The sequence below is a fragment of the Poeciliopsis prolifica genome, unplaced genomic scaffold (assembly GCF_027474105.1).
Source record: "Poeciliopsis prolifica strain line A6 unplaced genomic scaffold, Auburn_PproV2 SCAFFOLD005, whole genome shotgun sequence".
Lineage (NCBI taxonomy): Eukaryota > Metazoa > Chordata > Actinopteri > Cyprinodontiformes > Poeciliidae > Poeciliopsis > Poeciliopsis prolifica.
Genome location: NW_026562380.1, coordinates 14,672,854 through 14,817,032, shown reverse-complemented (window position 1 = coordinate 14,817,032; position 144,179 = coordinate 14,672,854). Strand labels below are relative to the sequence as shown.

The following is a 144,179-nucleotide window of genomic DNA, read 5'->3' as shown; positions in this document are numbered from 1 at the left end:
TGTAATCTTTATAGAAAATTTGTATCTAAAGAGTGAAACATGGTGCACTTTAAGTGCAGCTTAGAGTTTAAAATAAAATTCATGTTCCTAGATATTTTTGATGCAGCTTTATTTATTTATTTATCTATTCATTTTATTTTACTGGGCAAAAACCGTTTTGGTTTTTTCAACCTGCTGATTCCACATTTTGCCATTTCTGCCTTTTTTTCCCTTCTTTTTTTAACACTTTAAGCACACAAAGTTTTTATTTATTTAACATCTCAAGAACAGAAAATAAACAACAAAAAATTGTGCTGCAGGTTCCTTTAGGTGGCACTGGTAGAAAATTAGGAACTGAAGACTGAGCAGGTTTATAAATCAAAAATATATACACACACGTTTTTCAAATTTTTATTAAGCCCAACAGTGTATTAAAAGAAAAATAGTTTGTCATCTTGTTGTTTTGCTGAACTTAAGAAAACGATTTTTGATATGGTGACCGGTCAGTTACTAGTCACAGCTGATCACAGAAAATTGGGTTTTTAAAACCAGCTTTTAGCACACAAAGGGACAAAATGAGCATGCTTTCAGAAACAGTCTTTAAACAACCCCCAAACAGTTCAATTTTATTTAAATGGATAAGACGAAACTTGTATTTACTGCTTTTTCTCAGCTGCAAGTGCACACTCCAAAAGACCCCACTTTGACTGAAGTGCTCAAAGTTGTCCAACGTATGCAATTGCTTTGCTTCATCCTGCTTCAAATTACCTCTACTACAAGCTCAGAGAGCAGTTCTATGAATTTCTTTTATCCTCAGAGTTTGTCTCTTTTGAGGTAATGGCAGGTGAACACATGCACTGTATCCTACAGGACTTGAGTTTGATGGTTTTTCTTTCCAATCCTGCAGCTTTTTAAAAAAAATTCCTTTGCCAATATAACCTGCTGATACTACTCTAAAAAAAATTTCAATCTACATTTATATTCCAGCATTATATAAATGTAGATGCTGGGTGAACAAACATTGTGTCTGGCTTTAAAAGTAAAAACTCCTGCAAAAAAAGAGAAAGAAAGAAAAGTATTGGATTCTTTTCAAATCTTATCAGATGTCAGTTCGTGTCAAACTGTTTTATTATTGCAGTCAGTCGTTCAGTGGAGAAACAGCCATGTCCTAATCTTTAGCTCATATAAAAATCAATTCGCTGCTGATTGGTTGGCTTACATGAGCACGGATAGATTGTGTTGATGTCAATATTAGTTGCTGGTGGCAGGAAACAGCCAATATGCAGTGAAAGGACTCAGTGGTTGGATGTGGACAGTGAAGATGGATAAAAAGACGAATTTTCTGCAAGAGTTCAGCAGAAAAACTTAGATTTTCTTACTCATTAACCTCAGCATCAAGATGGAGTTTCCAAAATAAAAGCCCACATGGTGCATTTAGCAAATATGGTTTCTTGCATAGAGGTACACATCAGCTGACTAATCAACGAGGCCAATATTTTGTCTTTCTTAAAACACAGCCATCACTCACCTCAGCATGCTTATCTGTCAAGCAGAGCCACAATTATGAGCAGAGTGAGAAATATGATAACGGTATTCAGTCAATCAAATAGCAACAAGCTAACCCACTGGAGTTTCTGTGTTAGTTTGGTGCTTTTTTAAAAACCATGTTCTTGTTGTATTCATCAAAAGAACCCTTTTCAAACAATCTAAAGAGGAACAGTGAGCCCACAGCATCACAGATCTTCCACCATACTTAACGCAACCAATGGGGTGCATTTTATACCATCAAATTCATTTCTTTAAAAGACCAAATTCAAAATGCAGTTTTAAAAAGTTGATTGGATAGTAAGAAATAAAAACACCATCCAAACCAACCAGCTCCTATAAGACAAATTATTTGACCCCACAATCTAATAACTAGTTGTCCTTTCGCTGGGAGCAACAACTGCTAACAAGTATTTTTATCAGAGCAAGACATGTTGCTTTTTCAGATAATGTAAGACCTTTAAGCCTATTGAATGTTGTTAAACAAGTTCTGTTTAGGTTTTTGATTCTATAAATACAGCACTACTACTTGGGGGTAGCAAGGGACACCTGCAGTCAGCTTTACACAAAATATGGCTAATGATAGCTAATTTGAGATTTAACAATTGGGGCAGATACATTTTCACATGCGGTCAGGTCAATTTGGAAAGCTTTCTTCCATTCATAAATGGGACTTTCATTTACAATCAGATTTTTGCATTTACTCGGGTTATTTGTGCCCGATACTCAACACCTTCGGTGATCTGTACATTTAAAACCCATAGAAAATAAATAGCTTTATTCTTGTTGTAATGACTACTGTAAGAGTCAGTATGGCAGGATTGCTATTGAAAAAAATTCAAGGTCTCAAATATATGAAAATATATATGATCATTAAAAATGAAAGCTCTCAAGTGAGGCAGAGGCCTATAAGCATGCTTTTCCAAAATGACAGTCTCTCGCCTGCACACCAACACACATTTCCTGTTCCTGTGTTGATATAAAATCACAACAATAGGTGCAGTTTAGCAGCTGCATTGTGCAACTAATGATGGGAAAATCAGCAACAGCCCTCATAATCAGCATAAGACCAACTACAAAACCTCTTGTGGGCCACAACCAAACAAGAACAATAGACTTAGTACTTGCTGGGCAGACAGAGGAGAAATACACAGAAACGGTTCACAGAAGTGAAAGAAAACTTGAGTCCTGAGAACAAAGAGAACAGGAACAGAAAGAGAAAAAGAAATTCAAGTTCAAAGTTCAGGTTTTCTTCATAATTCAAAGAAAGGCTATGTGACTCATAGCTGGTTGTAAAATATAAACTATGAAACATGCGTTCTAAATATAACTGAGTTAAAGTGTTGTTATTAATGGCAATAGCTAATGATCTGCTTTATCTGTTTTCATAATGTTTACATCTCTTATTTAAACAGGACTCTGAATTACCACAATAACATATTTTAAAATGAAAGAGGAAGATTCTGTCATCATGGAGGAAGACAGTAACACTAAAGTGCAAATTATTGACCCTCATATAGCACAGAAAGCAAAACTTAACACTCCACATCCTTTGCTGAGTCAGTCAAACACATGCCCAGCAATTTATTATCATAAATTCAATCTTCAGAGAAAACCAATAAGCTTGCAATCCAGACCAAATATTCCCTAAACTCATAGCTAAGAAGATGAAATGCTACAAGTTTCCAGCTGACTGAGGTTTTGCAATGTTGTAGTAAAATATTTCATATTTTCCACTTGAACTGAAGGACTTGTTGACATTTTCAAAATCCCTTAAAAGAACAAAATAACGTAATATTTATTGGCATATTTGTCTCATATTCAACATCTTTTAAAGCAATATATTGTGGTTTGTATGATTTCCTTCATAGTTCAATATCAAGTTCAGCAATATACCATCTCTATGCGGATGGCATTCAGCCATATTGCTCATTCAATGTGTATAACTTCTTAAAACATTACCTAATCAATTGACTGCTTGACTGGTAGATTTTAGATTTATGGCCCGACCCAAAATCCAGACTGGGTCGGGTCAAACTTATTTGCTTGATGGTCAGGTCGGGTTGGACTCGGGTTTCTCTGGCACGCTCATTTAATTAGCCTGCAATAAATCCAGCAGAGAGAAAAACCAAACGAGAACGCAAGACATAAAGTGGCGTTCATTTACTTATTACAGTCTAAATCGAGGAAGTTCATTGGACTGTGCACATTGTGACGCTCCTACCAATCACACATCCCAGATGATCTAAAACTATTATTGAGCATCAAGCATTGATGCTAGACAATAGAGCTCTGGCAAATACAAAATTTCCAATATATTGGAAATGTAGGTATGTTTGCCCAACAAATCTCTGGATCTCAGTGAAGTTAACACTGTCTTTTGAAAATCACTCTAACAACGACACAAAAACTGCTTCTTTCATTTCGGCAACATTCTCAAATAAATAAAAATGCACCAAAAACTATGATTGCAATGATATTTTATACTTTTATTTCTTCTCATTGAGACCACTGTAAAGACATTTTCCTTTGAATAAGAGGAAGCTCTACCATCTCCAGGCATCTCAGAATGCTGCTGCTTCACTTTAAACCAACACACAAGAGAGATTGCATTAATCGTGATCTAGTATCACTTCAGCGGTTACCCACTTATGCTATATTTTAAAATCTTGTCATTTACTTTTATAGCTCCTCTTACATGTCTGATCTCAACTTCCCTCCCTAGCGGCGGTGTGAGGTCTTCAGGTCAAACCCTGTAAGTTATAAGTACATTAAAGAAGCTTCAGGGAGGACCCAGTGATTTAGACCAACAGAGCCTACTCCAAGTGCAGAGATGAATCCCACTGAGAATCTGTAGCAGGACTTGAAAATAGCTGCTCACAGATGCTCTGTGTAATTTGACTGATCTTGGGCTACGTTGCAATGAACAACGAGGAAAGAATTCAACTTCTAGATGTGCAAAATCAGTAGAAATGCTCCAAAACATTATCTCATCTGTAAACAGTAAAATATGGTTTGACAAAGTACTGAGTCAAGGGGGCTGAATAGAAATGCAATCTAAATAAAATCTTTCCAGACTTTTTTTTTTTTTTAAACCAAGCAACCCTCCCAAGTGGAAGGTTTGTGTTACTTGTATTGGCTTATGACCTAAAATCTTAATAAAATGTACTAATGATTGTGGTTGTAATATGACAAAATGTGGAAAATGGGAAAGTGATACTTTTGCAAGGCATTATAAGAGGGGATGCAAACCAAAAGCGGGATAATGGGACGGCCTTTTGCTTAATCTGACAGCATCTGTTTAAAAGATCTGCACTTCTTGGATTACTTAGGCCAGGAAGTTTTTTTAAATGGTCACTAGATTCAATCGTAATACATAGCAATATGCCTGATCAGTATTTTTTAAAAAGTGTTCCAACTTGCTTTTACTCAAAAACGTGGTTCAATTCATCTCCAGCGAAAGTTACAAATACACCCGGCTCTTCCAGACAGGAATGACCTTCAGATGTATTTCTGAAGAAAGCTCACTGAGCACACATTACTGAAGCTTTAAAATCACACACTGAAACTGATTCACACTGAGCTTTTTTTTTTCTTTTTAATCACTTTGACTCGGCCAACCTAGAATAGTGACTCAGGCTTTGGATATTCAGCAGATGTGAGAACCTGTAGGCTAATCAGAAACACAACTTGTGACACAGTCGAGATCTGACTGAGGTAATCCCCCACAGGGTTTGTCCAGTTATAAAACTGCTATGCAAAGATACGCAGCCAATGGGTTTATTTACAGTTGCACATCATAAAGTGAACAGAATATTAAATCCTTTAAAGGCAGTTTGTTGTTGCTGTCGTCGTTTGTTCTGTACAGTGCTAACCCCTGAAAATAATGTATTGTATTGAAGCCAGTGTGTGTTTTTTCTCAGAAGATATAGCAGGGACATGTGTTGAGGAGGAGGGGAAAGGGAGAGGCTTGTTTCCTTCCTTCACTGCAAGTTACCAGGGGAGAGAAGAAATAGACGTCACAAACAGAGGAAGAGGGATGGAGCTGGAGAAAGAGGCAAAAACATACACAGAACAGCAGACGCAGGGACAGAATGGAGGGAATCGAAGCCTGAAGTTTGGGGAAAATATGTGGTAAGAAAAGATGGAAGAAAGGAACGGTGAGAGAAGACGAACAAGGCAAAAAAGAAGTGTTGGACAAGAGTAGAGGGAGGAGCAACTTAACACTTATGTCATTTCTTCCTAATCTAAAAGCCAGAGAACCACAGTGTACCAAAACATATAAAACACACAATAATTCACAGGGCAAGCAACCTGGACATTGTTAAGACAGCTTCGCCATTTGTACCATCACACCGTAACTTGACTGTTTTTTTTTTTACAGCAGCCATAATTGCTGACAGACGGCAGAGGGCATATCAGTTTCTATGTTAATAATCCTTCACTATGATCCTTCCAGCTACTATAGAGCTGTGAAGTCAGCAAATTCAAGCTCGCCACAGTACTGTTATGTAATCTATAATGCAATAATGTGGAGCATATTCATCATTCTAACAGACAAGGGTTTCACCGGGGGGCGCAGGCTGGTTAAAATAAGCTACAAAAACAATCGAGTGTTGCGTTGACTGCAGACAGCGCCACAAAACGGACCAGTTTGTTTTTATATTGAGTCATGTGTCCCTTCCTGCATCCCATCACCTCAAAGGATTTTCATTACCTGTATTAGTATTGTAACAAGCAGTTATAATACTATTGCTGAATGTTGTGATGGCAAAATAAAGTATGATTACCCCACATTTCCTTGAGTCCTTTATTTTCTCTTTATTATAATGACTCTACTGATCAATTTTACCATCATCTACTAAAACTATGCATCAAGTTTTGACCATCTGACAGGTCAAATTAGATATTTGCTCACAGAAGCCCCAATAATAAAGATGTTTCAAATGTCATAAATTACAAGATAATGACTAAGACTGAACTGTTTTCAGAGGTAAAGTTTAGTTTGTTCTGAAACAGTCTGAGATTTTTTATTTCTGGGTTCCCTTAATGTGACATCTGTGTGGTCCGATGAGGCTCCCGCTAACGGATCGCTATGAGCCATGAACAGTCCTCAGTCAGCAAACGTCACTGGCTGATAAGCAAGCTCTTTTAAAGTAAACTTGTGAGCCAGTATTGTAAGTACTGGCTTCCTTTAAATGTTTATTTTATGAAAATAAAAAGACCCTTTACAACACTAAAGTCTCATATTCTCATCCAAAGCGGATGGCAGCTATAGTGGCAACATCTCTGGCACCGTTTTCAAAATGATTACAAACCTCATTTCTTTAATACAGCAACTTTTTAGCAAACTCCCATCCACACCCAACAAGTCCTATGGAGCGATCAAAATGTTTTATCAACTGCAAATAAAAATGAGCATATACAGTCAATAGATGTTAACTTAAGAAGGGATGGGCTGATGCTATGTTTATGATTTAAGTGCACATCCTTTAACCATTAAGTCTGTCAGTGTTACACCCTTGCTCTTACGCTGAAGTGATTACATTTCATTGTCACAGAAGCGAGTCGTGACACTTTAAAATTTTCCATAAGGTTTAAAGTGTTGTCATGGTGTTTGCAGTTTTATTGCTGAATATCAGTCGTTTTCAAATATGTGTTGGAAGCATCTTTTCCTTACATTGTGGCTGAGAACTGAACAACAGAGCAACTTCAGAACTACTTCCTTTATCATTTTAGTATAACAGCCTCAAGCATTGATCCAAGACCTCAAGCATGAAGCGCACGCCTTCTCACACTGAGCCCAAAATATTGGCTTAAACTTATTTAATGTTAGCAGCAGGATAGGATTTGTTCGAAGTAGACTTCAGCTTGAAGAGAAAGATTAAGGTGTTTTATTGAAGCAAGGTTGGCTTATTCTTAACTTTATGAGAGATTTTGTTTGATAAAGAACATCTGTTTTTATCCAACCACTGATTTTCATTCATTTCTTTAACCACAGGAGTCGACCCTCATGATGAAGCTGAAGAAGACCACAAGTGCTGCCAATCTGCATGGGCTTTGAACTCATCAAAAAAAGATTGACAAACTAAAAACAATCATTATGAAGCTATGAGCTGAATTTATCTGTTTTAAAAAAAAAAATATATGATCCAGTGAAAATTATATTAGACATAATGAGTAGATCCTAAAGCTTACACGGACACGACTATGCAGTTTTGTCAAATGATATTAAGCTCTAAATATGAAGAGTTTGAGTGACTCTCTGAAGAAGACAAGTCTCTTGTCAGACAGTGTCCTAACCAACCCGACAGCTGGCGTGTTATGAGGGAGATTGTGCTTCATTCAAATGTGCTACTGCTGCGTTATGTGAAGAATCTTGAGTTTTGATTTTCATAGTGTGCCTGGTAACAACAACTCTAATGAAAAAAACCTTTCAGAGAAAGTAAGGCCGAGTCACCCAAAGTGTCTCAATTCAACCGCACCATGTTGTCCTCAATAGCAGGAACTTACTAACGTAGAAATAAGGAGCATTCACAAGGCAGCACACATCATATTTTTTTCCCTTAGACGTAAGGAACCAAAGCATAAAAATCACAAGTAATTGAATAAAACTCTGCCTTTGGAAAAAAAAGTAACTCATTTCCTGTCAAGCAGTTCCGGGAGCTTGGAGGATATAATCATGGGTCAATCAGACAGCAATGAACTATCAAAAAAAAAAAAAAAAATACTTCTAACATGAGTTTTTCATCAGTCGTGTTTGGCAATGAGGTGGAAATTTCAGCCGCAACAGAGCTACACAAAACTGCTGTTCAGTGTTGCATCCCACTGATCCACTGTACTAGTGGAAAATGAATGAAAACAAATATCCAAAGGGGGTTTTCAGCAGCAGCACTCAAGCTAAACGGTCTAGCCTTCATGTGGTGGATAAGTATTCCCAAACAGCATATAAGCCTCAGTAAAAATGAAGGATAGAAATTAATACTGCATTTCTCATGGTTGCTTCACATGCATGTTTTTTGCAGTAACAGGAAGCTTGTCTTTAAAGTGACACATGTAAAGCTGTGAAAACAATCAGTGTATGATTAAAGTGTCATAGTTTAGCAATATGTTAAAGTTGTGATGAGTTTAATATTTAGTTTGCCCGCAGTTAAGTGGGTAACCGTTGAGGTGAAGCTAGGCCACAGGTACTCCGTCTTGCATTTTGGAATGCGTGTACAGGTTTTACAGTAGTTTACATTCATTTAAGGTTTTTAAAAACTAAAGCCGTTGTATTACCAATAAAACCAGTCTGCACATTAATCAAGCATCCCATTAGAAAGAGATTGCTCTACACTTTATAACTTCTCCCCAAAAACCATCCTAAAGATTTCATTACAATGTCCCAAGAAAAAAAAAGCAGATGGTATATCTATTCCAACTTGAGAAACCAGTGCTAGCTGATACTAGATAATATGTTAAATATTTCTCTACAAAAAAGGACAAGTAAAGATCAGACTTCTCCTGGTCGATAGACCTCATGAAACAGAAAACATGCTGAAAGTGTTTACCAGGGTCGTGGCTCTGAATCCATAAAAAAAACAAAAAACATCCACTCTAAGATTCATCTGATCATTAAAAGAAAAAGTGCTTAAAAGTTTATGCCTCTGGTTGGTATGGAAACAAAAACTATTAGACACTATTTCACCTATCACACAGAAATCAAAGTTGTTCTAACAGTACAACAAGAGAAGGAAGTCAGAGCATATGACTCCAATGTGAAAAAAGGAAAAGGGCAGAAGACTAGAGTGGTGCACAGTTCGAAAGAACTACAAAAAAATATATAGTTCTTCAGAACCGTTTCAGAACTACTCTGAATCAGGATTCCAGAAAACAACAGCAATAACAATGATGCAAAATTTCCTGTTGCCAAACATCTCATTACAGCTGGCCCTGATATTGGTTGAAATTTCAAGATATTGAATTGTGCCAGCTCCTAAAAGAGGAGAAATAAACTTTTGCTAAGAAAAACATTTTGATCTACTCCTTACCTGCAAAATTACAATAACTGTTTTTATATTTGAATTTCCTTAGAGTGCTGCATATTATTATTTTTGTTTAATGGCCACTGATTTGATTCTTTTCTCTAAGATGTTTATTCTTTGGCTTGATTGTCCAGCTCGTCTCTGGCTTAGTTGCTCTTTAATTTCTATATATATACATTGTTCATCAGACCATTACCGATTTCAGGTTTTATATTTCATCTAATTATTTTTTTCCTGCTCAGGGCTAACGTGCATAGAAAGAAAATCATTACACTTGCTCTGATAAAGTGTAACAAAAAAATAAGGGAAGTCCAGGATGGTCTATTTTTATTAATCAACACATACTGATGCATCTCAAACGATCAGAGTGTTGTCAACAAGTGAACTTGTGTCTGTAATTTCCTGTATTTCATCCTGTCTTCTTTATTTCTTTTGGTTAAGTTTGATCATTAAAAAGCCAAAATTCAATTTATCAGAAAATTAGAAAAAAACTAAGATTAAACAAAAATGTTTTTAATAATAATAATAACAACAAAAAAAATCACTGAGCAGAACGTGAGTCCATATAAGTACAATATGCGCACTCAGTAGGTTGTGGCTTCTTTTCTATAAATTGCTGCATTAATGCACAGTGACATTGAGAAGACCAGCCTGCAGCTTTGCTGAGGTGATAATGAGATTGATTTAACAACCTTTAACTTCTCCACATTGTCAAGTCTTGTTAGACAGGCTATCAAGCTCAGTGGTATCCTTTTCATTAAACCAGGTATTGGTAACTCTGGAAGTGTCGGCAGGAGTCAAGTCCTGCTGGAAAATGAAACCAACATCTTCATAAAACTTCTCAGCAGATAGAAGAAGGAAGTGCTTTAAAAAGCGGCTTTGCTGACATGGAGGACACAATGACCCAACACAATGGCCACTATGGTTGCATTGATATTACAAATATATTGTTCTTGCAAAGAGGCAAATATGCAACTAATATCGCCGCAATATTTACTAATATTTAGGCACCGATCGCAGCTTTCTGCCGATCACCGTTCTTCAAAAAGTCTGACCTGTCAATTCCAATTTTGCTCGATACTGATGTTTTTTTATCTGCGTTGCTAAAAGTAGCAAGAAAGTTGCTGAGTTGGCAGCAGTGGGGCAACTCCTGTTAACTGCAAACGTGCAGACATGATCTGGTGAGTGGATGAGTCACGCAGAGCCAAAAAGGACAGTGGTTGATTTTTAGGTCTTTTCCAAATTGGATAAGATCGGTAGGTAAGATCAGCCTCACATATAACACGTACAGTTTGTAATACAGAATATTGGTCAATCACCGATCTCCTAAAATAAAATAAATCGGGGACTGATTTATGGGTGCACCCTTGCTAATATTATCTCTATCGTAGGTTTGTCTTTTATTTTGCAACCCTAACAATAAGAATAACTGTCAGATATAGACAACAACCACACATAAAGTTCACAAAAGAGATGAGATCAGAGCTGATTGTCAAGATAGTTGGACTGCAGCACAACTGTTCAAGTCATCTGTTGGAAGTTTGTTTTTAACATGGACTATATACAAAAGACAATGTTTTTCCTGTGCAATTCCTAAATGTCAGAAAAATTCAAGAATTTTTAGAAATATTCATATCTCATTGGTATTTTTTAGAATAGTCTTTTATATTGCATGACTTGGTTAAACCGCTTCAAGCGCTCTTTCACAAGCTTCTGATAACTTACAGGGATTTTGGGTTTCATCTTTCCTCCTAATTTTCTTTGAGACTGAGATCAGACCTTTACTGTCATTTAGACACTTTCTAACAAATTTAGCAGCATGATTGAGGCCATGGGGGACCCATTTATGGCATTTATGCCAAAGCTTTAACTTCCTGCCTAATGTCTTGAGATATTGCTTCAGTATTTCCACTTAGTGTTCTTTCCGCATGATGCCATCTAATGTCTGAAGTTCACAAGTCCCCCCTGCACAAAAACTCCCACGCCGCATGACGCTGCCATCTCTGTACTTCTAAACTGGTATGCTGATCTCAGGCTTTTAAGGTTTATTACTTTTTCCTTCACATGTAACAATAATAATTATGCCCAATACTCTCTTCCATTATCTGGCATTTAGCAAAATAGGTATTTTAATATTCCTAAATGGTATAAATCAGGACAAGTTTAGTCCAATTTAAAGTCGATAATAATAATAATAATAATAATAATAATAATAATATGTCATCAGTGTATGCAAATATATGGTTTTAAGTGATTATCACTCGTAATTTATGTTGGATTTAATTGCATTATTACATGAGAGTCACAAAAAATTGATGACATACTCATTTACTTCCAGACACATGTTGCATTTAGAGACTGAAAGTTGTGGGAAATATTAGTTTGAATCATTTATTACGACCTCCCACCCCAAACAAACACGTAAACAGCTCATTTATTCTGTAACCTTTCTAACTGGTAAATATATTACATTAGAGAAAGCCTAATCTTGTTCGAATAAAAATGGAGCTGAGCAAAATGTCAAATGAAATCTCTGGCGAAGTTGTGAAATTTCCTGTCCTTCTCTAAATGCGCAACGCAAGAGTAAAAACACATTTTGCCTCTAAAATGCGAGTTAAAGCAAAGAATTAACGTCAAAAACAAAGTACAATATTTTCTGGCGAATGCTAACTAACTAACTAACTAACTAACTAACTAACTAACTAACTAACTAACTAACTAACTAACTAACTAACTAACTAACTAACTAACTAACTAACCTCCTCTTCTTGTTGTGCTCAGACCGAGAACTGGCTGCAAAATGCATCAAGTTTTCATGTCTCGGAGGCAACAATGCAGCCGTATAAACAGCCCCGGGGTTATAAAACTCCACCGCATGCTTGTTCGCTGGCTGTTTAACTAGTTTTATGACAGCTGGGCAGCGCAGTCAGCGGTAAATTTAGAAACGCACACCCCGCGCGCAAAGATGCACGAATTGATTTAACCACGATCCATTCGGCGGGGTGAGTTCAGAGCTCGGCGTTTCGTCGGAGAGTTTCGAAGTTATTTACGGAAAGAAAGAAAGAAAAAAGAAACTAAAGTTGAACAAAGAGAGCAAGAAACGAGCGGACTTCCTGGATGAAGATAGCGGATTGTGTGTGTGAGAGGAAGACACACTGACATCACTCACGCGCGCGCACACGCAGAAAAAAACACTCACACACTCACCGCTCGTTGACTGAGACACGGCAGACACGGCGGTCTGACCCATATTCAGCTCCTGCGGCGGGCCGGACCGGGTTCTCCTCCCCCACCCCACCCCTCCACCAGAACCCGCTATCACGGCTTCCTATCCCCGCATAAGCTCCGTCCGCAGCCGTCGAGCGCGTTCATCTCCAGAGAAGAAGTTTCGCGCTGAGGTGGCCGAGGCGCAGGAAACTTGGTTCGTGCGCTGAGAGGGAGCGAGTGAGCGAGCGAGTGAGTGAGTGGGTCTCTACTACGTAGTGACGTCCCCTCCCACCTCGTCGCCCTGTGAGCGGCTGCAAAATGCCTCTCATTCCGCCATGCAGATCAGAGAAGCTGCTGAGGTCTGACACCTCCAGCCCTGACCTGAAAACTGAAGGAATACTGGAAACCAGAACTTCATTCAGAGAGGGGAAAGTAAGTGAGTTCCCTACAAATCTGAAAGTCTGCGTCGTCATTTTTAAAGACATTTTAATGCCTCTTTTCGCCATTGGATTATGTTTAGGTGACATCTGGCTCCAGCCTGGGCCAATTAAATGCCCCCATTGACTCTGACACCCAAAAATTTAATCCAGAAATTCCTTTGGAAATTACTAACTGGAGTCCTCTGCTGTGAAATGTCATCTCAGATCAAATGCAGCTGAAGGCCTCGGCTGGTTTGACAAAACAAAATTAGTGACCAGACAGCATCATCAACAGCAACGAAGGGAAGACATGTTTGAAAGTTTAAAGTAGGATTAGGCTGAAAATGAACAGGTTTCTACCTAAACCAGGGATAATGCAACCTGCATAAAGACAAGCACTCCATTATTCATTGTCATGCCTGATGAAGAGAAGGTAAATTATAAGCATATTTTCCACAATCTCAGTAAATTTCATCCTGAGAGTGTGATGATTCCAGAGATCTAAGCTGAGAGTTTCTGAAATACAGCACAAGTTTTGAATCTTCTTTGCAGCCGATTGAGAAGCTCAATAATTGTCTGCAGTCATCCCTACAACTTATATTGTACTTCTTCTTTGGCCAAGCTGGAACCCAACATCAGCTTCCCCTAACAATCACCTGGTAGTGACTATAACATACTGGCTGACCTCCGGGAAGACCTGACCCCTGGCCTGGACACTGCCGGGTAAAATTAGATGTTACAGAAATAGATCAGTGTTACATTTGCAAACATATTCAGTTGAAACCAGATGGTTGTGTATGCAAGCAGGCATACTTTCTCACTTACTGACATTGAATCAGACTACATTTGTCCTGGGATAGGTCAGCGAGGATTTCCCCAAAAATATATTTATGTTTGCTCTATACCAGATGGTTTCTTTTTTTAGAAATAGTTTTTCTTTAATCACATATTGTGTGTTTTAAATCCATACATTTAGTTGTAAGAAATAATCTGCACCATTTCTACCTGGATTTGAACTGGCTTTCTAAGAGCAAGAATAGGATTGCTTGAGTCTGTGACAAAGGCCTGACTATGTAGCACTGCAGAAACAGTCACAAAGCACAGATTTTAGCACAAAAACCATCACTTTTTAGCTTAAGGTTTGGATGTCAGTGGCCTTGAATGAGCGTCAGAAAGGTAAGTTCAGTTTACTATAAATTCAGTGAGAGTACAGAACGGCTATAACTCTGCTCTGGAGACAAATCAGTCAGTTCGTCAGCATGAAATGAGGATGTCGTAGTAGCATCTGTCTACTAATAGAAATACTATTAGCTTGAATTACGCCACCTCTGCCTCTGATTTAAGGCAGGAAACAGTTTGAATGTGTTTGTGTGAGGGGCAGCTTTAGCCATCAGAGTCAACAGAGTGTCAGCTGAAACCTTGCAGAACATCGCCTGACAAGAGCGAGCTATCAGTACACAAGTACAGGCGCAACAATAATTTGCATGACGTCAAGGAACATCGCGTGGACTTCATATGGACATGTCACCACGTTGTAATTCGACAATTCCTTACCTACACTTGCAAAATTACGAATCAAATTACTTTAAATTTTTAAAAATGTGTAAAGACTCACTTTCTTCCCCCTTTTCCCACAAACCCCAGCACTGAGACTGACTGGTTAAATGGGAGCGTAGGATAAAATGATTTTTAATTTAGTCCAAGACTGCCATCTAGTGTTCATAAGAAGAACATCATTTCAAGTCCATCCAGCTGTCCCGTTTATCCTAGAAAGAGGAGAGAGCTGCTGCCTACCTGCAGCAATCTCAACAATATTGTTGTGTCCAATTGGGTTTTCACTCTTTCATATACCATAAAAGAGTGAAAAAACAAGTCTTCAGTTTTATTTCACCGTGAAAGGAAGGACATTCTTCCCTCAGGTTTTCAAAGAAAGTGTTTTATAGCATGTGAACTCCAAATATTGTCATATTTACACAGAATAATGGGCAAGCAAAACTAAACAGCTTCACTAGATCTTATTAAAATGTTTGTGCAACCCTGCTTACTGACTTTTATGCAACAATCATATGCCACTTCTGCAGTGATTCATTGATTTATATGTATTCTTCTTCTTTTTTTTTCATATCCATGCACTAATTCAGGTAGACGCTTACAGTGACTGTTAGTTTAATCATCATGTCTGACTGCAGGACTCTGTTAAAAATTTAATTTGCGAGCAACTGAGACCACCACAGCTTTATAGGAAGGTCATTAGTTAATGAGATGGAAGTGGATAATTGAAGATGCAGGAAGTCCTGGAGGAGGTGGGAGGATAAAGACAGAACAGGGGGATGGAATTACTTAGAGCGCTTAACAGAGCAAAGTGACTGAGTTAGCATTGACTGTGATGTGATATTATATACTTCTTCTGTTTGATCAAATTTATTGGAGGCTATATGTGTTAAGGAACAATTATCAGATGAACAGTTCAGACTTGCTAAAGGACACAAGGGAACAAAAAGCATCATGAAGATCAATAAAAACACCAGATAGGACATAGATAAATTCACGGAGAAGTTTGAAGTTGAAATAGGTTATAAAAAAAATTGAAAAAATTTTCACTTTTGAAAGATGGCTGCATCCAGGAAAGCAAAAAAAAGTTACAGGTTGCAAAAGACATTCAACATTCAGCCAGTGCTGCAATAGATTAGGTTAGCTCAGCAAAAGTCCAGGTTTTAGGAACGTGAAAATTAAGAATTGGTGTTCACAAATGTTCTACATTCATTCTGACTTCACTTAAAAGTTTTTACAAACATTTTCTCTTTCAGATGTTCTTTTTAAAAAACAAAAAACAAAAAAAAAACACCTTGTCAACCGTGTATTATTTTTCTTTCTCTTTACAAGACTCTACTACGTTGTCTATTTCTGTAACAATAAATTCAGAATAAAAAACATTGAAATCTGTGTGAAATAGTTGAAAGGTCCTTTTTTATCTCATGTGCTTTGTATTCAAATTAGTGTATTCTGGGGTTTTAATTTAGTGTAAATACACTTGCCTGTTCGCCTTGTTTTAAATAAAAGAGATCCTAAATCATATTTAATGTGATTCTAGACATATTTGACTCTACCTAAACAAACAAAGAAAATGTGACTACATTCAACATTTATTTTGTGGCTGACTTTTCAAAGATTGTTCAGAAGCTTAGTCACATTCTGCTAAGATCACTGAACTGATAAGGTGAAAGGATTTCATTCTTGACATTCTGACAGGCATTACGTCAAAGTCAAAAGGCACCACGAGGAAGCAAGCAGTTTTATGAGTTTTCCGAAATTAGCTTGATACTTTTAGTGTATATCCGAGTGCCTCTTTTTGAGCATTGATTATTCTGCTTCTAACTGTCTTTGTGAAGATCTGATCGGCTGCAGAGCAAAGCTCCCTCTGGATTTAAGCTGGATCAATATGACGCTTTTACTTGTAATCTCTGCAAATACACTCCCTTCACAGCTGGAGAAATGGACATGAACCGTTTCATAATTTCTCTACAAGGATATTCCTTTTTTTTTAGGAAGTTGGTCCTAAGTGTCCTGGTACTAAATAACAGAGATCAGCTGACCGTTCAAAGACCATAGCAGCTGGATGAGTCGAGGTTCCGGAGAAGTGGGGAAAAGGAAGGAAGAGAGTCATCAAATATTAAGTAGTAGCCTCAGCAGAACAAGAGATAATAATTGTTTAAGTGCTATTTTTTTTCCAGAGGCTTTCTCTCCTCTCTGACTTATTTATTAAACCTGATGTCTTTTATGGTATTGTCCAATCCCCCCAGTTGAGCCTCACCTGTGCACTTTCACAACAAACTAAAGTCAAAACCGAAAAACATACTCCAAGCACTCATGTTTTGCAAACTTCCTGCTTGTCCGTAAATGGCTTAAGTATGAGAAGTTACTAACTGAGTGACCTTTAAAGAGTCGATGCTGAACGATTGCCACGCTGGGATCATGATTCAGTCTCCAAACTGTCAAAACTGCAAAGTGTGATTCAGCGAGAACCGGCGACCCAGCTAAGCAAAGGTAAATTAGGGAGGAAGAGTCCCAATGAAATGTTGTATTCCTGCGGAGTTCCATTGCATTCAATTCTAAATGAGGAAAAATTATTTTGTGTGCTTAATCAAGGCCTGGAAAAAAGGAAATTCATGCTCAAGAACCAACAGGCACTAAAATCAAGTTTTCATTTCATCCCTTTAGCATGATCCCCCATCAAAGGCCCCAGTGGATAACGGCTCTCTGTTTAATAAGTGAAGACTTGCACAAACAGGAAAAGGCCCTATCATTTTGCTCTTTAAAATGCTGACAAATTCATCTCCTCCTGCATCTTTTGAGTGGTCTAAAAAAACCTTGCTGCTTTCACCTGCTAAGATTTGTTACTTCTTTCGTCTAACCCTTCAGCCTCAATTACAAATATAGCTATCCATGACTCCCTAATGCAGTGGAGTGGGTTTTAACCAATTGCTAAATTATTAAATATGTTGCCTTGTAAATGTATTCATGCCCACTGAACTTAAAATAGTTTATTAGGATTTCGACCGATATACATTGGGCAAAATTGCACAGCATTTTATATATTGAAATGCTGTTTCTGGCAGCGGGAACAGTAGATCTACTCAGTGAGATGTTTGTGGTCCTTCTCCCCTGCCACAAGTTGCTGTGCCCTTGGGCAAGGGAATAAACCCCCAGTTGTCTTCTGATGATTGAACTGAAGTGTGTTTTGAGAAAAGTTGGGCGAATAAATCTCTTGTGTACAAGTGCTATGAGAAATTCATTTCACTTTAACAAGTCCAGTCCACTTATGTGTGTCTTTCATCCTGATTCATCCCCCTTTTCGCTGAAGTCCCTAAATAAAAAAAAAGCAAAGGTCTGACTATAGGAACTGGAAAGATCCATATCACACAGAGATCAGAAAAACAAGACAACTCTCAGATGTACACGCTGCAAATGTGAGCTTTGTTGAAGACTAGTCCGAAGAAAACATGTAGAAGGCACAAATGTTGCGACTGCAGCAGTAGCAACATGATGTGGAGATCCTGGTCAGAGTTTATTAGAAGAAGATTGGAGATCAATAAAGAAGAAACCTGAAGATGGAGGTTGGAAAGGACATAGGTCTAGAGTGCACATACCCAGAGCTACAGCAGAGTTATGTTAATATGGATAAAGGAGTCCAGACCTAAATCCACGAGATAATGTGAAGCAAGACTGGGAGCATTGATTTCCATAGACACTCTTCATTCAAACGGACTGAGCTGGAGCTGCTTACCAAATAAGAATGAGGAAATATTTTAGTATCCAGATGTGCAAGCAATTTAAAAACTATAACTCTGCCCTATTATTTGTTGGTGTGTCACATGAGAGTCGAATAAAATACATTACAGATTCAAAAGGATGCACTTCTGCAGTGCAATGAAACATGAATTGAATGGTTACATGTGATTTTGTTCAGGCAGCCGATTATTCAAACGATCAATTGGTATTGGGCTTTTGCCTCTGCGTGCCCTCCATTCCCGCACACCGAAAAAGAAAGCACCTCCAAATTCTGAAAATAAACCTTTATCTCCCATGCTTACAATATCATGTCCCCTCATCCATTTTTAGTCGATCTTATCAGCACGGCCTTCTAATGCAAGACCAAAGTAAGCTACGACTTCTGGCTTCTCTTTCTCTTCACATCTTCCAGTCAGCTTGCCTGAAATCCGATCTCCTGTTTGTTGTATTCCGTTCGGCGCAACCCATAAGCTGCCATCACTGCTAAAATGTTGTCTGCATAAATCAATAGTTGACATCCTGCCAGCCGGGGCAGCCAGACCAAAGCAAGCAGGAGAGACACAAAGAAGCACACAGTGCAGCATTGGCGTGAAAAGAGCTTTGCGCCGTGCGGCATGGTTGATAATAACTGTAGGACAAAAAGGTCAGGGTTGAAGGAAAATGTGCAAACATAGCACAGCTGAAAATATGATTAGGTTAAAGCCAAACGTGGGGATTAAAACCCCATATTTTATTTCTGCATCTGCACGTTCCAACTTTATAAGGTAAAATGTGCACACATTTACCAGATAGCAATTATCAGCTGCAGAAACAGCTGGCTTGAGCCTGTCTGCCATGTTTACTTAGTTGTGTTGTGAGGCTATTAGCTTCCAGTTTCAAGCCTAAACATGGCTTGTTTTAAAGTAGGCTACCAGTGGTTGATAATGGCTGCTTTGGCTACCGTCCAACTAGATTTTGCTCACACACTGTCCTCAAGTTCAGCACTGTAAGGCTTCAAAATGTTCCACACAACATTTTGAAGCTCACATATTAAATCTAAAGTTAGAAATCCAATAAAACTTCCTGTAAAAAAAAAAAAAAAAAAAAAATCAGTTGATGTAAACACTTCTAAAAAATATATAGCAGCAATATAAAAAAATACAGCATATGATCCCCAGAGAAACAGAAGGGAAGTTATTCTTTTAAAAGGCAAGTGGGGATTTCTGCCATAGATCTACCTGTCAAGCAAGTGGATCAATCTAAAGTTATGTTGTTCTACCAGAGCAGGACTCACCTCTATTAAATATTAAAACCAACAGGGAATACGGAGAGTTATCTTCAAACCCAAGCAGCATTTGTGACATAACTGCAGCTAAAGGTGTGGCTTTGTTTCTAAATTTAGTGTCTCTAAATGCAGAAGTGAAGGTGCTGTCAACCGTGGTCAATAGCCTTTTTGTTAACAAACGGTCCTACCAGCACAGAAATATAAACTAATTGCGCTAGTAAATTATAATAATTACACAGGCACATAAAGGCTGGAATTACTCTGTCACACTGACACAGAGTAAAAACCAAGAAGGGAACATGGGTAGTGCTCAGCCCCATGACAGATTTCTTCTGCTTTTTGTTTCGGTTGTTACACTAAAATGTTACTAATCATCAAACCAAATTTTCAAATTATGATTTAATTTATTTAAAGAAAGACATTTTCTAAAGCAGTCTGAAAATATAGAATAACGTCTTTGCCTCCCTCTAATAACTGACTGTGTTGTAGTCACTGGATGTCATCAACGTGAGGGATTTTTTACCCTCTTTTCTTTGTAGCACTGTCTTAATTCAGCCACATGCCAGTTTTTTTTTTGTTTTTTTTTAGCAAGAGCAGACTGCTTAAGGCCAGTACAGTACTGTATGTTTTAGCCGTTCCGAGGTAGACTTTTTGGTGAATTTCGTCCTGTTGCGTAACGCAGGTGCCCTCGAATGAGTTCAAGGTCACAAAGGGATGGCTGGACATTCCTGTTCAGGATTTTCTGGGAGCAAAACGTTAAGCTTCTCAAGCAGAGCCAGACCATCACACTACTACCACCAAGTAGTGTGGTGGTTCAGAAATGCTGAGTTTGTTTTTGTGCCAAATATACCGGAAGGTTGTACTCTTGTTTTGCCAGGCCAACAAACTATTTTCAACAAAGATGTTTACTGACAGTGGTGAGATGGGTCTTTATTTTCTTTTAAATCAGCACTGGTTTTCCATTTTTGATTCTCTCATGAATGCCTGCCAGTTTTGGCTCTTTATGGTCAAATCATCAACAATGACCTCATCTGGGAGAAAACAAGAACTGCAGTGCTTTAGGTGTAGTCCTCGGTTTTTTCATCCTAGATGAGTCGTTTATGAACTTTTTGAGCTGTTTTGGTAGGCTGTCTATTTCTGAAAAGTTATACCTCTGTTCTATGTTTTCTTCTTTTGTATATAATGACTTCCATGGAGCCTTAAAGCCTTGGAAATGACTTTGTAACCCTTTCCAGATTAAGGAGCTTCTAGCCTACCTCATTTTGCCAGACACACACTATTTAAGCAACGTTATGAAACAGATCAATGTGACAAAAAGAGGAGAAATCTGCACTGTGTGTTTTCACAAAGAACTGCGACCCACCACTAAGTTCATTGCAAAGTCCGGCACTCCACACGCACATATGCGAGCAGGAGCGATCGCAGAGGTTGCTTTGCCTTGCAAAACAATGATTCACAAATTTGCAGTCATAACAATTTGTTTTGTGGCAAACCCACGCCTTTGTTACAAAACACACAGCTCTGGACACAAATTCAAGTCCAATAAAGCTTCCCTCTGATTCCAAGACAATTTCTGTTACACATTTCTATATCTAAGTTGTGTTGTTACTATATCACTACACCCTCCCAATATTCAAATCATAAAAAAGGAGAGGATACACACTGTAGGGAACTCTAGTGCTAAAAGGTATGTGTAGCTCATTTGCACTTAAAGGACAGCAGCAGAAATGTTTCCTACTAAAAAGACTGATAATGTTGTGACAACCCCTGTAAACAGTAATTAAACTATAGCAGATAACGCAGAGTTGATTTATTCTGCAGCTCTACTCCAACTGATGAACTGATGCACCAGATTTGGCCAAACAAGCCAACAATACTAGGCATCATCAATCATAACAAGTATCCTTCCCTCTGTTGAAATCAGCTTCTATCATTCCCCCCAATTATTAACAATCTAGAGTGTTCACAGACTTATGAAGCACAGTGTTTTGAACCACTATCATTTCTTCACAGAAATTAGGAGTGTCAACAGCGAATCTGGCCATCACAACGCAACACAAGACCGGTGAAGAGGATTCGAATGCTATTAGGGGATCTAGCTGAAGCGTTAGTGTTTGAGTATTAATGCTGTTTCGCCGTGCATTTTCCGTGACTGTATGTTGTTGTTGAAGCGGGCCCAGAATACTACATGCTGTGGAAAAAAAAGGCAGAGCAGTACAAGAAAAACAAGCTTCAGGCAGATGACTCGCCACTCAGTCAAGTGATCTTCACAATAGCTAAACAATCTGAAGCTCTGATCCTGGATTGCTGTTCCCAATGAGACAGATAAGTTATGAATGAAGTTGAGTATGTGAGAGGAAATAGAAGAGGATGTGTAGGATCAGTGCTCTTTTTATATGTCTAAGTTTGAAACACGCCATAAAGTCAGAGACAGAACAAACACACCCGCAGCCAGACAGGGAAGTAGAATACAAGGAGGAAACTCACCGTCATGTTCCATGTTTTGATCCGACGGGAGAATATAAAGAGGAGTGTGAGTTGATTCTTGCCTCTTCCCGACACACACGACCTCTCTGCCACCCTCCCACCCTCCACTGACTTGCCCTCCTGTCTCCTGTTCTCTGTCTCCTTACGTCTCTTGTGCTCTCTCCCCTCCCTCTGCCTCTCTCCACTTCCCTCCTCCATCACTCTTCCTTCCCTCCCTCCCTCACTGTTTCCAACCACTGTGTGCCTGTGTCTCCTCCTTCAATCCACTTGCTCAGATGAAGAGCATTAAAACTTAATGTTTGTTTCCATCTCAGTTGTTCTCTCCTTCCCACCCTCGAAATCCGTCTCATCCTGCTTTTCTGTCCATCTTCCTGAATGATAAGGGTTTTCCTCCATCTGCTTGTATTTTTATTCTAACCGATGCAATCCCAAAAGGATGCAAAAGGATCGGTGAGAATGAGACACTCTCAGGGGTGGTGGTGACATAACCTGAGGTGCACCGCGAGGTTAATGTTACTTTCTTGAAGCAAACAACTTCAATGTGTGTAAAACAAAAAACGTAGAGCAAAAGTGGAAGGAAAACAGTACCTTGTTTTCAAGATGGTCAGTTTATATCAAGATGGATGGAGAAAAACGCATCCATCTTGGATGCATTTTTTCAAATTGGAAAAATGCATCCAAGATCAGGAAGACCAAAGGAGACACAGGCACAAGATGGATGCATGTTTTGAAAATGCATCCAAGCTCAGGTGTTTTGATGCTGCAAAACACCTGAGGCAAAAGCTGAAAGTACTTTGAGCTTCGGATGTGTAAAAGTGGTGCAGAATTATGTTAAAAGACGTAAAAAAAGCTGATATAAAAATTCATCTCACACTTTTGAGATTTTATATGTCAGAGTAGTTTGAAAACCATGTCTAATTTTTCTTCTACACCACAATAATGCAGTCAGTGTCAGCCAATCACAGAACCCAATAAAATACTTCAAAATTTGCAGGTTTAGCTTGAGAAAATATAAAAGCGTCAATAACATCTACTCTTATGTTTTTCAAGTGTTTCGGCTAAAGGCAATGTTTAATTTAACTTGACTCTTGCACATGTTTGATTTTATTTTGATGAAACGAAAAAAAAATACTCTGGCTCAATTTGTTTAGTTGTAAAAGATGGGTGAAAGAATGTTTCATAACAGGGACTTTTTACACAATAAGATCCTTCTTCTAAAAAGAATATGTTTAAAGGACTACGCTTTTCAAACGTTTTGTTGCAATTAACTCGTTAATGGAAACCATAGAAGATCTTAACTCTGTGAACTCTGCGTGATAAATAAAGAACCTTTTAAATGTGATAGCCAAAATGCACCAGTCAGGATCTGACATTTTGTTTTCAGATGGCCGCTGTTGAGTTGTTTCCTTATTGTAATTAATTCAGCTGCGACATCTGCTGTATCTTTTTAAAGCTAATTAGCTGACAGTTTGCTTTGTAAACGAAACCTCTTTAGTGTTTTTTCAGTCTGATTGTAGCCTAGTAACACAATAAGACCATATCTGAGAACTATGGCACCCTCTATGACAAAAATAAACATAGCACATGCTGAACGCACATTAGATCAACACAACATCTGCACAAATTGCAACACCAACTAATCAATGGTCAGAGACTCCAGGGGGAGACATGACACCTCAAAGCCTCACAGAGCAGACAGATGGTTGCCTTCAGTTTTCCTTCTGACACAAACATCTTAAAAACTGCTGGGTGAAATACAATACCACTGGGGCAATTTTGCTCAAATATCGATGACCCAGTTCTAGTTTGATTTGATGCAACAAGATTGGGCTATGCCATCTTCCTGGCATAGCGGCTTACGGTTTCAAGCTAAGTCAGTACGTTTTTTTATGCTTCTGTCAACAGCAACTTTTTAGATCACATTTCTGCAAGCATGAACCACGAATACAACTCGACCATCTGAAATTCTCTGCGTTTTGTTCTTTCAGATCATGCAACTGGGTTTGCAAAATAACATAGCCCAATTTACAGAATTAATCTGCATAAAACGTGTGGGATTCCTGCTAGGGGAAAACCCCATAGACAACACTGAGCTCTGTTTTGTGTTCCTCTGGCTGGCGTGGAGGCTGTCCTAGTGTTTTAAGCAATCTATGTTGCTGACCGTAATCAGAACGTTAATATGTGCAACAGATTTTGCTGACATATCTTTCAGATCAGATGGTACGTTGGAAAATTATACGACCTCTATGTTCTGTGGGCAGCTGCACTTTTCTACTATGTCACATTTTTTCTGCAATTTCAATCTAGCTGTTAGAGTTCATAGTGTCAGAGAGGTTCAGGGTTTATGACTGTCTCCCAAGGTGCATTGGGGGTGTAATATTGATGAAGGAATTTCAGACCCCATTGAGACCTTCCAGCTTATTGTGATCACAAAACCAAAAGAAGGATCTGAAAGTGGGCTAATCGCTTTTTTTCTCACCTTTTCTTCATTTTGGTTTGATCAGTCAGTCACGTGTTACCTACTGAGATCTTTTAGCCTGGTTTATGCAATCAGAAAAGTATTGCTGAAGTCAATTTGTTCTTATTTCATATGTCTCGTAGTAATCGGGCCAATGTGTAATCTAATTGGTGAATTTGAACCAAACAAATGCAGTCAATAATTAATTTGCTATTTTACCACAGGAGTAGTTGGGTTTGAAAGTTGCTTGAATAATAATTTCAAAAATATATTTAAAATTTTCTCGTTATCTTTGTATAAAATTTTACACTTTTTGATCTTAAGATTTTGTCGGATAAAAATAGTAAAAACTGAAGAAATCAGGAATGTTGCAGAGACGTTTTTCAAAATGCCCACCTCAGATTTGCACACTGCAATACAGTGATATACTCAAAACTTGATAGGGTCCCGTCTCATTGGAACTGGACCGGACTCAATACAATCAGTGTTAAAGTGAGTTTTGAGGGCTGTGAGTTGTGGTTTTAGTGTTAGACAATTGAAAAAAAGCTGTTTTTTTCAGTGTGTGTGCTGGTGTGTGGGTGATAGAGAGCTGACATGAACACTGTTTCACTGTCTGAAGTAAGACAGACATAATGTCCACACAGCCATTAGGGTATTGACTGCATAAGAGCAGCAATACGCAGTAAAGTTTGGAGCTACTTCCCTTTCATCAGTCAGTGTAATTGCTCTATATACAGTATATACTTCAAGTTTACCTGCTTCAATTGTTTTTCTATTTGATCTTCACCGATTTTCTCATATGTAAACAACCCAAAGCTGTTGTTTTTCTCTCATCTTCCGAAGCACCAATATATCAGATCAATCCACTATGTCAGCACGGCATTTCCATTACGCACAAACACGCACTTACTCTACGAGCACATCATTTCAAAGGGGGGCTGAGTAGAGTTAACATCCTGCTCATTTGCTGCAGAGGCATTTTTACAAATATTAATAGAGTTAAAGGCTTAGCAAGTAACCACAGAGTTACTGATAGACAGATGGAAGGGGAGATAAACGGGATAAGTGAGACTTTGGCTTTTTAAGAAGTCAGACGAAGCGACACACGACGAGCGAGAAGAAACAACAACTGGATCATGACCGTCGCCAAAGCCCACCCCCACATGCAAACACAAACCTATATGACAGAACCATGAAATCTAGAAAACTCCATTACTTCACAAAACCAGATGGTAACAAAAAGGATCTTTTCATTTTCCACCAGTTAATGGAAGAACAGAATGAACACAATGCACTTAAAACAGATCAAGACAGAATCAACATTAAAATAATTACTAAATCTTTTGAACCCACTGTTTAATAGCTTTCTTCGTTGTATATTTCATTGCAATAGGACACAGGAATTTGAAAACGCAAAAATTTGCATGATTTACTCTTGAGTTTGGGAGACTGGAGGATTTCAGAAATGTTCAAACTTCACTTTAATGGACAATTGTAACAATTGAATGAATGTCCTGATGGTTTAAGGTCATGTCACAACATCTCACTTACACAATTAAGGTACCAAACAGACACCAGGACATTCTCAGACAAGAGAATGCCTCGATAAAGAAATTATGGTTCCAACAATTAAAGGTGGCTCATATCTTGATAAAGAGCTCCACACAATCACACTACTGCAACCGTGATTGTTGGTGTAATGCTCTTTTCTTGAAATGCTGTGTTACATGTACTTAAAGCATGATGGGATGCCATATTTCTTTTAAACAAATTTCACTGTGACCAGGGGCTGGGTAAGTCACACTGTAATTTTTTAATTAAATTTAAGACATCTAAAATAGGAAATTTTTTGTTTGATTTTATCTCAGTGTCAATTAAAATCAGCTTTCAGATGCACATCTGATGTAAAAGTTCTCGAGCGCCCGTCATGAAAGATTTCTAGCTGAAACGTATTTCAAACTTCATGCATTCATAACCGCATTTCTCTTTCAGAGCAGAGTTTTATTTCTGAGCCTTTAACAGAAGCCACAGAGGAGGCTAAGGATAGACCATGTGTGGGAAGTGAGGGGTAAAGAGCTGCTATCTGTACAACTCAATGTTTTAACAAGTAGTCATTGCCGACTCAAAGGGGCTGTAATCAGCGTTATTTTGGGAATGATACCCGAAAGGACGCTTTTTTGTCTTTTGTCTGCAGCCCTTTCCTCCTCCTACTTAATCAGCACATATTATTAATATTTTGCTTCTGCTCTTTGACTTCCATCTGTCTCGTTAAGAATCGAAGCTGTCTGTTCCTTTTGTTCCTATTTTCCTTGTCTTTCATCCACTTATTTTATTCATCCATCTGGACGTTAATCTGCTTCAAACAAAGATCAGCTGTAGGCCAACTCTGCCTGATTGATAGACATAAGTGAAAACATGAAAATTAATGCAAGCACAGATTTTACAATGCACACAGAATATTGTTGCTTTGCTTTATTATCTTGTGCAGTTGTCAGAGTGATTAGTATTGCTTATCGACTGCATCATCAGTGCAGCAGCTGCAGTTGCTTTATGAAAATATCCAAGGAACTTTTACTTTCATATAATCCAATCAAAGTTACTAAAGGGATTTATTGGCCTCAATAAATCACTTTTATGGACAATTGGTGATATTCGCATATTTTTCTTATACATAACATTAATTTTAAGGTGAGTCGTCTGCGCATAACATAGGCGAAAGTTGTTGCGGGACGTCAGGTAAAGAAAATGGTGAAACAGCTCCCTCTTCTGTTTTCTTTTTGTAACACCAATCATAATTTTGAAAATGATGGTAAAACGCCAGTATTTTAACTTCAGATCCAATTAGAATTTGGTCTCACTCTCAGGAAATATCATATGTATGTAAAGCGGATATTCATACCTTTGTATCGATGAAGATCTTCACCGGACTGTATGTGACGATGCAGGAGAGTTAATATAAGGCCTTTGAACTTTTTATACACCCTGGGTTGTTTAGAAGTTCAAACTATAACGTTGTAGACACAAGGAGCAAAAATTAGCTTTGGACTTCCAATTTTCTATCTGCTCCAGCAACCACTTCCTGTAATTACAGCTGAAACATAAACACTCAATACTTCCTGTGCAAGACAGGCAGAAGCAGTGAAGCCTCTGCATGACAGTGATGATACAACAGATTGATCAGACCACAGAACATGGAAGATCTCCTTAGAAAAGCAGTGCATTATTATGGTATCAGACCATCAGTAGTGATGGCAAATGGGTGCACACATACACAATGAGGCTAAAGTAGTGAAGCTGGCTTATAGGAAGTGGTTTCAACCACTGACAATACATAAGCAGGTATGCGCTGTATGCAGCCATGGGCAGCAGGCTGCAAAAACTGTCACACTGACATTTGAGCAAGATGCGGAGGATAAAAATGCGGTTACCACAATGGCTGAGGCGTTATACCGCTGGTGCAAGTTCGTCCTGTCTTTTTGAAGCCATTTTGATACCTTGTCACTGGACCCTGAGTGGGTTTTCTGCTTCAAATAAGGGTCAAAATGCCCTTAAGTGGTGTCTTTCTGTCAGTTTGTTTCAAGTTTTATTATTTGTGTCACCCTCATTGTAATTTAGGGAAACAATGGTAGAGCCCACAAGCTTTAAGTCGGATGTGTTCAAGTTACTGCAATTGTGATGCTTTAGTAGACATTTGGTTTGTCAACTAAAAAGAAAAAAAAAAGTAGCTTGAAAAACTAAGTGTAAAATCAGCCACACAGGGGAGTAAATAAAAAAATATTACAGTAACGTGTCTGTTCAAATAGATGCACCTGTCCTTTTCCAACACACTGTTGTCTGCCACTGGTATCTGAACCAGAGGTCAGGCAGCGTCGCCTCCTACCTGAGCGGGCTCCCCGGAGCCTGAACAACACTCTGGAGCGGAATCCTGAGGTGTCACTTTGGGAGCGGTGTCTGGGGAAGGGCAGCGGCTGAGTGAAGCGCCTCATCTCTGGGTACGTGTCTCCTTCCTCATCCTCCATCGTCGAGTCCTCCGTCAGCCCGCCAGGAGAAGTGCAGCAGAGTGAAACTTCTCTTTATGAACATGTAGCAGCCTGAGGCGGGGCCCCTCCTCCTCCCCCCCTGCAAACTTCATTTTACGTTCTTGTTTTGTCGACGCCTGTGGAAAAAAAGCATTGCTACAGAATAACAGCTTTAACTGGTTTGTCTTGTGTCTTAAGACCGCAGTTTGACAAGTTACAGAAAAAAATAAATAAATAAGAAATTGGTGCGAGAAAGTTTACCTGACAGCCTAATTCCTGATCTATTACATCATAACTTTTAAACCAGTTTAGTCAACTAAGGCTACTTTTAGTGATTTATCTAAAAATATCGACTAAGTTAAAGAATGTGAAAGCAAATATATATAAAAAGACAAGGTGATGTGATTTCAGATTTTTAACACTAGGGGTCGCTAAATTGCCACTCTGCTACGATGCTTGCCGTCCATATTAACAGAATCCCTTCATACATTTGTTCGAAAAATAGGTTGAAGATATCTCACTCCAATGCTTTTTTTAAGTACCTTTCTAATATTGCAATTTTAGTTTGTTTTCAATTAGCACCTTAAAACTATATTGTATCGCAGCAAATCACAATGAAAAAAAATGATAAAAAAATGCAACATACTACAAAAAAGTTCTGGAGATGCAAAAAAAAAATCAATGTCATACAAAATTCAAATATAGCACAATTTTACAGTGTTTCAAAACTTGAAACTTGATAAACTCAATATTTTAGTGTGGTCACAGTAAGACGTTTATAAGTCACTCATATTGTAAGGTTTTATTTCATTCATGTGCATTCGGTCGCAGCTATAATCCAGTGCAGTCAAACTCAGAGTGAACATCTTCGCAACAGACGATCTGTGTTCACCCTGGAGCAGCAGTATGACTGTTGTCTTGTGGATCTATTGAGATGGGCTGAGGGCTGCGGCGCAGAGGACAGACTAAACAACCCCAAGACGACGTCCGCTTGGTAGGAAGTTGAACGCTGGGAGGTAAACTATATTTTCCTTCATATGGAAAGCCACTAGCTTAATCTTTCTGAGCTTTTCTTTCTGTGAGTTTTCCTCTAATTTTCCTCTAAAGCTGGCTAACCCCAGTCATCTCGGTTAGCCGTTAACGCAAGCTGTAGTTCTCCCAGCAGATTCCCGATAGTTTTAGATGGGACATTTACACTATTACATGTATTTTGTGGATCATTCAGCTTGTTTCTGGAGAGCTAACCTAACCTGGAACATTCCTGGGTGTTCATTTTGTTGCTAACACAGCTGTTCAGTGGGTTATGGTAATCGAAATGGTCAAAGGTTAACCAAGACTAGCTCACTCTCATTCTAATGCTATTTCGTGCGTTTGGGTTGGTAAACTTAAGCACAGATAGTCTTTTTGTTGGTTGCAATTGAAAACTCGTTTTAACTTTGACGTCCTGGTTGTTCCTTTCAACTGAAAGAAGCTTTGTGATGGTGGCAGTCAAACCTGGTGGCCTTATCTGCTCTGTTAAAAGAAGTTTATGGGCAGAAAGTTGAACTGAATCCACCTGTCCCACTCCTGCACTTTGACCTCCTGGGAGCAAGGCCTTCACAGTAATTTGCCTCTGCTACACCCTAATTTGTTCTTTAGTGTTTTTTTTAAAGGCGTTCTGATGCCAAATACACATTCACCATGGTTTGCTAGTGACAGCAAGTTGGAAAGGTAGAAACCTGATCTTTTTGAAATTCATAACCCACCATGCTAAGTGCTACCATGTCAAGTTGACAACAACCCTCTTCAGTGTGGATACTTCTGTTAAGAGAAAAAGACTCGAGATTAACTACTTTTAGTATCATTGAAGTGTCAAAAAGTCACGTTGGAGAAGGTACAGATAACAAGAAGACTGGACAAGCAGAGTACAAAATGTGCACAAGTTGATCGATCGAGTTCATTACTGTAGAAAGCTTTACCAAAATAGGATTGTTCATCAACCACAAAACTCTGATTGGTAGAGCTTTAGTTTTTAATCCGATCTCTCTGTCAGAAGTGATTATCTGTTTCTTTGCAAAGAGAATAAGGGCAAACCGGATGGCCATATTTTACTGTCAGATCTTCTGTGATCCGTATTAGCCCTCTTGTAATAAAATCGCTAAGATCTGATCCCAGTGATGTTTCTGCGTCATCTGCTACTTCCACACAAAGATGACCACTGGACAGGCTTATGATGAGAGGGGATGGGGGGGATTATTCGATTAGCAGCCAGAGAGAGAACCTGTCCATATGAGGTAAAGTTATGAGTTCAGATTGTGTGCCATGCCGCTTCGCTGGTAAATCAGGAACTCTTCTAAGTGATCTGCAGAACATGATATTTACTCACTTTAAAAGTGGCAAATCTGTACAAATTAAAAATATAAACAGACTGATGCCAGATAAATCTCTGAACATAATAATTGTCAATGTTTGCTTCAGCTGTTAACACCGGCAATGGTTTGGTCAGTAGAGCGACACTTTGGATCAAACACATTCGGCTGATACTGAAATGCAACTCGACTGATTTGGAAACCAAATAGAAATGCGTTGTTCCCCCATAACATTGTGTTCCAGAATCAGCTGATTAGCTGATTTATGTGCTTCACTAACCCAAAAACACACAAGGAGCAGGAGGTTTTGGTGCAATTACAGAAACAATAACAAAACATAATTTGTGAACTGCTCCAGTGGAGATTGAGCTCTATTTTGACTCAGTTACAACAATACACGCCTGGGTAGTGTCTTTAAAATAGCTAAGTATTTCTATGTAAAATATAATATTGTGATGATTAGGAATACCTTTAAACACTGTTGCTAAAGTATCACCAAATAAGCCCTTACTACTAGTTTTTTGTTTTTGTTGTTCACTTGAAAACAAGTTTCAGTGTTAAGTTTTCCCATAATGAGAGACTAGAAGTATAAAATGTGGGTTATGTTTTTTTTTTTCTTTCTTAACAAAAGACATGAAAATAAATGTGAATTTCACACGGAGTCTGAAATGCGACTACAGCCGGGCAGGTTGTCAAACATTTTCTTGGGTGGGTTCCTTTAGTAAAGAATTTGTTACATGAAAATTGGGTGGAAACCAGGTCTTTACTAAACTTGTCTGATCAAATCCGTGTCTTAACAGCTCTCAAAGCATTATCTGCAAGTCAGACTATGTACGTGTGTTTGCAGCAGATTTATATTCTCAGATGCATTTTATTTCTTACTCCTTTTTTTTTTAAAGAAACTATTTTTTTGTTTATAAAATGTCTCTTGCAAAGAACCTTTTTTGATAGAAAGAAAGAAAATGCATGAGTGTATGCCTAATACTATGGTTTGAGTTTATGCCTAATACGATGGTAAAATTACATACTTTTTCCACAGAAACTCTTGTTTAGTCATGGCTACAAAAACTCCTGACAGCAGTGACATTTTTCATCATGGAAAATATTTATATATACCAATTAATCAGTCAGAAATCAGAGTTGATCCATTTTCTCTGTCAGCCAAATTTGGACTAGCTTTCTAACTGAGATTTTCCAAAGTTCACTCTAATACAAAACTGAGATGTGTGAAAATAACTTACTATGCATAAGGGTTTTAGGATCAAGTCAGTGGCTGTAGTTCTGATCTTGAGAAGACTAATTAAATGACAATGAGCTAAATTGAAAGTGAAAGAGTTTAATGGAAAGAAAGGGTCTTTTCTTTTTCTTTCCACCAAACCGGTTTCATTTCTAAACCAATGCTTTCTTTCGGTCCCCACCACCGCAAACGCTGACCCCGAAACGCGGCTGCTTCATCAGCACCAAGGCTTTCAGGGTCAGACGGAGGAAAGAACCGCTGCCGCCTACACCTTAAGTGGGGCTCATGGAAACCAACAACCTGTTATTTGTTATTTGACCGGGTTTCAAAGTGACATAAAAAAACTAAGACTGGTCATATTTATAGCTGGTAATATATAAATAATGGGGTTTATTAAACTGAACTCCACGTCTGCAGTGTAAGTCTGAAAAAAAAAATAAAAAAACAAGACATTGTACAAGCTATATAATAATGTTTCACAAAGCAGGCACTTTGGAAAAGGAAACTTGTTCAAATGAAATAAAACATTTCCATCTTATTTTTTGTTGCTATGCTAGAGTTTGTGTGGCAGATTGCCATGGATTCTGACCAGCTTGTTTTGTCACCTTCAATCTGGGTGTTCAAATTATAAATTATTTTAAAGCAAAAAGTCTTCTTGAATTAACACCACTAATTCATATAACATGGCAATGGGGGGTTGCTGGTCCCCTTCACAGTTTGGTACTTTATAGTTTTGATTTGGTACTATATAGTGTTGATTCTTTGTACCAGACTTGTTTTTGGGTGTGAAATGAAGCCAGCCTGTGTAATTGCTTGTCAGTGTCCTTTGGCTTTTCCTGTTTGTCTGCCTCAGAATACAATACACTTTCATTTTTGCCTTTTTGACTTCTTAGGAATCGTTTTCTCTAGATGTATTTGCCATGTTAGTAAGTTTGAAACCTCCAGCATTTCAACTACCAGGCAGGCATTAATGCGTTGTTTTGCAATATCGATGTCCAGATGAATTCTCAAAGCCAAAAATTAGATTAATCAATAAAATCTATTTATCGTCCAGCCCTAATTTATACCCTTTTAATTGTGATGATTATCTTTTGGTCTTTGCGGTTGGAAAGATTAGGGTCTTTGCCATCATCCTAATCGTTAGATTCATCATCAGATTCAGGTCGGGGACTTTGACTGGACTCCTCCAATATGTTAATGTAACCTCCAGTCAGATGAAGCCTGTTTGTAAAATCAGCTATGGTCATACCTGCAACTTTCAACATGTTTTACACGAGGAGCAGCCACTGTGCACATCAAACTTCAGGGAGCGCGCTTGTTGAGTTTCAGTCAAAATCTGACTTTAACGTAAAGAAAATCCACCTTTTCAGAAAGCAAGTTCAATTTAAACACCTGGTCGACATTAATCATTCACTCAGAGGATGCTCTATTAACTCGCATCGTAACCACAATCCTTCCTTAGCATCTGGATTCACAGGAGCACTTACTCAGCCCGGCCGCCTCTCGTGACAGTCGGTGTTCGTTTTGTGCTGAGATAGCTGCTTCTTACTGCGGCCCCTTCTCTCTTGCCTGTGTGACAAACGGGACAACTCTGGTGCACGCAGGGACTCGCTGAGATGCTCCCAGCCCAGAGTCCATGCATAACAACTGAGCCTTTTGTCCCCTCTGTGCCCCCCTCTACCACCACCACCACCATCTCTCCCTGTCCACCCACACAGCGCACATAATGTTGCGGAGAAAGAGCCCCTTTATCTTCTGCCTTCCACCGACACACATCAGTCCCATATTTCAGGCCTGGTCTCCAAAAAGACAACAGCTTAAACAGCCTGATGCGACAATATGTCTACAGTGACTCGGCACCCACCCTCGCAGAGCTTTGACATTGAGATGTGAGCAGTCACACGCGTCGAGCATCGACTCCTTTTTTTTTTTTGTTGATTAAACATACAAAGGTTTTTTTTTAATTCTTTTTCCCCTAGGGATATGACTTACCAGGTTAATAACTGCTTATTATTATTTTCTCTCTCTCTATGCTTAAGTGAGTGCTGAACTGAAGGAGGGAGTAGTAAGAAGGGGTTGGACAGAGGCTTGCCAAATCAGATGAGTGGGCATTTGGGAGGAGAGAGCTCGGAAAGTGAAAAAGGAGCCGACTGCAAAGGAAAAAGGGGGGAGAAAAAAAATAGAGAGAGCAAGCGTCGGCACAGAGGAAGTATGAAAGAGCGAGAGAGAGAGTGTGTTATAGAAAAAAAAAGAGGCCAAAGGAGAGTAAAAAAAAAAAAAGACGACGAGAGAGTGGGTGAGGCTGATATAAAAGGATAAAAGGGCGGGCTGTGGTTACTGTCACATGATCTGCTGGCTGGTTGGTGCCTGGTGAGCTCCAGGTGGCAGCGAGACCACAGTAGATGCAAAACGAAGGAAGGAGAAATACAACCACCCTCTCCCGCCTCACAAATTGCTTCTTCCACTCTCTTTTTTTTTTTCTTTCTCTCTTCCTCTCTCTCTGTGTCCCGAAGGAATTCTCCCCGATCCTTGTCGCCCCCTCTCCTCCTTCTCCGCTCCCGGCCCGACGAGGCCGGGGAATGTCCCGGCAGCGAGATGCCTTATGTGGACCGACAGAACCGCATCTGTGGTTTCCTGGACATCGAGGAGAACGAGAACAGCGGCAAGTTCCTGCGACGCTACTTCATCCTGGACACACAGCAGGGGAGCCTGGTGTGGTTCATGGATAACCCTCAGGTATGCACAGCTATTGGTGTTAGCTTAGCTCTTTACCTTTAATCTTGAAGAAATGAGTATGGTTTAAAAAGAAGAAGGAAAAGAAGCAATTCTTGCAGCTGCAGATTGTTGTAAGGTTTCTGGCGATGGAGTGCTGGTCATTTTAAGCAGCCGAATGCCATGTGCCATTTATCTGAGACGACGATCAGCTTTCCTGCAGCTGAAAGCAACTTAAAGCCAACCTCTCTCATTCATCATGAGCACAGGATTAAGTACGGTAAACGTTTCCATCGCCTGGCAGCTTCACGAGGACAGGAGAACTTGTAATTATGTAATTCTAGCTGACAGAATTGGGAAGCACATATTTTAAGCCCAGGAGTAACTGAGGGCAAACAGTGTGTCTGGGTTTTAGCTGTTGGCCCACACTGCTGTAAATCATTTAGGATGAGGGTTTGAGGAACTCCACTTACACTCCTGCTTTTTTTTTTTTTTTAATGTGAGGTTCATTTTACTTATTTATGCGTGTGTGTGTGTACGTGCGCGCTCATGCTGGTTTTGGTTTGCTTTGTATCTGTCAGAGCCATGTCATGCAACGTTTCCATAAATGATGCAGTGCATGAGAAATGCTAAATTATTAAGTTCTTCTCTTTTTATAGGTTGACAAAAGTTAAAATTTTAATGATGTTAAATCTGAATCTCCTAATTTGAGTAACAGAGCAAAGCAGTAAAAATGGTGGTAATGGAGTGCAGCCAAAGTAAATTTGTGCAGAACTCTACAGTCGTGCTTTGCAGAGATTTTTATGAGGTATTTATTTTCAGATAAAACTTCAGCTCAACAATTAGAAATGTTCCAATCAGTTATTTAAGGCCGGGCATTGACCAAGTCGGAATTACAGTCTTAATACTTGATTAAATAAAGTTTCCATTCAATCAATAAGCTTTCAAGAAAGCCTTCTAGATTTTTAGGCAACCTTCAAAAATAAAACTATATAAAATGAGTGTCATTTTAGAAAACAAATCTTTAATGTTAATTGCCTTTAAAAATAATTTTTATATATTAACTTTTCAATCTATAAATTTAAAGACAAAGTTTATTATAAAATGTCTTTGTAAAATCAAAAACCTTGCTGAAGCGTGTTTGAAAATATTTAATACTCCGGAACATTAATATAATTTAAGACTAAAGGCTAAAAATAGTGTTCTTGGAGCTCATTTGTGGGATAATGCCAGCATGAAGATAAGAATATTTACTTCACTATTTGTTTTACAAAATATTGTTAAAGAAAATGAAGTAATATGTCATAAATGGTACATAACTCAATAAATATACATACTTTGGACATAGGACTATTTTTCTCATATTGATGGTAATTTGTTAAATCCTGCAAATTTAAAGTTAGACTTAGAAACATTATCCTGCCCTTTTTGGTCACCTTTGTCAAGTGTTTTTTTTTGTGTGTGTGTGTGTGTTTATAAATCATTTATGTTTCTGACTAAAATAATAAAAAAAGTTTTTATTTACAAAAAGGTTTTTATTTACATTTTATTAGAAAAAGCCTTCTTGTGTTTCTCTCTAAGCTTGAGCTGCCTGCACAGATTCTCCCATCTTATTCAATTTAGGACTCAGAGTCACTCCCAGATGTTTGTATTATGTTATTCAAAACGTATATCTGCTACATACATATAGCTGTTTCAAGGGATGGTAACATAACACTGCATTTCATTAAGTACCACACCTAACTCCAGTGACCTTCCAGTTGCTGTATAGCCTCTTCTGTTCTTTCTTTTTCTCACAGCGGTACATGTTTGGTTTTCTAAAGGTCAACGTCAAGATGTTGTTCTTTTTTGCAGCAGCAGCAGCAGTCTACTAAATTAAGAAACCACAACATGACAACATGTTACCAAATAATTTGTGCGGCTTTATCATTTTGTTTTTGAAGACATTTCTGACTCAACTTGTGACAGCTGAAGTCTTCGGTCAACTCACATCTTGCTTTTGCCGTTTTCAACTGCAGTTTGCATTTGAGTTAGCCAGTTTTTTTTAATTGACTTTTTGATCATTTGTCTCTTGATACATTTGTCTCTTGATACATTTGTCTCGTTTCTTGACGATGTTTCACCTCTCAACCAAGAGGCTTCTTTAGTGGTGAACAATGTTGGTTTAGGTAAAAGGCTCATGAGTCAAAGTTAGAAAAATCACAGGAGTCGAGCCACACTCAGCTAGGTGTTTGGTTCATTATTTCCTGGTGATTCAAACATGTCTCTAATGATTTCATGTGAGCTGTTTTGCTCGCACGTTCCAAGGTTTGAATTGCCGAATAACCACATAGGGAGACATAACAACCTGCAGAGAAAGTGTTAGAAAGACTGAAGCTGAGGCCAAATTTTCTATTTACTGTTGTCTTTTTACGTTTAATATTTTTACGTTTAATATAGATGACTTCTTCCACTCCTCTCTTAAACAATCTGTCCTCCCTGTCCAGAATGTGCACCTTGCTGTCTTCAAGTGAGCGTTCCTTGAATACAGGTCATAAAACCTGCTGATTCTTGATCCGCTGTGATTGCTCTTCTGCTTTCTGGTCCATTCAAATGTGCAGTTTAGGTTCTCCAATGTAGAGGTTGTAGAAGTCGGTTGTAGAAGAGGTTGAAGACAAGTCTCTCTCCAAGAGACTTGTCTCTTGCAGCTGCTTCTCATTCAGGAGGCGTTTTCTGATAATTTCCACTTCATGTGCACCAAGGACACCTGTGGTGGAAATGGGAAGCCTGACTTTGACTCTAATTTTGGATGAAGACATTGTTTTTTTTATGTCTGAAAAGTTACTAAATATATCAACAAAGTTGCTAAGTTGGCAACAGATGGGTGACTTGTTGACCGCACACATGAAGATGTGACCTGGTGGACGGGTCTGACAGTCAGCCCTCTAACGGCAGATCAAAAGGGGGCAGCAGCTGATTTTCAGACCTTTGTGGGAGTAGATACGATCGGCATTGGCCGATTGTTGTTTCTTTGAAAAACACCCATATTTGACCCATAAAATAACCTGGCCAAACTATAATACCGTTTTGCAAGACATGTACATAAACTAGATCTTGATTTCTAAAGATTTACCCCTTAAAAATGCTTAAACGTCTACCAAAAACAAAGATTGGGAGTTGTCAGTAACTCCTGATCCGATTGGTTTAGAGATTGTTATTCTGCATTGACATTTGCAATCAGATTGTGACATCACTTAATTCAACATTAGTCTTGTGTTTTTGTATGTTTTATTTAAGCATGTTAATGCAATATTCCTCGTTTTGCTGTTCTCCTGTAGAACCTGCCCATTGGTGCAGACTGTGTTGGTTCACTCAAGCTCACCTACATCTCTAAGGTAAAGGAACATATACCATCAGAAACTTCCTTTACACTAATACAGTTTCAATAAAACAGTTTAGTTAAATATGAAGGTGAAACTTTGTACTTCATCCATCTTTAGGTCAGTGATGCCACCAAGCAGAGGCCCAAAGCAGAGTTTTGCTTTGGTAAGTACACAACCAAACATCGTCATCTTCCTATTTAACTTTGGTCTGTTTGGTTGACTTGTCTCGTTGACAACATCTTAATCAACAGTTTTGATCTAAAGTCTTGTTTTTGTTCATAATAACATTTAAGATGTTCTTTGTAATCCTACATATGCAGTACTAGACTGCTGTTCTGTTGACTTTTGTCTGAGGCTTTACTGGAGGTAATCAGAGCTCCATCAATGCTGGTTTTTAAGATAGAGCCAGCATGGTGGACAATGGTGGCTCCACACACAACTCGTATTGTCTGTCCTCAGGATGTGTAAAGGTAGAGCTGTGTTTGAAACACGCACACACACCCACACACACACGTGATTGAAGATTAGTCAGTTCAGTGTGAACAAGCAATGATAAGTGAGTGCTACATGACAGATCACTGCAGCTTTTAAAAGTGTAATGAATAGGATACAATACCGAATCATGTTAGAATGTAATGTGTTGCTGTTTAATGTATCATTATATATATTCATAAACGGCAATATGGCTCTATAGTAGAACAAATGTCTTAGAGTCATTTTTGCTCATATTACTTGCTAAATTAGCTTTTTTAAGGCTACATTAAACTAAACATTAATATTCTCAGCATAGATTTTGTTATATTACTACTTAAGCTTTTAAATGTTAATATTTCACCTCTTGTGCCATTACACTATATTTTACAACTTTATTCTCCAAAACAAGGACATTAACGTCCTTTAGAGAGCTTGCCTTCCCATGAGGGGTGCTACAATAAATTGGTCCCTATTTCCTTAATTTTGAGAAATGTGTGATTGTCTGATACTTAAATGTAAAGCCAATGTTATCCACCAGTCTTATTTTCATCAGCAAAAGTCTAATAGTCAAATTTTTGCAATAGAGGACTGCTGCTCTGCTGTGAGAGAAGTTAGACTGAAAGACCCGCCCACCAGGTCATGTCTGCAAGTCCACAGTTTGCGATAGTCACACCACTAGTGCCAACTCAGCAACTCTCCTGCCATATTTAGAGACATTATAGACAAAAAAAAATATCAGGCAAAATGGGCAAAGATCTTAACTTGACTTCACACACCTTTGAGGACAACATGATGGTGTTGCGTAAATATATCAGTTACCTCAGATCAGGTTCTTTAGGAAAAAAACTTCCCTTTCTGTTATTGTTGACTTGTCCCTCTCCTTCACTTCCATCTAACTCAATCACAGGAAGTATTAGTGCGACGAATGGCCGACCGTGTTGATGTTGCCGTGTGAGTGCACATTGTCCAGCTGCGTGCGCACCACATGCCTTGTTGAGGTTTCTGCCGGATGCCAGCATCCTAATTGGGACTTGCTTTGGAGATTGGATGAAGTTATTTTTGAAAGGCCATTTGTGCAGCACATGTTGATAACCACGAGTCCTGCTCTCCCCCTCGCTCCTTCAGGCACTTAGTGGTGTTCAGAAAAGTTAGCCTGTGCTCCAACAGTATTTTGTATCGTTAGAAAACCGAGATCAGAGATCTCTGAAGCCGATTGCTGCATGGGTGGGTTTGAAGTATTTGTATGAGAGTTGAAGGTGAACAGGTTTTCCCACCAGTGTGCATAGTTTTACAACTGAGTCAGATCCGTCGCCTGACTTGGTTACACCTAGATTTGTCATTCTGGCACTCTACTTTCAAGACCAAAACACTTACTCAACACTTGGTGTTCCTCAAAGACAAGGTCAACATATCTGAGAAAGGCTAACACTATAATTTCATTAACCAGAGAACAGACAGATTTATTTAGAGAGAAGTGTCATTCCGCTCTCAGTAGGAGCTCAAAATGAATGATCTTAATTGTGCCACAGAGTTTGCTTTGTGCCTTTTACTGCTGCTAGTTGACAGGTAAATCAGCCCAGCTGTAATGTAATTTATCACAGTGACGTGTAAAGGAAGCAGAAGATACAAGGAAGCTTTGAATAGCGCAACTTAACGATCCATGGGAAAGAGAAAGGAGTCCATCCAGTCAGCTTCTGACTAAACTTTCAAAAATGCAAAACATGTAAAAGTTTGTCTCTCTCTTTCATTTGGGAAAGACAGAGACTCTGAACATATGATGGTATTTAGTTTTTGGGTCTTGAATAATTCTTATTTATTTATTTATTTATTTTTACAAAAAATAAAAAGATTTTTACAAGAAAATCTTGTTGACTGTGTAGGAAACTCCCTCAGTTCAGTTTGATTTCATCATCACAGTCACAAGGGGCAGCTGCTTCATTCTGACACTCATTATTGTGCAAGAATGGCAAAGTTTTGGATTAACACTTCATCTTTGCCTTTTTAGTTTATATTTACATTAGATGTTTCACTAAGTGTCTCAGAAGGTGATGTTGTAGGAGTAGTAATGTAGTCTGTGATGGAGGCATTGGAACCAAAGTTAATTTCACCCTTTCTATTGTTCCCACTCCTGTTTTATGATCTGTTAGTCATCAATGCTGGGATGAGGAAGTTCTTCCTTCAGGCAAATGATCAGCAGGACCTTGTAGACTGGGTCAACGCTCTCAATAAAGCTACCAAGATCACCGTGAGTCACACAAACACACAACATGCAGCTTTTCCTTTTCTTCTTAATTTTTCTAGCTCATATTTTTTTCCTTTTTTTCTTTCTTCTGTGAACTGATTAAGAAACTCTATCAAGGAACTAGAAGTGAGTCAAAACATGACTAACAGGATGTTGTATTGTTTTCCTGAAGTCTGGGATAAAGGACTGCTTCCATTGTTCTCCATAAATGCTATCCTGACAAAGAGGAAATGGATTTAAAATATGTTACACTCCAGGAAGATTTTGCATATGCAAATTGATGTTTTCTCTACTTAAAATATTGAGAAATGTAGTAGAGTTACTACAGCTAATGGCTACAAACTGTCTCTGTCTATACAACGTTTATGTTTTTTTCTTAAGGTGCCAAAGTCGTCAGAAAGCCACCAGAATTCAGAAAACCAGAAAGTTTTGCCAGACGTCGTCGGGCCCAAGAAGCAAGTTTCCTACAGGACGGACATAATCGGTGGAGTTCCCATCATAACCCAAACCCAGGTGAACATCAGCTCCACCAAATTAACCTGTCATAAACCTAAAAGGGAAACTATTCAGAGTTTCAGGGTAAACATGAGAATAGCAATTACAATATGTTTCTTGATATTTAAGTTTGGCCAAAACACAGATCAAATGATTCCTGAATCTTCTCCATTGATAATGAAAGTGTTGCAATCAAAAAGCTTTGTGCGTCAGTGGCCATGAATGCATCTCTCAAAAGACAGATCCTAATTTGGCTGATTCTGAAATTTATGTTATGTCTTTTTTTCGTTTCTTTTCTTTTCTATTCTTTTCTCTTTTTGTCTTTTCTTTTCTGTTCTTATCTTTTTCTTGTCCTTTTTTTTCTCTTCTTTTCTTTCTTTTTCTGTCCTTTTCTTTTCTCTTCTTTTCTGTGCCAACACTCTCACACAGTGAACATGAAGTTTTCTGACTCAAACTGGTCAAGTTGGGGGTTTTTTTCAAACTCCAGTGAGAAGCCTGGAAAACGTTAGATTACAATCAGTTCAGATAATAATCTATTAATTCTTTTTAATTTTCCAGAAAATTTTCAAATAGAAATTGAATTTGTTAAACTTCATTTAAAAGCAACTATTTAGATAAATAATAATTGGACGTTTTGTTCAAAGGTCCTTTGCAGGAGTATACTATAAAATAGCATCAAAAAATAACTGGTGTATTTTGATGAACAATAATATAATTTGTTTTGTTTCACCAGCTTGTGCAAGGGAATCCTGTTTAAGGTGTAAATAAATGCATGACCTTGTCTAACCTTTAGTTAATAGAAATAAAAGTAATATATTTATGGGTAAACAATTATTTCCACTAAAACACACTTTGTTTGCAGAGAATAGGCTAGACTTTCATATCCTTGAATAATAATAATGTGTTTTCTATTCTCATTTAAAACATAAAATAAAAATGCAGTTATTTAGTTTATGTTCAATATTTTATATTGGATTAAGTATCCGCATATTTTGGGGAGGGACTTTATCAATTTGCAAATTTAACCTAATAACGATTGTGTTTGTGTTGCAAAGTTTAAACTTTACATGTCAATAAAATGTTTTTCCTCTCAGCATGAAGGCGGTGACGCTGCGAACAGATCGGAGCGCGAGGCGCTGCAGCGCTCCCACAGTCAGCTGCCGTACTTCCTGGGCAGGCCGGCTCAGGAACAGCGTGTCATCAAGTCAGGCTACTGTGTGAAGCAAGGAGCCGTGGTGAGGCCTTTAGACGGCTTTTTATCTGAGTCCATGTTGGCTTTCAGAAAAATCCTTCAGGTCCTTATTTTACATGTTTTTCCAAATTTAGACTAAAAGTGAAACACTAATATATTTGATGGAGAGACTGGCATCAAAAGTTGATTGGCAATTGTTAAAAAGTGTCATATATGTGTTATTAATCCTACAAATTATTGTCAAAAGAGAAATTAGTTTGTGGTAAACACCTTGGATGTGAAAGACTGTAAAGTCTCTGAAACTGCTGCGGTTTAGCAGGCTTGCCTCTGTGTTGAAGAACATTTAGAGAATCATAAAGCAATGAGCTGCTGACCAGAATCAAACCGTTTTCAACCTGATTTATAGGAAGCTTTGTTAGAAAAACAATTTTCTAAAACATGTTGCCATGTCGACTTTTCATTCCTACATTTAAGCTTGAAGACAAAAAGAGTATTCAAGCAAATAACAAGAAGGTTTAATGAAGTACCGAAAAGTTGCAATTTGATTTGGACATGTGGCTTTTTAGAAATATTTAAGTTGAGCATTTACTTTCTCAAGGAATCACTCATGTAAGATGCAAACTTTATAATAATTATATTGCTTTGTATTTTATTTATACAGAAGATTTTGTTCCAAGTGAAGCTGCATATTGACAAGTTTCTCCTTTAAATTTCCTGGAAGGAATGCTAACAAACTTGACGTGTTTTCATTCCAGATGAGGAACTGGAAGCGTCGCTACTTCCTCCTTGAGGAAAACGCTATGAGCTACTTCAAGTCAGATTTGGTAATTAACTTCCAGGTTAAAATAAAAATCTTTTTTTTTTTTTAACAAAAATGTTTAGTGTGGAGCTGCTTTTCCTGCCAGTGGTGGGAGGAGTAACATCACTCTCAGTCCCATGTTTCAGCTTGTTTTATTCGCAGTCTCAGGAATTCACTGCCTTCACGTGTCCTGTCACGTCTTGCTAGCTCCAGCCAGTTTTACTCACACAGACTCACACACACAAGCTGTCCTCAAGACAACCTGCACCTCCTGTACCCTGTCCTTGACAGTGTCAACCCCTATTTGACGCGTTTATCTCTGTATTTGGTTATCAACATCCTCAAGGACACTCTAACAATCAAGAAAATTATAAGCTTTGAGAAAAGTTTGCAATTTTTCTTGTCAGTCAGAAATGAACTTGGATTGATTTTGATAATTATGCTATTAAGATGCCTCCAAATAATAATATTCATCCTCTATTGTGGGTGTTTTTTGTTTTCTTTAGGAGAAAGAGCCTCTGAGGATGATCCCACTAAAGGAGGTTCATAAGGTCCAGGAGTGCAAACAGAGGTATTCAACATGCCCCGACATTTTCCCGCTGTGTACAATAAACGTCTTTGTGTTTGATAAAGACAGATTTCTATCAGCTCTTGATGTCGAATTTGATTTCAATTGTCTCTGGCTTCCTTCTAGTGACATCATGATGAGAGATAATCTCTTTGAAGTCGTCACGACGTCGAGGACGTTTTATATCCAGGTGTCTTTTCTGTGATTATAAAATCAGTGTAGCAGCTATCTCAGATCAGACTGTTAGATTCTTGAATTATGTCTCTTTTACCAACGAAGGATTCTACATCCAATCCATAGGATTTCTCTCTCTAATACTTTAATTAATGAATATGTTTATTTTGTCTCCATTAGGCGGACAGCCCAGTGGAGATGCACAGTTGGATAAAGGCTATCTCAGGGGCCATAGTAGCCCAGCGGGGACCTGGGAGGTCGGCTGCCACAGTAAGTACCATTCACTGTGACACATGGACACAAGCAGAAGTCGAGAATTACGCTGACATCTAGTGGTAGGAAGATTCGGCTCAGAAGAAACTCTAATGTGTGTTGTTTTTAGTGGATGTTCTTGAGCATGAACTGTTAATTTTACTGAAGCCAAAACACAACTAACCTGTTTTTTTTCTTGATAAACTTCATTTATGCCATATGAGGTAGCAGTTTTAGAACCTAAAAGCAGGCGAGCTCAAAGTAAGTTTTGTTGTGGAAACATGCACCCTGTCTTCAAATTGTTCCTTGGAAAACTGCAACCTTTAACCTCTTTTTTATTCTGTCATGTTACAACCACAATTTCTTGTTGGCGTTTATGGGATCACAAAGTGTCACTGTGAAGCGAAAGGAGAAGCATGCATAATCTGGTTTTGTTTTAGCAAATAAAAACCTGAAAAGTGTCAGCAAGTTAGTAACTGAAGAACTCCAGCTCAAAAGATTTGGAGAAATATACAAATGCAAGTGATTTGCAGTTTTCAGGTGACAACAACAGAAAAACAACAACAAACAAACAAGCATTTCATTCCCCTCCATGTTATTTCGTTCCATTAAACACCAATAAACTACAACAGAATTTGTGGTTGTGAACAGGAAATAGTTCCAGGAGTATGAACAGTTTCGCAAAGCACTTAGTTCAAAAAAAAGAAAGAAAAAAGCCAAAAAACGATTGTGTTTTATGATGTCATTTTGCGGTGCGCTCCTAGAGACTTTTTTTTTATCACCCCCTCATTACCAATCACAAACCATATCCATATTATTTTACTGAAGTGTCCTCTTAAAATGTGACATCTATTAAATACTCAGCAGATGATGCATGTCACTAAAGATTTGTATTTTGGATCCTCAGCTGAATGCAAACCACATAGAACTTTCTGTTCTTCAAATGACATTCATTTACTATAGTCTTATAAAAGCAGCTAAAACTGAAAGGTGCCAAGAAGTAATCAACACGTCTGCGTTGGTACTTCCTGGTTACACTGGAATCATTCTGTGCTCCACATCTCTGTTTTTTTCTTTAGCTGTTGTTCCTTTTTTCTTACTGTCCTCTTCTTCCTCTTACTGTCCTCTTCTTCTCTCTCTCTCTCTCTCTTTCTCTCTCTCTCTCTCTCCATCCTGTCGCATCGGGACCCCCAGCCTGTCTGCTCTAATCCTGCTGTGCACTGTGTTGTTGCAGATGCGGCAGGCCAGACGGCTGTCGAACCCCTGTATACAGAGGTATACATCTCGAATCGGGGAGTGCAGCGGCACGTATGTCAGCTCGTCTAAATCCCCCTTGCAAACTATAAGTTCACCTTTCCAGTACCTTTTTTTTATTATTATTATCATTATTTCCTTCCCCCTCTCGCTGGCTGGTGCTTGGGTTGTTGGATATTTGCTCTTTTCACACATTGAACATGAGACATGTTCAGCTGCAGGTTAAGTTTTTTTTCTTCTATAAAATCTGCAGGAGGTGATTTTTGGTTACGCATTGCCTAAGATGTGAAAGGGAACAGGGGGAAGAATCTGGCAGGAGCACAAAGGAGCCAAAAGGCCTATGTTATCAAAATATTAATTTTATCTGAAAACATGCATCATCCCTCATGATATTCATGGTTGACAGTTAAGTTTTTCTACTATTAGTGCCGATGCTGAGTTTTAAAACTCAAGTTGACTTTTTCTTTGAATTTTTGTTTCTTAAATAATTTAAAATCGGCCAACTTGTTTGTGGAATGAATTCACGGGAGTAACGGATGAATAAAACAAACAAAAAAAAAGAACATGAAGTTGCAGATCTCATCTTGCTGCTATGTCTGCATACATTTATATTTTATAACCGAAGTGTCCACAGTGATGCACACAGTTGTGCACATCTCTGTTTGCCCATACTACAACTTTAAAACATATTTTGAGAATGTTTTTTAGGATGGAATTGAATGTGTGAAAATGGCTACCATCAGAGCAGCTAAGGTCTAAATGCATAGCTAGTGCTCTCTTTTTTTCTTTTTTAATTTGTATGCTGCTGTGAAAGGATATTTGCTCCCTCTGGAAATGTCTTTTTTTTTGTCACATTTAAATTCATCAGTTCATAAAGCAAATTTTAATGTCAAACAAAAATAACCCGAATAAATGAATGAAATGTACTTTTAAGGGCAAAAGCTGTCCAAACCAACAAAGGCCTGTGTTTAAAAAAAAAATAAAACAAATTTAATTGCACCTCTTCAGAATGAACCTCATAAACTAACTATGATTAGTCACACTTTCTGACTCAATTTCACAACCAAACATGATTATTTCCAGACCCTTAAAAAATCACTTTCTGACTTCATGAAGCTGAAGATCTCAAAAAGCAACGTATTTTGGCCTGACATAATGAAAAATTCAAGCGCAGACGAGAAACACAGACGATTTTAAGGCTGAATCTCACAGCTAGCAGCGAAGACGGAAGGGAAAACATAAACCAGTGGTGAACTTTCCCTGGAGTGGTGAGGACATTGGTCAAAGCAGGTCCACCTCTAAATGGCTACTAGAAGAAAAAGACAAAACAAAAGAGTGGTCAGCATTTGAATGCCATAACCTTAAAGAGGCATTTCATTTAAATAGGCAAATTGAAGCAATTCTGCAAACGAGAGTGGCCCAAAATTTCCCCCACAGTGTTACAAATACTTGTTGCCACCCATAATTAGGTTTGGGAGGAAAATACTCTTTCCACATCAGAAAAATTTCTCTTCATATCCATTTGTTCTACTTGTCTTTCTCTGGAATTAGAATTTGCTGATGTGAAAATGTAAGTGTGACAAAAAAAAAAGAACAAACCAGAGGAAATCCATATGGAGGCAAATACTTTTTCACACCTCTGTTCGTACCAACCGCATCCTAAACATGGCTGCCATAACTCAGAAAGCCCTTTCACTATGTCCCCCTTCTCTTGATGCTTTTTCATTTACCTCCTTTCTCTGTTTTTTTTTTTTTTTTTTCTCTTTTGCTTATCTTTCTTACAATAAGTTGTGGATCCTCTGTGGTCAGATTAATTAGTGAATATAAATGTATCATTATTTAAAAGACTGTCCAAAATAAATGTGTCATACAGTTTATTTGCGACTTGTGAGTGACATGCAGTCATTGTATTAGAAAAACAAGAGATCCAGTGGCTGATTTTAAACAAAAGAACAAAGGGGGAAAAAAAACGACTCTTTCTCTCTGTTAAATCCAGGCCTCTATGATCATTTTATTAGCACTGTGCAATATTATTGAGGAATCTGAAGCTGTGCAGTTGATACATCTGATAGCTGAAAACTTCACTTAAATGTAGCTTTTTTTTTTTTGCTCTTCTTGTTTTTCTTCACCTTTTTATACTGACGTTTAAATATCTGCATGTACAGATGTACATATATTTATATGAACCTTGCACAAGTAGCACAGTGACTGTCTGAACCTTTCCGGCAGCTCGGCTGTGAATACTGTTTCTGTCTTTGTCACTGTTGCTGTCATTCACACCTTCTCTTCCCCTCCGTGACTTGTTCTCTCTGCAGTCTGCTGCAGCTGTGCACCTGTCTTAGATGTGTGACATCCTGCTTGTCTCTCCTCTTCCCTCCTGTCCGCTGCCTGTATGTTTGTTCTTTCCTCTTTCTTTCGAGACGCGTGTTCACCTGTTGATTCCGTGTACCTGTGTGCGCTGTGCGTTTAACGTTTTAACCCGTGCACGCTAACTTTAATCGTTGAATTTGCGCGCGCAGAACCACACACTCAGGGTTGTTGCGTCACAATCTTTTAGATTTGTAAAATTCTAAAATATTCCTACAAATGAGTCTCAGTCATTCTAAAAATGAGAATCTTCCTGAATATTGAGCTTTTGGACATTTTGGTTCAATATAACGATTCTTCTCCATGGAGACCGAAAGTCTTGGTTTGCTTACTAGAAGAGCCTCTTTTGTTTGGGTTTCCAATAATTGGACAAATGGATATTTTAGTAAAAACAGCAATTTATTGATGTGGGATTTTTAAATGTAATTCCATTGTGAGGACTTCCTCTCAACTGTGAGCTTGTAATTAATCTACTGCAATAAAAGATGAATTTAAATCTTTTTACATATCTCTCAGGAACAACAACAACTTTTTCAGTTCAGTAAAGCTTGCGGAGGCACAAATTGTCCCACCGCGCTGTTGTGCGAGATGAAGTTCTGTTTGAGCTTCTGGAAACTCCAGCAGTTTCCAGAAGCTCACGCTGCAGCTCTAATGCTGCCATGTTTGTCTTGCTAACCCTCCACCAGCTGCTCAGTGCCAACTACTTCTCTGCTTTTCACCGCCTCTGCTGTGTTTTTCTTTCTTCTCCTGCTTCTGTTTATCTTTCAGAGACTGAAAAGTGACTATGAAAAGCTGTGAAATACTAAGCGACAACCAGCCACTGCTTCTTCCAAAGGCTCTTTGTTTTCAATTTCCTTTTGCAACCTAAACCCGCTGACACTCCTCTCTCCCTGCTACCAATACTACCACCACTATCTCCAGTCTTAACTCCACACTCTAAAGGCTTCTACAACCTTCCAGCTGCTTCAGACTCCACTTTCCGGTGCTTCATTCAGTCTTTTTAAAATTACTCTACCTTTAGCAGAGATGCGCTTTAGTCAATAACGGCAGCCGCCCTCTCTCCTCCCCTTCCCCCCGCCTCCCTCTTCTCGCCGCAGGAACACGGCAACCGTCCCACGTTCTACCGCAGCCCAGCGGCTGCCGCCGCCCCTCGCGCGCCAATACCTGCCCTGCCACCATGCAACCCAGAGCGGGGCGATGCTGTCGCGTGCGGTGCACGCCCGCAGCCTGGCGTGGGACAGCGAGCACTTCATGAGCCTGCTGCCACGCCCCGTTCACAGCCACGCGCCAGCACGCCTGTCCCTGCAGGAGACGCGCCTAGCAAAGTGACCTCCCAGCCGCCCGCCAGCGTCACCGTGGCGAGCTCCGAGGAGTCGCCGTGGAGACGCCGAAGCAGCTTCGAGCCCCAGGCGCCCCGGACACATCTGGACATCGACAACGCGGATCTGCCAGTGAGTGAGGTCTGACCGACTCTGAACTGGACTTGAAAGCCTTCGTCATCGCTCGCGGGATCTCTCCCCTCTGCTCCTCGGATTAACAGGACACACCGTGAACCCGGGCTTTGGTTTGCTAAACCAACCTGTAACACAAACTCATCATCGGAGCGCTTCCATCCACACCGCCAACCCGCACTCGTCTGCCAAAGACGACCCAGCGTTCACACAAACTCCCGGACTCTGGATGGGGTCCGAGCCAAGCTACACATTTGACTTCTTGTGAATGAAATTCAGCGTCAGCTTTATTGTAACACACATAGGCACAGGGATTTTTTTTTTTTAATAAACTACTTTGTGCCAACTAAATAAGGGAGCTTTGAACAATACAAGCTTTTCCCCTCAGTGTCTGAAAAGGGTTTTTAAACTATAGAGTTGCTTTTTGTTGTGTTTTTGTAAATCCACTAATGCTAGACTCCCTGGTTCATTCACACACTAAACAAACTGACACTGGATAAAACAGTAAGAAGTTAATGTTTGCAGCCAAATGTATTCTTGCTTGAAAATCTTCCACTGACCTCTTTGTTTTCAAGTGTCTCTTAAGTTTTAGTCTGCATTTATAGCTACGTACATCTTAATGTGTAAAGCTGCCACTTGTTCTTTCTCCCAGCTCTAGTGGATTCTCTATAGAGAATCAAGTCAGAGGCTGAATCGGCGTCTTCTTCAGACTACATTTTCGTACGCCTTGCTTTGTGTGCTTTGCTGAGATTTTAAGTGAAAAAGCATTGAACTTGTGTGCATTTTGACTAAACGGTAAGAGTCACCCCACACATCACAGATACATAAAAACACTGAAATGAGTCACTCGCTTCATTTGCATGCAAATATCTCAACTCTTCAGGTGACCTTTTTGTTTGTTGTTTATTTACAGACCCGTTTGTTGTTGTGAGTTGGCTGATTTGTTTTAAATGCTCTTTAGATTTGAGTTTTTCTGTATTTGTACCTTCAGTATAATTCTAAGCAGCTGCCTGACAGAGTTATTGAATAAAAAACACAAACAAACAACTCACTGTATTTCTACTAGATAATGCACACTCATCTTTATTTTTCTTTTAAGTGCCTGTCTTCAGTTTACTAGACTCAAGCTATTTCACTCCCATTTCAGTCTGGTGTTTGAATTGTTTCTATTTATTAAGTGGATGACTTGAAAGAAATAAACACTGAAAATGTGCTGCGTGGTGAGAGTTGTGCTTGTCTCGCTTATGAAAATATAACCAATCTGCAGAGGCATCTTTTGCATACCAATTTCTCTCTCTCCCTCTCCCTCTCTCTCTCTCTCTGTTTCTCTCTCTCTATATATATATATCAATATAAAGCGGCTCCCTGCTGCCCTCCTGTGGAGAGGGTCATCTTTACATCATTCCACTGAGTCAATCGTTTTATTTCTCATGAAAAATGGTTAGTTGTCGCAACATTTATCACATTACGCAAAGTGATTTATAAAAATGGATGAAATCAACACACATGAAAATATCTATATCTACATTTTTCTGAAACCACAAAGTTAACCACTCCTAAAAAAATGCAGTGTTGATGTAAAATGAGCTGATCTCTACATTGTGATGAAAATTGCCCGTTTCTCAGGGTGTAAAAAGTATTTATTTTATTTTATTATTGTTTTAATTGAAAACAGCTTTTACCTGAATATGAACAAAATATTCAATAAGTCATAAAATAAAAATCTCAGACAACCATTTACTTTGCTGGGCAAACATGCTGGCTCCCCCTGGTAAAAGTGTTTAAAAAAATCATTTTGAAAATATTATTTTATTGCAGGTTCATAATCTCACACGGATGTTTATTTTCATTTTTAAAAATCCAACTTTAAGGTCCTACTTCTCTGTGCTTTTTACTCTTACTGTACAAACTTTTTGGATGTTTCCTTTTACTTGAGTACAATCTGTAGCTACTCTACTCATCTCTGCAAGTAAATGTAGTAGCAGTAATACAATATTCCCTATGGCTTCCCAGCCTGCAACTTCTTTGAAATATTTTAGATTTGTTCTATAATAATAAAAAAAAGTGTTAATACAGTGGCTGGATTTTCCAAGAATAGTTTATTTTTGTTGGGCAGCAAAACCTGAATTAACAAATACTGAGATGTGAGTTGTTGGGATTCCACTTGATCTAGTTGACCCCCGATGCTTATTGAACTCCCCATGTTTAAGTTTGCGAGGGCAAAACGTTGCATCACTCTCAAACTAGTTGACACGTAGATGTTGTCATGCAATTGCAATGGAAACATGGTGACCCCAAGATAGGACTCTTGAGCCCGGGAGAATTATTTTTACCTCCCTAACCATCTTCCTCACTGTGCGATGTGGGAAGATAAATATGGGCCCTTGTTTCGCTTTGTGGCCGGTGACTAAAAGGAACGGGCCTCTGCGTCACGTCATGTTTACAGGCCGAGGCAACAATTCGGCGAGCACCATTTCGAAGTCCCTAAACATATCAATTAGATCAAGAAGAGACGCATAGTATGTATGAAAAACTGCACTGCTTATTCTCAATTTACTAGGGCAACCAATAGCTTTTTGCAAGCAGCAACAATCTCACAACCAAATTATTGGCATCTTTAACAACTTTTATTGCCCACAAACATCTGAGCTCAGATTAAAGGTGGGATTCTTTAACACTTCATTGCTACCTCAGTAACAATATTTGAAGCCATTTTGACTTCTCTTTTCTCTCTCTTTTTTTTACAACATGCTCAACCCAAAGCCTTCATAATGATCCCGAGAAATAAAAGAGGAAAACTGATTTTCATGAGAAAATGCAATAAATGAAAACACAAGTATGGAAACAACAAGTATGGAAACACTCCACATTGCGCATTGTTCTTGGTTTATTATCAAATTGTGAGGTGGGGGGGGGAGAAGGGGGAGACAGCTGTGCTGTCCCTTTAAGAACCCGGCTCTCAGCTGAGACATCAGTCAAGCCGAGGCGAGATCACACAGACCTCAGCCGAGTCCATCCCTGGCTGTGTTGACTGCCCTCGGTTGGTGGATGGGTGTTCCTTATGGATGAGGTCGTTTTCATCTGCAGATTCTCCCACCATTTGTCGCCTATGCATTTGCGCAGAGGAGGGCTTGGCTTCGTCTTTTGAGATGCTGCCAGTTGCATTCAGTTTAATTCATACAATAAACATTAAAATTACAGAGCTCTTTTTTTTTTTTATTTATTTAGAACTTCCTGCCCCCTTACTAATTGCCCTCTTCGAGGAGATGCTTGTGTTGCCCTAAGCTCTCCACAGGGGGTACCAACCTTCAGTCTCCTCCATTCCCAAACAGCCTTGAACAAACAAACTCCCCTCGATTTAAACCCACTTGGAGACAACTCAGAGAATCCTGCTCCTCACAATCAATCACGCCGTGTTGAGGCGTTTTATGACGCTGATTTACGACAGTGCCGTTTATTGGAGTCTTACTGTTGGCCACAGACATCTAAATCTAACAGAGCTCTGTTGCTCAGTAGTGAGGTTTTTATGTTTCTTTTACTTAAATTGTGTTATTTCAGCCAATAAAACAAAGAGAGATACATGAATTTATTAATTAGGAAATCATACAAGGTCGTGGCACAGATTATTAATGACGGTAATTTGGCGTTCTTAAAACATCTAAAAGTTCTCAGGAGCACTTAGTGGTTAAATTACAACAAAAAGGGATAAACGTGCTGCATTAGCCTCCACAAATCCCTTCCACCGCCCCTTTATTTTTCCCTACTAATAGTTTGGTTTATCCATAAGGTTTTTGTTAAAGTCATGTGTGACTAATTAATGAGGAAGCAATAAAAATGAAAACAAAGTAAAATAAAATAAATGGAAAAAAAAAAAAAAACGTCTTGGAAACTGTACTGCAGCATGGAGAGCAAGTAAAGCACACACAGGCTTTGGGCCTTTTTATGTTCCATTACTGAGATTTAACTTTTAATTTATTTAAAAGTAGTCTACTAACATCCATGCTAGTACACCCCCCCACCACCACCACACACACACACACACACACACACACACACACACACACACACACACACACACACACACACACACACACACACACACACGTCTTAAGCGATTCCACATGCTGTGGTGGTCTAACGCAGGCATTTGCAAACTCTCTGCAGGAGAACAAAAGATGAATGTGTGCACAGAGACAGAAAGGCCTCATTTGTCAGGATTTAAAGATTGAGACGTTCATTTTACACGAGTTCCGGTGGCGCCCAAAGGCAATTCTCTCTTGTTTTGTTTACTTTCACGACATTCAAAACTGCTTAAATCAGCGACTCACACCCCTTACACTGCTATATGTGGCAATGTATCATAAACTAGTGGAATTAAAACGTACATTGATGATGAAGGTTCTCTCAGTTGTGTCTGAACAACATTTCAGTTTTTCAGCACCTTGTGTTTTTTTTATTTGTTTGGGTCACTGCTGGGTTAAATAAAAGAAAGATTTTCACCCTAGTCTAAGTTCCAGAGCAATTTATCTGTGATTAATGATATTTTACTTTCAATGTTGATGAATTGCTCAGCTCCAGCCTCCGAAAGTCACCGCCTCAGCATGACACTGCCATCATCATGCTTCACAGCACAGGTAGGAGGTTGCCTTGGATGTCACCTCCAAAATTTCTACTCTGATTCCAGCAGATTAGAAAAGTAGTTCCTCTGGTCTTTCTGGTCAGAGTGGTACTAGGCAACAAAAAAAAAAAAAAAGAAAAGAAAGAAAGATGCATACAGAGATTATGCATCTCTCTCTGTGATGTTTTGTTTCTCTCTCTCTCTTGCCTCAGTCTTTTCCGGGAGCATCCACACTCTGTTTTCCCTTTCGGTGCGTCCCGTGAACGCACCACTTTCCATGCCTTTTTCCCACTGACTGGAAAGTTGCGTGTGCGACGCGGTGCCAGTAAAAACGTGCGCAGAGATTGGCTGCGCAGAGGTTCTGTTAAATGCCTCTCCAGCTGCAATGACTCTCTCTCTCCCCTCCTCAGCACAGAGCTCTCCAATCCTATAGCCCTGCAACTCTCCACTTTTAAAACTTCTCCCTCTTGCTCGCTCCTTTTTCATTTCACTTTATTTATTTGTTTTTGTTTTTATTACTTTGAACAATGTTTCGGTCCTTCTTGTTGTGCGTGGCCGCAGCGTCGTTGCAGGCGGACGCGCAGCTCACCAGCCGCTTTGTCGTCGGATGCCCCTCGGTGTGCGACAAATCCATGTGTCCCCGTCTGCCCGCGGACTGCCCGGCGGGACAAGCCCTCGACGTCTGCCAGTGCTGCACGGTGTGCGCGTCCGGCGAGGGGGAGGCGTGCGGCGGCGGCGGCAAACTCGGCGACCCGACGTGCGGGGACGGGCTGGAGTGCTCCGTGTCCGGCGGCGGGGTGGCGTACAGCGTGACGGTGCGGAGGAGAAGCAAGAGCGGCGTCTGCGCGTGCAAGACCGCGGAGCCGGTGTGCGGCAGCGACGGGGTGTCTTACCGGAGCATCTGCGAGCTGAAGCGGGTGAGCCGGCGGGCGCAGAAGCTGCAGCAGCCACCTGTTCTCTTGATTCAGCGGGGAGCCTGCGGGAAAGGTGAGGCTGCGTGGTTGAGAGGATTGTTGTTGTTGCTCCGGTGATAAGAGTTCAGGCTTGATCGTTTTTGACGTTTACGTGTCACACTTGATAAAAACCCACGTAGAGTTTTTTTTTTGTTTGTTTGTTTTGTTTCTCAGAAAATCATCTTTTGTGTTTTGATATCAAATGTTTTGATATGGGTGACGCAGTCACACAGAAAGCTTTTGAGGTCACTGTTAACTGTTCAACCATAGTGATAGAACGTTAAGTGGAAGGATGAACTGCGATAGAGATAAAGAAGGTACAGATTCAAGAGAAGGGGATGTCAGAGATTCATCAGGTGTTAATAAGCCTCTCTTGGACCTGAGGTGAATCAAAGGTGTTTTATTTTTTCCTCATTGGTTCGAAGTTTTATTTTCAAACAAAAGTAAGTTTTGCATTTCATTCGAATATCAGGTTCCCAGAGAATCTGCCTGCTGAGGTGGATCACGGCCGTGTAGATGAACTGACTCCAACCTTCTGAGTTGAAGTCTTTTGCCACCGTCCTGTCAGTGCAGTCTTCTACCAAGAAGTTTCAGGATGTTTTATGCTTCCTTCTTATGGAGTTGCTCATTTTTATTTCCCTCTCTGGACTTACAGCCAAATGTACCAATACCTGGTATTACATCACTGTGCTTCACCAGTCTGCAAACTGGTTTGACCTAAACCTCATGTTTATGCAAGTATTGAGTGCTGACACTTCTGCAAAAGAACCATTTTTTTACTGATCTTGTCATAAGGTACAAATAGATTTCAGTTTTTTTTGTTTTAGCTTTTTTTTTCAGAAAGAATGCACAAATAAATAATTGAAATATATTAGCGTACGTAATGAAAGCATATTAACACAAATGTCACTTTTTGAGTCATTTGACTCAAAGTTCATTGAGCCAAATGAACTTTTCGATGACGTTCTAACTGACTGACATCCATTCATGCTGTTCTTCTGCAGTCTTCCCTCTCAGGTGTTCGCCCTGACTGGACTGATCTGACGTTTTCTGACAGGTCTGAGGTTCACGCAGACATTGTAGCTCAGAGGAGCGCACAGTGTCCGTGTGTCTTGGGCAACAAAAGCCGCCATTCAACCGGTTGTTCCCTCTAACAGAATCATCCTTGATCTGAGGTCTCTCTTCGCTTTATGCCTGACAGGATGAAGTCATGCGGCGCGTCGCTGATGTAAAGCTTGATGCGTACCCAGTAAAAGTCACATGAACACCGCTGGCGTGCTTTCTCGCAGCCAATCTCATGGCCAGTGTGATTTAGTTGATTAGAAAGGAATTCTTAAGGGCGGAATAAAAATAAAATGGGAATGATGCTGACGTAACCGTTGCACAGCTCGCCGTTTCCCTGACAGATCTGTGCTTTGTCAAAGCGTTTCCCAATAATCGACACACTTCTATAATAAACTGATGTCATTCTGCTGGAGCAATTCAATCCATCTAAGAAAAACAAGTGGGTTATTTATCATCATCAGTGTGGTATGCGTCTATCTTGAAACATGACTTGAAACAGGAGGAGTGATCACACACATTCAAGGCTGCAGGTGGTAAAGATACTGCACTTTGCCTTTGGTTTCGGTGTGTATTTATCCCGCTTACTGCTTTTGGAAGTGGGCACTTAAAAACATATCAATGAAACGCTTCAGCACCTGCTGCCTCAAAGGCCTGAAACCTCCCTCAGAGCTTTTGGAAACTAGTATTTCCCCCCAGAAACAAATCTCCAACTGCTTCCTCCTTCTCGTTTTGCTCTCTCTCTATCTCTCTTCCTCTCTCTCTCTGTCTCTCCCTCCCAGTCTGTGTTTCTTTTGTCACTCGTAAATCACACACAAGTTGTCACGTGGAGGAATTCCTGGACCCGACTCAAAACCACAAGTCCTCCTCTGTCGAGGGCAGTTTAAAACAGGCAGGAGACTCGAGAGGAAAACACCAAATTAGCAGCCCACACTTTTAAAGGAAAGGTTTTTATTTGCGTATCTGAGAAAAAAAAAAAACAACGTGAAGGCGCAGTTTAAGGGCAGACTGCATCACCGCATTGGGCTGTCAGTTTTGGTAGCAACTTAAAGGGTTACTGTAAGTCATTCCCAGGAAGCTATCCATATCTGAAACAGACTGTGGTGGTGAGTTCTCCAAATCCCTTCCAGAAAAAAAAAAAAAAAAAAATATATATATATATATATATTTTTCTTCAGAAAAACAGAAGTCATATTTCCAGTGCTAATGTCCGAACTTTACAACAATGCTTCCTTAAACGCACTCTTTAATATCATCACTAGCGTCGGCTGTGCTAGAGGCGGCACATTACAGGAACTCAATCCCTCTCTGAGGACACTGACCATATTCCAGCGAAACCTGGCCCCACGTTAAGAAAACATGTGCAAGTACAGTAACAGTTGCATGATCTCACTTTGCGCCTGAACAGCAATGAACTCGATTAAACAAGCATTGTGTCTTGGCAATGAAAACTAGGTCACGATATTGCTTGGGCCCCTTTGGATTCATTAGATAAATATCATGCTTTTTTTTTTTTTTTGAACCAATAGGCTGTTGGAAGTCAGTAAGGCTTCATTGGTTGTGAAAGGCAAGATGGAGATGAGTCTAGAGAAATTTTATACCTGCAGCATCTAGATGCCCATGAGTCTTCAGGTTTATCTCTGAACTGCATGTCAAGTCTTGAGGAGCGGCTGAGCAGTTAAAAAATGCGTGGGTAATTGTGTGAGCGTTCAGATTTTGATTGCAGTGCTATGGCGATTATAATAATGTAGACGCTTTAAGCAAACGACAGCAAGAAAGAAAAAAAAAATCAAAGTAGTTTATTTACAGACTATCCACCAGACTATTCCCACCTTCTTTCCCAGCTGATGTTGCAGAGCGCACTCTGTGACTCCGGCTGCAGAGATTTGCTGAATGTGCACATTTTTCCTGAACTTGTCTTAGCTTTGCAGAATATTAGAGCGTCCTTCTCTGACTTCTGTCTGTATCGTTACAACGGTCTGTCTCGGCTTCTGGTTTTGTGTTCTACTCATCTGTTTTCCTACTTGCTTCTATACTGTCTCTCCTGCTGCTTTGCCAATGTCTGTTTGCTTAACCCCGTACTTGGCTGCATGCAGATACAAAGAAGACGTTTGGGTGGGTGTGATAACCAATTATCTTAGAATAGCAGTTTCATTGCACCAAAATTTGAACAAAAAAAAGTTTACGAGTTGAATTGTTAAAGACAATACTCAATCTGTCGCATCTGAACTGTGTTTAAAAAAAGTTCACTGAGGACGGACTGTGTGCCAGGGTGATCAGAGCTGCGTCTCACGCCGACTAACTGCATGTTAGCACCGAAAATACAATTATTTATTTTACATTTGCAAAACATCGCCACCCTTCACATTTGGAGTAACACAGAAAACAAATTAAACATTAAAATCTTCAAAACTGTTGTGGGGGCAGTTTCAAGCAAGGTGGTCTGTGAGTGTTTATTAAATGGGTCTACAGACTGAAAATATTTAAAAAGCTCTGATCTAAGCTGATCAGCAGACATCTAGAAGTCTGATATTTAGATACACATCCCTCTTTGAATACTGTAAAGTGATCCAATAAACCCAAAGGAGTCGCTAGTGACACTTGTTCAATCCCCTGTCTCTTTATTGTTAAAAGATTATGCCAAGACGACACTTTCACAATGTGAGAAATTGGTTTTCTATTTAAACCACGCCATCCTACATCCCATTAGTAGTCCATCAGATGCCGTTCTCTGTACCAGGAGCCTGAACATGCCATGTTTTTTTTTATTTTCTTCTTTCATTTTGAGAGCATGGATTATTTCAGCTGCTTGATGAGATCATTTTGGCACCGTCTGCGCCAAGAATTACAAGAAAAAAAGGCTTCTTAGCCTTCAGCTATGAACATGATGAGGTTGCAGCATTGACATGACACCAGGTTGGCCAGACCTCTTTCTAAATCTGAAATGACAGAGTCCACAGGTGTCTCACGCCACACATCATAGACACGCTGGCACTACTTCTGCCTGAAGATATGGCCCAAATACTCTGCATAAACTGATGACATAATTGAGCCGTTTTGATCATTTATGCATCTGAGAGGTGGAGGGTAACTGACCTTCAGAGCTGGAGATGGACGCCTTTGAGCTATCAGCTGCTGGTCTCATCATAGTCACTGTTGGTTCTCTATAGATCCCCAAAGATAACTTAACCTTCTTTTTTTTTTGCTTTCAAAAATCTTGCGGTATACCTCCTCTGTGAATAAAGATGACACAAAAACAACCAAAGAAATCAACTGTCAGAGATGAAGAAAAACAGACCTAGGCAAAGAAAGGTTACATAACCCATCAGTAAACCACAAGAAGAGTTGTTTTGGATGCCAGACACACAGGTGCCAAGACCTACTGACCCATGGACTAATGAGCTCAGACTCATTGTAGCCCAGTCCAATAATCCTGACACTTGAGGAGCAGCCTTGAAATCCTGCCAGTGTTCTTTTTAAAAGCAACTACTTGGAGCTGGATGATTCATAATGATGATCTGTTGCCCGTAACCAGTTGATGGTTGGTATTTTAGCTCTTTTATTCCCTCAATCAAAGAGAAATGAGACCACTTCTAAGCCAGGCTTCAAAAATATGTGTTCTTCTTTTTGGCATTAATGTTGCACTTCCAGTTTTCATGTCCCGTACCCAGAGTTGATGTTTTTGAACTTGAAAGCCTTTAGCCAAATTGTTCTTACCTTTCAAAATGGTTGACTGCATTTCATGTAAATAACAGCAGGATGGATGAAATCATATTTTGCATGAGATTTCCTGTTTGTGCTGATTGCTTGAAATAGAAGGTAAAAGCAAATTACCATCAAGACACATTCAGTTACCCATTTGTCAAAAACAATTTCAGTACATCAGCAGTGCCTGTCACAGCTCACGCTGGATTTTGTGTGGGTTTTTTTTTTTTTGTACCTCAGATGTGTTTTCTCATGTTGTAATGAATTTTCATTTTCAGTTTTTTGGCATGCCAGTGCGGAGTGTTTACTTCTCCAGGTCAGCCGCTGCCCCTCCGTCTGACATTGCGACGCTTTGTTTGTGCATGTGCGTTGCCTGCAGTCAGAACTCATGCCCTTTAATGTAACTGGTGATTTGTTAAAATTGACCTGGAAGGTGAGCATGAACAGCCGTCTGATTCAGTGTTTACTCTGTGACCTGCCTTTCTCCTTTGAGCGCCAGCTGGTGAAAACCCCCCAAAAATGATTAAACTAATTATGTTTTCCACCGCCGTCAAAAACAAAATGTCTGAGTTAACATGATGGGACTTTTTTTTTTTTTTTGACCAGTACAAATAGGCAAGAAGAAGAGTGAAGGTGGAACCAATTAGGAAGATGCAGGAAGGAACGGTTTTCAAAACAAAACAACAACAACAACAACAACAACAAAAAAAATCATGAGAAATGTATTTGTGAACGGCACGGAATGGTGTGCAGATTTGAGAGTCGTTTTGGTTTGTTTGTGTAAATAAGCTGAAAGAAGCTGCTTCTGAGTGCAAGTGCCAATAAAACACTGGGTGAACATGGGAAAACAAGCCGAGACCTTGAACTGGGATCCTTTGTGGTTGTAGTATGGGAGGTGTAATGGATACACCCAGCTATGAGGATAGTGAGCCCTGCGATTTCTAAACATTTCAAAAAAAAAAAAAAAAAAAATAAATAAAAATAAAACAAAACAAAACAAACAAAAAAAAACACCCAAAAACTTGGATATTTCTTAAACGTGTCTTAATGCTTTCCTGACTTTTAAGACCTTCGGCAACTCCAGAAACAGTCTTCCATCCATCTGATTGTTGTTAGTGGACACTTAACTTTATTTGACTCTTTTATTAGCAGTCACCAAATGTCTCCATATGTCTCCATATGACTTCCACATGGGAGACAGGCTGAGTCTTTTCTCACAACAGGTCAAAGCAGATCATTCATCTTTATGTGGAAGGCTATTATGCAATCTAAGTCGTGTCTTTGTGCCTGCCTAGCCTCACGTGCCTTTTGATTTATGCCACTTTATGTCTGAATCTGTACAGTACTGAGGGCCTCCTACCACCTGTTACATTAGAGACAATTAGTCGAAAAATTGTTTTTTTTAAAAAACCAGTGGTAACGTTTAGTGTTTGTGTGACTGAGATCAGCCTGAAATTGACTTTAGCTGCAACGCTGGTCTTTTGGAGTGCGTCTCTACGTAATTGGCCTTTATTCATCTCCAATCATCCTCCCATCAACACGTTTCAAAATTTATTTATTTATTTTTTTTGATTTGCTGTTGCTGATGAAGGAAATCCTTCTCAAAACACGACCTTGCCACTGCCATATTTCACCGTGGGGACGGTGTGTTCAAGGTGATTTTCTGACACATCGCATTTTTGCGCATAGGACAAACGTTCCAGAGCATCATCTGTATCCATGTGACATTTACTCCTGATAAATCTCAGAACGTCTTCATAGACTATAGTTATAATAACATGTTGAACTGGAAGAAACTGGAAGTCTTTCACTGGGACTATAGAAACGAGATGGGTTCCGACCAATAGGGCTTCTCGTGGTAATATTAATCCCCTCCTAGGCGACCACAAATCTCCCAGGTCTGAAGCGAGGAGGGGGAGAATGACTGCAGTCTTTCCATTACTTTGCTTTAATGTAGCGGTAAGTAGCAGCCTGGCATTTAGCACAATTAATACTCTATTTATAGTTCAGAAAGGAACAAATTAAAAAGTTTAGAGGTTTTAAAATAAACAATCTCTGTTTGTAATAAGTGTAAATGTGCAATTCTAGTTCAAGTGAAGAATGCTTTCGGAGTTCACCTTCCTAAAGTCATGCTTCCCTCAGGACACGTCTTTATTACTCTGTTGATCCCCTTGACTTTGTCATTGCGTCACATGGTGCTTTACATTTCTGTTTTTGCATGAGATGTCTTAAAGTGTCAATAAATTGTAAGGAGATGTGGTTCCTGACAGCCGGGAAGGATTCGGGGATCATATGAAGACACCGTCCCCCCCTGGGTTGATAAATGTTTCCGTTCTGTAAAAATTTAGTGGTGCTCCTTTTCGCCGAGATAGTTTGCATTCCAAGCCGGCGCGAGCGTTGCTGCACCTCAAGCGAAAAGTGTCCTCATTTCTTAAGCTCAATTGATGATATCCCAGGGCTCACGGGTGCCTTTGACTTTTCCTCTCAAAACATCATGACTGGAAATTGGGCCCATGAGAGAAAAAAGGAAAAGAAAGGTTCCACCTACGTGGCATGAAAAAAAGGGGTTTAGGAACAAGAGGATGAAAAGCTCAGAGAAAACGATGAGTTTTGTTTAAACTTTCATCTCAGAGGGGGTTAATTACCAGGTCAGAATTTCCTAACCGGCCTAAAGCTGGATACGTGATTCAGTTCAATCCAAAGCATTCATTTCTTATGTTTATAACCAAACATTGCAAATGAGCATGAATGCCAGAGCTGACCTAGACAGTATGACCCTCAGAAATGTCATCTTTTTTTTTTTTTCCCGCCTTGTGTTTTGATAAAGAAAGTGTGAGTTTTCTATTCTTATACGACTCTTACATCACACACTATATTTGGTGAATGGATTGTTTATTTTGCCAGTCTGACATCTTTTGTGTGTGCGTCTCTGTGTGTGCGTGTGTGTGTGTTCACAGCTCAGGACAATCCAGACAGCCCGAGGCACAAATACAACTTCATCGCCGACGTGGTGGAGAAAATCGCTCCCTCTGTGGTTCACATTGAACTTTTCCGCAAGTATGTACAAGCTGTTCATCTGACTGTGTGTTTCTGTGAGTGTGGGAAAGCGGTGCAGACTGAAATTTCCTTTCATTTCTCCAGATTTTGTCTGTCTGTCTGTAGCATCTCAAAGGTTTCCTGTCAGTGTTTCCTGCAAAGTGTTTCAATAACACCTTGTCTGTCAGACTCCTTCTTGTTCTCACTTGCTTACCTTTGTATTTCCTAACTTTTAGTTGTTGATATACAGAAATGCATCTAGAAACTGACTGATGACCAGCGCTGAAGAAGCTTAGAAGAGCTTCACAGTGTATGAAAACACATTTGTAATCAAAATAGTAATGTGTGTAAAATCACAATCGTAAATTGTTGCTTGCCTGCAATATTTGATACATTTATGTTTGAATTAAGGGAGAAGGGAACATGGTTGAGATGAAAACAAAAGGTGAGAAGGAGCAAATTTTTGGGTAATTTTTTTTTTGGCAATCCACAATGTCTTTGCATTTTTCAGAAAACAATATGTCGTCCTAAGATCATGCATTTATAACCTCCTGCTCTGTTGGATTAATTGGTGCCTTTAGGAAACTTAGAAATCTGGCTATTTTTCATCACAACACGTCCACAAAGTTCTACCAGGTTGCTCTGGAAATTACCCACTTCTGTATGGATTTAATTCTGAGGGAAGAAAAATCAAAATTTACAATTTTTGAAAAGAGTGAGTTGAGTAAGACTCAGATAAACTGTTTCTTATATAATATCTCAAGAATGCTCGAAAAACTATTTAGCATGTTGCTTCCTGTAGTTCTTGAAGACGGACTGGAATCAGCTCGAAGCATTGAAAATTGGAAATCTCTTATTTTGCATTCAGAGTGCAGAAAAAAAAACACTTCTGAACCGACGCATTTCATTTGTTGTTCTGCAAGCGAAAAGTTTTCTTCTCCCTCTGTCCCTCTCCAGGATGACTTACACCAAGCGGGAGGTCGCTGTGGCCAGTGGCTCCGGTTTCGTCGTGTCAGAAGACGGCCAGATTGTGACCAATGCCCACGTCGTGGCCAATAAACACAGAGTGAAAGTGGAGCTAAAGAGCGGCGCCTCCTATGACGCCAAAATCAAAGATGTGGACGAGAAGTCAGACATAGCCCTCATCAAGATTGATGTACCGGTCAGTGCAAGTCTTACTCAGAAGGAGGGTGGAGAGAGAGAGGCATGCTGGTGTGACTCAGCCTTTATAGAGGGTTTTTCTTAAATATCCTTTTTGGTTTTGTTTATGTCAATTTGGGCAGGGATCTCCTTAAGGAGATCTGGTGAAAAATGTGCCTCTTCACTCAGGAGATACAGAAGGATTGCTGAGGATTGTTGAAATGATGTTTTGTTAATGGGTGCCCTATATTACATGTAGTACAGTGTGTCCCTCTTTTGGCATCCTCAGGTTTTCCAAGAAGAAAATGAAGCGCTATGACCTTAAAACTACTCCAATCTCAAAAACATCACAGCGTCAAACACCAACTTTTATAATCCTTTAAACCATCGCTGTGGAAGCCTAGGCTGGTTATTTACGGTGAAATATGTGTGGGCTTCAAAAGGTATAGTTTTCAGTGTGAGTTTCACACAGGCGGCACACTGCTTCCTGACGATTTGGAGTTGTTTTGCAACTTTCTAGCACCACTCTTGGATTAGCCATTCATTTCAATCTTGTGGAAGCAGCTATTTTGGATTCGTACTAGTTTGAGAGCATATATTTAAGGGAGCTGCACAGAAGAAGGTCAAAACATTCCACTATTTTTTTCCTAATACACCTGCCAAAAACGTGCATCAAAATTTAAGATCCCGGACTTGAGGTATACATAAAAACGCCGTCAATCTTACCGATCATTCAAGGTGCAAGAGATGTAAAGCGAGAATGCAGGTGCAGCCTGACCAGGTTCAGATCCCATCTGTGCTCAGAGTCGAGCTGCAACAACAACACAGATACGAACCGGCTCATCTCTCAAGGAACGGGTGGAGACTATCACCCTGACTGAAAGAGTTTCTGTAAAAAGAACAAGACTACACTTTCACCACAGTCCCATCTGTTTGTCGCATTTTCTCTCCCTCTCTCCGCATATCCCCCGTCTCCATCTTTATTTCACCGTCTGCTGGACAAGAGGAATCCATGTTGGACGTTAATCATGGACGTTAATCATAGTCAGTCCTTTGAAGGAATGTGAGGCAGAAAGCCAAGGCCTATTGACTGTGAGCTCTAACGGGGGGATGAGTCCATTATGAGGCTCGCTCTCATAACTGGATGACACGGCTGGAAGGATGTTCACGACAGCAGCACGATGTGTTTTACACAAGGTCTAAAGTGATGCTGGGCAATTTTTGCTTTTTTTTAAAAACCAACGGTGTGGGCAATGGCAGGTGTAAAACATCGCAGTGGCAGGTGCTCTGTGTTTGTTCATTCTTGGATAAAAACTGATGCATCCGTTGATGGCAGGCTGTTCCTGGTTCTGGGAGCTTCTCAGCCTGCTTACCCCACATCTTAATGTGACTCAGGAGTGACAAAAACTCTTAGACACGGTGACATGATTGTCTTAATGCAGGAGTCCTTGTTTGTACAATGCATGCAAAAACATTTTCCAGAATGCCAAAGATTGAGTTACTTAGTTTAAATTAGTTGTTAGCCATCCTTTGAATCACCAGTTTTCAAAGAAAAGAAGTAAAGCACTATCACGCTACTGAGCATGATAGTGCTCAGAAGCATGTTTTTCCAGAGCTGTATATGTTAAACGAAGACCTTGCCGAGAAGACATGTTGCTACAAGCTACAACGTCGAGATCAAAATATAAGCCTGCATTGCGGCTCAGTTCTTATCTTCTTTCTGCTCTCTGTCTGGGATTTCTCCCATTGAGCTTGATTTCCTCTGTTGAATATCAACAATCAGCAAACAGAAGGAAGAGTTGCGAAGGTTGACGTCGATTCCCTGCGCTATTTTAGATGTGTAGTCTGCCACTGCTGTACTTTCAGCAACGGCAGGGGAAGACGTGAACAAAGCCGTTCAGTCCCTGTTGGCTCCAGCTTCCAAAGAACGAGTAATGAGGAATGCTTGAGATGTTTTATTGCTGGCACCGAATGTCGTTCAGCTCAACGTTTCTCTCTTCGCAGCAGAGGATTGTTGTTTTTTTCCGGTGAGCTTTTAGCATCGCCGGCAAACGTCCGGTAAAGTTTACGCCTCCAGACAGCAAATTTTTCTCAGCAGTCGAGGAGCCAGGACCTTGTGTTCAAATCCGTGTAGAACAAGAAGCTGGTTTTTACCAGGCTATCAAAAATATATTGACAAAATAAAACCTTCGAGAGTCAACATATTACAGCCTTATTAAATGACAGGACATGGAGTTCCTCCCGGTGGGTTAGGTGCTTTGGAAAGCTTTCAGATGAGTGTCGCTTTCTTTTTTTCTTTCTTTCTGGCTTGCTTTATCTTGCTGAGAGATCAAAGAATGTATATATTAATATCACAATAAGTGAGGGGAAAAAAAGACTAGGTTGATTTATTGTGGTGTATATATGTATATATATATATATTTTTTTTTTTTCTGCAGAATCTGACATTTTCTAATAAGTAGGCTTATTTATAGCCACCATGTCTTCGATGTAGGAAATGATTTCACCCTCATATGATTTCTTCTGTATATAAGGTGTTAGTCATTGTGCGAAGTCTGCGTGGGTCGTAAACACTCAGACAGTTTCACAAGACCTGTGGTGTCTGTGGAAAGACCACATGATTAAGACACGAATAGCATTTCCACTAATGTGGGAAGAAAAACATGTGCTTGATATTTAGACCAAGTGAAAGTTAATACCTGGAAAAATTAGAGAATGGCTTGATTATAATAAGAGGGAAGGAAGGCCAGCAAAGCTGTCATTAACATTAAAAGGGTAAACGGTCTCACCCAGACCAGACCTGACGTGTTGCAGTGTTTTTGTTTGAGTGAAGAACTGGGAGTATTTACTCCTTTAAAGTAACTCCAGCCTTGGGCTATAAATGGGGCCATTGCTCAAATTTGCGTCTTCATACAAAAATATGGCGTTTTTATCTCACACAGTTAAGCTACCGACAACTTAATCGGGTTTAGTTTGTTTATGAAAGAAAAATCAAGGAGTCAAAGTTTTTTTCTTTCCATAAAAAGTTGAGAGAGGTGGCAAAAAAAACAACAGATTTTATTCTTGTGTGAATGTAAAAGTAAAAATATTTGTGCAAAAATTTATTGTAAAAATGCTAGTACTTGAGGTTCTGAAATATATCTAAGTACAAAAGTAGAAACCTATTTTAAACTTTTCTGATACATTTTGACAATCCTGCAAAGCAAAAATAAAAAAGCCCTCTTTTTTTTTTTTGCTCACAACTTGCCCCCCAAAAATAGACATTTTAGTCTGAATTATAATCCAATAGATTGAACTCTTTTATTTAGGTGAAGCAAACTTTGAAAAGAAATGTATCTGCGTTTCTGTTTCACATTAAAATATGCATGTTTTTCCCAGAAAAAGTTCTAGCATTGCGTTCTGTTTGTGCAGCCACATCACAGATGGTCCACAACGTGCTTTGACAATCCTCTCCTCTGAAGAAAGAAATCCAATAAGGAAATAAGTTTCTCTGTCCTGTGTTATTAATTTGATGAGCAATCAAAATGTGCAGACCTAATTTATTCCTTCACTTTGAGTGCAACATATTTATAAAACTAACAAAATAAGTATAGAAAACAAGCTGTAAAAAGACACAAATACAGCCATCAGAAAGACAATAAATGTGACACAGAAGCAACACATTATTCAGTTTAATGAGCTTTTTGTCCAAACATCTGAATTCCCTTTTCACACAGTTTGGGTTCCAAAACAGAGAAATGGCGATCCACAGAATGATGTGAAACAAGGAGCAACAAAAAAGGCCTTTGTTATACTTGCTAAATATATTAGCTACTTCAGTTTGAAGAGACTGAACAAAGTTTATCATGATGTAGTTGAAGGAATCCAGACACTGATCTCTGTTAAGCAGTGAGGGGCGGTGGTAAGACTTATAAAATTTGACAGACGTCGAGCTGAATTTCTAAATGAGCTGGCCGACCTAAAACTTGTCTGTAGAAAGAAAGCAGAAGTCCAAGCGTTCACCCCGTGGCATCCCGCATGTCAGACACAGAAAACCAGTTGTCAGATAAAACCTTCGACTTGGTAAGAAAGAGTTGATCCTCCAAAGCCCTATACTTGAACGTCTTCTAATATTGGCTAAAAAAGGGATTTGCCATGATTAACATTTTGTAGAATCTCGGTGACCCTGAAAAATCAACTTTATTAAAGTTGATCAAATTAAAAAGAAGGTATTGATGGCTTGTTACATGCTTTTAAATCCAGTCCCATGTTGATCAGTCATAGACAGATAGATGCTTCAAAGTGGCAGCAGAAGACGTTCACCCTGAAGTATCTGGTTTTGAGAATTACGCTTCATTTAGTTTTGACCTTTTGGCCTCAGTTCTCGCTGCTGCTGTCGGTTTTCCTTTCTCACTCTCACTCGCCACTTTTCTGGGCAAAAAACACAGAAACTCCAGTTCTGGTGTAAAATATGGCCTTTTCTCCATGTTATTGTTCTATTTTAAAAAAAGAAGCAACTCTAAATCCTTTCTCGTGGAATATTCTCCAGTTTGAGTCATGATCATAAATTAGATGTTTTATGACTTCTGATTGGAGGTCAGAGAAATGATGGAGCGTATTTTAATCTGTGAAGATGACTGATGATGTGAAATTTATGGAAACCGAGAGAAAAACTGGCAGATAAGTGAAAGCAGCTCTCACTAAGAGCAATTTATCTGTTTCATGTTTCTTTTTTGGCCTTTTCTGCTAGAACTTTCATAACAACGAACCGCTCTGTCCAAAAACTGCAAAACGAAAACTGAAGAAACGGCGTACCGAAGAAGTCCGTTTTCTTTATCTGTTGTTGTTCTTCGCTCTTAATTCTAGTTCTCACGCTTTGTTTGCGATTTACAAAAACAAAAAGCTATTCTCTGTCAATATCAGAACTCGGCAGGCAGCCAAAGATAATCAGTACATCACTTTACGAGTTAGACGTTTTAAAGTTTCCTCTGATGGGAATCAGTTTTCCTCCCCCCTTTTTCTCTTTGCATTTCAAAATGAAATCAGAGTTTATTGGTAGCAGATCTGAGTCTGTTCTTGGGGTTGTGGTCTACCCCTCAACTCTGGGGAATGCATTAGTCAGTGTACGGCAGCTGGAAATTCAGAAGAGAAGGGAAGAGGGGAAGTGCTGCGCTCACTTGTTCCTGTGGCGAGGATTTTTTTGGGGGGGCTTGAGGAGGGAGGAGCTCGGAAAACGGAAAAAAAAGAGGCAACCCTGTGGACGGAAAGTAGATCCATACATCTGAAAGGATCGGTAAGCCAATGGGTCGACTCCAGCTGTGAGTGAGCGCAGAAAAGTTAGGACTGAAAAATCAACTTCAGCGCGCTCTTCATAAGTTTTACCTGGAAGCATTAACACTGACGTGAAAACCAGATGACTTAAAAAAAAAAACTTTTATGTTGACAGATATTGACTGATTTGGATTTTCAGGAAAGACTTCACAATTTAATAATGGAGCATAATTACAGCTCCTTGGGTTCATATTTTAACATATGAGCCTGTTGAAGAATTATTCATTTCAGGGATTTGCACATGATGGGTGGTTGTATGCACAGGTTATGAGCAGTCAGTATGTGACAGGCAGTAGACAAACCAGGAGGATTTAGTGATAAAATTCCTCCATCTATCTGATTTCATAGCCGTTTAAACTTAGGTATTTTTACACCTCTTGACTTTTGCCCAAAGGAGTCCGTTTGTACCGTCGTCAATATCTCAGCAAAGCAACATCCAGGCTGCTGAATCCCACAGACTCCCCAAAAATATAGAAAATGACAGCACTATAAGAGAATGTGTTGATGTGGAGAAAGGAGCATCTGCGACGCTGAACACACTGTTCGCCGTAAAGTTTCCATAAAAAAAACCGCTAGACGCTATCTGCATACCGGCCAGTTACTTTTCTGTTTTACGGTCGGGAAGGTGAGCGTGGAGTTTTCGACTCGACTCGAATGCTAACTGGAACCATGTGTCTTGGTGAGACGGGGGGGACAGGGGGGGGAATTCTGCTTTCTTAGACATGAACGCGCCACTGTGGGTTTGGTGAGAAAAAAAGGATCAATATACGCAAAAGCACCTCATGCACAGTATTAAAAACAGTGAAGGATACAAGGGGTTTTTTGTTTTCAATGCTCCCACCATCAAGCAATGCCGATATAAGGATTTGATGGAGGTGATTTTTAACAGTGCTGCACAATAACGTTGAATTTTTGAATGGAGTTTATTACCTCAAGACTTGCTCTAAAAATCAGGCAAGAATAAAAAAAAATGGCCTCATGTATTCCTCTGAAACAATCGCACTGTTTGTGTTTCCCATCGCTACGCCTGTAAGGACTCTCAGACCATTCTCCCTGGGAAACTTGCCTGGTGCTGGTTTGGATGGGCCGTCTCTTGGAATATGCACAGTGTGCCTTTGTGTCTGTGTTTATGTGCAGAGAGGAAGGAGGGGAAAAGTGTCCCATTGCAGCTATTTTCTTCTAAGATTATCTGCCTTTTTTTATCAGCAACGCCGAGGTAAACGTTTCCGCTTCAGATCCCGTTTCATCTATTGGCCTTTGATGATCAGTGGCGACAAACAAATTCGGTCTTTTTATGTGTTGGTGGCTGCTCCCAGCAAGGAAATGAGTTCTTCGGAGACGTTGCAGGTCGTCCTTCACTAAAGAGGCGTTAAATCTTTGTCCTCCTCTCCAGATCCATACTTTCCTCTTCAGCTGAAACGGTTCCCGTGCTCACAGATGCCATTAGTTGGGTAAATATCCAAGAGAAATGAAGACACACATAAACGTGGACACGCACACAAATTTTTGCTGCTTGGTCTTTGTACACTTTGTCTTGGCCTACTTTCTGGCTTTTCCAGAACTGATTTCCAGGCATTGTTGGACGGAGCGCGGCGCTGCCCAAAGCGCTTTCGGCTTACTGGTTGATGATGTCACTCTTAGACGCTCCACAGCCATTTAAAACTAAACGGGCTGTGATTTACTTTTGCTTTTCAACTACATGAACAAACCCTTAGTGCTTCCTTAGACGTAAAGCATAAAACAGTAAACTGCACATTATATCTTTACATTTTTCTTCAAAGAAGTCAGACATGTTTGTAACCTTTTGAAGTGTCTTTGTGGGTCGTTCTTTAGGCTGAACATTTTTCATGCTTCTCTTCCAACGTTGGGAGCTTTTCCACTCATTTTCAGCCTAGTTCTTGTACTTGTTTACCTGATTATTTACAACAACTAAAACAAATGGGTGGATACAATTATGGCTTAGAGGATTAAAAAACTATCAGTGGCAAATAAATCAAATCTTTTAAGGATGCCTTTCAGGGAAATAACCCACATAGACTAAATGCAGAGCTGCATTTAGCCACGTTTTCAGCTAAGTGCTCATTTTGAATCAGCTTGTTGGCCTTAAAGCAACATTTTCTGTCCGATAAACTGTGTTTTCATTGATATGTCTCATAAATTCAGCTAAGGAAATATGAATACATTGTGACAGGTTGACGGGGGGGCAACTCTGGTTCTGGGTATACCCGGAAACCCTCTAATGGCCATGTAGCAACCTTTAATCGGCAAAACATTTGTTGACGATGAAAAAGAACAAAAGTCCCATTTTATAGCCATGTTACCAGTTTGCATCCATTAACAAACTAAACTTAGAACTGAAAGGAAGAAAATGTATATACCATAGAGCCAGGTTCCTCCGGAAAACTTGTTTATTTGTCTTTATGCTACATTTGAAAGGGAAAGACAGATGCGACTTGAGCAGCAAATCTCAGTACGAAAGTTGTGCCCATGGAAAACTTGAAAATGATTGGGACTATTCTTATATTGGCTCTTGTTTGGTGTTTTTTTAATTTTTTTTATTAGATTAAATGATGGATATTTTTTTAAAAGCATGACATATTGGCAGTTTCACATTACAATTTATTCAGTTAGATACCAGCAATGTATAGGAGAACTGGACACGACCACGACCGCCTGGCAAAGCCTCCTCATGCTGGTCACACACTACTGTGGGATGACCCACTGTACTTGGAGTCACATTGCTTCATTTCCTTAGGAGAGGGTGGATGAATAAATAAAAAGATTTGTGGATTCAGGAGGTCAAAGCAGGTACAAAACGTCCCCAAGTTACGGCTGATACAAAACTGCTTTTCATTCCCCATTCTTTTGGATACTTTACAGGACTTAAACTGTGAGAAAATTGCAATAAAAGTACTAAATTGCGGAGAGGCGAAGTAGAAGAGCCCAACAAAATGCTTAAACGTATAATTGAAAACTTTTCCCCGATTTGCTATGATCTCTGTTGTGTAGGCATGTGAGTGGTTCTCCAGAATGCATTGACCAAAGTGATGTTTTTAGAAAAGATCAGCGAACATGACTTATTTCATGCATTTTATTACCTATTTATGATGCTTTTCTGTTTGTTTTTTTATGGAGATGACGTGCAGATGTGCAGACGTTCATTAAGTGAAATTTAAAGACTGTTATGAGAAAACCCTCTAATGGCCATGTAGCAACCTTTAATCGGTAAAAAATTTGATGAAGATGAATAAGAACAAAAGTCCCAAAGCTTCACATGTCAGACGGTTGACGTTTTTCCCCCTGAGCAGTGACCATACTCTGTTTATTTCCTTTCCTGAAATCAAAGCCTCCTCAAGACCTTTTCTCAAGCGTTGCTTCTGCCCAAGCTTAAGCAAACACAACCACAGAGTTGTCATAAAACTAAAATCAAAAGCTCCTAAAGTCCTTTTTTTTTTCTTTTGAAACCTCGCTTGTTCCCAAATTCAAGCAAACGTAACCGTAGAGCTGTCATAAAACCGAACAACTATGTTCAACGGTGTTAAACGGTTTTGAGGTCCTGCTAAATTACATCAGGCCCCCTGAACACGAAGAGCCGCACGTTGCTTTTTAATTGACCTATTCGGTCCGTTTTCTCCTGACTTCATATCCTGTTTGCGTCCCACAGCTGAAAGCGTTATGACCTCAGGTCACCAGCTCTCAGAGACTAAGCAGTTTCAGAAACATGTAAATAAAGCACGTAAGAGAGAAACGAGCCACATTCGCTGCATCCCTGAGGAAAACAAACACTTCAGCCGTCATCTCCTCTCGTTATTGTGATCTGTGCAGCTCGGGATCTCTGCGGCGTCTGGCCAGAAACGAGGCACCCTTGACTCCCCTTTGGGCTTTGGCTGCAGAGCTACAGCCACACAAGAAACCCGGACATGTGTTTGCTCTTAGAAGAACCGAGATCCTCCTCAACAACATATGGAAACCATAGCGGTTTCCGCACTGGTGTTAGCAAGGATATGGTTTCACCCAATGCAAAGCCAGCAACTTCTCTGTGTAGCAAAAAAAAAAAAAAAATAACAATCCTTTAGTGTTGACTTAGTTGATGCCTTAGTTTTTCTTCATGTAAGGACTATGCTTTGTCTAGTAACTGTACTAAACTTGTACAAACAAGCATGCATGCAGACAAATGTGAGCCATAAAGACATCACAAGACAAATATACACGTTTTCTCTTAATCTCTCCTTTGGCGCCTTTCGGCCCGATCTTCTGATCGTTAACTAGATGCGTGTTGCACAAGCATGCTGGATCCTGTCCTATTTTATGCTAAGTAGCTCAGCCCTGAGGGCATAAGATCAGAACTCAGCAGGTGAAACCCTGCACCTTATTTCACTTATGATTTTTCCTTAAAGGTAGATCTCATACAAATACGGTCTTTACCTTTAAGTCGATAAGAAAAAAGAAAAACACTTTGGTAGGTAGAGTTGAACTTATGAGCAGTTTGTATTGCATACCAACACAACTAGAATCTATGTGGGTTTTTTTTATTTTTTATATATATAGTTTTCCGACTGTATACCTCAGCAGTGCCAAGGTTGTGGGTTTTTATCACTTGACTCAATCTGGTTGGCCTAGCTGAACTTTTCCTTTCTGTAAATGATGGATACACAGCCATGCGAAAAGGTATTTGTTTTATTCTGTTTTTGGGTCACGTTTTTGTCCCACTGTGTTTCAGTTCATACTATTTGTTACTGTGGGGAAAGGGAAGCTTGTGGATGGCTAAAAAAAAAGCAAGTTGCTGAGATGCAACTTCCTAAAGGGTATCTATCGAATTACTAATAGAGATGTCTGCATGTATAATGTTAATGCACTGTGGATTGGAGAAAATACAATCTGATTTGTCTTGTTGGATCATTTGACACTTTATGAAGATGTTTAACCGGTTACGATTGTTTAAAACTTTATATGAGATGAAGGCCCATAATGAATGGCTCTTCTCATCAGAGCTGATTTTTATGCAACCTAAATGTTTTCAAAGGGAACATTTCTAATGTCTATTTGCTGAAAAAAACCTAAGAGGCCATTTTGTTGCAAACCGTACAACATGAATCAAACGAAACTGTGAAAGCCTCATTTTTCTCACATCCTGGCTCTGCCGTCTCGTGGTTTTGTGTCATTCCCTCTACCTAGCCCCATTTCTTTCCTTCAAACGTGGCCACAGTGAAGGACCAGTGCGTCGTACCCTCTGTCTGAAATAGCCCGGTGAGTCACTTGGGTAGCCAGGACGGACAACCTTGCTGCCCAGATGAGTTTCCACAAGCCATTCCAGATCGTTGACTTGTAAGAATTGCTAAGTGGTACACAAGCTAAGGTGTCTTTTGCAACACAGAGTGGTCTGCAGGTCTGGTTTGTTTTGCAGTCTCACTTGGACTCGGTCTGCTCGTCAGCCAGCTTCTGCATTTTACACTCCTATATGTACTCAGTTTTTCAGAACGTTGTGTGACTTTGCGTGGGTAATTCTGTACTGCAAACAGTTTGCATTTATTTAATGCGTCACATCTTACCGAGAAGCACCAACGTCAAGATATTTCACACAAATATGCAGTCAATATTACACAACCAGAATCATGTTATGATAGTCACAAAAGCTGGGCGTTGAATGTCTTGGCAGAGACTTAAAAACAGTTTCTCTTTATTAGAGGTGTAAGTTTTATGAATTACATAAAATAAGTTAGTAAAAGTTGATAAAAATGATACATTTTATCTGATTTGGCTCATCACACAAACATAGAACTCATATATGCAACAACATGGTTTTCTTGTTTTCAAAAAATCTGCTGTTTTCTTGAAAACAGCAGATTTCGTCAAATAATCAACCTTAGTGCAGTTTGATCACTTCACCCAAACAACTAGCCTCATCAGTATTGCCGTCATTGCAATTATTTATTTAATGAGAAGTTTTTGCAATAATGTCATCATGGTGATAGTGCAATAATGATTAATTTGCAGTGTATGGTGCCATCCACACTATTTTTCTTAACATTTAGTATCCCACTTCATAGGCAGCCCAGTGGTGACCATGGTGATAATATTGGTAAGGTTGAGAATCGCTCTGGACATTTCAGTCATTCTTGTGTAATTTGCATATTCTGAGGCAGATTTGTGTAATTTCTCTGCTTTGCATTGTGGGAGGGTTGAGTTCCAGGTAGCATAGATAAGATGACAGCAGTGTAAATGTCTTGGATTTCTGTTGTGCTCTATTGGTTCATTTGCATCCTTTTGTAATCTGTGTCTCAAAATTAAAATGAAAGTAAGAAAAAAATAATTTTCTGAGGTCTAATTTTGAGGTACTAAGCTGTAAGAATTTAAATCTGAGGATCAAGCTGTCTCTGCGGATTTAATATAAGTTACTCATTCTTGCATCTTTAGGGTAAACCTCTCGTGTCCTAAATCGACTGGCCTGTAAAATCACAGGTTAACGTATTTATTTGGCGTCATTTGGAAACATCAGTCAGACTCCATTTTCAAGCCAACAAGCATGCTTCTAATTGTGATTGTTTATACTGTAGTTCCAGTTGTTTGGCATGAATGACATTTTCCCCTGTGGTGCCGAGGAAGTGATTGTTTTGTGTGGGAGCACAGCCCTGCAGCAGAGCGCGGGGTTGTGTTTAGACGACTTGCGGTTTCGCTGTAATTATTCAAGCTGTCCACTCATAAAAGACACGATCATGGGAAGTCTGAGGCACAGCAGAGGGACTGCAGTGGATGTGTCAAGGAGCTTCAGATTTCCTTTCAGATCGCTGCGTCTCACAAAAGTTTTGAAATTATGCTTTTGTTTGTTTCACTGGTGTATGGTGATACATCAGTTATTAAAACACAATAAACTAACTTCTTTCATGCCTGTTCAAAGTGTTTTTTTTCTCCCTGCAATTGGAGACTTAACAACAGAGGATGTTGAATCATGTGTTGTCAGTATTGGTCCCAAAACGTAAATATTGAACAGATTTAAATGATTTTATGAGTGCCATTAAGCTTTTGAAGAACTTTGCTCTTTACTGAGTAGCTATTTCCAGCTATTAAACTTAAATTGAGGGTGGCTTATGGAGGATGGCAAATGGATAATAACTTAGAGAATATTTCCTGTCTTTGTCAACAAAAACTCTCTTATATCCAGAGCTCATAATACCTTTGGCCAAAACAGTCTTGCAAAGACGGATGACATTTTAGGATTGTGAAATCTCATCTTACAACATCCAATTTCCCTCCTGTCAAATGTACATCATCATCATCAAAAAGCAAAGATTCCAGAAATAGCTATGATGCTATCCCTCCATCTTTTCCACTTGCAGACCAAACTTCCTGTTCTGTTACTGGGCCGTTCGTCTGACCTGAGGCCAGGGGAGTTTGTAGTCGCCATCGGCAGCCCGTTCTCTCTGCAGAACACGGTGACAACGGGGATCGTCAGCACCACTCAGCGGGGCGGCAGAGAGCTTGGTCTCCGAAACTCCGACATGGACTACATTCAGACAGACGCCATTATCAATGTAAATATGAAAAGACGTAGTGTTATTTTTATGTTTTCCTCATACACGCAGAAAATAAGAAAGTTGTCACTTTTTGTTTGCAGTACGGTAACTCCGGAGGGCCTCTGGTAAATCTGGTAAGCCACTTTTTTTTATTTTTTTTACATTGACAAGACAAAGCCATGAGATGAGATGCTAGAACCTTTATTTTAATCTTAGGATGGCGAAGTGATTGGGATCAATACGCTGAAAGTGACGGCCGGCATTTCCTTCGCCATTCCTTCGGACAAGATTCGACAGTTTTTGGCGGAGTCATATGACAGGCAGTCCAGAGGTGACACAATTCATCACACTTTGGTTGATGCTCTTCAGTCAATAAGACGTTCCGACAGTAAAAGAGCGCCAGTGCGTTAGAGGGCCAGTTCATTTTTTTTTCTCTCTGCCAAAAATACAGTGAAGGCAGAGGTCCTGTGTTCATGGAATGCGTTAAAAACTCGTTACAGACACACTTTTGCACCGGCTTTGATGTGCTCCTGCTGCTATGAAAGAGGAGCAAGTTGGGGGTGATTTACTTCGACGGCACATCAGTCAAATTCCAACAACAATCTGCCCAGGGGAGAGTGAAATGTTCAGCAAAACAAATTGGAAACCAACTGCAGGTGCTTCCTGCAGAACTAAGAGATGAAGAGTTAATGTACATCCTTCAGCCTATATGTTAGAGTTCTGTGTGTGGCCCATTTTACAGCTTCTGACTTCTTGATTCCTCAAGATAAAGAAACAAGACGATCAAAATACATCTCAACACTTTTTAAAGGTGGATAATGTGCTATGTGAGACTGTTTAGATTTTTTTTTTTTGAAAAACTTTGTTGTGCAGCTATTTTACACATCATCTCTGATGATAATGGTGGCTTGCAGCAAATACCTGGAAGTTAACAAATATGGGTTGTGCATTTTTACAGTATTGATTTTTGTCGCAAACCTGTGTTTCTCTACATATTTCTGTTTCTCTTTACAGACATTAACATTTCTGTCACTCGTTCTCTGTGTTGTCCATTTTCAGGGAGAACAGATGCCAAAAAAAAATATATCGGAGTGAGAATGATGACTCTTACGCCATCGTAAGTGTCCTTAGTTGCTTTCCATAATACTATGAGTGTGTTTAGAATTTAGATGAAACATTTATATGAGAGAATAATTTGTGAACTCTGTTAAAGTTGTGTTGTGGTGATTGGGTAAAACTTTCCTCCCACTTCTCTGCCCTCAGGTTAGCAAAGGACCTTAAAACTCGACATCGTGACTTCCCTGACATCACCTCAGGAGCCTATGTGATGGAGGTTATAGCAAAAACACCAGCTGCAATGTAAGTAAGACTTTTATGAATGTGAATGAATTAAGCCAAACAAAACCTGTGCTTTGTTGCACAGGTTCTGTGACCTTTTTAAACAATACATGTTCAACTAATTCCAATGATTGAACTCATCTTTCTCAGGCCCTTCCTCTGCAACAAGGCAGTATGCAGTTTTCCCTAATTTTCTCACTTTTGTTAAACAGATAGCACTCCCACCTAACCTGGGTTGTAAACTCATTGCTTAGTCCAACATGCCTGAAGTGCTTGCCACTCCAATGCGCTCCCCCCTCCCTCAGTCGCAACCCATTGAGATCAGTCTGGATGGCAGTGGGCCACAGGAGACGCTGAGGTCAGCTGTTTCCTTTCGAGCCTCATGCTGGGAGGTTACTGGCTGCGCTGCGGTTTCTCCGCGCCTGCTCGTCAACCCACAGTGGAGCAACCCCTCTCCTTGCAGGCCTCATCAGTGTTTACTCGCCGCTTAAATCATGCCGATTGCTGCAGGACAACAGCTCTGCGGTTCTTTTTCCGGGCTGCAGCTCCGCTTTTGATCTCAATCTGTATTGTGTTGGCTTGTGGCCCCTGGAAATCTTGACTGTGATGTGAAAAGCTTTCCGTTCGCTGAGAGCAGCTGAAAGTAATGAGGGCAATGCGTGATTGTTTTACATCTCTGGGTTTTGTCGTCAATGAAAAGTGCAATGGGAGAATATATGTTGCTGTGGGTTAGCAGCTGATTTAGGCTTAAAGCTTTTGAAACCATTGCCCATCCTGCCCTCGTTTCTTTGCAGGGGGAATTTAGCTTTAGGGGGCAGGATTCAGGCAAGTCCCAAAGGGAGGAGGCCTAAAGACAGGCCCACTGCTGGCCAAGAGATTACATCTGCTATTTGGACTGGGAACGCCTTGGTATCCCCAGTCCCAGAAGAACTGGAGGATTTAACTGGTTGATGGTCTGAAATTGATTGACAGATACGCAGCAGTTCGGTTCTGTGAATGCCTTCGAGATCTGTTGGTGAACAAACGGGATCACAAATGTCAGGGGGTCGGCAGAGAGATCATCAATAAAGATGTCTAAAGGTTATGAGTTTTAAAAAACATTCCAAGCTTTGTAATTCTCACAAGCCACTGTTTGACACGTCATCCATAAATGTAAGGAGAATGGAAGAACGCCAAACCTAACAAGACATGGCCCATCACCTAACCTGGCAGAGTGACCAAAAAGAGCATGTTAGATCAGCAGCCAAGAGGCCCATGGTAACTCTAGACAAACTGTAACGAGCCACAGATGGGAGAATCTGTTGAAAGGTCAGTTGTTGGCCACAAAAAAAAAAAGCCATAGTTGACTCAAGTTCCTTTCTTAAGCTAGTCACAAGTGACATTTAAGGATGTGCCGTGGTCAGATGAGACCAAAATCAAACATTTTTGCCTACATATATAAACATTTTGACCCAATTCTTCATATAACCCAGTGAAAGTGATATGCTATGAAAGTGCTTTGCTCCAAAAGGGATGGGAAAGATAGGTCAAAGTTCAGAGGAAGCTAAATGCAAGTGGCCTTTGTAAGACACCCTGTTAAATACTAAAAAAACCTTTTTATTGTAAATACTGCAAAAGGTCCTTCTGCTAAACACTGACTCAGGGAATCTGAGATCAAAACTCCGTCAAACTTTTTTGATTTTTATAAGCAAAACACTTCTGTTGGTTTGGCCTCAATTTTTATTGCTTTGACAAAGAAAATAACTTAATTACCTGGAATAAAACTCTTTTGAAGATATTAGAGTGACTCGGCCCAGGTTAGCAGCTGGGCCTGTTTTTGCCAGTGTTGAAAATAGCTTCAAACTGAATCCGGCTGTAAGAGCTTTCTGTCTTGTCTGATCTGTGCCCTGTACTGACGTCAAAAAATGCCCGAAGAGATAGCAAGAAATTCAGGTGAGATGAAGCAGGAATACTTTTTTAACCATTTGTCTGCCTCAGTCTTGCGCAACAAAATATCACATCCCCCAACACAGGCAATCAGTTCTGTAAATCAATATTTTCTCTTCTAGCCAACATGCGGTTGCAGCATTCGAAGCCCTAAATAAGTCTAAATCTCCTCATCTTTTCCTTCAGTGGCGGGCTCAAGGAGCACGATGTCATCATCTCCATCAACGGCCAGAGGATTTCGACAGCGACTGACGTCAGCTCCGCTATCAAGAATAATGACACCCTGAAAATAGTTGTACGCCGCGGCAACGAGGATGCCATCCTCACTGTTGTTCCAGTGGAAATCGACCCTTGACCCTTCATAAGGAGCTGGAGTTAGGTTTAACTTATCATCCAGAGGACCTTCTATAGCGGGGACCTGCAGCTGACCCACCCATCTATGACTAAAGGCCCAGCAGCACCACGCATCCATCCAGGGAAACTCCTGGCTGTGCCTTGAAAGGAACGACTGTGCAGACGCTCTAAAAGCAGTGCTGTACTTTTGTTTATCTGCTTGTGTCTTCACTTTTAGCCCTCAATAATGCTTTTATCAATGCTACTACTGTTTGATCAAAAACATAAAACCTTGGTTATTATCTTATTTGTCTTTTTAACGTGGACTGTAGCTCAGTGAGACCCGCAGCTTTTTTCAAGCGGTGTCGAAACTCGCTGAGCAAATCTGATTTGTACAATTGTTTTTTTTTTAAGACTCCTTTTTCAATGTACTGTACAATGTTGTTTTTAAATATGTGATGTATACAGAAATGAAAATAAAGGGTTTACCAACATTTGTTTTGACATTTGGCATGCTGACTTTCTTGTTTTCTTTCCATCTTTTTCCAGAGGGTTTTGCATACACACTCTCTTGGAAGAGAACAAGCACCAAGGCTGATGTATCAATATTTTCTTTGTGTGCGCGTGTGTGTACAGCGGTTTTGGCCTTTTCTCCTCATGTGAATGCAAACACAAAGAAGGAAATGGGTTGGGGGGTCAGGGGCTCAGAGCCAATCAGGGTCTGCTTTGGATTTGTTTTTATTGCCTTCATATGGGTTTGATAGTGGTCTGCTGCAGTTGTTGGTCCAGGGACTGTGCAGACTGACCTCAGAGACAGACGTGCGAGCCAAGTGGAGATCTGACCCACAATGCAGTGGTCACAGATGAGGGCTTTGTATGAATAAGCACAGTGGTGTTGAGTGGTGTTTACCACATTAATTTTGGACAGAGATTACAAAGAAAACTTCATGAGAACTATGGAGATCTTGCACGGATGCCAAACAATAAAAAAATAAGCTAAGAATGATTTGATTTATTTGGAAATATAAATTACATGTGAAATCAAAGCAAAAAAAAAAACATATATCCTTTTTATTTTTCTTTGTTTTACTTTGTCATTGGTTATATTTATGGATTTTGTAATGGGTCAGCTCTAAAAAGAGGAAGTCAAACCTCAACTTCTTTGACTATTGGCTGGAGAAAAAAAACAAGAAATTTCCTTTCCTGTCGTTTCAGTGATTCATTTCCCACTTTTCACATTTGACTTGCAGGGCATGTCTCTAGTAAGCATTGGACGTTTATTCGGCCTTCTCTTTTTCCGTTTTCATCCTCCATATTCTTTTTTATAACTACTTTCCAGTGATGGTCAGAATCTCACATGTATGACAAATCATGAACTGTATTTAGGCACAATTCCTTGACTTTTATATTGATCCAGTTGACAAATCTGTGTTTAGATTTGGACACAAAGAGGAACGTAAAACTAAACAAAAGGAGATGAGATAAGATAAGTAGTGCTGCCACCTTCTGGTTCTCTCTCAAAGTTGCATTTCTTTAATGGACCAAGCCTGTTTCAAATAGTTTGCGCAGATGTTAAACTCAAAGATTCTTTGTTGTTGTTTGCTTCCCGTTGGCAGCTGCGCGCATTCCCGACTTATTCGATCAAATGTTTCTGGACATTTAAAGATAACTGTAAAAGTACAGAACATTGGACTCTGCTGTAATGTTTACTTGTTGGTGAGGTAATTACTTCACACCTGCCAAAACCTGAGTTCATAACAGTCATGCAGGGCATGGCTGTATTACCTCACCTCCTCTGGGCTGTGATGTGGACTGACAGATTTTCTATGGGTCCAAAATGATCTAAATGCTTGGAAAATGTGTGCTTCACACCATATGAGTGCAGTGTTGTCGTTATCGAAATTTAACAAAGGACTGAGAGTACCTTAACTTACAAAATAACTGCGAGCCATTTCCCATCTGAAAAATTAAGCCTTGTTCAAATTTGCACTTGGTCACAGCTTTATTAGGCTACACTTCACTTATCCCTGACTAACAAAGTCAGGGATGCATGTAGAAGTGCTTTAATTACTTGTGGAAGTTCACCAACAAGTTCACCAATCAAGAGACCTTCCTCAGACATTTTGGTCCATATCGACTTGATGGTGTCCTGCACTTAATTCTGATCTGTCTGTAATGCAAATGTCTCGTGTCGACAAAGCCCAAAGAAATTCTGCTAGATGAAGATCAGTCCACTGTGGAGATCACTGCTGCACTACAGTGAGCTCATTGTTATGTTCAACAAAGAGGTTTGACAAGGTCTTCATACAAAACAGGATTGAGATGTGCTTTTATCTTCTTTATGACAAGTTCATAATGTGTATTTATATAGATACACATATATTTGGGTGTGTTTGTTTTGCCTTTTGGAGCAAAGGCCAGCCATTTTCACACAGACCTCCTCAGCCTGAAGGAAATGTAGTGATGTCTGTCTGACAAATGTGTTTTTCAGTGTCAATACAGCAGGACCATGCTGCTAAGCAGGCTCACAGGGCAGTATTCATGGTGTGCCTCAGCAGTGCCAGCACCACTGCCCCTGCTGGTGTCAGTGGTGCTGGTCAGAGCACTTTGAAAGGGTCTCAAGAGTGAGTTAAGCAAGTTTTCAAAACAAACCTTTGGTCGCATGGAGAACAAATCAAAAAATTACAGCTCGTTTTATCTTTACATTCTCTACAGAGAATATAATACTAAAAGTGAACATTACACTTCCACTGTGATATGATCATTCATATCCAATTGCTTTTTCAGGGTATATCTTTGGGATTTTAAATGCGTTGCCATCAATCTTCCTGAAGAAACGGTCATTTTTACTCATAGCTTTTTGGTTATTTTAATTTTGCATGGTGCCATCTGTAAACCGTTTTAAAATATGATAATCTGTTGCAGACTCTTTGTTTCAGCTTTGGTTGTTTGCCCAAATAAACTGCAAACCTTGTAGCCTTTGTCGACTGTATTCAGTTACTTTTTAACACTTTTATTAATATAATTTTATTTATTTGTTGGCATTCTTTAATACCACTACACTAAGTGTCAGAATTGCATTGTTTGGTACAAAAGATCTAACATATTCTATATGGGTGTAAGTAGTTTTATCTCAGATTCAAGACATTGGATACAACTAAAACTAAGGTTTGTGGGTAAAAAACTAATTTTTAAGTCAGATGAGGTTAGTTTCAAGGAAGCAAACACCACTCAAATAAATAAAACCTAAATAACTGATAATTACAGTAAGAAAAAAAATCTATTCTGATAATGGAGTCTTTATATAATGATCATGTTGTAGTCTCTTTTTGTACAAATTTGATTTACTTACAAACTTTTGTTCTCTGTCATTTTAATTGCATAAAATTTTATTTTATATATCTTCTTTAATTCTCATAGAATATAAAACAAATTTGGCATAATCCAAAATTCTCAACAAATACAATCCTTCAGCGCCCCCTGTGGTTTATTTTGACTTTTTTTAACCAATCAGAGATGCTGACACAGCCTCACAGTGCAGGCAAGCGCTCTTGTTGCTGATAGGTCAGTCATGTTCTAAGTAGGCAGCGCAGTAGAGTGCCAAACGTCGCGGAGGGAGGGGGTATTTTAATGGCAGTCAGTAGCACTTCAACATGGAAAAACTCCGGATTATTCTTTATCATTGAACTGGTGTAGCTTCGCTTGCATTTGTTAAGATTTCCTTTTATATCTTGCAATGCGATAAAATAATATTTCGGATAGAGATGTGTTTTTAGAGCTCTTTCTGCAGCAGTGCACCGACTTTACCCGCTTGATTTGTGCGTGAGTAGCTGATCAGGCCTAACCGGCTGGCTAGGAGACAAGCAGACGGTTAGCTTGAGTTGAAAGGTATAGTATGCCCCAGTTATTGTTTGACTCACTGTTACTTTGTATATCATTATATATATTCAGTTCCGTATATCCGTGCACTTGGTCGTCTGTGAAAAAGCACGCTTTTCCCCGTCTGATGTTGCCAGGTTAGAAATGTAAACAAGAGACTTACATTAGCCTAGTAGTTATCAGTGCTGAAGCTAACGGCTAATGGCTAACTTCACAGCAGTTAACTTTACATGCGGGCCAGTCTGGACTTAACAGGCGTAGATAAGTTATCTGCTCCGGTACTGTGCCTCGGAGATAATTTATCTAACCTCTTAGCTTTATTTTGGTTTACAAAAAGCCTTCTGTTTGTGTGTTGTTTGGAGAACACTTGACCGATTTTCACCAAAAGCTTGAGCTGACAATGCTAACTTGGTGTGCTATCAACTAACAGTTGGTTCAACTTTGCCAAATTGGCTTACAGAATATCTCCTGTCATTGAATATATGTTATGCAGAATTTATTAAAATGTAATATGTGTCGCTTGTTTTATATATAGAAGTGATGTTGCTTGTAATTTGAATTTCTGTGTTTATATTAGCTACATAAAATTATCAATATGTCAGATTTTTGTTTTTGCGTAGGTTAGTACGTGATTACAAACAATATAGCTCTATAGCTGTCGAATATAAAGCAAATAATGCTATCAAGTATTCCAAATACTTGTTTTTTCTTATTAAAGCATATTAAATGCCTTTAATTTTCAGCCATAGATAGTAAACATTACTATTTAAAACCAGAAATTACCTGCTGAGTTTAAAAGATTCAGGTTCAGTGTCACCTGATTTTTTTTCCCCCGATGTAATTTGTTAGCACGTGCTTAAGTTCTGTTGTGGTCCAAAAATAATTTGTTAAATCTCAAAAGTTTTTAGCACTGTTGGAACACTCGCATGTAAAAAAACAACAACAAACAAACACCCTTTGTATGTGTTTGTGTGTGTGTGCGCGCACGAGTGTTTGTTTTTGTTACCTTGTTGGTATTACACACATTATGTGACACATACTATGTTGTGGGGTCCCACTGCTCCTTGTGGGGACCAGGCTTCGGTCCACATAAGGAGAAACACTGGGTTGGAATAAGGGTAAAGTTTAGACTGTAGAAATGAAAGTTTAAAAGTATAACAACTCTGAAATATCATAACTTTAAGTGTTTGTTATTTATTGAAATCTGTGTCATAACCTGGTTCCATCTTTTTGTTCTTATTTTAATTCCTTCTTTGGATCTGTGTCTTATGTGCATCATATCAAACATGTCAGATTAGGACAGCAAATATATGTATGTATTTATTTTCATATTTTTTCTTTTTTAAACATTGATGGTCAAAGTATTTATATATGTTACCCTTGGAAGTATAAACTGAATCCTACACTAATCCATTTCAAACCTGAACTATTTAGGCACTGAGGACCTAGGTTATAAACTGGTGAATAGAATGCATAACTTTTGGTGATACTTCTTTCTGTGTTTGCAGAGAATATGTAACATACAGCAACCAACATGACATCCAGATTCGGTAAAACCTACAACCGCAAGGGAGGGGAGGCGAATTCCAAATTTGAAGAGGTTTTCTCCAACAAGAAGCCCACCCTGACCACCAAATGGGGGGAGACCACCTACAAGGCACAGCTTGGAGGCAAAAAGCCTTTATTAAAACCTGGAGCAACTGAGGTCTCCAAGAGGCCCAGGCTTGAGGACAGCGACAGCGAAGACCCGTTTGGTTTTGACAGCGATGAAGAGTCCAAGACTGTGACCTCCGAAAATGTTTCTGAAATGAAGATGCCAGAAGAGACCGTACCAAAAACGGTTACAGCGCAGAGCAGAGTGACTGCTGCTGTTGTGACATCAGCACAGGCTTCTGCAAGTATAACGGCAACATTGACAAGTAAGTAACCACTTGTAGAAAGGGCCTGTTGGGGAGTGAAGCGTGACCATGATTTTGTTGGCTTCATGCATGAAAAGTTGTCATTTTAAAAACCAAAATGTATGTAATCAACCAAGACTTCTTGAAAATATTTTCAATTGTAATGTTGCATAACAGTCATGTATTTCTTCTCTCTTCACAGATAAGCAGACATCAGAAAAGGATGTTAAAAACAATCAGCCGTGGTACAAAAGTGCATTGGCCGGCACCCAAAAACCTGTATATGTGACCTACGTCTCAGAGACCGTCCTCTTTGACAACGAAAACTTGTCACTATCACAGATGCCGGTTTCCTCCTTTTCTAACTTGGATGCCACCATGTCAGTAAACGTACCTGGAGGAATGCACAACATCCAACCTGCATGCTCTTATGACGGATCCCTGTCGGAGGAAATGAAAAGTGTGGACCAGGAGCTTTCCACAGAGCCCCCACCAGAACTGGTGGACAACATTCCCCCTTCCCCGTTTACCTTAAGGGCCTCAAACTGCAAGAAATACCAACGACCCCACCGGTCTCACAAAGCACTTGCTGAATTCAGCGACAGCAACAGTGACAAGCCCATTGACCCCTCGAGTGCCCAAGATAAATCCAATAGTGTCCTTTCTGCTAGCGCAAGTGGTACTGCTGCCAGTGCTAACACAGCAGCCAAGCCCGCAGGCAGGGGTGGTGGGAGGGTGCGAGACTACACAGTTCTGCACCCGTCCTGTTTGTCAGTGTGCAATGTCACCATCCAGGACTCAATGGACCGCAGCATCGACGAACTCGTGGCACAGCCCACCCCCGCTGACCTGGGAGAGGCAGGTCAGATGAAGAAGAAGTCGGACACACAACCACCTAAACCGACTCGGTAGGTTACTTTCTTTTTTTATGTTTTCGTTTTTAGATTTAGATGTCACACCTTGGATATTCTAAGTTTATGATGTTTGCTGTATCTTGGCAATACGATTAGTTCATACACAAGTTGGACCCTGTTCTGTTTTTTGTTTTGTTTTGTCTTTATTATTAAAGTGTCACCTTTAGCGTTCCATGTTTACTCTCTTCTATAACTTCTAAAAGCAGAAATGTGACAGCAATAGTCAGTGTTTGAAGTTGCCTTGCACTGTTTGTCTGTTCAATGCATTTACCCTAAAACAACAAGCAGTACTTGGAGGTTGTTCTCTTGCAAAATAGTTACTTTTTCACTCAAAAATGACATATACTTGTTCTCTTTTCTTCTAAATGTTAGTTTATTGAATTAATTTGATATAAATCACATAGAAGAATCCTTGGAATTAAATATAATAAACTAAGCAGGAAAAAAATCTCAATTGCACAGATTATATTTTTGAAGTAATGTTGATTCTACTGTTTTTATTTTTATTTATTTATTTTTTTTAGGTTTAGGCCTGTCCAGACAAAGACAAAGAAGACCAAGGCCGAGACCAAACTGGAGTTCTTTGGGTTTGAGGACAAAGACGGCGAAGGGGAGGATGCGAGTTCTGAGGGGGCCATGGCTGGCAAAAGCAGCTACAAGATCAAATATTTTGGCTTTGATGACCTTAGCGAGAGTGACAGCGATGATGAGAACTCTCAGGCCAAAGAGAAGAAGGTCAAGAGGGCGGCCGCAGCCTTAGCTGCACTGAGCTCAAGTGTTGACAGTCCTCATACCAGCGACTCTCAGGACAGTCAAGCCAGCAGCAATACAGGTGAGCAGAGGTGATATTTCTGAGGCATAAACTGATATGAAGAAGAAGTGACAAATAATTTTATCATGATCTTTCCAAAGCTGAGTTTGGAACCTGTCTTAGGGTCACTTTTATTTGGTAGCAAGTTAAATCAACAAAGACGGTGAAGCCTACAACCGCAAGGGAGGGGTTGTAATTCTACAGTAGAGAAAGCCATTTCATTGGATGAAAGGCAAAGTCTTACTTGTAACCAAATCTTATGGTGTTTAAAAGGCTTGTTTGTTTCCTCTAAATGCTGCAGCATCTGTAAGGAAAAGGCATTTGTGGGTTACACAAGAAAAACTTTCCTAATCTTCTCTGCCAGTGCTAAATGGTTGTTGGTAGAGGTCATTTAATGTCGCATTGCACTGAGGTTCCTCTTTGTGAAGTCAATAAATAAACTTGCTTCTATAAAATCTTAACCAGCCATTTCTATAAGCAATACCAAATATTCAATGGCAGAATAAGATGTCTGCCTGTCCCACAAGGGCGTTTTTCTTTGCCACTGTGGTACCTTTAAGCTCTCAAATGTAAAATTTATCACCAAGATGCATTGTTGCCTCGCTGAATTAATGAACCAAACGCAAGTTTTTACCTTTTTTTTTTTTTTTTTTTTTTTTTGAGCTGAGCATATTTAAAGAGCATGCTTGACTTTTTCAACAGATGCTTTTGACTTCTCTGATGACTCCAGCCCTGGAGTCACTGAGGGCCAGAAAGGGCGAACAGGAAGGCAAGGTGACAAATCGAAGGACTCCACCACTGGACTCAAAAAGATTTTCAGTGGACCCAAAAAGGTAACTTTTTTTTTCTTCTAACTGTTCATATCTAATTCAAACTGTTTTTATCCCAAAAAAAGATTTTCCGTGCTTTATTTAGTACTTTCTGTGAGAGGTTTCTCATTGTATTGTTACTCAAGTCTGAAAATTTGTGGGCAAAATGCACACAAATCTGTTAGCAGTGTTGGCATTGGATTCCTTGACTGAAGAAACTGATGGGTCTCAATACTAAGATTACAAACAAGGAGCAATAAAAATAAAACCAAATGTTAATATAGAATATGAAACTAAACTTAATTGTACATTTTGGACAAAAAAGTCATTTTAAATGAAGGAAAAGGAAACCTAAAAATACATTACAGTCATTGATATAAGTAATTAGTGATAAATGATAGTAATTACATAAACTAAAAACCCAAAAGATTAGTGTTTTTATTCATCTTTTAAGAATAACAATACTCCGTTTTGCCCTCAGTGCTTCAGGAAGCTTCTTTCACAAGTCAGGCCCCTGTTGTTTACAGACTACTTAATCTGATAGGCTGGTTCTGTTGACACTTTTCTGAGTAAATGCTATGATTCATCTGTAATTTATGTTTGAGTTGCATCTCGTCGCGCCAAGCGCCCGATGTTAAAGTCCAGCTTTAATTACGCCAAACACCAACACGGTAAATGTGTGCTTGGTTGTAATTGTGGGTGTTGTGTGAAGAGTTTAGATTATTACCTCCTATTTTGTTGTTTTGGGTTTTTTTTTTCTTCATGATTCAGTCCTGATTAGTGGTGTTTTCAGAGCACATTTTCCTGTTTTATTTGAATCATACTTTGCCGTGGCTTTGGGTTATTTGTGCTCTGTCCTCTGCCGTTATCACCATCATCAGGATAAGTTGGTGCATCGCCTGCGCAATGTGTGCTTGAGTCACAGAATGTGTTATTTACAGGATGTGTTTCTGTGCTGCTGGGAGATTCTTCAGCTACAGACTGAGCCTACAGCTGCCCTGATTGAAACAACCGAATGAGCTTTCTTCTATTTATTGAAATAAATAAATTGTGTTGGGGACTAAAAACAAAAAACAAACAAAACAAGCAGGGAAAAAAAAAAAAAACGTATTTCAACAGAAAAACTGCGGCTCAGGTTCTGATTCCTGTAGATTACATTCGTTCAGGCGCTGATTATTGCGTAACTAAATGATACGCAATAAGCAGTTTTTTGCTTAAAAATGAATGTTTTTTCAGTGACCCCAACTCTCTGTTAATGACTAAAGTACTAGGATGCTGCAGCAGGGGTGGAAATGAATGAGTCAGCCTTTCCGGGTCAGCAACTTCTAAACCTGACCGTCTGGGCAGCAATCTTCACCAACGCTTTCATTTTTTTTTTCTGTACCAAACTTCTTTTCATCAGGGAAGTAAAAGAAAAATAACCCTTTTAAAGTAGTTTGTTAATTTGTCTTATACTGTATACGACTATTTTTCACGGTTACTATTTAATCATTAAAAGTATATGATTAGCGTTCTATTGAACTGACATCTGATTTTTTTTCTTTTTTTTTTTATTTAAATTTGTTTTCAGTCTCCTTCTAAAGCTGTGTACAACGCTCGACACTGGAACCAACCGGAACCCGAAGAGATTCCTGTGCCTCCACTTTCTCGATCTCAGACTGCCCTGGTAAGAACATACGTTTGTATTAGTTACATCTGTCAAGACTGTAAGAATCAAGTGCATTTCAAGGTTGTGTCATTTAGAAAATATGCATGCCTGCTCTTCAGTTAGAGATGTTCTTTAAGGAATATTATGCAAATCAAAGGGAATTCAATTTGTTTTCTCAGTCGTAAAGTTATTCAGTAGTTGGCAGCTCGGATAACACATGTATAAACTGTCCCACTAATTATTGATATAAATGATAATATTGTTACTTTTGACACTATCTTCAAGTGACATATTGATAAAAGCATCATACAAGTTTGACCCCTCAAATATCAATAAACTTCAATTTTGCAAATAAGAGTTAGTGCTGAAACTGGAAGATAATTTAAATCTCTAAAATAAAAAAAACAAATAAAACAGATAAAACCCATGGAGAACCAAAACAATAAAAAATGGATTATGAAGTCTCTCTAAACCAATCACAATGAATTTTATCAAACTTCGTTTAATTTTTCATCCAATTAGTTGATTAAATGCTTATTGCAACAGGCCAATTAGGAGCTCTTTTTTTCTTAAATTTCTAAGTTTGTGTTTTGACCAATACAGTTGGACAAGTGAGTCTAGCTTTGCTTCTTTATTTACCCTCTGAGCTGAATTTACCCCATGGAAATAAATATTTGTTCAGAGACAAAGTGCTCGGGCACAGGCTTTCATAAATTTAGCTGTTGACTTTGCTCGATCTCCTCCGACGTCTGCTTAAAGCGCTTACTTACTACACACATGCCCCTAAACTGTTAAGCAGCGGTAAACCTTGTAGACGTGCCCATTAGACAGATTTCGTTACTTTGGTCAGACTGTTTTTTTTCCCCCCTCTCTCTCTCTGTGTGCATTTCCACTTCCTCCTTCAGCCGGTTTTGTCGAGCGGCAGCAAGGACAGCAACTCTCACAAAGACGACGGCTTGTTCAAAGCGCCTCCACCGCCACCAAAAGTCATCAAATCGGAAACCATCCCCACACGGCCCAACCAAGAGATTGTAACGGCACTTAAATGCAGGAAAGAAGACAAAGAGGTGAGTGGAAGGCACAGAGATGGATCTCTGGTAACTGCAATTGATGTTTAGCTATTTTATAGGTTATGAATATGTTTTTTTTTTGTTTGTTTGTTTTTTTCTTAAGATGCACCAGTCAGCTTTTTCAACGACAATTGTTACCAATAATTTTAAATCCCCCATAGATTCATCCATCCATCCATTTTCAGAGCACCCTTCTCCCTAACGGGGTCGGGAGGTGCTGGTGTCTATCTCCAGCTGCATTCCGGGCGAGAGGTGGGGTTCACCCTGGACAGGTCGCCAGTCTATCGCAGGGCAACACAGAGAGACAAACAGGACAAACAACCATGCACACACACACTCACACCTAGGGAGAATTTGGGAAGGCCAATTGACCTGACAGTCATGTTTTTGGACTGTGGGAGGAAGCCGGAGAACCCGGAGAGAACCCACGCATGCACAGGGAGAACATGCAAACTCCGTGCAGAAATAATCGAACTCAGGACCTTCTTGCTGCAAGGCAACAGCGCTACCCACTGCGCCACTGTGCAGCCCGTCCCCCCCCCCTAGATTACTTAGGTTAATGATGTGCCTCCTGGACAGAGATTACACTCTGGGCCTCCATGGCCACAGATCACCTGAAGTGTAGAGGTGTTGCCTCACACTAATGCTGTAGTTAGTCCATCCTATGTCATGCTGAGCACACTCGACTCTCTCATTGCGACTGGTGAACGTGCAGAAGGAACTGCTGATCAGGCTTTAACGCTTGAACTATTATTGATGAGGCAAATTAACGCAGTCAGCAGAAGCCGGTAATGGAACCATCGGAGGGGGCTTAGCGGCGCGGGGCCGTTCCATCGATATCGGCGCAAATGTGTTTTCCCCCCGGCTGATTGTGTCTCTGGACAGACGCGCCGCTTTCCAATTAGCCGTAATTAATCCCATTCCTCTTGCAACAGCTGTACACGGTGGTGCAGCACGTGAAGCACTTCAACGACGTGGTGGAGTTTGGAGAGAATCAAGAGTTCACCGATGACTTTGAGTACCTGGAGACGGGGCTGAAGAGCAGCCAGCCACTTAACACGAGATGCCTTAGGTAAGGGGAGACGCTCGCTGCTTGTTTTTTTTTTTTTTTTTTTTTCACTTCTGAGGAGAAACTCTTCCAGTCTGCTGTGATGTCGATGTTTATAAGGCTTATAGACTGTAATATTCTCTAAGCCTTGATATATCTTTATTCTTGTAACCAACTCATGCCTAATTCCATAATTTGTTTGGAATTAGGCAAATCGACTAAACAGTAGACATGCAAAGTGAATCAGTGGCAGCCTGTCTCTCATTCTGGCCCCTTAGGCTTAGCAAAGAGTCATGCATAATACTGTAATTTTCACACTTTATTGTCTCCCAGTATCATCAGCCTGGCCACACGGTGCGCCATGCCAAGTTTCAGGATGCACCTCCGGGCCCGAGGAAAAGTGGCTCAGGTCTTCAAGATACTCAGCGACGCTCCGCAGCATCCGGTACGTTGACATCCACTCTGTCTGTCTGTCCGTTCATTTGTTGCACATAAATGCAATGTTACATTAAGCTTCATCACCTGAAAGCGCCAGGTCTATTTGACGTGCTTACAATATGGTGTCGTATTCTCTCACAAAATGGAGCCTCATTAATCTACTTTCTTGTAATTGTGTAACTTATTGTAATTAACACAAACTAACTTTGGTATCTGTTGTTAAACTGGATTTCAATTGACAGTTTTCACAAACATTAAATCAACTTTCTTAAGAAACGTTTCCCCCCACCCCCAGAACCTTGCTCTGTGCACCGCCGCCCTGATGTACATCCTGAGTCGAGATCGGCTCAACATGGATCTGGACCGGGCGTGTCTGGAGCTCATGATCAAGCTGCTGGAGCTGGACCAGGACTACTCAGGCGACCAGGATCAGCTCACCGCCAAGGAAGTGGCAAAGGTCAAGGAGAAGATCAGGAAGCTGTGCGAGACCGTGCACAACAAGCATCTCGACTTAGAAAACATCACGGTAGGTTGACCTTTAAAAACTTGTGATGATGTCTAATCTTACTTTTACCTCCATCTTACTACTATAATAATCATGAATTTAATTGCTAAGTTTCAGCGTCTTATTGAAGAATTTTAATTGTTGATGTATGTAGTTCTCCAGAAAAGTGATGAATAAAAAGTTTACAAATCCATAAAATATCCTGCATCTGCATGTCTATGTTTAGTTTTTTCTTTTCTAAACATTTCCATGCTTCATGTTGACATCCGAGATAGAATGTATAGTTAATCAATCTGAAACTCAAACATATCTCCTCGTCCAGACGGGTCATCTCGCCATGGAGGCGCTATTATCCCTGACCTCCAAGAGAGCGGGCGATTGGTTCAAAGAAGAACTTCGCCTGCTAGGAGGCCTGGACCATATTGTGGACAAAGGTCTGTGTTTTGAATCCTCCTGCTTAATTGCTTCTGCTCTGTGGTTTATTGACATGAAAAGTCAAGTGTGCCGTTTGCGTTGTGCTGCTGCAGTGAAAGAGTGCGTGGAGAACCTGAGCCAGGAAGATGACAAGGAGAAACTTGTAGAGTCTTTGTGGGGAGCTGAGAGGTGTCTGAGAGTGCTTGAAAGTGTAAGTAGCGCCCTTTCAAGTTTTTCAAAACTTGTACAAGAAAAGTGAGACTGGAGGACAGAAAGTTTTTATTTATTTATTTTTTTTTTTTGAGATTTTCTTTTTTGTCACTGGATGAAAGACACAGTCGAAACAACTTGACAGCTTTTATGATATCTGGGTTAAACCTGAATGTTTCTGGTTCCTTTTTAAATCTTTCGCTTTGTCTATCTCACTCTGTCATCTTCTGCTAACAGGTGACTGTGCAGAACCCAGAAAACCAGGGTTATCTGATTGCCTACAAAAACTCGCAGCTCATCGTCTCCTCTGCCAGGTGAGCTCAGGTTGATGTCTGAGTTACCTGAATACTTTTAGTCACTCACCAGGACTCATAATGAATTTCAGCTCCGACGGTTCCAGCCTTTTTTTGTCGGGTTTTTTTCAGAGTTCCTCTCAAACTTCACACACAAATCCAGCGCAACTCACAGGCAAGAAGCAGTTTGGAAATAAATATACATTTGTGTTTTCATCAAAAATACAAGTGTGAATCTTGTTCTGGGCATTTGTGAATTATAAGACCGTTTTAGCTCCATATACTTACCATGTTACTTGCAATTGCAACTAAAATGATTTGCAATAAAGTTTGATTGATCCTTCAAATAAACTTGTGACTTTAGACTCAAAGAGCCTGGCAAAGTTTAGTGGCAATGTTATTTGTGACCTCAATTTTGAGTTCTTTTTTTGTAATCTTTTCAAACTTGAAATGGTAAGCAGCCTACATTTCCAGTGAAATATATTAGGTTCAACAGCCGGTCACAGGATTGCTCCAAAAGAAAAGAAGGCGAAGGCCTCTGCTTACAAATGATGGCAAAAGCTGGATTCAAGCCGTTTTATCTAGGCTCGTCTAAAACTTGACGCTCGTTGACAAATTAAATCAGTTAGAAAAAGTAAAATCTTGATCTCCCTGCTTTACGTCATTGTGTCGTCTTTCTCCAGCATTAATCTTTCATTTTCTGCCCCACTTCTGTCATTTCACGTCTCACGATCTCTAACAAAAGCCTTCCTCTTTTCTGTCAGAGCGCTGCGTTACTGCGAAGATATGATCCAGCGGTACAGCCGGGCGCTAAACAACAGCTCCCTGTCGTCGTCGGCGGCGGGCGTCACGCTGCCACACTGTAGCTTCAGCAACGTGGGCAAGGCGGTGGAGGACTGCATGAGAGCCGTCATAGGGGTGCTGCTCAACCTCACTCACGATAACGGTAGATTAACGTCACCTTAGCTTCTGTCAAGAGGCGATTATTTAGACAAGAATACTATTGTTTTTATTACATTTTAACATACGCTGCAAAAACACAAAATCTTATAAAGTATTTTTGGACCAGTTTCAAGTGGAAATACCTCAACCAGTCAATTTCTTAAAATTGATGGTGACAAGTTTCTCATGGTTTGATTTCACCGTGCATTCCCAACTTGTAAAGGATGATCTCTTTTGTGAAATATAACTGGGGTTCACTCAAAGAATCTTCATTTTAGTTATATTTATTTTTATATGATGCTCCAATCATACAGGTGAAAACCCTCAAAAGAAACAGAAACATCTAAATTACATTGTGAACTCAACAGGACAAATACACTGTGAAAATCCTAAATAAATTTCCACTGATTTAAGTCATTTAATTCTACAGCATAATAAATATTAAGCATTTTATAGTAAAATTAAACAAATAAATTAGCATTTTTTATCAATATTTGTTCTGCTTTGACCAATAAACAAAGTGCATATAAATATATACATTTCTTTTTTTTTTTTTCCATTAAAACAATCAAACAATCATGTAAAACAGTATTAGGAGCTTACCGGCTGTCCTTCACAGTTTTTTAAAGATTTGCACAGTTTGCACCTTGCATGCGATCAGCACCGTTTGCCACACATGCTGTGCCACTTTCTCAAACAAGAGTGAGAGGTCAGCCACACCTAAAATACACTTTTCGATTGCCAGGAGATTGACTCCACCTGGTTCTCATCCGTAGCAGGCAGAGCACAAAGAAGCAGCAAAAGGGGAGTGGCTTCTTGGCAGTTCACCAGAACAGATGGAAAAGTACTATTTGTTCATCAGTATTAAGGAATTGTTGACTTAAAACAAGTAAATGTATCTTGCGGAAAAGTTACTTGTTAGTACACTTTAAATGAGACAAAACTAACATATTTGCACTCAGAGTTACACCAAACTACTTAAGATTTTATAGTTTTTACAGTGTATTCTTGTGCTTTTCACTTTAGATTGTATCATTAAGGACAAAGTGGAACCCTGAAGGTTTACTGAAATAAAACAACTCAGCAGGGTTTGGTTTCTTGGCATAAGCAGAGGCTAAACGATCGATTCTTTTGCTTGCAGAGTGGGGAAGCACCAAGACGGGCGAGCAGGAACAGCTGATAGTCACCGCGCTCAACTGTGTCCTCCGAGTGCCGCGCTACATCCCACAGGAGCAGCGCTTTGACGTCCGAGTGTTGGTAAGACTCTTCCGAGGAAAAACATCCCTGCCTTCCAGCCGATAACAAAACAACACAATTAATCCCCTCCTGACTCGTGCTTTCTCCGGTTTGTGTTGCTTTTTATCTATGCACATCAGGGTTTGGGGTTGCTAATTAACCTTGTGGAGTACAGCTCCAGAAACCGCCACTGTCTGGTGGACATGGAGTACATGGTGGATGACACGTGTTTGGAAGACAGCCTGATGCAGCCCGCTGATCCGACGCAAGTGGAGACGGCGACGACGATGGCGGCGGAACAGTCAGCCGCGACTGAAGGAGATGAGCTGGACGTGCCGAAGCCTTCTGGAGCGCTGGCTGCCCTGGTGAAGGTAGAAACTGCTACAATGTGTTAAGACACCACCTGTCATTGTAGTTTATATCAAAGAATGGAAAAACGTCTACAGGAAACTGGAATATGCTAAGAACGTTGCTGAGGTAATTTGGAGCAAAGCAGGTGAGCCGTGTTTCTCCGCTTTGCACAGAACATCATTTTCACAGCTTGGACAGTTCAAGTTGCTAAATTTGGGCATGTTTCTTAATGCTTCCCTGAACTTTTATCCCCATAAACCCAGAAATCCTAATCTGTGCTGGTCTGTGTGTTGTGACTAGCTCCTCCAATAGCTGCTACTTGAGTTTTTTTTTGGCTTTAAAAAAAATAAAAAATTGTTTCTCCACATCAACTTCGAGCCCCAGCTACTCTGAATATCCATATAAAAGGATATATTCTCTCGCAGCCTGTGTTTTCTCTGAAACGATTTCCTTTTCCAGCTTGCAATTGAGTGGAAAAATAGTCAGGACAGAACAATACAGATGTGACACAATCCCCCGAAAAACACTTTTATTTTAGCTGTTGGTTACCAGCACAGAAAGACACGGTGGAAATGTGTGAGGAAGACCTCTAAGGTCATTTTTAACAATCTGTGGACGTCTAATCCAGTGTAGATGTATACATCACAAAAAATCTCCATTTTTATTATTATTTTTTATTTCACTATAAAGCTTTCTTGTGTGAGCAAGAGCTGCAACATAAAACAAAGAAAACTAAAACTCTTTTTCAAAAGGTCCCAGTCAGCGTTGCCCATCGCCTGCCAAATTTTGGAGAAATTAATAACTACATTTTATGTTGATTTTAATGTCATATTCCGCAGGCACAGAACCGAGAAAATGACAGGAAAATGAAGACCTTTGATTTTTTTTCAGCTATATAACACAAACAGAAGACGTAGTTTTCTTCGTCTTCCATATACAACTTGTGTGAAATCTCTTTAACATTTGTGCAAAGACGTAACCGTAAGGATTTAACAAATGTATATTCTGCAGATGCAGACATTTGCATTCCTGCATCTGTGCCGGATTAACATTTACTTTTCTGGAGAAAAAGTAAATCCCTCTAAGCTGTGAATAAATGCGCAACATTAGCAGCAGTTTAGTAAAGTTAATGTCAGTCCTTAAAGAGCCGAAACAGCAGCAGGATTTACTCTCTTTGAATCCACAAATGGCTGAAAGCAGGATGCATCTAATCTAGTTCAAGGCAATAGACACGACTATAAACTAGACAGAGATGTGAGTTTTTTTTTAGAAAATGTAACTCATGTAAATCGCTTTGGACCATTCCAAATACAAAACTTCAACTTGAAAGTTTAAGGTCATATTTAAATACTTCCTCCATACCAGGGAACCAGGGTGGTTTTGTGGGGTAGTTGTTGTGCAACTGTGGAGGGCAAACAACTGCCTCAAAAAATGTTTTCTGAAGTTGAACCTTCCCTTCATAATTTCATCTTACAGCTTTAAAACTTCTGCACAAATTATGGTTGTTGAAGATTTATTTATTTATTTATTTATTTTTTGGTAATTCACCTGAAGTTTTTTTTTCTTTTTTTAAAATAAACTGAGAATTGGAGATTTTTTTTTGTTTTTATGTTTTTGTATCAAAATCCCTTTTCCTCTGCATTTATCTTCCAGTTATTGTCTTCTACAGCTGCATGTAGCCTTTTCTGCTAGTTTTCCCCGTCCGACTTACCTCTGTCATCTCCCCGCCAATGCTCCAGCTCTTCCTGGAGCGGGAGCGTGCCGCCATCCTGGCCGAGGCGAAGACGGACGACCTCATCAGCGAGGCCCCTAAGCCGGCCCTGGACCAGAGCGGCGAGTGGCAGGAGACATCAGGAGAAATCCAGTGGGTAGCATCCGAAACGAACGACAGCCAAGCTGAAAAGAAAGAGGAAGAGGACGAAGAGTTGGACCTAAATAAAGGTAGGCGTTTACAATCTAACATGCTCCTTCGTTTCATAATCATACGCTCTCGATTCTGTAGCATAGCTTCAGCTTAATTGCATCCTATGCTTTCCAATTACAGTAAGTGATTATGAAGAGTAAAATCCATTACAGCGTTTGATTAAGAAGCCTCGAAAAATTACAGACGTAACTTAATTTTTGCGCATATTTCATTCGACGTGTCTATTATTAAGCATTCGAGCGATCGCGGTTGAGAATAAAACTCTCCCTCGTTTCGTTCCAGCTCTGCAGCACGCGGGCAAACACATGGAGGACAGCATCGTCGCCTCCTACACAGCTCTGTTACTGGGCTGCCTCTGTCAGGGCAGCCAGGTGAGCCTATGACTAACGCACATTCACACACTCCTTTCCGGGGTCTTCTGTTCTCGCTCCTGAAAACGTCTCAGTTGTTGATCACTGGCCTCTCCGTGTCACCTCCCCTCCCCCAGACAAATGTGACTACTGTGAGACTGCACCTACCTAAAGGGGATTTCTCTATAATGACAGAAATGCTGAAGAAGTTCTTGAGCTTCATGAACCTCACTGTGAGTATGACCCGCGAGGTGACGGCGCAAAAAGGGTCAATGCGGAAACGTGCGGGAACTCGCTCGGTGTCGGAATGGTGCGATGCCGTCGGGGCCCTGAATGAGAATCTCACAGGGTGACAACGTCAAGGTGGAAATTTGAGAGGTTTAATACAAAGATTAAAGCAAGATCTGGATATTTTAATTATAGAAATGCAATAATTATTCCCACTTCTGATAAAATAATATAGAATTGCTCTATAAATGTCAACGTTGTGGTGTTTGATGGTTTTTTGAGCCGCCAAATAATTAGAGCTGGTAACGAGTCAGAGAGCTAATGGTTTTTTTTAAATTATTATTCCTCAATATCCAGAATGTTATAAAAACTGCAGGAAGAAAATTTTTATTTGAAGTAGGGAAATTATGGATGTTTCAAATGAAAAAATATGTGGGAACTCAGCCAGAGAATTGAACTAATGTTATGATGGAGAGTATCATTGCTCCTTTCTTCTCTTTACGATTCTCATAAGCTCATATTGGCTGGTTAACTCGTGAGCTACTTTACAGACAAGCTGCCTGTAGATTTAAGTGTCCTTTCAAAAGCAGAGGGATTTCTTTTCCACATCATGACTTTCCAAACACGTGACATATTTTTTGACAGGAAGGAAAAAAGTGTCGAAGCAACAGCCACTGTGCATAAACAGGTTGGGAAGGGGGGCAGATGGAGATTAGATAAGTATGCAGAGCGAAAGCATGTGGATTATTCTGGCACTTTGTTTAAAGTCATTGGAAAATTAACAGAGGTTTTTTGAGCAGTAAATTTTTTAAGACTTTAGTATCCCAGAAACTGGCCCATGCGCAGTTGAAACTTTTCCTCCAAGAGGGTACAAAATCATTTACAAGCAATAACACAGTAAAAATGAACAAGTTTTTGAAGTGAAGATTTTTATTTGAATATCTTCAGCTGTTGATTCGGTCCTTGGCATTTGGCTAGTTGAAAAGGCATTTATTTTTGCACCACACATTAAAGCACCTTTTTGTAAAGTGGGCGAGAAAAGCACTCTGAGAGCCACTGACGTTCTTTCTTTCTTTCCTTCTTTCTGTCTTTCTTTTTGTGATTCTCAGTAAATTATTTCAGTCCTCCTTTTGAGTCATTTTTCCATGAGAAGTAAAACTGTTTCTCCAGAAGTTTTAAAACGGCTCACATGGCCTATAGTAGCTTTCATGGCATTAAAATACAAAATGCGATCGAGCTCATAAATTCTTGCGTGACCAAGCTGCATATTTCAAGAACTAATAAATGAAGAAAAATAGGGCCAATTATTAGATTATTATTTATTGAGCCATTTCTGGTCCCAGATGTTGTGGTTTTGAAGCAGCTTCATATGCGATTCGTTTCGTCGGAACGGGTGACTGGAACCATGTGTTCCACTTTTTCAAAGCATTTTTATTGGAGATGCATTTCAAACTTGAATCTGCAAATGTTTGCGTTCTCACACTTTCTGTTTCCTTCCTCCATGCCTCCCCACACAGTGTGCAATGGGCACCACAGGACAGAAGTCTATCTCACGGGTCATCGACTACCTGGAACACTGTTAACACACGATGAACCGCAACGAACTCACTCTTCTGCACACTTTAAGGGTTCAAGATCCCCTTCCCGTTGATGTCACACTCCCACGACCTCATCCGACCGCCCATCGACGCTCACACCGATGATGCGCTGCGTGTAAACTCACACAGAGCTACAGTTCCCTTTCCAGAGCACAGCCTGAACCAAAGCCCTGTTAGCTGACGGACGTGTTGATTCCCTCTTTTTTTTTTTTTTCTTTTTTCTCCAAGTTCTCTCATCAGACTCCACATTTCATGTCCAGATTCATACTTGTTTGTGATTTGCACAGATTATTATTTGCTAAAAGATCCCGTGAGATTGGTAAACAATGAGTCGTTGGAAACGAACTTGAAGCGGATCGTTCGACGACAACAAGCTGCCGAGGAGGAGCCGTGTTGGCTGTCAGGTTCTGATTTCTGGCTACGCAGCTCGAGTGTGCGAAGCCTTGAATCAGATTTTATGGATCATTACATTTTAATCTCTGCCTGTTCACGTCCAAGCCAAGGGTGAAATAATTGATCAGCAGGGAAATCAATCATCTTCATGGACTTCAGAATGATGTCTATATGTAAACAGCGTGGAATGATTTTGAATGCGATCCGTCAATTTTTATTTTCTCTCCCCTCCCCACTGATATTCACAATTAGACTGAATGTTTAAGGGAAATGGTTTTTTTGTTGTTGTTATTTTTAGGTTTTGATTTTAAGTTTTTAATTGTTCTCAAACACAATTTTAGCTATTTTTTTTAAAAAAAAACTGTAGGACATTTCTCTCTTATGTTTGAAGCGATCAGGATGAGCTTTGACTGAGACCGAAACGACACGCCATCCTGGATTTGTGTCGTTGTCGCCCATATCTGTGTCTATTTTAATTTGAAAGTCAACTAATCCAACAGCGTGGTTAACTCTTCTCAACTATAGCACATAATGAATTATTCCAGATGATTGTTTTTAAATGCAATGAAATAATTTTAAGAATTGTATTTAATTTAATGTTTCCTCTCCTCGTTGTGTAAAATGCAAAGTCTTTGCTGAGCTGGACTGTTTGTCTTTTAATATAATCATATGACCGATTCTTTTTTTTTTTTTTTTTTTTTTGAAAATTTATAGATTGTGGCCCAAGTTTTAACAAAATATAATTTTTGATTAAGAAACTCGATTGGATGCAGCTTCATGCTTTCCCTTAGTCCATCGTCACGATTTGTTCGGCTCTGGACTCCTTGTACGAAGCCGGCGTTTATTTATTCTGCTTCGCCGTCGTTTCAGCCGTGATCGTCCACCCGATACTCTGAAAAGCCTCTCGTCGTGAACTGCTCTCCTGTTTGAACCAGGTTACAGCCATACTTCTTGTATAAACATCCGTTTGATCTGGTTTTGTAGGGCTGCGGTGAACATGGCTGTGTTTACTGTTAACTACTTTGCAAAACTTTGGTCTAAAAGGAAATTTTAGAATGTAAATACTCGTGTACATATACGTTACTGGACATTTAAAATGCGTAGACTTCTTCTTCTTCTCCCCACCCTCTACTGCACCCCACTCCTAGGTGATATCTTATTTTATACTATATTTCTGAGTTGTTTGAGAAAAAAAAAATCCAAAACAATAATTGCAAGATTAAAAAAAAAACAAAAAAACTGTTTGTACCTGTTTTGAGAACATAGTCTCTGGTTACATGTAAATAGTTGTATCTGAAAATGGAACAAAATTGCTACTTTCAGTACATATGGCGTGTGTTTTTGTTATTTTTCCTTTATTGCCTTTCTTGTTTTGTTGCTGACATGAAGAACCCTTGACACTTAATTGGTAAAGATTTTTTTCAAAAGCCTTAAATTTCCGCTTTATGGCACTTTTATATTCTTTGATTCTCTTTAGTTTTAGCCCAGGTCATTTTGCTGGCCAATGAAGAAGAGATATTGGTATTTTTGGCAGGGCAAGCCAGTACCGAGTCCAGCTGGAAGACAAAATCGGCGTCTCTCTGGAGCTCTTTGTCGGAGTGAAACATTGAGTTCAAAATTCCCTGGGGAGAAGACTGCTCTGATGTACAACTTGATGAAAAACGGAGGACCGACACCAGACTAAGCCGTGGCTCCCTAAATCATCACCGTCCTCCAGACTTTGGGACCTCGCTTTTCACATTACATTCATAGTTTCATCTGAAAGGAGGATTTCGGACCACTGAGCAACAGTCCAAAACCTCCTCCTCTTTTACAGGTTACATACTTCGGACATTGTGGTTCAGGACTGTCTTAAAGGGTGTCCATTCAAAGCACAATCAAGTAACTTTCACTTACAGTTGTTATAAAAATGCTATGTATATCTATCATGACGTAAAAGAAATTTGACTCTGTAATTTTAGGCCTTGAAAATGGGATTTTGTCTCTTTAAGAAGCTCTGGATCTTTCTGACGCTCCCTTCAGCACGTCAGTGCTGTCCAAACTTTAACCCCGCAACGTCAAAGTTGTCCAGTTCAAGCCACAAACGTTTGAGATTTGAGTACTGTCCTTTTTTTATTTTTTACTCAATTGTGTTCTTTGCACTTCAAAGTAAAATGAATGCAAGGCACTTGTGAAACACAAAAAAACTAAGATAAACACAAAGCACTTGACTTTTAATTTAACTTGTCCATATCTGTTTTTTTTTTTTTTTTTTAAAGGCTTCACTCACTGATGTCAAATTTGTTGAATTTGACATCAGAAAAATGTCAAACTACGTTGGCTTGGAGACAACGCGGTCCTCTGCCTCTGGACTCGTCTGAACGCGTGCCGTTTTATTCTCAGAACAAGTGACCGCTTCAGCCAGTCACTCCTAAATCGGGAAAACATCAGCACCCCTTTAAAAAAAACGGCAACCTTCAACCGAGCAGTCCAACACACCAGCATGGAAAGAAACGCGGTGTGTGCAAAACTCCATCCTGGAGGGTAAATGATGCCATAACCACCTAAAACATTTATTTTATTGTTTTTAAATGAGGGATTATCTGCTTCAACCACCTGTGGCTGGCAGTCTGAAAGTACCATTCTTGAATTGTGTTTAAGGGCCTTAACATTTCCGAGAGGTTTTCATTAGCTGTGAGCCGTAATAATCAAAATGAACAGACCTTGGAATGTGATGCAGTGAGTAAAGAAGCCATATTGTTTAAAAATGTTCATTTTAATTAGTAAAATGTTGTTTCTCTCTGCCCCCTAAAGTTTATGGAGACTAGATTAAAATTATAACCCAACGTAATCATATGAGAGATGTTCTTGAATTTGTATCTGAACTGAGTAAATCTACACAAAACTGGTCAGATATTGCAACAGCAACAACAACAACAAAAAAGCCATCCAGCATAAGATGCATTTCCATCCTGGGTTTTTCCACACATTTGCCAAGGGTGCCAATAAATACTGGAAGTCCATTCCCATGTCTCCTCCTCATCCCAGACAAACCGCCTGCCAGGCGCGGAGGCTCCAGATTGTGCTCGGCATTCTTAACTGCACTCAGCAGTGACAGTCTGTGGACGCGGCCTCTCAGTTCACCTGACTGATGGATATTGGAAACAAAGGATTCCTGTTGCAGTCGCTCGCCGAGAGTCGCCCTACAAATCGCTCCGGGACTGAAAAGGAAGAGGAGGAGGGGGGTTTATGGAAATGTGCCGTGTGGCAACAAAAAGAGGCGACGGGAGACAGCTGCGTTAACAGTGATGCAACAAGCGCGGCGGTTTAAAAAAAAAAATATCTGAGCCATCAGGAGCTGACGGGACTCGCAGAGGCAGTTTGTGTTGTAAACATTGCATCAATACCGTGTAATTACGTCTTTACGTCTCATTGCCCAGCATGCAAACACCATCGGAGTTTATTGGTGGAGGAAATTTAAATTTCAAAGACAGACAGAGAGAGAGAGAGAGAGAGAGAGAGAGACTTGAATATTGATGGCCTGCACCTCCATACACATCTCCTTGCCTTTCATCTCCTTCCTATATATAGTCCACCAGGCAAAGGCTCCGCTTGGAGGACGGCAGCGGCTCGGAGCGCCTCAGGATGATGGCAAAGGGAGAGGACGAGGAAACGCAAGGAGAAAGGCGCAGGCGTTTGCACAGCTTAAGTAGATTGGTAAGGATGTCCAAGAATGTGAGGGAGGGGGGGATGGGGAAGGGGAGAGGGGGATGGGGGGGGGAGGAGTGGGTAGTGGGCCTGGGCAGGGGGAGTGAAGAGCACAGGGGGATTCACGGTTCCCACCTGTCAATCACAATCAATCTTATTGAAGCTCTGCTTCCTGAGGCGGAGGACTACAACCGATTCCTGCAGCTTCCCGGTGCTCATCCTTTGATCCTCCTCTCTGTCTGCAGCTACAGTTTTTTTTTTTTATGGCTCAACACTTGTGCATGAGTTTCTCCTCTCTCCTGTGCATGCTTTTATATCTATCTATCTATCTATATATATATATATATATATATATATATATATATATATATATATATATATATATATATTCAACAAATCCAAGTTACCCAGGAACAGGCCCTAAACACCAGAGCAATAGAGGCCCAGATCTACCACACCAGACAAGACCCAAGGTGTAGGTTGTGCAAGGAGGCCCCTGAGACAGTCCAGCACATCACAGCAGGGTGCAAGATACTGGCAGGGAAAGCGTACATGGAGCGACATACCAAGTGGCAGGCATAGTGTACAGAAACATCTGTGCAGAATATGGACTGGAAACCCCAAGATCAAAGTGGGAAACACCCCCAAAGGTGGTGGAGAACACCAGAGCTAAGATCCTGTGGGACTTCCAGATCCAGACAGACAAAATGGTAATGGCGAACCAACCAGACATTGTCGTAGTGGATAAACAACAGAGGAAAGCCGTTGTGGTAGATGTAGCAATACCAAGTGATTGCAACATCAGAAAAAGGAGCATGAGAAAATGGAGAAATACCAGGCCTCAGGGAAGAACTGGAGAGGGCCTGGAAGGTGAAGACCACAGTGGTGCCTGTGGTCATCGGGGCCCTCGGGGCCCCGATGACCACAAACTGGATCAATGGCTACAACAGATCTCAGAAACAACATCAGACATCTCAGTCCAGAAATGTGCAGTCCTTGGCACAGCCAAGATACTGCGCAGAACCCTCAAGCTCCCAGGCCTCTGGTAGAGGACCCGAGCTCAGAGGATAAGAACCACCCGCGGTGGGTGAGAAGGGAAAAAAAAAAAAAATATATATATATATATATATATATATATGACCACTTTAAAAGGCCAGTTTTATGGCGCATATATAGGCTTATTGTTTCTCTAGTGTTTGTTGCCTCAAACCCCCCCCAAAAAAACAACAACAAAACAATCTATGGTCTCTATGGCAGTGATATTTGACATGTTCTTTCTAATTCCATTGTGCACAGACAGAATGAACACGTTCTGCTGTTTTGTCACATTTTCCCGGCCCTAATGCCACTAGGTGGTGTGAGCGCACAGCCTCTGACCACAGAGGGGCCTGATTGGTGAAATGAACCCGCCGTATTTCTCCTTTCTTCTGCGTACAAGCCACATTACATGCACACAGACGCGTATCTCCCCATCGGCAGTGTGGCCTGCTGATTTCCCCTCGAGCCTGGAGCTCCCTGATGTCTTTGTGGAGATAAATGCACCCCTCCTCCCTCCCTCACACGTGGCCCCCCAGAAGAACGGTGAAACATTTATGAAGATGCTTGATAGCTGCTTTGCTGGGCAGAAAGTGTCCCTATTTACTTAAATCATGCTGCGGCGAGAGGGAAACATTTTGCCGTTTGTTTACCAAGATGTGCAACACACGCGCCCACACGCACGCACACACACACACACACACACACACACACACACACTCGCACGCACACACACACGCACGCACAGATATGCAGAATCGTTCTACGCTTGAATCTGTGCAATTCCCTGCCTCTCTCATGGCAGTTTATGACGGTGAAGATGTGCATACTTATGATTCCTGTAGAGGTGCTAAATTTGTAAATGCACAATGCTCACCCTCTGGATCCACCCTCATCACACAAAGAAACAGATAAGAAGCATTTTCACAAGAGATGTGCTGCTGGTCCTGCTTCAGCATTTCAACTTAAAAATAGGGACATGTAATTCAGTGAGAATGGAGCGATAGTTTAAAAGAAAACCTCTAAGAGTTGCTATGTGTCTAGTTATTGTCAATCTTATGATCTCTGCAGATCATCTGAAAATGCGATTCTAGCAATTGAAGCTAAAGGGGTTGCTAACTTGGTGGTTTTAACCCTGCTCACCTGATGACAAAATGGAAAGCTATCAGCTTTCTAACTTAGAAAGTTGACTAAGTTGTCTAACTTAGTCAGGGAGATCATTGTGGTATTATTTACCATTCCATGAGAAATAAAAAAAAGTTATAAAGAAAAGGACTTAAAGTTTGTTCATCTACCCTGGTGGAAGTAACAACCTTTTCAGCATGTCAATGTTTTTCTTAGGCCTTCTAATAAGCCATTATTGGATCCAGGAGCATTAAAGCAGGGAGAGAACTAAAACATGCAGGATGTCGGCCCTTGAAGACCGACTTTGGGCTATTGTAGATTTTTTAATCTGTTTCATAGTGATATAATGATTCTGAACGTGGGTCAGGAAGTGATGTGGAAACATGAAAGGATAAAGCTCCATTTCAAACAAATGATCTATTATCACAAAAAGCAGAAGAGACTCCATTACTGGACGAGGCTTTCAGCTGTCGCTTGATTGTAAATGACTAGATTTGATATCGGGGATGAAATAACTCTTGATAGAGGTATCCTTTATATGTAAAAACATACAAATCTGTTGACCTCAACATAGGTAGACGTGTCTAAATGTTTAAGTGACACCTCCTCTTAAATTCCTCTCCAGAATGAGTGATTGCACCCTATAAGCTATAAGGCAGTTTATAGGGTGCAAACAGTCAGGCTTTTATCTGTTATTCCCTTAACTGTTTATATCCGTGGTTCCCAAATAAAACCCCCACTTTGGGTCACAAAACATGCACCAAATGGGATCTTGCGGCGTTTGTGTAGTCCTCCTGTTCTTTCTTATGATATTGAAGTGGAAGTCCCTGTAGAAGGTGAACAAAATGGGAACCCAAAACTAACATTTTACTTATCGTCTGCCGAGAGGTGCGTCTTTAAGGAGTGAGCAGCTGCCTTGCACTATTGGATCATTGAGTGTTTGAATCAGATCGTGGCGGTGGTCTTTGTCGATCCAGGGTTTCACAAAGGAACTGCACATGCTGCTGCAACACAAGCCTCTGACAATAGTGTATTTACTGCAAAGGATTTGTTCAGTTTGCCCACCAGTCTGCTGCCACAACCTGGTGTGTTCAGCAGCCTAAAAGGATGCTTGTTTGCTTCCCCAAATACACATTTGCGATTGGTCAGGCGTACAAAGAATACACACCGTTTGTCAAACATCACAGTGTGAAAGTGGCAAACAAAAGGTACAACCGCGTAAAGGTGCACAGGTAGCGCTTTAAACTTGAATTCACACAGCCACGTTTATTTATTCAAATCGCATGTATGCCCATATAGCTGCTTTCATGTAATCGCAGTCCTTGAATTGTTAAGTGGCAGAACAGAAAGACTCACCAGCCCATCTGTATTCCTGGGTGTGCGTGACCTGCACTCTAACGGATGAGCTTTTGTCCACAGGCGAGCCAGATGAGGAGCAGAGTGGAGTGCGAGTATTACTACCCCGCATTGGCACAGACTCTTGGTATTCCTTACCTCTAGGCTCAGCCGGCCTCACGTCTGTCTGTGGCGGCAGGGTGGAGTCAGATAAGTGTTGTGTTGGCTTGGTGTGATTTCTTGTTAGTGTGTTTAGAGCTGCTCATCTGTGTGTGTGCATTAAGGCCAACTTAGACCACGTGGAGATACAAAATGTGTGTGTGTGTGTGTACACACACAATGTTGCAGGACTGTGTTGAAACGTAAAGTTGCTGCGAGTTCCTTAGGTTGATCTCTGTTGGACTATGAACAAACGAGTTTCCATCAATTCCACACTTGAATTGCCTAAAACCTTTTGGAAACACTCAAAAGAAAATCTCTATTATTGACAAGCAATTGCTGACGAACTCCTCAGTCGTGATTTACTGGATCTCTGTCTTATTCATTGAATAAGAGAAACCTTATTTATCTCCTGTCACAGAGGTCAGTGGGAGTACAGAGAATATCTTGTGAGTAGCTTTTTCTTCAAAACTTTACTTGATGTATTTTTGAAATAATTCAAACATTGAGCTCTCATTTATTAATGAACGAAAAACAGCAAAGATCCTTGAACCCATCAGTTTCACAGTCCCTTTTTCTCAGAAAGGCCTCATTAACTTCTGAAATGACAACTTGTGTTTATAATTCATTGTGAACTGTGCGCTCTGTTCTGTATTTGTCCTGGAAGAAAATATTAGACAGAAACAGATCTACGTGGAAGACTATTTCTCTTTAATGTGGTTAAAAAGGAAAGCGCATTCTATGTGCCAAGCTCCAAAAACATTAACCGATAAGCCTTATCGGAACCAAAACTGGAGAGACTTGGAGATTATATCTTGCAGCTTCTTATTTCTGAACCTGAGCAAAAAGAAAAGCTTCAGTGCCAGCAGAATTTTCTCTGATTTCTCTGCTGCCAAGAACCTCTGTAGTGTTGAAATAACCCGAAACGTCCACAAATGTCACACAACTATCTGTAATTCTTTCCACTTATTTGCATTTTGCTTTCTCTAAGAAACCATATGCTCTCATGAAACGAATTGAGTGGCATTTCAGCGGCAATCAGGAGAGATTAGAAAGGTGTTGCAACAAATTCAGTCGGCTGAAATGTGACTGCAAGTTGTCCATTAGTAATAATGGGTAATAATGGTGGTAAATAGAATACTCTCTGTAATGTCATCTGCTAGTTTTTTTATTTTTTTATTTTTAAACATAAGCAATTTAAAAAGCAGGAGTTTTCTTATGATGCTGACTGTATCCCCCAGTAGTTATGGTTTTCTATGTGTTGTGTTGTGCAAATGTCGTCGGCCTAATCGTATATCCAGGAAAACACACTGAGCGGTCCACAGCACTGTACCCAATAAAGACGACTTCAGAAGATTACAAAAATATCCTTACTCTTATATCTATAATAAGGATGGTTTTACATCCATCCTCCCTTTTTTCTTTCCTTCCCTCTCTCACTCCCTATCTGTTTCACCCTATCCATCACATTGTTTCCTCTTTTTTTTTCTCACTTTGCCTGGCTGGTTTTGTTGCTGGAGATCTGAGTGATTAACTGCCAGTGTGAAGCATGTGTGGGCATGCCAGCCCATCTAGCAGAGTTCCCCATGGCTCCCCCTTTGCCCCCCTCAAAAAAAGAGAAATCAAAACATCAGCCTCTCAAGCCTCTAAACAGAGTCTGAAGACCTGCTCCTTTTCCACTCTAATGGCCCCTATGATACTTCCCTGGAGGTAATGATGTTTTGCGAGACAAAACTCTCATTGCAGTGCTGAGAGATGACAAGGCAGAAGGGCTTTCCTCTTTTAAACTGTGTTACACTGCAAGCTTTATTTTAGTGTCGTGCATCTGCGGTGGTATAGTTCTCACCAAATGTGATTATCTTTATGTAGAAATATCACCAAGAAGTACCCCGAAAATAAACATCTACAAATAATAATTCTGCTCCAGCCGACAGACCATTTTGGTTTTTTTGGGAGAGGGATGTACAGCAGACTGGAGAGACTCAGTATTTGCATTGTCGTGCATAACTGAATCTTTGAGTAATTTCAAAAGCATTAATATTAATTATTTTCCTCTTTTCCTGTGGCACTGTGCCCTGCAAGGCTTCCTCGCCCAGGGGGAGAACAGAGGCACACCGCGGAGAACATCCTCCAATCCCCAGCATCCTTGCAAAAGTGATTAAATCGTGGTTTGTAGCGTTTGACTTCAGAGTCACAAAGAGGCCGGGCTTCTGCGGGGAATGCAATAAGGCAGAACCTCCCACCATCCTTCAAATCCAGCAAGATGAGCTTCTTACAAAGATGCTGAGAGACAGAAGGTGTGTTTGAAATGTGAGCTGCCGATTCTTGTTTATCATACAGCTGAGCCAGTTTTTATGAGCAATGGCCTTTCCTAGACAGTTGTTGCACACTTCTTTATACTCTGCAAAGGGAATCCAAACACATAAGAGATGAGGAGTATAAAATCTGATTTTTATTAATATATTAAATAAATATAGTGTGACAATGTGATGGCTCGAGCAGCTCACATTTCTACAGTCGCAGATATGTCTTACAATGACTACAAAACTGGAACTTTATGTGATAGGCAGACAAAGTAAACACATAATTATGAAGATTAAGAATATGAGTCTTGAGCAAACAAAATCTAACCTTTTTGGGCATCTGTGTTTAATTTAGAGTTGTAAACTATTATTTAAGTAATGGAGTAATTATTCTACCGATTAATCAACTAATCGCAGTATTATCGGATGTCAACATCGGCACAAATTTTTGTAATTGTGCATCCCAAACAATTACTTTTCTATAGTTTAGAAGACTAAGCTGTGACAATAATATCTCACCTTTTAAATGAACCTGAACAGAAATCATACAAAAATCTTAGATGATATCCAGTTTAATAAAGCAGCACACTCACAAAGACATTTATTTAAGAAAATGTCTATACCCCAGATTTTCTTTTATGTATTCATATTCTGTCAGTTTAATAGATGAACTCTCACTTTGTTAAACTATTTGTATCTTTTGTGCACATGTGCGCGACTGGATTTGATGCCTTTATCACACACAGAAAAACATCTGACACCTACGTACCGCCACGGTGTGCTCCGCTATCCATGTGCCGAGATGGTTAGAAATTTATTTTCCAGTTCGTTTGTAAAGCTACTCTTTAGCTACGGATGAGCTACAGCAGCCGGCTGTGTTCAGTCTATCCGCTCCACCTGTATAAATGCACCCGACGCGCTCTTTGCCACTGTTCGCTGTGTCCCAGCCACTATTTTAAGGACGCATGCCTATTGGTCTCATGTAAAATGATAAAAAATCTGGATCAAGAACAGAAATCACCCTGGGTCAAACTAGAAAATTGGACAATAAGATGCTAGCACTTAGCATTTGACAACAACTCATAGGCGGAAGTGAGAGTCTTGCGCAACATCAATAATCACCCTGTTGGACCATGGTTTGCCGAGTAGTAAAACATAATTTAACACAGCTTCGAGTCAGATAATTTGCCTCAAGGAATTTTTTATAAAAGAGGTACTCTGGAAATTGTTACAGCCCAAAATCAATCCCCTTTTCAACTAGCTGGTAACTCTGGAGGACCTGCAAGGATTCACAACTTGAATAGCAAAAACTGTCGATTGCCATTCCACTTTATATTATATTGTATTGTGCTATGTTAAACTCACAGAGCTTAAATAAATATGCAGATGTGTGTAAAGAACTCTTAAGCATCATTGTATAAAAATACTAATAAAAGTGCAGATATTGTGGAATTTGCAGACAAAAAATAACCTACCGTCATTAACATGAAAGACTTTTTATAAGAACTATAGGAAACCTAATTTCCTGTTGTCGCAGGACAGTGATTCTCCAGAGAAACCAGTGTGTCTACAACAAAGATATAAAAGTTGGAACTAAAGAAAACGGAGGCTGTGAAATTTCTTTCATTGGCAAAGAAAGAAGTGAAAAGCCCTGGAGGGTGAGGAAAAGTTTGTGGCTACGCTCTCAACAAAGGGTTGCTTCGGTTTGGGAATGCTTTCTTCCTCTGTCGTCTATAAGTGCATTATATTTGCTTTTGACCTGAACTGATTTGCTGCTGGACTGCTTTGGATTTTCTGAACTCACTGAACTGTACTAACCTGCTGACAGCTTTTATTTTGTAGAATTTTATTTATTTATTTTTTTGGTTTGTTTGCTTCCCAGAACCCGGTTTTGGATTTGGGATTTGCCTTTAAGCCGATGGGACTTGCATAGACGCTCTTAATTCTCTGTGAGAGTGTCAACAGTTTATGACGAAGCTTACTTCGGTATCTCCTAAGTGTTGTCTTCCAGTTGCGTGGCAGCACTGTAAGGTTTGCTGGTTCCCCCAATGCAATTTATTTTCAAGAGCTGAGCACAACTTTTATAAAATATGACTTTAATATGCAAACAAGAAATTCAAGTAAAAACATATATTTTTTTCAACTTTAAATGAAATGAAGTAATTGGTCCTCAACTAGCCCTGCCTTGAGTCTTCTATACATATCTCTGTATCCAAAACACGGGATTAAAATGACTGCATGACCTCCTCTGCAGCCAGCAAACGCTGCAAAAGCCTGTTAATCACCCATTCATTTAAGTCAGGTCTTTGGAAGCAAGGAGAACCTAAAATATGCAGGACAGGGAAACTTGAGGACTTGCTTTCGGAATCACTGTAATAAAGAGATGAGCCCACAGGGGATGACATGCAATTCATTTCCACAATAGTTCTTGTGAGCAAACTAAGTCCTTGTAATTACAAGTAAAAGCTACTTAGCCACTAAAAATTACAGTGTAAATTCGATTAAGCTGAGAGAAGAGTAATGCTTATTTCAATGGTAAATTCCAGAATTAGTTAAATATGAAAACATGCCTGTCAGGGACAAGTAAGCAGTGCAGAAAAAAGCGCCACAGCTTTTATTGAGTTGAACGGCTCAGCGTGTGTTTAGTGGGATTACATAAAGGGAAACCGTAAACAATGCAAATATTAGACACACAGATATTCAGTGACATAACATAATGATGACAAAATCCACATCATTGCACATGACAGACATTTTCAGTGACATGTTTCACTACACCTAAAAGCACGAGGAGTTTAATGTAACTGAATATTTTGCTATACATTTTATAATGAATTACAGAGGATGCTTTACACATCTTACTTTGGTTATATGTGGAAAATCTGTTCACTTTTAACTAGCATTTTCCAAGATCAAGCGGATTATGTGCTGCTTTCATACACTTAAGTAGCAATATGATAACCGGCCTTACATTTACTCCTTCCCCATATTTATTAACATAATAAATCCCAAGTTTTTAAGCACTTTTTTTTCCAGTTAGGCAACACTTAGTAACTCAAATGAACAGAATCAGAGATCCACCATACACACCCACAGAGTGCATGGAAGATATTATGAAAGAGCAGAGATAGCAGTATTTCTTTTTTTTCACCAGCAGCATGTTTATTAGACCATGATGCAATGAGAAGACATGCTGCTTCTGAGTAAAGCAAGCCTGTGTTTGATAGGAAAAACTGTCACTCGACTGCTCTCATTACGCTATTGCCTGGTCTGTCAGCATCACAGGAGCTAAATTTAACAATTTCACACTTGTTTCCCCACACAAATTGTGGAAAATCTCCCAAGCATATCAGGGATGTCACCAGCTGAAGCCATAAGAAACAAGAAATTTAAAATTTTTTGCGGGGCTATGGAAAGAATAAAGCTAAACGGAGCGGCACTTGCATGACGAAACAGAGTTTGTTCTGCAACGCTGGTGTTGCTCTGGCTTGTCGTTGATAAAAGGTGGTCAACCTGAATTGCCGGTCTTTCTCCGTTTTTTATTTTCTCTTATATTCATGGACCTTGACTGCAGGAATGAGACCCTAGAAATGAGTGGGTCAAATAAACTTTCTCAGGATGGCTGAGTAGATCTGTTGATACTCTGTACTGGAGAATTCATCTTAAGGCATCAGATGCCTTGAGCTACTGGGGCAGATCCTACAGGGAAGATACCCTGGGGCAAACACTCAACGGTTGGAAGGGATGAATTTATACATGTTATTTCTGCCCTGGGATGCATTGGTTTCTTTTGCTGTTCAGAATTGGCTTTACAACATCACATAGTTGAGGGATGCATCTTTTTTTTTCTGCAAGTTAATTTTTCACACAAAACCAATTTAGGTGTATCTGCAAATGTTTTTGTGTCATTTAAGCCGTGCATTCACACGGATTCGCCAGAAATAATTTTTGAAACCTGGTTCCAGAGCAGACACATTTCAGAATGTCTGTTTTGTGTTTCCGTGTAGCCATACGAGACACATCTAATTTTCGAAATTATTTTTGAAGTCGAAGGTCCAGCTCTCTTTCTATTCCACACGTGCCTCACTTGCATAAGTAAAAAAACGTGGCATTGGTCATTCTGTTTTTTGTGTCGTTCTCTGGCAGCGTTACAGCGCCGCCCATTGGCGTGGCATACCTACTGCGCCATTTTCTGTGTTTCGTCCTGTCGCACATTTTCTCTTAGGTTGTTTAAAACAAATTGTCCCTGCATGTGGCAGTGGCTCACACGGTGGAGCAGGTGGCTGTAACCTGGGAGATCAGGTGTGAAACATCTGCAAAGTCTGCATGCATACAATGACTGAGTTAGGCTGTTTTTGTTGTGCCGGGGCGTCTTCAATAAAGAGAGGTGGTGAAAGGAAAACAACAAATGCATAGTCATCCCTGTTAGCATTTAAAATAAATGTTTTTATGGGGAATGGCTCATGCAGAGAGAAAATAGCAAAACCCTTGGCGGGATTCATTTATGTGAAAAAAAGCTTTTTGAAATACAAGAAACAAGTTGACCCAGTAAAACACATTTGAACCTGGAGGTTGAAGTAAAACGGCATTTTTTACTGAAAGCCCATCAAGTCGGTAAATGCTACAGATTACCACTAAGGTTCTTTGACCATTGAGAGAGAATCAAGGGCAGCCTTTCCAAATCTGCATGCTAGCTAGCGTGCTACGTCCTCCAAACAGCGCAGAAGGGTCGTATGTGTCTAGCAGAGAAACAGTGAATCGTTAAGGATTTAATTACAGATCAGTTCATATGCATTGAGGTTGGTGTCGACGTTTACGTCATCAATCAATTCAGATTTTGCTTCTCAATTGTAATAAAATCGATTTACTTGGTGCCTAAAGATTCCTACCCCATCTTGCATAATATAAACTATTGCAAAGCAATGTAGACTGACCTATTGAGGTCCTTAATTTATTCCATTGGTAATCAACCTAAGGCAACATAATTATAACCTTATTTTTCTGTGTGTTTTCATAATTTAAGGTCTGTCTGGCAGTAATAAAGCATTTAAAGCTCAGAGGTCTCCTGTGTTTGTCTATTGTTTGTAATCCATGCATAGCTAAACGCATTATAATGGTTAATTCAGAACAACAATTTTCTCTTGCTCCCTCTAAGCTCCTGCTTGGATAAAAAGCGCACGGTCGATTTTACAGAGTTCACTCAGAGTTTTTGCATTTCTGCTGGTTTTATCCCCTCCAGCCCAGGTTACACCTGAACCCGTTGAAAAAATAATCAAATCTATATCAAGAGGACAACTTAAGCACTCAAGAAAATAATGCATATCCATTTTCAGCTTTGAAACTCTCCTGTATCTCCCCTCTGCCTCTCTGCTTGTCCGTTCTGACTTACCCTCAAAATCACACCGTCGCTGCTGCCTCCAATATCGTTTCTCATATTCTTCTCTGAATCAGGTTCTGACAGCTCAAAGACAGAGAAAGTCTAGCCGTAGGCTATCGAAACACAAATTCAAGTAGCACATTGGTAAAAAAAAACAAAAAAAAGGAAAAAGAATTGATTCCTGGGCCTGCCTTTTGCCCGTACACACATCGGTCACTGAAACTCGAGCCTCATGGAAATGTAATTTCTAGACAGCAGGAGAATTTCTTTCTGTGTCCAAACTTGATAGCAGAACCCGACGCTGAGTTCCCTTTTGGCCCCTCATGAAAGCTCCCAGCCATCCCTTATCATCCATTCCCAAGTTTTCAAAAGACACAACTAATCTTTCACGTTTGCAACTCTCATCGTCTAATAGCTCCCATTTCTGCTTCACTGTCGTTTGGGGCGTGACCCGTTCAAAATTAATTTTCCTTATGTTCATGAGCCGTTACTTTCATCTGATGGTCAGAAACCTGTAAGCTCGCACTCTTTCCCGCCCGCTCAGACACTTGTTACCGTTTACGCTGCCTGCAGTCGGGTTGTGGGATGTATTATCTCCAGATCCTCCTTGCCACCCAACCACCAGCACATTATTCCCGCATCTGCCTGCTTGTAAACCTTTATCTCATTTTTCTGGCAGTAGCTGCAGATCGACCTGCCAGTCGGTTATCTTGTGGCCTCCTCTCCCCCCCCAGCCGGCCCTCCTTGGTGTTCAAGTGGCTCCTTTTTCATGATTTATGTAATCTGTGTTTTTCATGCGAATGTCCCTCAGCGAGTCCACCCAAGTGGATCTCATTTGTTTGTGGTCGCCATGGCAGCAGCGGCGGCAGAAAGCTCGTACCAGATGAACAGTGACCGACTCCTGTCAAACGCTCACATTGTGGTCTGGGAATGCATGAGAGCACTTCAAAAAAAAAAAAAAAAATGAACCCTTTTTTTAGTCGAGAACATCTTGTCTAGGACATGGAGCCTCCATGAATGTGGGGATATCTTCCTCAGCCGCGTGTCTCCCTTCCACGGGAATGCACAATGCGCTGTTGTTCATTTCTTTTAATTATCCTCTCCATCAGAGCCGCAGCTCAGATATCTGCCAGAGGGCCGTGATTCTCACGGGACCACCCTGCCAGCCCCCCCTGCTGGGAAACCGCATCTAATTGTGAGCCTGCGAGATGCTCAGTTGTTGCATCCATGATGGATCCACTAAACACAGCCAGGGTTTAGTGACAGCAATACTATCAAGAAAGTAGGACTGTTTGTGTATCAGGAAAAAAAAGATGTCATCTTACCCTTTCTTTTTTTAATCTAAATGTTCATAACAATATTTGTGAGCTCTAGAATCCCAGCCAAACAACAAAACAGGTATGATCATTAAGTTAAGTGAAATTCTGTTCGAAAGCTCGAAAACAGCATCGCCGTGCAATGTCTGTATGCATGGCACACAAAATACCAAATATTGGTTCCTACTGGCCTTTGCAACTGCAGCAAAAATGATTTTTGTGATTCGATTTATTCGACATACAGCTCTTCTACAGTGGAATAAAATACTGAATGCTGAGGTTTCCTTTGTAATGTAATTATTTGCATCAAAGCGAGCCATATTTCTCCACATTTCTGCAAAGACGAGCAGACATAGATATGAATGGATAGGTAGGATATCTATGTACTTTCATTTATTTGAACATAATCAACAAACCCTTTGATATTCAATAACTGGGCTTAAATCTTGTATTTCCACTCTTGCTCTAAAAATTAAAGCAGAAAATGTGAGGTATAGAGGAATTGAAAAGGGGAAAGAAAAAAAATGCTAAAAGCAGAAAAAAGAAACACACACACAAAAAAACGGTATCATAACACTACAAATATATACCTGTATTTCGGAGTCTATCCTAAAAATGGCTCCTTCCGATGCTGTTTCCTGTAGTGGAGACGCATCGGCAATCTTCTATTTCAGTGTTGCTGTTGGTTCATTTGCTGTTTAACAAGAAACTAACAGAGAGCGCGCCGCACTGCATGAAACCACAAATCAAACAGTCTTCATTAACGTTGCCTCAGGAATATCATAATCATCCACGTGAGTTTGGAAGTTAATCAAATCAGATCTACTCAATTCCACTGTGAAAACTTGGTGGGCCGAGGTGATCAGTCAACACGCACAGATCTGCATGACTCACAAGGTGCTACGAACGATTGGCAGGTTTCAGTTTTTTTATTCAAAACCGGTCAAGGCCGGCGCTAATCGACATCGGCCACGCATTCTAAATGGCTGCATCTACATCGCCTCGCAGGACAACCAAAAAGTGTTTTTGCTTCACCTCCAACATTCTGTTTTCACAAAGTGCAGTACAGGTTTATCTAATAATTAATATCGAATGTATGTGAGGCAATGGCAATAGGCTGGCCTGTTAATCTCCATGGTACTCTTTCCAGAATTAAGCTATGAAGGTTGCAGAGGGTTCAGTCTCCTAAAACTGTACGCACTAATAAATCAAATCAAATCAAAAATCCCTTTCCTCAATTGGAGAGCGACGCATATCCTTTACAGTCCAACTGAAAAATAATTCTGTTTGGAAGAAAATTAACTCAAAAGAGCCTATACAGGAAATTATAGTTCATTTCAAAATTCAGTGTTATTGATTTTTACAGCAGCAATCAATTCTGGTAAATCCGATTAATGTGACAAAACGTTCAGCCACTCTAGCGCAGAAAAGAACGCCAAATACAATCTCATACAAAGGAATAATAAAAATAATTCAACACAAACAAAAACTGATCTGTTTATCAAAGTTTATCTTTATATGTATATGTTTGAGTAAAATGAACATTGAACAAACTACTGACAACATGTCTCTGAAATTCCAAGCAAAATATAGTTCTTATTTGCAGAAAATGAGAAATAGTCCAAAAAAAAAAAAAATAAAGCAGTACTTTCAGAGCTCAAATAAAGCAAACAAGTTTATTCACATTTAGAAACAATACTAATGCTCCAAGAATTCAAATATTAATATTTGGTGAAATAACCATGTATTTGGTGAGTTGCTATGGTGCAGCAAAGATGATCAATAAAAATGTGATACTAGGATAATAATAGTAAAGATACCTCGATGTTGCTGCAAAGGCAATGAGAAAGCTGCCAAAAGGTCAAATACAACATGAAGGAAGGAATTTCTGGCAATTAGTAGTTAGGCTCAGCATGTGACAACCATTTGGTGTCAGGAGAGCGGCTCCAAGAGCAAGTAAAATGTCCTGACTTTGTGAGGCAAAGTCAGGATGAAAGTTCTGATGAAACAAAACTTGAACTTTTTGACTGACGGTTCTGAGGGACGTTTGTGTCAAAACGCAATACTGAGCGTCATAAAACAAACACGACACCCACAAGACGAGAGGGTTGGCAGCATGATGCTGAGTTGCGTTTCTTCAAATGGAGCCTGGGGATTTTTCTCAGGTGGATGAAGTCATGAATGACTCCAAAATACAAGGCGGTTATTTTGAATCAGAATCACAGGGTGTCTTTGAAAATTTAAAATTTTAAAATTGTTCATTTTTCAACATCTCTGTGTGTCACCGCGTCCTGGTGAACCGAAGGACGGCCGAAGCAGCTGAAAAATTTTAAATAAATCAGTCAGCCTGGAGCTAAATCAGAGAAAGAATCTGTTGACCAAGGATTCCCTCACAATAGAAACATTTCAGAGGTAGAGGCTTGCAAGATGGAGTAAACAAAGTGGTGGTATGTTGACTTCTGCCCCAATAAAAAATGTATTTCATTTTTAGCAAAGTTTTGAAGTAATTTCTCAGTGTCTCTATTTTTTATTTTTTTTTTGTAAATGAAAACCTGGCACGTTTACAGATTTGTTCACGCTTGCGATCATAACATGCAGGTGGAAATCCGTTTATTTCATTATCATTCAAAGCAGGGCTCGGCGTTGGACAGGTGGTCGCAAAAAATTAGCAAACAGAAGCTCGATCAGTGTATCTATAGTGGCACAGACTCGCACAATGAGTTTTGTTTATGGGCAGATGTATTTATTGGAAAACCTGTGAGCAGGTGTGCAGGCTGGCGGGCTAAAAAAATGGCACACAGTGAGAAAGAAAAACATAATGTATAAATAAATACGTCTCCTTGCACATCTCCTATGGAAGTTAAACTTTTATCATTTCTTTCTGAATCCACAGGCACGCTCTTTTGTATCAGCTGTATCGAAATAGATCAGAAACTTATGTTGTCAGACCGCGACATGTTGGATGTTACATTGAATGCTCCCCACTTGTATATTTTCTAGCCGATTTTAGATTGTTTTAAGACCATCTTTAGATCCCTTATCAGACTAATGAGGTGCTTCACTCTTCTTTCGCAAGATCTTGGACAGCTCTGCTGTTTGCTCACTCCCACTTTAACACTGAGTGAACAGTGTTAAAGTGGATTACAGGCTTGTATGAAGCACATGTTGTAAATTATGGGCTTACTTTATTTTTGCAATGTTTGGGTCAAACAAATTATGCTCCTCATTTTCACTTGTCACAGAAAGACCGGAGGTAAGATTAGGCCAATGGGGTTTTAGCGAACGCCCCAGTGAGGAGCAGAGGAGTTCCAGATTTAAATACCGTTTAAATATTTATTTTGATTTATCTCCACGTTTCCACTGTTGCGCTGCACCATGTTGTATACTTCCAACGTATTTTTATTAATGTTAATACACCAGAGTAATGGCTTCCTACTTCTTTTATGGCCACTTCGCTCTGAGACACACTCCATGTTGACACTCAAAATCCCCATTAACATAAGATGCTCTGCACCTCTTTTGCACGTGCAATCGAGTGTCCTATTTGTTGATTGAATCCAGCACAATGTTTTATTATTATTATTATCTTTTAGGATTATGCAATTTATCACGCATTTGAAATCTTTGTAGACCAGGATCCCTGAAGGAAAGTCGTCTGCATCCTCACTCAGCTTTATGAAAATGTCCTAAGATTAAAATAAATTAGAAAACATGAGGGTAGCGCTTGGCCTGGTGTTTTTTTTTTTTTCTTTTTGACTGTGAGGTTTCAGTGTGTCTGTCTGTGGGTGTGACTGTGGTAGATTGACTGCAGACTGGGAAATGGTTCAAGGTAAAAGCAATCCTTCATTCATACAATTTGCTGAAACAACTCCATGAACCTGTTAGGATAAACGGTATTACATCATAGATGGATAGCTGGATTGGAGGAGAAGAAATTAACTCACCGAACTTTCAGTTCATCTGTTCGAAGCACTCCTGAACATATTGATATGCTTCAGGAGTTTTTATAGATGGAGTTTGATATGCCTCAGTTTGATTTTAGCTTGAGTATGTTTCTTTGTATTCCTTTATTTTGTTTTGATGTTATAAAAATGTCAGATATACTGTAGCTTTCATCGGTTGATTCTGGCAGACACAAAAGTTTTCTACAATTTCTTTTTTGCCAGTTATTTCAGTCCAAAATGGTCTAGTTGTGTGCACTGAAACATTGAAAAATTGCAAGTTTATTTTTTAATGAGAAAGTGAACTCTCCAACAGGACCAAATATTTACCTAAGAAACATTCTGACTTGGGGATGAATTGCATTGCCAATGAACTATTTTCACCATGCATTTAAAGATTCCTGTATTCCAGGAATAGACTTTTTTTGTTTGCTTTTCTTTTATACTTTGTTAGGCTCTGAAAAATAGTACATACCATATCACCTGAAGGAGCTTCTTCATATTCAAGGTTTCAAAAATTTAAATACTCCATTGAATAAAAAGAGTTTAGGTCAGAGCTTCAAAGACTTTAACTCTTTTTGGAAGTTGTGACACAGTAATGTTTTGAAGACTTTTAAAAAATATATTTTTTTGTGGGACTTTGAAGGAAAGCAGTTTGGGTGACGTTTGTGTTCATTCCTTCTAGACTTTCACATTGTTGAGCATCTTCCTTGCATCTTCAATAACACACAGATGAACAGTGTCAAGTAAATGACAATCAATCCAGAACTTTGCATGCACACAAAGCTGCATTTTACATTAAGCTGCATGTTCTGCATGTTCAGCTTAATGTAAATGCTAAACCTGGTTTCCATCCATTAAAACATTCTGTGGTGTCACAAATATATGTATAAATTATGAATGTAATCGTGCCAAGGACAATGATAACCTTTGTCTGAACTATTAACAGGACAATGCTTTTCCAAATGAGCTTCATTTTTTCCCCCATTTAGACCTATCTAATAATTTTTTTCAGATATGCCAAGATATAAAAAAACGGCCTGAGATTGTTCAGTGTATTTTGCACATCTCATCTTCAATTTCATTTTTTTTTTCAGTGTTGTAGCTTTTAATATTCTCGTAGCATACACACACCTCTTTCTGAGAGAGCTCAGTGTTGGTTTCTCTCAGACAAAGAGGCAGACTCAATCAGACGTGAGTCATTTTACACCAGGTAATAAAACACTTTGGAGTGGCCACTTGTGAGCACAAGACCCAAATTACATTCATTAAAAGGAACATTTTCATAGACGGACATGCAATTTTCCATCTTCTTCAGTCACATTGATAGCTACATTGTAACATTTAAATGTTTTTGTTACATCTTTTTGCATAGAAAAAGAAAATCTGCTCTGTGTAAATTAGCCTGGAACTGTAACACAACCACGGCTCCAACGCAAATCAGAGCATTCTTCTTTTTTCGGCTGGGCTCTGTGTGAAAATTTAATTTGATAAAACTGCAGCTTTCAAACAGGACTGTGTGCTTGTTTTGTCTTTAAACGTTGAAGACTGGAATCCTGGCTCTTGAACAGAGAATTTTCCAAAGTGAATGTTGTTTCACACACGGGGTGAAACTAGAAACTTGACGGCACAAGTTTCAGGTTGAGAAGACGGCACTTCTACACTTCTTGTAAACAAGCAATGGAATTTCTTAGTTTTAAAAAATGTTTTTTTTTTGTTTTGTTTTTGGTGGTACGAACAGCTAAATACTGCAGCTAACATGAAGTGAATGCACGTTTATACACGTTGAAAACGGTCAAAGTATCTCTGGCAAAACGCGCAGGCTAATCCTTAGCAGAGCATGTAGAAGGGTCATCATGGAAAGTTGGTGATGCCTCTATGAAATGGCGTTCCTTTCACTCCAAACCCAACCATAAAATGATTACATGCATCGTTTTGTGAAGGATTTAGGGATTTACTCGTGAACATTGACACGTTTTTTTGCAGACACAAGGTCAGCCTCTAAAATACGGTGCGGCGCAACCTGAACCAAAGTGTTGCCGGGATGTATGTTATCGCATAGCGAAAGTTTGTAATGAGGGAACGAGACTGCCCAGAAGACGCTGTTAAAAAATGATGTTAATGAACCACTTTCAATAGATCAGCTCACTGACCACTTGGCTTATTAATCATTCATAATTAGCTCTGAGTCAGCTGCTAAATGGCTCATAATAAATAATCAATCATGTCATCCTTGTTGCCCATATATCACTTCTAATTTTATACCTCCTTTAATAAAATGCTCCAGCAGTCCGAGTTCTTGAGACGATCTTTAGTTCAAGGAGGACGCCTCGTTGTCGATAAGCATTTGTGTCTCAGTGCGGCGTCTCGCCACGCGGACAACCGAAATCCTGATAGTTTTTTCTGGCTTAAGCCCATCCGTGGTTCACTACATATAACATTTATGATGTTCCTGCCCCTCTCGTATAGAGCTAACAGGCCCACAATCTAGACGTTTTGTCAGATGAGTCATTGTTGTTCCTAGTTGCATGGCTATTTCTCCTCCCCTCTTCAAAATTAAATTTTAAAGCGCTCATTAATTTTCTTTTCTTTCTGCCTTGTGCAATGTCCCCTTAGCGTACTGGCGCTGCGGCGCTCAGTATGCCGATCACAGCGGCTCTCAGGGAGAGTGGGCTTCACCTGGATCAGTCCAATATTACAGCATATATAATGTTCTACCTCATTGGGGGTCTTTTGAAATAAATTGTGCACAAGTAAGACCAAAGCAAAAACAATTAAATGTTCATCAAGGATAACAACAACCAAAGGAAAGAAAAAGAAAAAAGCTTTTATGTTGTTTCAGATCCATTAATGATATCCACTTTCCAGCTTGGAGAGAGTTGATTTAAGAATGAAAGAAAAACACTTTACATTAACTTGGTGCAGTGATCAATCAAGAGGCTTTGGGATGTTCAAACAAACATGGATGTTCAGCTCTGACCCATCAGTCATGACATTAACCTGGATATGGGGGAGGCTTTGATCCTTTGGCAGCGAATCGGCACTTAACGGAGCTGGGATCCAATCTGGTGCTGTTTGAAGACCAACTTTTTGTTTGATTACGCATATAAGGTACATTAATTGAGTATATCATAAACAGCAAAAACACAATGGTGTAAATTCCCCCCTTTCTCATCTGAGACGTCTTTGGTTCGTCCAAAATCAGTTTAAATCAGAATCCAGACATACAAATGTATTCTAATTACCTTGTCTCTGGTTAGACTTCTGATAATGCAGAGTAGAAAGAAATAAACAATTTCTATTCGTTTGAATTTAGCTAATTTTAACTGGAATTGTTTTGTATTCTGAAAGCCAAGCCGAAATGCTTTTTCTAATTGTATTGTTTTTTTGGGGGGAACCAAAACTGTGTGTGGATTCACATTTCATTTTCTTCAAGAGAAACTGCAAACTCTGTGGAGGAAAAAGTAAAAAAAAATGGGGACAAGAAAATCAATGCCTTCTTTCAAACAGCAATAGTGGCTTCACAATTTCTGTCCATGAATGGATCTGTAGAAACTTTGTTAGAATCTCAGTGATTCCAACAACAGAAACAATCTGTTCTACTGTTCTAATAGACTTTCACTGCCCAGGCTCTCTGTCCTTGATGCATCTTTCTTGATGAATGAGTGAAACTCTCAGATATTCTCGCTTATTATAGTTACTTTTTCTTATTCACAGTGACAGTTTTTGCTGTGTGCAATATGGTTCACCGCCTTGGGCGTCATGGCCTGAGGGATGCCCTGAGTTCCCAAAGTTTTTTTTTTTTTTTTTTTGTCCATCACAATCCCAAACAAGTAATTTTATTTTTGTCTTATTTTTTGAGGGTCTCCAGTCAGTGGAGAGAAGGCTTCCCTTGTTGTACTCAGTGAAATACGGCTGCACTTGTCGGCCATAGTTGGTGTTGGGATCCGTCTGCATCATCTTGTAACGTATAGACTGGCATGGAAAATGTGTGACAAAAGTATACAATTTTTTCACAATATTTGACCTTTTTACTTTGGATGTTCTTTTATCTGACTTTAAGGTGTCTTAGGAAGAAGATTTAAGGGGATAGGTTTAATAAATAAGTAAATATGAGCTCATGTCAACATGAAAAACTGCATATTTTCATATTGACCGCAGTCTGATGGATATTTTCATTTTAAGCCCTCAGCTTTGCAGTCCCTGGTTTCACTGACATGCAGCCAGATGCTGCTTCTTTTTGGTCTTTGCTTTTTCCTTCACTATTTCCCAGCAGGCTTGGATTTAAATTTGGCTCACCGTGTTACAGATTCACCGTGTACCTGATTTCAGCCACTGCACTCTCTCAGCATGGGCACCTACACAAAGACACATCCTCAGTATTTGGAAATTTAAGATATGCATTTGCCTTTATAAAAATCTGTTATTTTTTTTTTTGTCTTGAGTTTACCAAGTATGCAGTAGGATTAATTTCTGTGCCAAATTATCTCATACCAATTAGCCAAGAACTTCTTTGCCTGAATTTAGACAAACGGCATCATAAAAAAAAAAAAATAATAACGCAGCAGGCAGATCAGGGAAGAAGCTTAAAGCAGCAATAAGCTTTTATCTGTATCTCAAGTGCTGAACATCTCAACAAGTTTTGTTAAATTCACCATAAGAAAATGCGGGACAACAGTCAGTTTGACACTTGGTTCATTTTGCACTCTCTCTTGACTGAACTTGAGCCATTATTATCAGAAAAATTGACAAATGTATTGAGTACCTTTATTTGCTAAGGTGGAAGGGACATACCTTTTTCTCTATGGGGTCTTTGTGCATCACATTTTTCAGTATTCATTGAAATGATTTACTCATTATTGAAAATGTTCACCAAAATTGTTTATCAAAATTTTGAAGAAGTAACAAAAAGTAGTGCATGTAACATTCTACTGCATATATAATGCTTGTGGTTGTAATCTGATCAATTTCTAAAAAGGTTGTGGATAACGAAAACTGTTTTGCAAGGCAAACTATCCTAACTCCTCGCATTTTCTGAATTCATTTTCTTACATATATTTCTAAAACAGCAAGCACAGCTTTACTCTGAACCAGTTTGAAACCGCACTCTGAAACGTCTCCCTCCGTCACCTCTGCCGCGCCGCCTCGACTAAACTCAATCATCGGAGGCAATCATTCCTAATGGGCTGCATCTTAAACATTTGTTTTGATTTGCCAAGCTCGGTGGTCTTCAGTGTACCTCCCAGCATCCCCGTGAACCCACTTACCGGTACTCCCACGCATCATTTGCAAGTATGAGTGGAAGTCCTTGAGTACCCGTGTGAATTGCAAATAGGAAAAAGAAAGAAAAAAACAACAACAACTGAAAAACGTAACTGAAATTGATCTTTGCTTCTTATTTAAATGTAATTTTAAGCTGAGGCTGAGAGGGAGGAGAATGTATGCCGGCATCCAGGTGGTGTTGTGACGCAGCTTGTGCTTACAGTGCCCAACTGGGGCAAGTATCTAGCTCAATGCTTTGTTTACATGATTGCTTCACTTCTGGTGTGTGTGTGTGTGTGTGTGTGTGGGTGTTTTTTTTTTTATATCCCTCTCCTTTCATGCACATTTAGTCTCGAAGCTCTTAAAGCTTCGAAAAACACGGTAACCTTCTGGCTCATTGACTCACAGCCCGACGGGCTTCTCTGCAAAGTCTGGGCACATACCAGTTCTCCAGTGTTGGCTGACCCAGACCGGTCCCTGGCCGCATCGTGGCCATCTCATGCAGGCTTTACAAGGGGACTGGTGTGTTGGCATGGACCCTAACCCTGCCCCTCTGGAGTGTCGTCCCCAGGAAACGCAGAGGCCGGCGACTTGACAGTCAGGTGGCCGAGGTCGCTCGAACGTGGCCTCTCTGTCGATCTGTAGCGGCGAGAGGCTGAGGAGTTTTCACTCCCCGCAATTTTTTTAATTTCATTTCGGGGAACTTCTCATGAGCTCCCTGCGCTAATCTCTTTGTGTAAATCTCATTCTGTGCGCAAATCTCTGCAGTCCTCAGACTTCTTTCCAAGCATCTGTCCCACTGTGATCTGTTCAATATCACAGGCTGATATTTCCACAGCCATCTCTAGCTGCTGTTGTGATGATTTATTGATAAGTCCCACGCTTCCTGTCATCTTTCACACAGTTTTTTTGTTGTTTTGTTTTTGCTCTTGTCCTCTCTCTTTCCCCTTCTCTCTTCTTTGCTTCCTCTCCTTTTTCCTCCATCTGCCCCCTTTTCTGGGCTTCTACTAATATCCTCCCTTTGCTTTGGTCCTCTCTTCCCTGTGTTGTGCTGTTTTCTTACCTAATTAGAAATCCCCTCAAGGTTTTGCATGCAAAGCAGCGCATTTACTGTGAGCGGTTCAGCTGTGGGTTTCTTGGTCATGAGTGAGGAAAAATGAGCACGATCAGCTTAAAGATTAGCATGACTAATTTATGACTAAATAACATAGTGCGATTAAATTAGCCGTCTTACAAAGAGAGTGTAATGTTATTACACTTGCGTTTTTTTAGTCACCAAGTACTGAACTGGAGAAGTCAACTTATCATGCATGTGGAGTTAAATTATAACTATTATGGCCACTTAAAGATGATGTATATCCATATTTAATAAAGATTTTATGAAATGAACATTTAAAATACTTAATTTTTTTTTTAGAAGATTGAAAACATTCATGCAGGAGAAAACTGTTACCAAGCAACAGATGCAAGTGAAGGTAAAAGGCTGCTGCAGAGATAATAGCTGTAGTTTGGGGATTTAGAAAATGGTAAAAGAGACTGAAGACCCATTAAGGTCATGTTACAGTTTTTCCCACTTTAATTTAAGAGCACGTGGAAGCCTCCATGTGTCAAAGTGTTTGAACACAATCTTTAAAATGGTGAAGTACGGACGACAACACTGATTTTACTTCACTTGCATTCGCAGGGAATGACAGTCTGCAGGAAAAAAAAAAAATTACAAAAGGAACTGAAAGTATTAATCTGCACCTGAATTTCTCTCCTCACCACCACTGCACCTATGTCTGGGCTCACTCCTGTTCTGTAAGTTTACACAAATATGCACCAATTTAAAGATTTATGTGAACAACAGCTAATGTACCACAGCTAATCTATCTTCACAGGGATTTCCATTTATTTTTCATTTATTTCTATAGCCTAACCTTGACCCAATTACCAACATATACCTACCCCTAAACCTAACATAAATTCAGTTCACACATCAGTACTAAACTCCAAAAAATAAACACTTCTTCTAATCTTTAAGCAAGAGGAAGTGCCAACATTGCAGTGTAAAAGAAACCCCTCAAAACATAAATGTAAAAAATAAGAGTTTACATTAAAGCAGTCAGTTTGAACTTATGGGTTTCAGATTTAATTTAGTTATTTTATTTTAACTCTTTTTGTATCGTTTCTATTATAAACGCCAAATAATCAGTTCACTAATCTTTGGTTTGCAGCTATTTGCTGTTAGTTTTGTACTTTGCATCAGTTCAAAGAAATTTATTTGGAAAAGGTCTGAGATGTTCTGCTTTCTGCTACCCAGATGTTAACCGAGGTCTTCTGAATGGACACAATCAAGGGAGAGAAAATAATACAATTATCAAAATATTTTCGTTGATCTTGTGTCTTGTAACTTGGATTGTATGAGAAAACATCTGGCAGGGTAGAAGGTCTTCAAGATGGGATGTTATGTCAAATCAACTTTTTGGAAGCTTTACATCATGTTATAATGTTATTTCCTCATCAAAAGCATACCTGGAGTGCTGCTTTGATTCTTTCATACATAGTTCAGAAGTCCTTTATTCTCGCGTGGCAACCGTTTGGGGTTCATAAACACAGAGTGCTGCTTTTTTCTCGCAGCTCATCCTCTGAGCTTCACTGCGTTCAGACGGCACGCGTTTGGAGCGTCAGGTGCGCCTGGCTTACATTCAGTGTCTATGCAGATTGTGGACACCCGTCAAGGGCATGTTGAGGCATCTCGTGCTGCGTGTTTGAACCACTCTAAGCGTTCAATGCACATCAAGCATGATAATAATAACATTGTCATAACAAAGAAGGCTGATGACGTTCTCTTGCTTTCAGTAAATAAAGTCAAGACTCTCTATATTTCTTTTTCCATTGCACAAAGGTGTTGGACACATTTTAAACGCGTGAAATATGTTTGGTCTGAATGCAGCATTAGTATCCAAGCATAGCGTTTGTCTCTCAGAGCGCTTCTCTTCCACTATTTCCCCACTCAGCTCCTTCAAACTAACTAATGCGCATCATATCATCAGAATTAATGTTCGCATTAAAGGAGGAATGTCAGAAAGAGCAGGAGCTTCTTAAAGAGACAGAGGCCCAATTTCAAAATTGCGAAGTCAGTTTTAATTAGTCATGTTTGTTGTACACAGCGTTTTCATAACAACTGGCTCTTGAAAATGCTCCCCGGAGCTGGAAACGACCAGCAGCTCGGCTCTCAGGTGAAGTGCATGAAGATGACAGAAAACAAATGGGAAAAAAGGTTCTGTTTTCCAAGGAAGCTCTGTCCTTTCAACAGTTTGGATTTACACTTACTACAGACTCATGCAGCTGTGCACACAGAACAACTGCGGACACTTCTCTAACAATATCATCATGACAGCAAATCCCTCTGCAGCAAACTCACCTCTCGTGATCCAGCCAGTTTCCTTATGTTTCTCTAGGTGGTGGGTTTCTGCCAATCACTCTGTCCCTTCACATGATTGCAAAATGTTTGTTCATGTCTATTTCCAGAAGTCAATTGTTTTCTTTTTTTTTCTTTTTGTCACTATAATCGTGCGGACAGTGTAAAGAATTTTTCTTTAGAAACCAGATTCTGTCGTTTTGGCAAGGCGTTCACCGTATTTCTAACTGTACTTCATCTCCTAATTTTTTTAGTTTGGTTTTTATTTATCAAAAAAAAATGTTTTCATGTCACTTATATCATTGCAATGTTTAAAAGAAACATTTTGTTTTCTTATTACCAGTTCGTGTAGATTCTTTCCATAGTTTTTATAATTACAACTGGATGAACAGCATTTTTAGCCTATAGAGATATGATATATTGCAATTAAATTAGTTTAAAAAAAAACAGTTTAGTTTAGTTTGTTTTCAACTCAACAAATGCCCCAACTTAATTATGCACTAATGCACATGCTAACTAATAAGAGATAGGCTTTAACTCATCACAACATCATGTAACCGTAAAGTATAGCAGGCTTTCGACTCACTGTTTAATGTAAACTGCAGCACCCATCATCATTTCCAGTGACGGCATCCTCATTACTTACAGTGCTTAATCAGATGAATGACAGGTGACGGGGTTAAACACTGCAAATTTGATTGACACAAAGTGGCACTCGTCTTCCCAAGGGGACGGGAGTGTGCCGCGATCGTGGAGTGATGCAATTAAAGAATTCCCAGTGAGGGGGTTTAACTGCTTTGCTGGAGGTTCTTCACAAGATCAGTTTCAGTAATGATCTCTAGTGAAATGGCGGATTAGAATCGACTCCTATTTATTTCTTGCATGTTTTGTTTTGTAGCACGACGTCTCTGAAATCAGACTCGGCTCTTTAAGACGTTGTCAACAGGAGAGGTTCTATTTGGCAGACTTATTAGAAAAGAATAGTTAGATGGGCTTACAGAAGGATCAGACAAACAGAGAGATCTATTTTTTGCTTACTTCCCCTTCACACCGTCACCACAACAATAAAAAAATCATCCAAACCAGAGGCAGTCGATTAAGGGTTATGGAGAGGTCAAAGAGGCATCATGAGTAAGAGTTCTCTACCTGTTCTAGGCGTGTACAATCTACCGGAATGATTTTACGAATCCTTCATGCTCGATTTTGGTAAACCACCTACTCTTGCTTTTGATGCTGAAGTTCCATGTTGCTTATCCAGTCAATATTTTCCTGGTTCTGCGAACAGAGGATTGATGATGATTAGGCTGATTCACCAAATGACTGTTTTGGTTTGTTGTATGCTGCACTGTTGCTTGACCTTCAGCTAATTACTTTTTTTTTTGTCTGTTGTGATGTCGACACACCTACATAAGTCCAAACATGCCATCTGTACCTTTTAATCATGCGAAGCTTAACCTCTGGCTTCACCTGGTGTGTGTTTACACCGCCTACATTCAAAGGGAGATTGGTTTATGCCTGCAATCTGTTGACTATTTTTCATTCGTTGCTAACAAACACCGTGTCAACTGAAAAGTACCTGAAAAGCCTAAATTTAAAGCAGCCACTGAAAGACCTGTTGGTGTGCACTTCTCACCTTTAAGCTAAAATCAACACAAAAAGAAAATGCTTACCTATTACCCACTGGAGAAGAAATGCCAGCTTCTAAAAACCATTAAAAGCGCTGCTGAGAGCAGATAAAGTATGACTTTATGTTTCAGATATAATGAGTACTGTAGGTGTATCCTTAAATAATTAGTAATAATTAATTAGTGCATGTCACCCTGGTCTTTCCACCCATGACCTCATTTACAACCTGCAACATTGAATAAGCACTTTAACATGGCCAAATGTACAACTAATGTGTCCTCATTAGTTTGAAACAATAAAATAAAAAAACAGACGATCAATGCTGAAGGAACATACATCCTCATCTGAAGCTTTGGAGTTGGCGAGGCAGATAAACATGCTGGTAAGTCAGAGTCCATTTCTTCAGGTCGTCTCCAAACTTTGAAAAATGAAGTGTTGACTATGATGACAATATTGTGCTGGAGATGTAAAAGTTTATATTATTCACTGTGTTTGCTCTCCAAGAGACTGCTTACATGTTAAAATCCTAGTTTGAAAGTTGTTAAAAGAGTTAATACATCACAGCATTGAGTGATAAGGTGGAGGAAACTTGTGGCGACAGCAGTAGAAGTTCATCTCATTATCGATGGGTTGCCAGTTCCAGCCCCTGCTCCACCTGTCTCTGTCATTGTGTCCACTGGGAGGACATTTCACCTGCCTTGTCTGCTGTTGGTGGTCAGATGGCCTGGTAGCTTCGGTACATGAGTGTACCCCAGGTTAGCTTTGGCTACAATGTGACGGGTGAATGGCTGAATGTGGTGCAAGGTGCTTCGGGGTCCTCTGGAGCTGATAACATGCTTCCAAGTACAGTTCATTTACCATAAATAGCGGGTCACTTCAAAAAGTCCTGTCTTGAAATGGAAGTAATCTCCCAAATCTAAAAAGTAATTTAGACGGGAACACTTGCACCATCCCAACTGTGACGTATGTTACCAGAGGTTTGTTTTTCTGCAGAAGGAGCTGGTGCACTTCATAAAATGAAATGGTCTCACGAGCGAAGAATATTATGTGGAAATATTGAAACAACATCTAAAGTCATCAGACCATTGAGAGTTTTTGGGTAGATCAGAAAAGGTGTGCAAGAGTTTAAAGACAATTATCCCCAACATAATAATCTTGGTCACTTAAAAGAAGAGAAGCTTTGTCTGATTCTAATCCAGACAATGAGACACACGCATGACATATTTCAAATCTTTCTTACATTTTGAGGTTTATTTTATATATATATATATATATATATATATATATATATATATATATATATATATATATATATATATATATATATATATATATATATATATATATTTCTTTAATGTGCATAACATCAATGAAAGGGATACTTTAACCAGAAATGGAAGGCGTCTGCACAGCATGTTTATTTCTATGCACTCAGTGTTTGGTTGGGGCTCCTGTTGCATCAATGCAACATGGCATGGAGGTGATCAGCCTGCGGCGCTGCTGCTGAGGTGCAATGGAAGCCCTAGTTTTCAGCATTACATTGTCAGACCTGACGTCTCTCTTACCTCTTGACAACACCCCATAGCTGGTTCAACGCAGGCCAGTTTGTTAGTAACTTAAGGACATGTTCAAACTATGTTCAAAGTTTTTTTAGCTACAGTCGTCAAGAAATGAAGACTTTAAATATTTCACTCTTCCACTCTTCCCAATCCGCTCCCTGTTCTACTTTGCTCTGCTTTCTGCTTCATGTTTCTCATTAAATCCTTTTGCTAATCATTTCTATTTACCCCCTGGCTGTGATTCGGCCAACTTCCACTTTTGCAATTCCAATGACGCAGATTTAAATAGTACCAAAGGTTGATTTTCAAATGCTTTACAAATATCTAACATGACACATATAAAATAAAAATAATAAAAAAAAATACATTTGGTTTACACATAAAAAAGTGAATATACAGTTGAATCTCATCACAACAGGTTTCCTGTCAAGAACCTTAAAGAACCGACATTGATTTGAATTTCTTGGTAGTACGACCGAGGACACTTTTCTGGGACTTGTTCTAAAACATGTATCCTTGCCTGGGAAAATAATGAAGCTTCTTTTTCCTTGTAGAAAAGACAGCCTTAGCTGAAGGATAGACGTATCATGTCAGATTTATGCCATGTCTGTAAGAGACGGGGTTATTTTCATGCTGTTCACCAAAATTCACTGCAGACTGTTTCTTGAATTATGCAGTGGCTAAGGTAGAAATACAGCCTCGGGCATTTTTCTCTTGCAGTATGTACATCTGGGGAATTTGCATATCATCCAGGTGTTTTCAAGTGAAATGTTGGAAAAGTATAAATTAGAGTCTTTAATATTTTTTTTTGGTCAAGTGTTCTATTATGAGATTTTTTTGTCTTACAATCCATAAATAGTTCAACTATTTTCTTTTTTTGTGTGCCTCTGTGGCCCTGAGCAGAATTAATTCAGAATAGAAAACGGATGGATAGTTATCTCTGCATCAGGAATATGTTTTAAAACGCTATGCAGAAATATTTTCAATTTTTTTGTGTAATTTATTCGTTTTTAGACTTTCAGACCCTTACGTTGATTTAATGGTAGATCTGACTGTTTTTAATAGGTAGTTGCAGATCCTACTGTGTGCTAAGAAATGCAGAAATTTGTCCCTGAGGATGCTTTCACCTCAGCCTTCAGTCGGTGTTTGTATTTTTCTTTCTTCTGTCCTCAGTTTTGTCTTCAGTGTGTGAACGGCATACAAAAGCAGACTGTGGGTCGGAAAACTGACTCTCATGCAGCTCGACTTTACAGTGCTTTGAGCCCTTGTTGGTCTTTCTTTTTCAAATTTAGTTTTCAGTGAATTACCTGGTTATGAATCATCTGCATTTTTACACCTTTTTTGTTTATCATCTTATTCGATTCACGTGTGCCAATTTTATTTTAGGTGAAGTTGCAAAATTGCGTCTCCCTTCCTCCTTTGTCTGTATTTTAGCAGCCAGCCCTTAGGGGATGTTCTATAAAGTGAGATTAATGGTGTAATTATCCAAACTGAGTTTAAAACGGGGCTTTGAGTGTCACAAAGCCACCTCTACTGGTTACATCACACTATGCTCATTACCTTTTCAGTTTATGCTTTTAAAACCAGACTTGTGTCCATTTTACTGATCTCGGCTCAAAACAAAGTTCTTCATACACGCGGCAGATTTAGATTGAAAATTGAATGTAACTAAGAAGTTTTTCAAATTGCAGGGACAGGGACCTCACAAAAAAAATAGTCAAACCGAAAATTTATTTTTTTTTGTAAATATTTAACCTCAGATTTTATCAGACACTTTTAGAAACATAAAATCGCTTGAATTGTCAAGTTTATTACCCAATAATGTTTTGACGGTTCAAATTCCAGACCTGGAGGGAAACTATCTTGTAAGTTTCTAAAACCGCTTCAGTATATCTGAATAAAAGAAAAGGAAAGAAGGCATAATTAAGTGTTTTATAGACCGTAATAATGTTATGAGGACTTCATTCAACCCTTTTACTCACTTGTGTCCATGCAAGGACAGGTATAAAAGTACTTCAATCACAGGTGTTTGACACTCCGGCTCTAAAGCGGTTTTATGATCGCTGATCCTCAAGGCAAACAGTGTTAGATGTTACCTTGTGTCAGCACAAAGCTAACGGGTAAATAGCAGGGCCTCTGCTGAACCAGATAACAAGATTCTCAGCAAATTTGTCCCTTTGAATCAGGTGTGCTAGAGAATGGTAAAACCTAGTGGGAAGAAGTGTGTCTTATGTGTGACTATAATTTCCTGAGGGAGTCTTCCCAAGGGATCATAAAGTCTAAGTCTAAGTCAATGCTGGGACTGCAGTTAAACGTCATGTGCGCCAATTCACAGACACTGAGTGGAAGGAATCGAGATCCGAGATCAGTAAAATGGACACAAGTCTGGTTTTAAAATACACTGGAGCTTATTTGACACCGATCACAACATACTGTACACATCGCTGATGCCGTCTCTGATTTTCACTCTCATACCTTAAAATCAAAGCTATGCATGTTTGAAAAGTTAGCAGGTTTAGGACAGATTATGTGACTGACGGAAACTGCAGCACCCAGTACTCTCTCTCTAAACATCACTATGAAAAAAACAAACAAACAAACAAAAAACACTTCTATATTGTTTTTTGAGAAAACGCATATTGAAATAAAAATTGCTGTGGACAAGGACTACACTGCAAATAAATGTTTAGGTATATTTAACTTCTTATCGTTTAGGAACTAATTAACCCAAAATAAAAATTGATCATTAAATCAATCAGAACAGTTTTGTAAGTCATGCACTTGAACGTAGGCTGTGGTTGTTAACGCCTGGCTCAGCATAATGTGGCCCAAAGGCTGACTGAGGTTGCTGCTCACAGCATCTGTATATGTTTCTGGTTTTAAAAGTTCAAGAAAGCAGAAGAAAGCTCCTGGAAACCTCTCTGCTTTCTGCCTTTTATTTTTGTCTTCTGAGTGTCAAAAGTGGTCCAGCTCTTGAAGAGCACTAGAACGTGTTTTTTACATTCACAAAGCCTTGATTGTAGATTTCGAGAATACGCCTACCCCTTCAGAGTGCTCTTGACGTGGCACGGACGTCTTTCATGGAAAACAAATCAACAAATGTATTCCGGGTCTTACTACAGTTCTCTTGAATGCAGCTTCTAGCTGAGTGAGGTTTTTATTTATTTTGAGCTTTGACTGGCCTTGTACAGAGAAGCAACTCCTCATTGGAGCTCATTAAGACTTACATTAATCACCTGCAGTTTTAAAGCCTGGGATTAACACATACCTTTTAAACTTCCTAAATTTATGTTGAAGCAGGCCGATCTATGAAACTGCTCATTAGTCATTTATTTAATTACCCAAGACAATGAGCACAGGCCAACAATTAAAGGCAGGTTTTTTAAACAATTGACATACTTTTGTACACCTCTACACAGGTGGTTGTACAGATTATATTTTACATAATGCCTATTTTTTATGCATTGTTGTTGATAGCAAAAGACGATACAGCTGACAGAAGCCTAAAGCGAGTGCCAAACGATGACGAGCTCCGTCAGCGCGACTCTCTTTGGTAAACTAAAATCAGCCTTGCCTAAAACGCTTCCGTCTGAAGCTAAAAATAATCAGTTCCAAGAAGAGAACGTTGCGATCTTGGTCTGATGTCTGCTCGCCCGTTGAATCCGTGGATGCAAAGAGGAAAAAACATTAGTTCTTTTTCATCCTCCTCTGATGTGGTGAAGAGCGTGCCTTCAGCGGTTCCTCAGAATTCAGAGGAGATTTCCGCTGAGCAGCTCGACCTCTCAGCCTAATCACCAGATCTGAAACTCCAGCAGAGCTTCAGGCCGTACCGAGACGGATAAAGACCCTCTCCTACGCCCCCTCCTGCTGTTGCTTCTTCTGGCCCCACATGCTAGGACACAATTAATTCATTCTGCTGGCAGCTGTGGACCATCCCAGTTGGGCAACTCCCATCCCCTATACTCATTCCATCCTTATTTGCATAATATCAATTTGATTCATAATGGACTATTGTAGAACACAGGCTGCAAGTTTGCATAAAATGAGAGGAAAATGGAAACACCAAACTCTGGAGATTGTTTGCTATGTGAACAAACAACTTCTGTTCTTACTGGAGAACTGAGGGGATTCATGCCTAAATGGAGGGAGAGAGAGAAGACTTTCAGTGAACTCGACGGAAATGGAAGTGCATGTGTGTGAAGTTATTTCTAATGTGGGATGGAGGGAGCGCTCTGTTGGCAACTCTCTCAGGAGAATAATGTGGCTCTGCATGTGAGAAGGGGAGAGTGTTGATGAATTTAATCACAGAAAAGCAAACTGGCCGTAGGCTGAGCAAGTGTGCAGAAAAAAAATAAAACCCTCTGTACCTCTCCCCGGATGAATAATCATACACTCCTGCCTCTGCTCCTTCTACTCCACTGACTGCTTCTGGGGACCGAACGCCAAACAGGAGAGAGATTCACAGTCAGAAATGGAGACAGACAGACAAGAAATGGAGAGATGAAGAGAAATGGAGCGAGAATGATGGGATGGGAGGAAACAGCGCAACAGTGCAGAGGAGAAGATTAGGTGAGGGCAAAACTGAATCTAGAAAGCGATTCCCCAGGCAGACGACGTACAGTCACGGCAGATTTTTCTGAACCAGAGTTTGTTGGGGAAGAGGGGAGATAAGATCACTGTACGGCACATGACTAAAGATAAATCCGCAGCTGCGTTTGAATATCATTTACACAGATAGGCGTCGGATAAGGGCGATCACGGCAAGATTTGTTTGACTCGGCATCCGTCTGCTCGGTCTCCAAACAGTAACTCGGGCATCAGCGTGCCAAAGTGAAGTGAGTGGGGCTGTAATTGGTGCCTGTGTGTGGATTGTGATAAAAACTGATACCCCCAGGACTCTCCCCTGTGCTCCTCTGTTGAGCACATTTGTAGAGTGTTTCAGCCAATGTGTGTTGACAGCAGAAAAAGATAATCCTTTTTTAGCCCTTCCTTCACCCGCAGGGCAGTGAGATCTTGATGGTAAAGAAAGCGGGAAATTCGGTTTACTGCTCATGAACACTTGAGGTACTTGTTGAACGTTTCACACCCCGTGACAATATTCGATGACCTTTTTTTTTTTGTAAAATACCGAGATCTTTTGGAGTAGGTGATGACTACTCCATATGACTGGTTTTGATGACTAATTCTGATTATTTTTCAAACACATGTAGTTTTTTTTTCTGACAGAATAAATCAACACCTGAGAGAAACTTAAAGGAACTTAGCAAAGGAATTCGCCAAAAATCTACAATTCTGTCAATCAGAGAATGAAGTGGGATCGATCATCAAGTATATGGCCTCTTCTGTTTTCCTGCCCACCATCGGGCTTAGAGAATATCATTCCCTCAGGAAGTGGGTCCACATGATGGTGGCGACCTGTGGGTCAAATGGGGTTAGCACACTCATCAAACCTGGACCCTATCAGACGTAGCTCCAAAGTTTGAGCCACTGTTCTACTTCCATGTACAAATCATGCAGTGCCGTATGAATGCAGTTAAACTGCAAGCTTTTTCATATTTTGTGACTTCTTGTTAGAATGGCCTAGTCCAAGTCCAGACCTTATTCAAATAAATAACCAGTAGCAAGCCTTGAAACTTGGTCTGTACAAGTTTGAGTTACTTTGTAAAGAATAATACAAATTTCAGGCTCTGCATGTGCATAAGTATACCGCAAAAGAGTTGGAGCTGTAACTCTGTGAGCTGTAACTCTTTTATTTTTTTAAATTATTATTATTATCCATGACTTCTTTGTCTCTTTCTTTGTAGGTGTCATTAAAAATAATGTTGCCGCTGTTTGACCTCAAAGTTGAACAAGTATAACTTTTCTTTCAAGCAGAGTTTAATCCTCTTTCAAATCCCAATTGTATATTTGACAGTGGACTCCAGTGTACTAATCAAACATTTGTATCAGCTTATTAATGCTGTTATAAAAAGACCAGATCAAGCCTTTTGCTTGTGTATTCTAATTATGCAGATGAGCTCGGAGCGGTGGTGCATAATAATGTTTGAATTTACCTGTGCTAATTAAATTACTCCGGTGTTGCTGCCAGAAATCCGCGACTGTCTAAATTAGACCAAAACGCTCATTTAGAGCCGCTGAAAATGTTCTGTTTTAGTTTCTGAAATATACATTTGAAGTTACACATTTCTACTGAGTAGTTTAAAATGTAATTTACAAGCACAAGGATGACCACGTGCGTTTCGGACTGTCATTAAGGAGAATTCTCATTCCAGTCAACATCTCCTGCCCTCAGTAAAGTGGTGCTTAAAACATGCATTAACTGACTGCTAAAACACTTCTTTCCAAAAATCCCCCTCTCCGGACACGTCTGATCATTTGATTGTTTGACTAATTTACATAGATTACAAAAACATCTGAATCATGCACAGTAAATGAATCACACTGTCAGGACACTGACGACAGCATTGCAGCAACATCGGCACTTAATGTTTTAATGCGATTAGTTAATTCTTAGGTTTATACTTTTGTGTGCCTCTGTGTTGCTGTTAATTCGTACAATACCATACAATAAACTATCCACTTGCCTCGTCCACCTGCAGAGTTCCACTTTAGGCTCAACTTTGATACTGTAGGGCCAGGAGTTTCAGGGTTTGTGCCATTTGCAGTACAGTAATTCCACCACACTTTGCGCTATCTGAAAAATGACGTTTTTTTTCTGAAATGGGAGACATTTTGCTTTCCAGCCAATATCAGGTTATTACGGTAATTTCACCCCCGCCATAGCAGGGAGTGAAATTGATCTGAGGGTCGCTCTTTTAATTGGGGATAAAATGCGAATATAACTTGCTAGATATTGAAAGTTCCGGTTCTTATGGCTAAATGGGCAATATATATTTACTCAGAAGACATTTAAATAACTGCGTACAACTAAAATAAGCAAAAATATCTAGGCAGACATTTTATATTTGGGTCACAAAGGGCTAAGGCTAGTTTACATTAAAGTGAATTTATAATATGACTACACCAAAACTGCTGCAGTGACTAGCAGCTAGCAAATAAGATATTTACTTTTTCCCCAGTTGCACACTGAAGTCATAAGCTCTGTCAGAGATCAGAGCAAAAGCTGAAACAGAAATATGCACACTCAGAAATATGAACTCTTTGTTAAGCTTCCGCTGTTTTTTTTCTTCCAGTTAAGATCTGTGTCCCCTGGCACCTCTTTTGTCAACTCCTCTTTCCATGATGCTGCTTTTGAAGATCACACATCTGACAAAGAGTTACCATGATGTTAATATTAGCCCCATGTAGTGTTATCATAACAATGAACCGTACACTTGAGGCCACAGATTCACTCTCTTCCTATTTCTATTTCCATGGTGTTTTTTAAGCAATTTGCGATGGGAACTTGGCAATGCAGAGCACGGAAGAAGACAGGCGACAAAATGGGCCTAATGACTGGCCTTGGGGTCAGGAGACAAGTGAAACTGTGACGGCGGTTTTAACCACATCATCAGCCAGGGCATATCTGAGGACACTGAGGTGACTTGGAAACTGATTATATAAAAGAGGGTTACTCAACAAGATTAGTCGCGTGAAACTAAACGGACAATGACACACACACAAAAAAAGTATTTGTATTTATATCAGTTTAGTGACATACATTGGAAATGTTGATGCAGATGGTGAGAGGGAAATTATCGGCTCATTTTTCTACTAATTTGATTATAGTTTGGATCAGCAGCTGTCACATTTACACGCTCCTGCCCTCTCATGTGCAATACACCATCACACTCCTACGCTTGTTGTGCTTCACTCTTCTGACACACAAAATATACAAGAGACTTTCACATTCAGTATTAGGAAGGGACGTGAATTAATAGATGTTAAGGTGTTAAGAAAAGATGCACGGGACTTTTGTCTGTTCAACACAATCAATTTGAAAGAAACAATTTGGCATTTAAAATGAAATACAAAGAGGAAAAGAAAACATTCTGTCTAACTCATTATGCTTTTGTTCATGGCAAACGTTTCTGCTGAATTTGGAGGGATTTTAATCTCAAGAGATGAGATGAAAAAAATAAAAAGATGTGACATGGAACTTCTGCTTATAAGATGCAACATTTTTCTCTACAGAAGCTGGTGTCTTTGTAATAAATGTTATAGTTTTCTCTTAAAATAACCAATAGAATGAAGTAACTGTGGAAACTGTATCAGTTTTGGTTTTAATTGCATATTAGGAGGGTTTTTTTGTGCTTGTTTCATGTCCCTGCAGATGTTTGACAACCGTCTTGCAACCAGTAGACAATGGCAGAAGACTAGTAAAGTACGGCAACCCTTTTCTGCAGCTGTAGCTGCAGCTCTCAAAAATTGAACTGTAGTGGAAGAGGAAGTAGCAAAAGGAAGATAAAAGATTCAGGGTAATAAAGTTTGGGAGGGAAAAGTTTCAGAGTAGCCAAAAGGAAACACTCTGATCAGACATAATGGAGCCACTGATCAAAGAGCCATAAACTACAAACTACTGTCTTTCAGCTGTATCTTATATCAATGCAGCCACGATAATTTTTGTGGTAAAGTAATAAAACAATTCAACTTATTTTAAAAGCTTGAATTTACAGAGTCTAGAAAATTATTCAAGAAAATTAGATGGGCATAATATCCATCTATTTATAAGATTAAAAGCAAAACTATATACATCAAACTTTAACTAGTTTGTACATGATTATCACATTTACCAGCAGTAATCATACTTTCCCTCTTTCTTTATTAGTTTTGAATCGGTGCTGGGTATTGTATAAGAAACAACGTAGAATACCATTTAATCTGTAAATCTGTTATTTAGATTGATTAACTTGCCATAAAAATAAACCGATTTGCCTTTTTTCAAATACGTGTAACTGTACAGACTGAACCTTTTGTGTTTCTCTATTTATTGTTTGCATTTAATCAGGTTAATACAGTAAATGTAAAGTAAATACCTTCTGAGGAGTTCTTACAGCATTGGCTGCAGTGACCAAACATTAGCAGCAATAACAGGATCCCCTCTTCTTTATTACTTCCACCTCACTACAGATTACGTCAGGCTTAACTTGCTTTGAAATACGCGTGTAAACCCTCAGTAATGTACGTGAGGTAGGCATATGGGTAAAAGGCCCTCAGGCATTCAAACAAAAAAGAAGCACAACAGTGTGGACAGTGCCCTAAATACAAGGACAATCACTGAGTCAAGTTAAGTCTGATATATGGTGCCATTAACCTACTGTCACTTTTGCACTTTCAGTCAATTTTTTCCTCAAATTGTAGACGATGCATATTTATCAAATCTCAGAGCACCAGAAGTTTGATATCTTTAAGGACAACAACCAGTTTAGTCTTTTGTACGAAAGCTCTTGTGGGCTGTAGGTAAAATTACTGTTTATAATTTAACAAATCAGGCTAAAAGTCATTGTCAGGATGAAACTCTTGTTTATTTTGTGACTTTTACATTATAATAAACCTTTCCTCACAATAATGAGGTAAGAAACACATTTAAAATGTGTTGCTATCACACTATAATGAATAAATGATTAGATTTTTTTCAAACTCCTATTTTGAGTCATACGTACAATAAATATTATCCACACATATCAGACTAAACCTTCAATAATTGACCAGGCACCAACTGGGTATTGGTTTGCATACCAATTTTTTTTTACTTAAGTAACATTTAGCTTCTGCAGACAAATATTCTATGCTATGCTGCCATAGCACCAACATGGATAATCTGTACCAACGTGTCAACAACTCCTCTTCATTATTTTCCAGCTCCCGCCCGGTCTGTGGTAGAATCAGCTATGCACTACCTGCCAAGAAACAAACAGCAGTCAGACACCATTAGCACTAGATCACAGCAGAGCACTTTGCAGCTGAATAGTCAGATGTTCCCCTCAGGAGGACAGATCAGAAACACAGAGAGCTTTGCACTTACATTCAACCAGCTGGTCGGAAGCAAGACTCAAAACAACCAAATAAGTAAGCATCTGTTTAACATCTCCAAAGTGCCAAATGCTTGACTTTTGTTTTTGTTGTTTTGTCTTTAACCAAAAATTGCTGCTCTCTTAATCTCTCTTGACGTAGATGTGAAAGCTCTGTCTCCGGATTTAGCGCATGAGCATCAATCATCACTTGAGAGCGTCTGCGACTCTCTTACAACAGCCGACAGAAGGAAGCAGAAAATAAAAAATTTTTGGATAAAGTGGAGGAAAAATGAAGCATCTGTTCTATTTGCTGAGATTTGTTTCCCTCGTTATCGAAGACAAACACATCTCTCGCCGTTCATTTCTCTTCCTCACTATGAACCGCGCAGCTCTCACTTTGAGCAATGGGTTACAACATTAAGGCTTTTACGTTCCACTCCGTTTAGATGTGACTCAGCATTAAGCCTGTACATATCTCTAATTTAGACCTTTGTAATTCTTCCTAAGCTTCATTTAATCCAAGCAGTTTAGACTTTGATAAAGTCTCACAGCCTTCATGAATGAGGAATATTTTGGAAAAGGCCTAATC

The 144,179-nt window shown here is 39.7% G+C and overlaps 4 protein-coding genes across 18 annotated transcripts in view; 3 read left to right on the top strand and 1 right to left on the bottom strand.

Moving 5' to 3' along the window:
- Positions 1 to 28,710, bottom strand: part of phactr2 (phosphatase and actin regulator 2) — a 45,795-nt gene extending 17,085 nt beyond the window's left edge. For 3 of the 5 annotated variants that reach the window (XM_055029655.1, XM_055029660.1, XM_055029656.1), the window contains exon 1: positions 28,553 to 28,710. In XM_055029655.1, the coding sequence (XP_054885630.1) occupies positions 28,553 to 28,691 (139 nt within the window). In that variant the 5' untranslated portion in view covers positions 28,692 to 28,710. Of the gene's footprint in view, positions 1 to 12,755; positions 12,978 to 22,214; positions 22,527 to 28,552 lie in introns of those variants that run through there. The other 2 variants (XM_055029659.1, XM_055029657.1) reach the window with 2 other exon arrangements.
- Positions 28,711 to 29,596: 886 nt separating this feature from the next.
- Positions 29,597 to 50,831, top strand: LOC129359763 (pleckstrin homology domain-containing family A member 1-like). Of its 8 annotated transcripts, none has more exons than XM_055029635.1 (14): positions 29,597 to 29,707; positions 34,790 to 35,012; positions 38,306 to 38,362; positions 38,468 to 38,513; positions 40,972 to 41,069; positions 41,448 to 41,579; positions 42,656 to 42,796; positions 43,509 to 43,577; positions 44,059 to 44,123; positions 44,247 to 44,310; positions 44,475 to 44,564; positions 45,781 to 45,854; positions 48,116 to 48,190; positions 49,265 to 49,620. In XM_055029635.1, the coding sequence occupies exons 2-14, from the start codon at positions 34,872 to 34,874 to the stop codon at positions 49,494 to 49,496; spliced, it is 1,284 nt and encodes a 427-aa protein (XP_054885610.1). In that variant the 5' UTR covers positions 29,597 to 29,707; positions 34,790 to 34,871; the 3' UTR covers positions 49,497 to 49,620. The 8 variants fall into 8 exon arrangements, with proteins under 8 accessions (XP_054885610.1, XP_054885605.1, XP_054885604.1 ...); XM_055029630.1 differs by lacking the exon at positions 49,265 to 49,620 and adding an exon at positions 48,936 to 49,050; XM_055029629.1 differs by lacking the exon at positions 48,116 to 48,190 and having other exon boundaries at positions 45,781 to 45,821.
- A 3,774-nt stretch (positions 50,832 to 54,605) lies between these two features.
- htra1a (HtrA serine peptidase 1a) lies at positions 54,606 to 81,063 on the top strand. The gene is made up of 9 exons (XM_055030314.1): positions 54,606 to 55,223; positions 62,914 to 63,013; positions 63,950 to 64,154; positions 76,777 to 76,971; positions 77,055 to 77,087; positions 77,170 to 77,284; positions 78,013 to 78,070; positions 78,217 to 78,312; positions 80,404 to 81,063. Exons 1-9 carry the CDS (start codon positions 54,764 to 54,766, stop codon positions 80,570 to 80,572), a joined length of 1,431 nt encoding a protein of 476 aa, XP_054886289.1. The 5' UTR covers positions 54,606 to 54,763; the 3' UTR covers positions 80,573 to 81,063.
- A 3,091-nt stretch (positions 81,064 to 84,154) lies between these two features.
- On the top strand, positions 84,155 to 143,825 carry wapla (WAPL cohesin release factor a). Of its 4 annotated transcripts, XM_055029640.1 has the most exons (22): positions 84,155 to 84,438; positions 85,938 to 86,348; positions 86,530 to 87,235; positions 87,766 to 88,073; positions 88,755 to 88,885; positions 90,432 to 90,527; positions 91,415 to 91,576; positions 92,515 to 92,651; positions 92,961 to 93,072; positions 93,361 to 93,591; positions 93,893 to 94,004; positions 94,098 to 94,195; positions 94,432 to 94,508; positions 95,252 to 95,433; positions 96,571 to 96,686; positions 96,806 to 97,036; positions 98,756 to 98,957; positions 99,223 to 99,311; positions 99,428 to 99,523; positions 110,933 to 111,147; positions 143,439 to 143,645; positions 143,751 to 143,825. In XM_055029640.1, the coding sequence occupies exons 2-21, from the start codon at positions 85,964 to 85,966 to the stop codon at positions 143,509 to 143,511; spliced, it is 3,759 nt and encodes a 1,252-aa protein (XP_054885615.1). In that variant the 5' UTR covers positions 84,155 to 84,438; positions 85,938 to 85,963; the 3' UTR covers positions 143,512 to 143,645; positions 143,751 to 143,825. The 4 variants fall into 4 exon arrangements, with proteins under 4 accessions (XP_054885615.1, XP_054885618.1, XP_054885616.1 ...); XM_055029643.1 differs by lacking the exons at positions 110,933 to 111,147; positions 143,751 to 143,825 and having other exon boundaries at positions 143,439 to 143,535; XM_055029641.1 differs by lacking the exons at positions 143,439 to 143,645; positions 143,751 to 143,825 and having other exon boundaries at positions 110,933 to 111,182.
- Positions 143,826 to 144,179: the final 354 nt, after the last annotated feature.

Coding starts and splice junctions, on each gene's coding strand:
- htra1a (XM_055030314.1), top strand. CDS start 54,764: ATGTTTCGGTCCTTCTTGTTGTGCGTGGCCGCAGCGTCGTTGCAGGCG. Junction 63,014..63,949: donor CACATTGAACTTTTCCGCAA/GTATGTACAAGC, acceptor GTCCCTCTCCAG/GATGACTTACACCAAGCGGG. Junction 77,285..78,012: donor ATATGACAGGCAGTCCAGAG/GTGACACAATTC, acceptor GTCCATTTTCAG/GGAGAACAGATGCCAAAAAA.
- LOC129359763 (XM_055029635.1), top strand. CDS start 34,872: ATGCCTTATGTGGACCGACAGAACCGCATCTGTGGTTTCCTGGACATC. Junction 43,578..44,058: donor GCTACTTCAAGTCAGATTTG/GTAATTAACTTC, acceptor TGTTTTCTTTAG/GAGAAAGAGCCTCTGAGGAT. Junction 44,124..44,246: donor GTCCAGGAGTGCAAACAGAG/GTATTCAACATG, acceptor GCTTCCTTCTAG/TGACATCATGATGAGAGATA.
- wapla (XM_055029640.1), top strand. CDS start 85,964: ATGACATCCAGATTCGGTAAAACCTACAACCGCAAGGGAGGGGAGGCG. Junction 88,886..90,431: donor TTTTCAGTGGACCCAAAAAG/GTAACTTTTTTT, acceptor ATTTGTTTTCAG/TCTCCTTCTAAAGCTGTGTA. Junction 96,687..96,805: donor GCTTTGACGTCCGAGTGTTG/GTAAGACTCTTC, acceptor TATGCACATCAG/GGTTTGGGGTTGCTAATTAA.